This window comes from Citrus sinensis, chromosome 3 (genome assembly GCF_022201045.2).
Source record: "Citrus sinensis cultivar Valencia sweet orange chromosome 3, DVS_A1.0, whole genome shotgun sequence".
Taxonomy (NCBI): domain Eukaryota; kingdom Viridiplantae; phylum Streptophyta; class Magnoliopsida; order Sapindales; family Rutaceae; genus Citrus; species Citrus sinensis.
Window position 1 is genome coordinate 5,204,175 of NC_068558.1, and position 138,263 is coordinate 5,342,437.

Genomic DNA, 138,263 nt, shown 5'->3' on the forward strand with positions numbered 1-138,263 from the left:
TATTTCATCCTGCATTGCAGCATGCCATTTCATCTTATCACCACAGCACATAGTTTTTTTATAACTCAAGGGCTCTCTACCATTTACTTCATCAGCTACTGTTAATGCATAGGAAATAAGGTCAGTTATGCCATATTTCTTTGGCATCGTGATGACTCTCCTCTCATTATCCCTAGCAAGTTAGTATGTTTTCAATTCTAATAGTTTCTTCTCTTCTTTGGATTGTTCAGATGGCTCCTCAGAGGTCTTACAACTGTCAGAGTGCTCCACCTTCTGTCCAACTCTCTCTGCTTTTTCTGATTCAGTAGCTTCAATCTCAGTTTCTACCTTTGACTGAAGCATTTGTTCTTCATCAAATGTTATATCCCTGCTGATAAGTATTCTGGATGGTTTGCCATTGAGAGTCCATATTTTATATCCCTTAATGCCCTCAGGATAACCTAAAAAATACCCTTTGACAGCCCTTAGTTCAAGCTTACTTTGCTTTATATGAGCATAAGCTGGGCACCCAAAAATTCTCAGATTACTCAAGTCTGGTGGCTTCCCTAACCAAAGCTCCTATGGTGTCTTGAAGCCTAGGGCTGAGGATGGACTTCTGTTAATCAAGTAAGCAGCTGTAGTGACTGCCTCAGCCCAAAAACCTTTAAATAAACTTGCATTCAACAGCATACATCTTACCCTCTCTATTAAGGTTCTATTTATTCTTTCTGCTAGCCCATTTTGCTGTGGAGTATAGGTGACTGTTCTATGCCTTGCTATGCCCTTTGATTTACAGAAATCTTTAAACTCTTTGCTGCAATACTCCAGCCCATTATCAGTTGGGTGCCTCTCTGCAGCCACCAGGACATCTGCTTCATCATAGTCACCTTTATCTTCAAAGGCTACAGCAGCCTTCCCATTTGAGTTCTTTTGCAGTTCCTCTAGTTTCTTTTTCTCGAAACAATCCTTAATGTAGTGCCCTTCCTTTTGGCAAAAGTAACACTTCCTCTTCTTCTTCCTTTTGTCAACTTTATCTTTCTGGTTATTGTTCTTCTTCTACTTGTTGTTTTTCTTTTCTGGCTTTCCTCTGGCAATTAAGCCTTTTGCATTGCTCTGATCTTTCACTTTTGCCATTTTCTTCAAATCCTTGGATTCCAAGGCATCTTTGACATCTTTCAACGTGAGAGTCTGTCTTCCATAGAGGAGAGTATCTACAAAATGTTCATAAGATTCTAGAAGGGAACTGAGAATGATAAGTACCTTGTCTTCATCTTCAAGAATTATGTTGACATTCTCAAGATCAAGAATGAGTTTATTAAACTCATCCACGTGGTCTTTCATGGATACTCCATCTTTCATCGAGAATGTGTAAAATCTCCTCTTCATGTACAGCCTCTTTGCTAATGATTTCTTCAGAAACATTTCTTCAAGCTTGGCCCACAAACCAGATGCAGTTCTTTCTTTTGACATCTCTCTCAAGACTTCATTAGAGAGATGTAAAATAATCGTGCTATGAGCCTTGTTATTAATGACTCTCTGGTCTCCACCAAGACTTGAAGAACCTTCTCCCCTTTCTTTCTTAGCCATTAGATCTTCTTCATCATCAAGGGCACTGTCAAGCCCTTGTTGAATTAGAATTGCTCTCATCTTTAAGCTCTAGAGATAAAAGTCATTATCTCCATTAAACTTTTCAATATCAACTCTAGTGCTTGCCATTTTTGTATTCAATCCCAACCAACACCAAGCTCTGATACTAATTTGTTATGCAAGACAGAGCAATATACCGTAACTTACTCAAGAAAAGAATCAACTAAGACTTAAACATAAGAAGAAAGAAATCAAGAGCATCAAGAACAGTTGAACACCAAAAAAATAACGTGGTTCAGTTCCACAGAGGAACCTATATCCATGGCTGTAAAATGCCAGCTAAGGCAGGAGCTTTTATTGACAATAATGGCTGATTACAAAGAACACTTTCACTGCAGATTAAAACCTCTCTTTTACAATTAGCGTTTCCTCTTTGTAATGCTTAAGTGTTTCTCTTTGGTTCTGAAGCTAGCTTAGAGACAGCTTATATATGTATGCTTCTCACGTGTGTATCCACTTTAACAAATCAGGCTATTATTACTAACTGCTCTCTCGTTTGGATCCCACTTATGCCAGCTCACCAGCCACTTCAGCAAGCCCATAACAGAATATAATTAACTATGGCTTCACAGCAACAACACACAAGCAATCATGCAAACAAGATGTTTCACACTCTGTTTGATTATAAAGTTCTAACATTTCATAATCTCCCAACGGCCAATTTACATCAGCAAGTTCCTTTATTTCATACAACTCTTCTGCATTTCTAGATCCATCATCTGGTCTACAGCCTTGCCAGTAATTTGGCTTGCAACCACTAAATCTGTTAGTTGGATCCACAAATAAATACTCTGGAGGGAATTCACAAAAACGTCTCCCATTTTGAAGCAAGCAGTAGCTATTGAAGCCACAGGCACCACTACCGAACTCATCAGATGTAGCAGTGCAAATGTTGTTAGGAAGACGTTGTATAGTAAACCAACTTTGGTTAGGAGCAGAATTCTTTGGATAAGCATATTCTGTGAATACTCCATCAAAGTCCAATGTTGCTCGAAAATAGTGGTCTGCAATATGAGATAGTTGATACCATTATGGCAATTGAACAATTTGACCATTATTATTTTCTATGTATATGTCAGCTGATTTATTAAAAACCAGCTGGTGACCAGACTCAGAAGAATTAGCGTTGTAAGTATTGCTGGTATACTAACTTTTGTATTGGGATGGGGTTGGCCAGGCCACAGGAATTAGTTGAAGGCTTCCATCTGAAAAATGGAGCTCAAACCTGCCTTTGGAGAAGTTGGTTTCTGTAAACCTGGAAACCAGCACGCTACCCAAATCCAATATTTGGGTAGGCAAGATGGTGTTTGTTGGACTTTTAAAACTCTGCCAAGCATAATCAGAATGGTTACCAGAGGCTATAAGCACAAAATTACCAGTATCAAGCATGACAGCATCTCATACAATTTTGTTGGGCTTTTCATCCCATATTGCTTGGCCTCCCAGATCTTTAAGCAGAAGGTCGGTGGCAGTAAGCTCAAGTGTTGATCCTCTGGGTGGTTGTCTTCATTGGCATGCCAAATGATGGTTCTTTCAGGTATTTTGTTGAACCAAATGGCAAGCAAGAAAAGATCTGAATTGTTGTTTAGTTGGCGAAATCCGAAAGCAAAATCCGTTGAAGGTGAAATCCATGAAGAGTTGTTGCTGGTGCTTGATAGAGTTGAACCCAAAGGTATGTTGGCAGCGGATAAAAATGGTAGCAGTGGAAGAGAAAGCACGATAAGACAAGAGAGGGCCAAAGAATCCATGGTAGGTTGTTACTGCAATTGCGAAGAGGGGTTGCATTTGCATTTACTATGAGAAGATGGTGTTTTGTTGTTAGTCAATTACATGGACTTTAATAATGTTGGATAGATATTTTGACGTATGGTATACGTGTTTGATATTTGCAATTGAAGAATGTGGTTCACTTGAGTCACTTTATGGAACAGTTAATTCATGAAACAACGTAATCTTGTTTGTTTCGGAGAATTGCTCATGATACGTACATGAATGAAAAGAACAAAAATTTTCATTTTCATGTCTTCTTCCAGGAAATTTGATACAACCATCAAAGTTAATGGTTATGAATGGTTGCCACCTCTCTATATGATGGCTAAATCAATTAGTGTAGATATCACAGCATTAATTCATCTCGATTCCGAATTTCCAATTAGTTTTAAATTAAGTGCCGTTTGGGATTGTTTTTGGGAGATTAAAAAGGGATTTTAAAATTTTAAAAGTTAATTTAGTGTTTTATAAATTTTTTTAAAAAGTACTTTTGATAAGATCACCTCAGCTTATAATAAATTTTGATGATTAGTTCTATATATTATAAAAAAAAATAAAATTATTCTTATTAATTAGGAAATAAAATCATTAACTTTGAAGACAATATTTTTATTACCAATTATATTGAGAGAAAGAATAAATTAATAATGTAAAATATTTATTTTAGCTTTCAATTATTATATACAAGCAGTAAAAAATATTTTATCTACATGTTTAGAAATGTGTAAATAAAGCTTATTCAACATTATGTCTAATTTATTTATTTACATTCTTACAATAATTTAACAGTAAGATTTATTAAATTACTTTTAAATCTTACAATATTTGTACAAATAAATCTTATCAAATGTTTAAATAATCTCTTAATGGTTGATTATTTCTAAACATAATTATTTTAAAAGTTAGAACGTTATTGAACTGTTGCCAAAGTTTTCGTACACACGCTGATAGCTTTAAAAAGGAAATTAACTGAGGCATATGTGGGTCCCACCTGCACAAATCAGATGAGAAACTTGGCCTTTTGGATTCATGGCCTGTTGATTTTTCAGTCAGGAAACCAGATTGATTATGGACCGAGATTCATTTACAAGAAGTTGATAGAATCAGATTCTGGTATTTTTGGCAATGATCTTTTCTTCAGATCATTCCCAAAGAAAACAACCAAAGAAAAATTGAAAAAAACACGGAAGGTAGCTTTAATGGCATATATAATAGGCTTACTGAAAATGTTTCAGATGCAATTACAATCTTACTAGTTTAAAATTGTCTAGATGAAACACCTTGAGCAAGGCTATATTCAGAGCAGGAATTCAGATGAATAAACTATTGAGCATCGATGATACTACTCCTCCCTGAAAATGTTGTCAAGATTTGTGTGCAGCTTGTCTATATATATATATATATATATTCTTTGATTCTTTCCCAATAGCGTAAGTGGCCAGCGGCAAAAGAACTCTTTCATCATATGCTCTAATGACTAACATCATCATTTTACAAAACCGACAATCACCCGTATGACTTATGGACTGAACATACCTCTCGATATTGCCATTTTGCCGGGGACCTTGACAGCAGAAAGAATAACTTCTCACCCATCAATTAAAACAAGCTTCTTAATTTGGCAATGGGTAAATATAATACCAGTCTACCAGATACACAAGGCGGAGAGGTCGGCGGCCCGCATAATTTCACAAGTTTTGTCCCAGAAAAGTTGAAGTTTCTTTATCGAAACCGTAGACAGCTATCGTCTTTATTTTTATAATTTATATGACGTGTCGTTCTAATTCTTTCATGTAGACGTCCTGTCGTCGATGCTATACGCTGACATCATCATATTTACGACAATTCTTCTGATTGATTTTAAAATGGACGTCTTGTCCTCTCTTTTTTTTTTCATTTTTAACCTCTTTTCTTCACGTGATGTTAAAATTTCATCTATTTAATTTTTTTTTATCTTTTGTACACCGTGTTTTAATTTTAATTAATTAATTATAACGTGTCTCGGGGCTCAGAGGTAGATTTTTAATTACACGTTGTTGGGGATGACAATAAAATCTAATCCAATTTTTATTTTGATTGACCTAATTTTCATACCCCAACTTAAATTTAAGGATCAAAGTTAAGTTCGGACTTAAAATTAAAGCCCGATCATATCGGGTTAGGACTCGGGCCTTATCCGATCCGACCTGACCCGACCCAAACACTTAAAGATTAAAAAAAACACACATGCTGCACACGTGACACACATAACACATTCGCACAGTCACACACGAACACATTTCTTATTCTAAAACACAAAAAAAAAAAAACCATAACATATAAAGAAGTCGCCAAAGACTTAAAGCCACTGCTTCAACTCCAAGCCTCTACCGCGGCATCAGTTCGACCACATGGCCCACACCAATCGTCACTAAGCACAGCCAATGGCGGCACAAACTCACGCCACGACAGCCGCGCCACCACCAGCCAACTAGCCACCAAAATCAACCAACTAACCAATCACGGCGGCCCACATCACCGCCATAATAGCCGTGCACGAGAGTTTTCTATCACTGGCACCGCTTCGTTTAGGTATAGATGTGTAATGTTTGCACTTCATTTGTCCCTGCGAAAGGTACCAGCTTTGAGTTAAATTTTAGTTGCATCACACTACTGATGTAAACGTTTGCTAATGAAGGTTACATGATCATAGAGATTATTTATGTTGATTGGAAATTTCATTGTAGGTGCCTGATGCTTGTATTGGGTTCTATTATTTGTAATAGCATGTCTTATTCAAGTGAATGAGCAAATTATAGCAGTGCAACTTTAGTTCTGTAGTGTTTATACTACACATTTTGTACTTTTTTCTTGTATTTTGTTGCGGAAGCGCAAGTTGAGCAATTACTAATATTCTGGTGACTGTGACTTTTGGATAAATATAAATGTGACAAATAAATGCAAAGAAAATAGAACATAATAATTTATGTGGTTCAACATAAAACATACATCAACGGATAAAGATTAGAAGATAATCTTACTAACAAATGAGAATTTACAAAAGTGGAAAAAAAACTCTCAAAACCCACAACCCAATACACTCAATTGAATTCTCACTAAAACACTCAAGTAAAAGCTCTCTCAAATCTCTCAAATTACTTCACTTGCAATTGCTCTCAATTCTCTCAATTGGGATGATAAAACAAATGAAGAACCACCCCTCTATTCATAGGGAAAATGGGGTGCACTATTACACTAACTTCAACAATTTTTTCAAAAACAATTAGGCACCTAAATTGCACCAATTCCAAAATTTGTCAACAAATTTGGCTCCCATTTTTTTGAATGCATGCATATGTTTTTCTTTTCAATTTGAATGCAAGTTCATCAATTGCATGCACCGCCATTTTTGCCAATTGCATGCACCGCCAATGACTTTTCAACATATTTAACCATAGCAATCCATGTTAATTGTTGCCCTTAACGTCAATTGACATTTTTTGCCCTTATTTGCATTTGTTTTCGATGCTTTTGATCTCATTTTCCTTGGGGGATTATTGTTGAACAACTTAAGTTTAGATAAAGTTGATTAGGCATTTGATCTTATTAAGGGTCAATGTATTTTGTATCTATCTGTGTTTTCTTGTAAGTTATTATTTGTAATTGTAAATTCAGTTTATTTTGAATTAGACATGATTTTTTATGTTTAATTATTTATATAATTTATGGTTCATATGTTGAGTAATTTTTATGTTTAAATTACTTTTAAAAAGTTTTAAATTTTAATATATTAAGAGAGGTAGATTTAAATTATTTAAATACTAAAAAAATTTTGAAAAAACATTTGGTCTGGCCGAGCCCCACTCTGACCCGATTCAGGTCGGGTTGAAGGTGAAACAATCAGATTTTTTGCCAGGCTTGGGCCCTTTATTTATATAATCGGGTACTCGGGCTTACCTAACCCATTGCCATCCCTTCATGTTGTTTTATCTTTGGCTACCTCTTCCAGAAAATTGTGCTTGTAATCAAAGAAAATGCAAAAGATCCACGAAGTATGCTGGCTTAATGATTTGAGGTGCTCCTATGAGGCTATTTTGATTGTTCCCAGTTGCCTCTCAAGCATATTATCAAAATTTCCCAAACTCATTATCTAATAAACTACTAAACAACAACTAAAAATTAATAAATTTGGATCCAGTGCTAAGTTGAGCTTTTTATAATTTTTTTTATGCACATCCATAAATGTATAATTAAAATTTAGTACATGTTACTTTTTGTTTAATAACTATCAATCACAACATTAAATAAAGCAAAAAGATTTTTGGTGTTCTTAGAGTATTGTGTTTTATCCATTCAATTCTTGCCACGTGGGTATGCCTATTATCAGGATTGGTTAAGCATACACCTGATTGAATGGGGAAAAAAAAAAAAAGCAGTACTCCAAGAGTATCCATGACTTGTATAAGGCTAAGCTCAACATTGAACTTAAATCAAAACTCGCAGCACTTCCTGAGAATGAAGGAGTAAGAAATATCACTCCTAATATAGTGCCCACAAATTACCCAAAAAATGAGAAAAGAGAGACGATGATTTGTTCTCTTTGCTACAACATTTTCTGCCAAATCGATTAAGATCATTTTTTCACTTTATTTTATATCTAAAATTTACATTAAAGACTTTGTATCTCTGTCCTCCAACTTGAGCATTTGAGGATTATTGCGAGCTACAAGCACCCTTTACAGTTACAACTATTACAATTGTGGTATCATATTACAACTATAATTTTGTTCTCTGAAGCCGAAATTTAGCATCAACATAATTGATTTAAGAACAAGAACCTGCGTCATCAATTTAAATAAAAAATTTAAGTTAACATATTTATATCTACCCTATATTAAAACTAATGTGTTTTCAGTTGAAAATAAGTAGAATTAGTGACAATGGGTTCAGAAAGAGAGCTTACATCTAGCTTCCGTCGAAACCAAAATCCTAGTACTAACGCGACAAAGTTTTACTAAGAACCTGATATATATGTGTGCGGTTAAAATACAGTTACAAGAACAGCTGATGTGGCAGCCAACTGCGCCAAAGTTAGTTACAAAATTGCCAGCTCAGCTATGTTGTTTGGAATTCTGTAATTACAGCTTTGTTTATCAAATTATCTTAGCATTAGCTCTGCATGATTCGGTGATTAATTAAAATTGACTCCAAATTGTTGAAATAGTACGTCAAAGACGTATGTCTTTATCTAATCTTCATTAATTGAATCAGAAGAAGGAGAATCATTCCCATTAAATGATTAACTTGGCATGTTCTTGAGTTTAACTCTACGACCCTTCGCCATTCATGATTTATCTGTTGATATAAGTGAGTCCAGATTCTGTGTTCTCTAATAAAGGAGTTTCTGTTTTGGCTATTAATTTCCTCCTTTGACCTATTCAGGGAAATTTGAAATTGTTGTGCAGGGACTTCGTCCACTGATGATGCAAATGAAATTGTTAGCTATCAACTATAAGAGGGTGATTTATTGTTTAAGTGAAAATTGAGGTTGGGTAAAGGAAAAATTCTTGAATATTTCCAGTGTAGATACCCTCTTTTTTTATTAGATGAGAGCGGCACGTGGTAAGAATCAAATGAAAGAGGGTGTAAACATTAGAGCACCGAAGACTCTTCTTAATATGTTAGTTGGGAGATAAACATGGAAAAAAAATCTTATTGAAAATTTGATAATTAAAAGGAACTAAATTTTTTTCAGAAAGTTGTTCCAGGGTGAAAGAAAGAAACTTTCTATTTCACACTAAATAACAATAGAACAAATTGCAGTTTACGTAGGTATTTGAAGTTGATAAATATGAATAACAATCCCTAATAGGTAACAGTGAAATTGACTCGCTAGCAGCTTCAGCTTTCAGTAACTGCAATGCTGAAAGAAGAAGACCATGGAGGATTAGGAACTTCCAATAGACCTTCTAACATTTGCATGACCACCTTCATTGTAGGCCTTTTTGATGGATCTTCTTGGATGCACCACATTGCTATCATCAGCCATTTATGCAGCCTTGATCTGTCAGCCATTGCAGCTTCATCACTGTCTATCAAAGCATCTAGTCTTCCTTCAACATAGCAGTCATAAGCCCAATCTGTCAATATTGCTCTGCTTTCTTCCTCCAACTCCATCTCCACACTTCTCCGACAGCAAATGATTTCCAGTAACATAACACCAAAACTGTAAACATCCACTTTAGCTGAGACAGGTGCATTCTTCAACCATTCTGGAGCCACATATCCTCGAGTTCCTCTGATCATGGTATGTGTTCGAGAGTGATCAGAGAGTAACAACTTGGATAATCCAAAGTCAGAAATTTTTGGGCTGAAATAGTGATCCAGAAGTATGTTTTGAGGCTTTATATCACAGTGGATGATGGGCACATTGCACCCTTCATGCAAGTACACAAGCCCTCTTGCAATTTCCAGGGAAATCCGAACTCGGAGATTCCAGTCAGGTTTTGGAATTGCAAATATTAAGTTTGCCAGAGTGCCATTGCCCATGAATTCGTATACTAAAAGCCGGTTGAGAGCTTCATCACAGAATCCAAGTAACTGGACTAGATTCTTGTGATGAGTTCTCCCAATTGCACTCACTTCAGATTTGAATTCCCTTTCCCTTTCTTGAGCTAACCTGTCCAGTTTCTTGACAGCTATAGCATTTCCTGAAGCAGTTTTGAGGACTCCTTTGTAAACTATGCCAAAAGAACCCCTGCCCAGTTCTTCCTTGAACCCATCTGTTGCGTCTTTAAGTTCGTCATAGGAAAAGAAACGCAGATTTGTTGCGGAAGTGGTTGAATCTTGGACATTATTTTCATACTTTCTCCTGCGCCACTTGAAGAAAATGAGTATTGCTAGCAGCAGAAAGGCATTGCACAATATAGAACCGCCTAGCAGGAAAGCTCCTAATAAGAATAATGGTCCTCTTTCCTTTTTACTACCGGAATTGTCAGAAAAAGCAGGAAAATCTCCTTTCCTCACTTTGAAAAGAACTTTTGAAAATTCGGTGTCCCGTAACCACCCATTAGAGAGTGGCAATTTCTTCTTCCAACATCTATTACCATCATATATGGCAACAGCACACGAGCAATCCTGCAAGCAAGATATTTCACACTCTGTTTGATTAGAAGGTTCCAACCTTTCATAATCTCCTAAAGGCCAGTCCACATTATTGAATTCCCTTATTTCATACAACTCTTGTGCATTTCTTGATCCATCATCTGGACCAAAGCCTTGCCAGAAATTCGGCTTGCAGCCCCTGAATCTGTTATTAGGATCCACAAGTACATACCCAGGTGGGCAGTCACAAAAAGGTCTCCCATTCTGAAGTGAGCAATAGCTATTGAAGCCGCAAATGCCACTCCCAATGTCAGTAGCTAATCTTGTACACATGGAATCCGGAAGGGTTCGTGTAGGAAACCAGCCTTGGTTAGTAGAAGAATTCTTTGAATGAGCATATTCTGCGAAAACTCCATCAAAGTCCAATGTTGCTCGAAAATAATGATCTGCTCTAGGACTTAGTTGGGCCCACAAAGGCAATTGGACAATTTGACCATTATTTTTCACTATGTAAATATCAGCTGATTCATTGAATACCAGCTGATGACCAGACTCAGAAGAATTAGCGCTGGAAGTATTACTGGTATAATAACTTTTGTATTGGAATCGGCTTGGCCAGGCCACAGGAATGAACTCAAGGCTTCCATTTGAAAAATGGAGCTCAAACCTGCCTTTGGACAAGTTGGTTTCTGTAAGCCTAGAAACCAACACGCTACCCAAATCCAATATTTGGGTAGGCAAGATGGTGTCTGTTGGACTTTTAAAACTCTGCCAAGCATAATCGGAATGGTTACCGGAGGCTATAAGCACAAAATTACCTGTATCAAGCATGGCAGCATCTGATACAATTTTGTTGGGCTTTTCATCCCATATTGCTTGGCCTCCAGGATCTTTAAGCAGAAGACCGGTGGCAGTAAGTTCAAGTGTTGATCCTCTGGGAGCTAGGACTGGGTGGTTGTCTTCATTGGCATGCCAAATGATGGTTCTTTCAGGTATTTTGTTGAACCAAATGGCAAGCAAGAAAAGATCCGAACTGTTGTTTAGTTGGCGAAATCCGAAAGCAAAATCCCTTGAAGGTGAAATCCATGAAGAGTTGTTGCTGGTGCTTGATAGAGTTGAACCCAAAGGTATGTTGGCAGCGGATAAAAATGGTAGCAGTGGAAGAGAAAGCAAGATAAGACAAGAGAGAGCCAAAGAATCCATAGAAAATTTTTAATTGCGACTTGCAATTGCGGGGAAGGGCTTACAATTATTATAAGAATCGACATGGAATAGAATCTTCTGTTTTTAGTCAATCACTTGCTTAATAATTTTAACTAATCCAGTGAGAAAGACTTTCATTCCTTTATTTGAAAATTTAAACATATATATATATATATATATATATATTATACTCACATGTTAGAACTTTGAAACTTTAACGTGAATAATATTAAACAAACATTTTTTAATCTAGAAGATTCAAACTTTTCTTTTCGGAGACTATTAACATTAGACTATGGTTATTTTAGAGCCGCTCTATGGTATGGCATGAATAACAATTATACACGCAGAATAATAAATAATAATAAACTTATTATAATTTTGTTCCTATAGTTATGAATTGATGTTCTATCTTAAAGATTAACATTAATATATTTTTATGTTTTCAAGAAATTAATACTTTTATTCACTAACGTGGTAAATTTGATTAAAAACCGAACTGATTAAAATGTCAACATGAAACATCTAAACCTTGTTCGTTTTTCGGAGTTAATTTCCTCGTTTTACAAATTAAACACATAAAATTTTTCTTTCTCGAAGTCTTCTTCCAGGAAATTGGATAAAACTATCGGGTCAAGGGTGATAAATGGCTGCTACCGCCATGATTATTAAATCATCACACAGCCCGAGTTCAGCGTGATTCCGTGAGTAATTGAAATGGACTCCAACCAATCGAGATTATACGGAAAGATTATCAAGTCAAAAGTCGTTGGCTGCACATCACGACCAAAAGTTCATCTAATCTGACAAAATAAAACAAAGTGATGGAGAAAGACTGCTATTATGGGACGCCAACTGGAGTTGAAAAAGAATCCTCGTCAATTAGGGACATGGTGCCACTTCTATACTGTACTCTATATATTCCATAACCCCATAAAAAGTCTTGAACCTTGACTTTACAAGGACTAAGGAGCGGTTGACAATGTAAAAAGTAAGGGTATAAAAGTTTGTTTAGTTTATATATTTTGAGGTTAGTATCCATTTAGTTCTTATATTTTTAAGAACATCTCAAAACATTTATGTTGTTAAATATTGACACTCGTGCTATTATTTTTTATTCTTTTTACCTTACTTTTACAATATTACACTTTTACAATAATTTTTTTTGGATATTAATAAAAAATTAGATTATCAAACTAAACCCAAAAATAAAATAAAAACCAAAAAGATATATATTAATTTTTGTGGAAGCTCATGTGTATCCAAAAATAATAATATTTTAAAAAATTAAATTATCATTTTTTTAGAAAATTTAATATTTTAAATCCTCAGCAAAGTGTTCCATAAAAATTAATATATATATATATTATTTTTATTTTATTTTTGGTGTTAAACTGGTAATTTATTTTTTTTCTTTTAATAATGTCTAAAAAAAGAAATGTTATTGTAATAGGGTAATATTATAAAAATAAGTCAAAAGGAACAAAAGGTAATGGCAAGGGTGTCAATAATTTAATAGTATGGATGCTTTGAGTTATTTTTAAAATATAAGAACTAAACGGATACTAATATTAAAATATAGTGATTAAACGAGCTTTTTGCCCTAAAGAGTATTATTGCACTTAAATAATTGGGATTATACAATTTATTCTAAATTATGTGAGATTTATTCTCAAAGGATAGCCTAGTTGACTTAACTCTTAGCATTGAATGCAAGAGATCACAAAGTTAAGTTTAAGGAAGATATATTTAATATGAGTTAGGGACTTGTGAGGGTAGAGGTACAATGCAACTGAAAATGTGACGAGAAATTTGACAATTATATATTATGAAGTCCAAATGTTTGGACATGAACATGATTCCCAAACTATTCTCAACTATGTAAGTATAATATTAATGTAAATTTAATGATCACAAATTATTCTCAATTTTGTAAGTATAATATTATTTTAAATTTAGTCATCGAACTGGAATAATTCACAACTACGGATGGCAAAAAAGCCTGGGCCAGCCCAAGTTTGGGCCGGCCTGGCCCATTCTCACTGGCTTTGGTGCAAGCTTCGCACATGAGGGCATAGACAAGGGTTAAAAAAAAAAAACCCGAGTCAAGCCCAAACTCTCTATTTAAAAAATAAATAAATTTATAAATTAGAATAATAAATTTAAATTTAAAAAATAATAGAAAATTATAAAAAGCAAGCTTAAATTCCTAATTTATATATCAATAATGAATAAAAAAACTTAAAATTATAATATTAAACTCTCTTTTAAGTATTAATTAATTAACAGAGTGTTTGAATTAGAGAATTCAATATTAAAAAATTAAATCTATAAATTTTTTATTTCCTTTATTTATTATATTATTTTGAAATATTTTTTAATTCATTATTATTAATTATAACAACTTGATTATTATTAACTCTTTTCAAATTTACAACAATTTAAAAAAATTTTGAAAAAAATAAGTAAAAGTTCAAGTCCAGACCAGGCCCAATCCTTACACTTCTTATCTAACGGGCATAGACATGGGCTTAAAAAAGTTCAGCCCAAGCCCTTAATTTGTCAACCCTATCCACGACTTTTGCTATTCATCATTTTACCTGTTGAAATAAAATTTGTCCATATTTTGCTAATTTCTCCCTTCATATATCAAGGAAATTCTCGGTTATGTTTGAAATAGTTGTGCTGTGAATTTATCATCATCTGCTGCAAATGAAATGCTTACATGTAAGTATAGTCGAATGATCTATCAGCAAAGCAAGTGAAAATTGATGTTTGGCAAAGGAGAAGTCTGATTACTCTCTACCATTACATTTTTTTTTTCATGTGTACATTTTACTTTGTGTATCTATTCTTTTATAAGTAACTGAGCACTACTCACCATTCCAGAGTATTGGCTGCGACTTGAGAGGTACACACTACACATTTGAAAAAAAATTATTGAAGAGTGTATACACTAGATGGAGCACCGATGACTTTTTATGATTGAGAGTTGGACATTGACCAAAAAAATCAATAACAGTTGGTGTGTATGCTTTTAAAACACCTAGATTTTGCAGTTAAGTCAGGGTGGTACCTTATTCGCACGATGGGTGTAACAGGAATGTTGTATGCACTTTGAACAGTTTATCCTGAGCTTCGTTCGGCAAAACCCAGCCCGCGTCCAAGGCCAAGCTCAGAAAAACACATCGGCATGCTCTTTGCACTCTCGGCGCAAAATGACAGTATGTTACTCTCACTAGACCAGAGATAGCATCTTATGTTAATAAGCTTAGTAAATTTTTTAGCTTCACCAACAGCAGAACATTGGGAGGCTTGTAAGAGGCTTCTAAGATATTTGAAGGGAACAATTGATTTTGGCTTACATTTTTATCACTGAGGCACCCTGCAGATGAATTGTTTCAGTGATTCAGATTGGGCGTGTGACAAAGATGATCGCTGGCTATGCTATCTATCTTGGTCCAAACTTGGTTTCTTGGTCTTCTAAGAAACAATCAGTTGTCTCAAGGTCAAGTACTGGAGCTGAATACAGAGCTTTGGCTCAAGCTACAGCTAAAGTTACTTGGATTCAGTCTTTACTTAGTGAGTTACATATTAATCTAGCGACAGCTCCTATAATGTTGTGTGATGATCAGATTACTATAGCATTAGCTTACGATCCAGTTTATCATGCTAAAACTAAGCATGTTGAACTTGATATTCACTTCATCAGGGATAAGGTAACAACTAAATAAATTGATGTTCAATTCATTCCTAGTGAAGACCAAACTGCAGATGTTCTTACTAAGGCATTAACTTTTGGCTAATTTCACTACCTTCGTAGCAAGCTGAATGCCCATCCAGGATAGTTCAGCTTGAGAGGGGATGTTACGGAGTATGATAATATGGTGTTGATGAGGACATCAGATAAATGTCGTTGCTGCTCTTGCTTAAGTGGAACAAATTAGTTATCCAGCTCAGCAATGAAGCTAACGAACTGAGTGAGCATGTATGACAGATATAACAAACTTCAGTTAAGCATTTCTGATTGTATATAAATATGAGAGCTGTAATCATTTAGTAACTCTTGATTGGAATGGATACAAGTTCCAGATTCTTCTACTCTCTTTCTCTCCATAACTTTCTTTCACTTTCTCTTTAATTTTCTCATTTACCAAACATATAATTACAAAATCTTTCACTCAAAGAGTTTAGAGGAGAATCCAAAAGAAAAGTAAAAATAACGACTGAAGAAAAGGAAAAAGAGAAAAAAAGAACGATTAGAGGAAAAAAAAATTAACGGCAGTTTACTTTTTTGTTAGTTTAGAATTTTAATTAGCCCAAAATGGTGAGTTTAGAATTTTAGTTAGGCAAAAATGGTATGTTTTCCTGATTATTTAAGAAAGTTAAGAGTAGATCTAATCTTATCCATAGAATTATTTAATTACCCCGTATCAAAATCTCTTATTAAAGATTAGGAGAGGATCCAAAACTGATTGGATTTATGGCCTCTTGATTTTTTAGTGAGGAAACCAGATTGATTACGGACCAAGATTCATTTACAAGTTTATAGAATCAGATTATTTTATTTTTTTTTGCAATAAACTTTTCTTCAGAGCGCCCCCCCCCCCTCCCACACCCACAGAAGAAAAAAGAAGAACAACAAAAGCTAGTTTTGATGCATATTTAATGCGCATCCTAATAATGTTTTAGATGCAACTACAATCTTACTAGTTTAAAGTTGTCTAGATGAAGCACCTTGAACAAGGCTATATTCGGAGCAGGAATTCGGAGGAATAAACTATTGAGCATCGATGATACAACTCCTCCCTGAAAATATTGTCAAGTTTTGTTTGTAGAATATATATATATATATATATATATTCTTTGATGCTTTCGCAATAGCACAAGTGGCCAGCAGCCAAAAAACTCTTTCATCAGATGCTCTGATGACTAAAATCATCATTTTACAAAACCGAAATCACTTGTATGGCTTATGAACTGAACCTACTTCTCGAAACCGCCATGTTGCCCGGCACCTTGACAGAAAGAATAACTTCACATCCATCAATTAAAACAAGCTTCTTAATTTGGTAATGGGTAAATATAATACCAGATACACAAGGCAGAGGAATCGGCGGCCTTCATAATTTCACCAATTTTGTCTCGAAAAGTTGTCCTTTCTTTATTGAAATGTAGACGACTATCGTCTTTACTTTTATTGTTTATATAACATGTCATCTTAGTTCTCTCCTGCAGACGTCCGTCGTCGAATCTATGGACCGACATCATCATCATCATCACGAAGTCTTGTCCCCCCCCCCCCGCGGTTGTTCACCTAATGTTAAAATTTCATCTATTAACTTTTTTTATCATTCGCATGTTTTAATTTTAACTAATCAATTACAACGTGCCTTGAAGGTAGATTTTTAATTACACATTGTTTTATCTTCGGCTACCTCTCAAAGAAAACTGTGCTTGTCATCAAAGATAATGCAAAATGTTAAAAGAAGCTCACAGTACAGAGAAGAAGAAGGAAAAGCTAAAGCTGAGAAAGATTAACAAGTCTGCGACGTTAGATGATAGTAAGCAAAGTGACAACTTAGCTGCCTGCTCAGCATAAGTTGTTGAAGTCTGCTTCAATTCATTGTGTACACTTAGCTGGAACTTAGCTCATGTTAATCATCTTAGCTAGTTGTGAATTAGTTACAATAATGATGCCCAACCAGTGAGTATAAATTGAATGTAATTGTAACATTTTGTTTTAAGCAATAAAAAGAAGAAATCTAGAACATTCTTTGAGAAATTTTCTCAGCAACCAAACAACTCCATTTCTATTTCTTTCACAAAAGATCCACAAAGTATGCTGGCTTATTGCTTTGAGCTACTCCTATGAGGCTATTTTGATTGTTCCCTGCTGCAGCCCAAACAGAGCATCAAATTTCCCAAACTCATTTTCTAATAAACTCTTAAACCACAACTAAAACTAATAAATTTTAGATCCAATGCTAAGCTGAGATTTTATAATTTTTTTTCATGCACATCCATAAGTGCATAATTAAGATATAATACATGTTATTTTTTTGTCTAATAACTACCAACCATAATATTAAACAAAGTAAGAAGGTTTTTTGCATTCTTGGAGTATGGCGTCTCATCCATTTACTTCTTTCCACATGGACAGCCTATTATCATGACTGTTTGAAGTACATGTGTGATTGAATGGAAAAAAGCAGTATCCCAAGAGCATCCAAGACTTGCACAAAGCTAAGCTCAATATTGTTGGTAAATTGATGGGTGTAGCAGACAAGCAACTAAAGTGAAATTGAAAAATAATAAAACACAGAATCACATAAGAACACCAGAAATTACGTGGTTCGGCTTTTAGCCTACGTCCAGACAGAAGTAAAATATTTTATTAGTGAAAATGAGTTACAAATATTGTAGTATTTTAGCTCACTTCCCAAAACCCCAATACATCCAAACTCTCAAATCACTAATTTTTTTAAAACACTCTCTAAATGAAAATGAAGAAGAAAAACTGAAAATTGGGACGAATGCAAATGAGGTGAACGCCTCCTTTTACAGCCAAAATTGGCTATTGTTCATTTAATATTTAATTATTATTATTATTTTATTAATTTATTAATTTTTCTTATCTTTTCCTTCTTCGGCCCGGCATCTCTTTTTTCTTCCCTCTTTCTTCTTGTTCTTCTTTCTCTTTTGTTTCTTTCTTCTTTTTCTCTTCTGCCCTTTTCGGTGGGGCATTGACAAATATTAAATTCAAATTAAAACTCGCACCACTTCTCTAAGAATGAAGGAGCAAGAAAAATCACGCCCAATATAGCGCCCACAAATTACCCAAAAAAATGAGATAAGAGAGAAGATAATTTTTTCTCTTTGCTATAACATATTTTGTCCAAACCGACTAGGAGTATTTTTTACTTTATTTTATTATCTAAAATTTACTTTAAAGACTCTGTTTTTCTGATATCTGACTTAAGCATTTGAGGATTATTGAGAGCTACAATTACGAGTATGGTATCATATTACAACTATACTTTCGTTCTTTGAAGCCGAAATTTTAGCATAAACATAACTGATTTAAGAACTAGAATTTGCGTCATCAATTTAAATATAAAAGTATTAGTTAACATATTTATATCTATCCTATATTAAAGGTAATGTGTTTTCAGTTGAAAATAAGTAGAACTAGTGAGTTTACTGAAAAGTGAAAATGGGTTGAGAAAGAGAGTTTACATCTAGCTTCCGTCGAACCAAAATCCTAATAATAACGCGGCAAAGTTTTACTAGAAACCTATTATGTAAATATGTGTGTGGTTAAAATATAGTTACAAGAACAACTGATGTGGCAGCCAACTGCGCCAAAGTTAGTTACAAAATTGCCATCTCAGCTATGTTGTTTGGAATTCTGTAATTACTGTTTTGTTTATCAAATTATCTTAGCATTAGCTTTGCGTGATTCGGTGATTAATTAAAATGGTTGCTGAAATAGTACTTTGAAGACGTATGTTTTTATCTAATCTTCATTAATTGAATCCGAAGAAAGAAAATGACTTGTTTTTAATGTTTTGGAATTCTGTAATTAGTGTTTTGTTTAATAATTTAATAAGGGTAGTTATCTTAGCATTTGTTTAACATGATTCGCTGATGAATTAAAATGGACTCCAAATTGTTGAAATAGTACGTCAAAGGCGTATGTCTTTATCTAATCTTCAGTAATTGATTCAGAAGAAAGAGAATGATTTCCATTAAATGATTAACGTGGCAAGTTCTTGAGTTTAAATCGAATCTATGACCCTTTGCCATTCGTGATTTATCTGTTGATGTAAGTGTGCACACATTCTGTATTCTCTAATAAAGGAGTTTGTGCGTTTGACTTATTAAGGGAAATTTGAAATTATTGTGCAGGGACTTTATCCACTAATAACACAAATGAAATTGTTAGCTATTGACTATAAGAGGATGATTTGTTGTTAAAGTGAAAATTGACGTTGAGTAAAGGAAAACTTCTTTGAATATTTCCTGTGCAGATACCCTCTTTCGTGATTAAAAGAGAGCGGCACATTGTCAGAATCAAATGGAAGAGGGTGAAAGAAAGAAACTTTCTGTTTCACCCTAAACAACTATAGAACAAATCACAGTTTACATAGGTATTTGAAGGTGATAACTATAAGTGACAATCCCTAATAGGTAACAGGGAAATTGACTCGCTGGTAGCTTCAACTTCCGGTACCTGCAATGCTGAAAGAAGAAGGGCCTGGGGGATTAGGAACATCCAACAGACCTTCTAACATTTGCAAGACCACCTTCATTGTAGGCCTTTTTGATGGATCTTCTTGAATACACCACATTGCTATCATCAACCATTTATGCAGCCTTGATCTGTCAGCCATTGCAGCTTCATCACTGTCTATCAAAACATCTAGTCTTCCTTCAACATAGCAGTCATAAGCCCAATCTGTCAATATTGCTCTGCTTTCTTCCTCCAACTCCATCTCCACACTTCTCCGACAGCAAATGATTTCCAGTAACATAACACCAAAACTGTAAACATCCACTTTGGCTGAGACAGGTACATTCTTGAACCATTCTGGAGCCACATATCCTCGAGTTCCTCTGATCATGGTATGTGTTCGAGACTGATCAGAGAATAACAACTTGGATAATCCAAAGTCAGAAATCTTTGCGCTGAAAAAGTGATCCAGAAGTATGTTTTGAGGCTTTATATCACAGTGAATGATGGGCACATTGCACTCTTCATGCAAGTACGCAAGCCCTCTTGCAATTTCCAGGGAAATCCGAATTCGGAGATTCCAGTCAGGTTTTGGAATTGCAAATATTAAGTTTGCCAGAGTGCCATTGCCCATGAATTCGTATACTAAAAGCCGGTTGAGAGCTTCATCACAGAATCCAAGTAACTGGACTAGATGCTTGTGATGAGTTCTCCCAATCGCACTCACTTCAGATTTGAATTCCCTTTCCCTTTCTTGAGCTAACCTGTCCAGTTTCTTGACAGCTATAGCAGTTCCTGAAGCAGTTTTGAGGACTCCTTTGTAAACTATGCCAAAAGAACCCCTGCCCAGTTCTTCTTTGAACCCATCTGTTGCGTCTTTAAGTTCGTCATAGGAAAAGAAACGCAGATTTGTTTCGGAAGTGGTTGAATCTTGGACATTATTTTCATACTTTCTCCTGCGCCACTTAAAGAAAATAAGTATTGCTAGCAGCAGAAAGGCATTGCACAATATTGAACCGCCTAGCAGGAAAGCTCCTAATAAGAATAATGGTCCTCTTCCCTTTTTACTACCGGAATTGTCAGAAAAACCAGGAAAATCTCCTTTCCTCACTTTGAAAAGAACTTTTGAAAATCCGGTGTCCCGTAACCACCCATTAGAGAGTGGCAATTTCTTCTTCCTACAGCTATTACCATCATATATGGCAACAGCACACAAGCAATCCTGCAAGCAAGATGTTTCACACTCTGTTTGATTAGAAGGTTCCAACCTTTCATAATCTCCCAAAGGCCACTCCACATTATTGAATTCCCTTATTTCATACAACTCTTGTGCATTTATTGATCCATCATCTGGACCACAGCCTTGCCAGAAATTCGGCTTGCAGCCCCTATATCTGTAATTAGGATCCACAAGTACATGCCCAGGTGGGCAGTCACAAAAAGGTCTCCCATTCCGAAGTGAGCAATAGCTATTGAAGCCGCAAGTGCCACTCCCAATTTCTTTAATTAATCTTCTACACATGGCATCCGGAAGGGTTCGTGTAGGAAACCAGCTTTGGTTAGTAGAAGAATTCTTTGGATGAGCATATTCTGCGAGAACTCCATCAAATTCCAATGTTGCTCGAAAATAATGATCTGTTCTAGGAATTAGTTTCGACCACAGAGGCAATTGAACAATTTGACCATCATTTTTCACTATGTAAATTTCAGCTGATTCATTGAAAACCAGCTGATGACCAGACTCAGAAGAATTAGAGCTGTAAGTATTACTGGTATAATAACTTTTGTATTGGAATCGGCTTGGCCAGGCCACAGGAATGAACTCAAGGCTTCCATTTGAAAAATGGAGCTCAAACCTGCCTTTGGAGAAGTTGGTTTCTGTAAGCCTGGAAACCAACACGCTACCCAAATCTAATATTTGGGTAGGCAAGATGGTGTCTGTTGGACTTTTAAAACTCTGCCAAGCGTAATCGGAATTGTTACCGGAGGCTCTAAGCACAAAATTACCTGTATCAAGCATAGCAGCGTCTGATACATTTTTGTCGGGCTTTCCATCCCATATTGCTTGGCCTCCAGGATCTTTAAGTAGAAGGCCGGTGGCAGTAAGTTCTAGAGTTGATCCTCTGGGAGCTGGGTTGTCTCCATTGGCATGCCAAACGATGGTTCTTTGAGGTATTTTGTTGAACCAAATGGCAAGCAAGAAGAGGTCCGAATTGTCGTTGAGTTGGCGAAATCCGAAAGCAAAATCCCGTGAAGGTGAAAGCCATGAAGAATTTTTATTGGTGCTGGAGAGAGATGAACCCAATGTTATGTTGTTGGCAGCAGATAAAAATGGCAGCAGTGGAAAACAGAGCAAGATAAGACAAGAGAGAGCCATAGAATCCATAGAAAGTTTTTAATTGCGACTTGCAATTGCAGGGAAGGGTTTACAATTATTATAAGAATCGACATGGAATAGAATCTTCTGTTGTTAGTCAATCACTTGCGTAATAATTTTAACTAATCCAGTGAGAAAGACTTTCATTCCTTTATTTGAAAATTTAAATATATATATATATATATATATATATATATATATATATATATATATATATATATAGCCATTTTGAATCCTATTAATCCGGTTTTAAACTATTATAGTCACACATGTTAGAACTTTGAAACTTTGACGTGAATAATATAGAACAAACATTTTTGAATCTAGAAGATTCAAACTTTTCTTTCTAGAGACTATTAACATTAGACTATGACTATCTTAGAGCCGCTCTATGGAATGGCGTGAATAACAACTATACACGCAAAGTAATAAATATAAAAGACTTATTATAATTTTGTTCGTGTGGTTATGAAAACATGTTCTACCTTAGAGCGATTAACATTAATATATTTTTATGTTTTCAAGAAAGTAGTGCTTTTATTCACTAACATGGTAAATTTGATTAAAAACCGAACTGATTAAAAAGTCAACATGAAACATCCAAACCTTGTTTGTTTTTCATAGTTAATTTCCTCATTTTACAAATTAAACACGTAAAAATTTTCTTTCTCAAATTCTTCTTCTTGGAAATTAGATAAAATCAGGGCCGACTCAACCATATTTAGGGCCTTAGGCAAATAGTTTTAATTAGTTCTTCTTAAAATTTAGGATAAAAAATATATATTATTTATTGAAAATCAATTCTTTAAACACTTTTTAATGTAAAATTATTAAATAAAATTCTATTTTACTTTTGCTAATCCATGAAATTTTAATTCATATAACATGTTCACTTATTGTTTTTAACTCAAATTACATATTTTTTATTACTCTTTTTCTAGATTAAACTAATTTTTCTATTCTTCTATTTTCTAAAATTTTTCTATATAGTTTTATTACAAAATGGATAAAACAAGCGCACACAAAAAAATAGTAGATGAATAAAAGAATATATTAAAAAGAAATACGAACAACTAAATAACACAACTAATTCATGGTGTGTTTACTTTTTGGAATAAGGAGTGTGAATGGAGGAATGGGAATCAAAGCTATGTTTACTTGACAAAATTGAATTTGGGAATGAGAATAAATTGTGTGGGTCTCACACAATTTAGGAATAAAGAATGAGAATCTCATTCCCATAGGGGGGTTAGGAATGAAATTATAAGAATGGGAATGAAACATAAATTTACTTTTTTATCTTTATAATTTTTTCATATTTCCTAAATTACCCTTGTTCAAATCACAAATAATTTTATTATTTTAAATGTCATTAATAATAATTATTATTATTATTAAATTTTATTAACTAATAATTATTATTATTATTATTATTAAATTTTATTAACTTTATTATTTTAGTTATTATTAATTATTTTTATTAATATTGTCATTATTAACAATAAAAATAATGATAAAAATAATAATTAGTAAAAATAGTTAATTTATCATTATTAACAATATTATCATTATTATTGTTGTTGTTGTTATTATTATTATTATATTATTAATAAAAATAATAATAACAATAATGAATAATAACTAAAATAATAAAGTTAATAAAATTTAATAATAATAATAATAAATGTTAATAATGATAATATTAATAACAATAATAATAACAATAATTAATAATAACCAAAATAATAAATTTAATAAAATTTAATAATAATATTTTAGTTAACTTTATTATTTTAGTTATTATTAATTATTGTTAATATTATTTTTATTAATAATAATAACAACAACAACAACAACAACAACAACAACAATTTGAGATGAAATCATGAATTAACTTTATCCTTATATTAATTGTTTGAGGATTTGAGTAATGACTAATAGCCATAGAGAATAGAGAAAACTATTAGATTTTTTCTTTTTTTGCTTGAGTGGAAAGTAGAGAAAGCATGATTTTTTTTCCTCTCTTTTTTTCTTTCTCTCAAACACCAAGAACATGTCGTGTCTTGATTGTTGGGGGAAAATTTTAATGCATAAATGATAAAATGTGGGGCTTTTATAGAGGTTTAAAATGAACATAAAACTTTTTAATTATAACATATTAATTCTAATAATGAAATAGAGAATTTGTAGAATTGAAACTATTAATTTATTGGTTTTGTAGGAATTAAAACTACTAAGTACCCATTAAATAAACTTTATAGGAATTTGGTAGTATATTTAGGAAAAGATAATTACAAAATAATAATAAATTAAATGCATAATAATGACTTTTGAATTCATTTTCTCTTTTTATATACAAAATAATCATCTCATGGGACCTTCATGTAAAACAGAGTCCTAAACAATCGCTTAAGTTGCCTAGAGGTCGAGCCACTACTGGATAAAACTATCGGGTCAAGGGTGATAATTGGCTGCTACCGCCATGATTATTAAATCATCACACAGTCCGGGTTCAACGCGATTCCGTGAGTAATTGAAATGGACTCCAACCAATCGAGATTATATAGAAAGATTATCAAGTCAAAAACGTTGGTTCATCTAATCTGACAAAACAAATCAAAGTGAAGGAGAAAGACTGCTATTATGGGACGCCAACTGGAGTTGAAAAAGAATCCTCGTCAATTAGGGACATGGCTCCACTTCTGTACTGTACTCTATACATTTTATAACCCCATAAAAAGTCTTGAACCTTGACTTCAAGGATTAGGACTAAGGAGCGGTTGACAACGTAACGAGTAATATTGCACTTTTTTTTTTTGGACAATAATTGGGATCATATAATTGTATTCTAAATGATGTGAGATTTATTCTCAAAGGATAGCGTAGTTTACTTAACTCTTAGCATTGAATGTAAGAGATCACAAATTTAAGTTCAAGGGAGATACATTTAATATGAGTCTGGGGACTGGTGAGGGGTAGAGGTCCAATGCAACTAAAAAAGTGACGAGAAATTTGACAATTATATATTATGAAGTCCAAATGTTTGGACATGAACATGATTCCCAAACTATTCTCAACTACGTAAGTATAATATTAATGTAAATTTAATTATCACAAACTATTCTCAATTACGTAAGTACAATATTATTTTAAATTTAGTCATCGAACTGGAGTAATCCACGACTAGGGATGGCAAAAAAGCCTAGGCCAGCTTAAGCCTGGGCTCGTCCGGCCCATTCCCACGAGTTTTGGTGTGAGCTTCGCATATGAGGGCTTGAACAAGGAAAAAACTTAAAATTATGATATCAAGCTCTCTTTTAAGTGTTAATTAGTTAAAAGAGTGTTTGAATTAGAGAATTCAGTACTAAAAAATTAAATCTCTAAATTTTTATTTTCTTTATTTATTATTTTATTTTGAAATATTTATTTTTAATTCATTATTATTAATTATAACTGGGGATGGCAATTTAACCCGAACCCGGATGAACCCAAATAATCCGGGCCGGGTTTAACCCGCACCGGACAAAATAAAATCCAGAATCCGGAACCCAAACCCGAGTGTATTTATTTTTATATTATTTTTTAATATAAATAGAAACAATTGAAAAAAAAAATAGCAACCTTGCCCTAGTTCAGTTTCACAACCGCGCCGCCAAAGCCAACCAAATATTTCCTCATCAAATCACCGTGAATCGTGCTTTGTTCCTCATCCTCACCGCCAAAGCCCAAAGCAAATCGCCGATAGTTATCACCAAAGAAGGCAGTACAGTCAAGAAAAAGAAGAAGCAGGCAAAGAAGACCAATCCTGAAGCAGGTCCATCTCGATATTGCAATCTCCAGCAAGGCCACGAGCAAGCAGTTTCATCAACGAAATTTTCGAGAAGTTGGCCCAAGAATATGATTTCATTCATTTTAGGTTCTGATTATTGGAAGGGTATTGGATTGTGATTTGATGGGAGTATGAACAAGGCAATCGCAGAACAAGTAAAGGCTATAAATGGGATCTTGAAAAAAAAAATTCTCTTTTAAGATTGTGAATTCGAGAAGCTTTGGTTGAGTGATCTTGTTGATAATAATATGGCTTTAGTTATTTAATGTTCATTACTTCATCGTTTATTCCTTGCAGGTTGCAGTAAGAAAAGTTTGATAAAGGATTTTTCAAAGCAAATGAGAGAAATTAGGTTCCAAAAAACATTATCCGGGTTTAAAACCCGGAATTCGAGAACCCGAATTTTTTCGGGTTTAACTCGTACCGGACCCGCACTCAAAATATTCGGGTTTTTAGCCGGGTCCTGTAAGACGAATTGTCATCTGGGTCTGGAACCGGAAAGGCCAAACCCGGACCCAAACCCGAATTTTGCCATCCCTAATTATAATAACTTGATTATTATTAACTTTTTTCAAGTTTATAATAATTTTTTTAAAAAAAGTAAAAGTTCAAGCCCAACTCAAGCTCAGTCCTTACACTTCTTATCTAGTGGGCTTGTACATCGGCTTGAAAATGTAAAAGCTCAAGCACAAGCCCTTAATTTGCCAACCCTGTCCACGACTTTTGCTATTCATCATTTTACGTTGAAATAAAATTTGTCCATATTTTGCTAATTTGTCGCTTCACAAATCAAGGAAATTCTCAGTTATGTTTGAAATAGTTGTGCTGTGAATTTATCCTCATCTGCTGCAAAATGAAATGCTTACATGTAAGTGTGGTCGAAGGTTCTATCAGCAAAGCAAGTGAAAATTGACGTTTTGCGAAGGGGAGGTCTGATTACCCTCTTCCATTACATTTTTTTTAATGTGTACATTTTACTTTGTGTATCTATTCTTTTATAAGTAACTGAGCGCCACTCACCATTCCAGAGTATTGGCTGCGACTTGAGAGGTACACACTACACATTTTTTAAAAAAATTACTGGAGAGTGTATACACTAGATGGAGCACCGATGACTTTTTATGATTGGGAGTTGGACATTGACCAAAAAAATCAATAACAGTGGGTGTGTATGCTTTTAAAACACCTAGATTTTGCAGTTGAGTCAGGCTGGCACCTTATTCGCACGATGGGTGTAAGTACAGAAATGTTGTTATATGCACTTCGAACAAATTAGACCGGGCTTCCATTCGGCAACACCCAGCCCGCGTCCAAGCCCAAGCTGAGAAAAACACATTGGCATGCTCCTTAGATACCCTCTTTCTTTGATTAAACGAGAGCGGCACATTGTAAGAATCAAATGGAAGAGGGTGAAAGAAAGAAACTTTCTATTTCACTCTATATAACAATAGAACAAATTACAGTTTACATCGGTATTTGAAGGTGATAAATATAAACAACAATCCCCAATAGGCAACAGTGAAATTGACTCGCTAGTAGCTTCAGCTTCCAGTTACTGCAATGCTGAAAGAAGAAGGGCATGGAGGATTAGGAACTTCCAAAAGACCTTCTAACATTTGCAGGACCACCTTCATTGTAGGCCTTTTCGATGGATCTTCTCGAATGCACCACATTGCTATCATCAACCATTTTTGCAGCCTTGATCTGTCAGCCATTGCAGGTTCATCACTGTCTACCAAAACATCTAGTCTTCCTTCAGCATAGCAATCATAGGCCCAATCAGTCAATATTGCTCTTCCTTCTTCCTCAACCTCCATCTCCACGCTTCTCCTACAGCAAATGATTTCCAGTAACATAACACCAAAACTGTAAACATCCACTTTGGCTGAGATAGGTGCATTCTTGAACCATTCTGGAGCCACATATCCCCGAGTTCCTCTGATCATGGTATGTGTTCGAGACTGATCAGAGAGTAACAACTTGGATAATCCAAAGTCAGAAATTTTTGCGCTGAAATAGTTATCTAGAAGTATGTTTTGAGGCTTTATATCGCAGTGAATGATGGGCACATTGCACTCTTCATGCAAGTACACAAGCCCTCTTGCAATTTCCAGTGAAATCCGAACTCGGAGATTCCAGTCAGGCTTTGGAATTGCAAATATTAAGTTTGCCAAAGTGCCATTGCCCATGAATTCGTATACTAAAAGCCGGTTGAGAGCTTCATCACAGAATCCAAGTAACTGGACTAGATTCTTGTGATGAGTTCTCCCAATTGCACTCACTTCAGATTTGAATTCCCGTTCCCTTTCTTGAGCTAACCTGTCCAGTTTCTTGACAGCTATAGCCTTTCCTGAAGCAGATTTGAGGACTCCTTTGTAAACTATGCCAAAAGAACCCCGGCCCAGTTCTTCTTTGAACCCGCCTGTTGCTTCTTTAAGTTCGTTATAGGAAAATAATCGCAGATTTGTTTCGGAAGTGCTTGAATCTTGGACATTATTTTCATACTTTCTCCTGCGCCACTTTAAAAAAATAAGTATTGCTAGCAGCAGAAAGGCATTGCAGAATATAGAACCTCCTAGCAGGAAAGCTCCTAATAAGAATAATGGTCCTCTTTCCTTTTTACTGCTGGAATTGTCAGAATAACCGGGGAAATTTCCTTTCCTTACTTTGAAGAGAACTTTTGAAAATCCGGTGTCCCGTAACCACCCATTAGAGAGTGGCAATTTCTTCTTCCAACATCTATTACCATCATATATGGCAACAGCGCACAAGCAATCATGCAAGCAAGATATTTCACACTCTGTTTGATTATAAGGTTCCAACCTTTCATAATCTCCAAAAGGCCAGTCTACATTATTGAATTCCCTTATTTCATACAACTCTTGTGCATTTCTTGATCCATCATCTGGACCACAGCCTTGCCAGAAATTCGGCTTGCAGCCCCTAAACCTATTATTGGGATCCACAAGTACATACCCAGGTGGGCAGTCACAAAAAGGTCTCCCGTTCTGAAGTAAGCAATAGCTATTGAAGCCGCAAGTGCCACTCCCAATGTCGTTAAATAATCTTCTACACATGTCATCCGGAAGGGTTCGTGTAGGAAACCAGCTTTGGTTAGTAGAAGAATTCTTTGGATGAGCATATTCTGCGAGAACTCCATCAAAGTCCAATGTTGCTCGAAAATAATGATCTACTCTGGGACTTAGTTTGGCCCACTGAGGCAATTGGACAATTTGACCATTATCTTTCACTATGTAAATATCAGCTGATTCATTGAAAACAAGCTGATGACCAGACCCAGTAGAATTAGCGCTGCCAGTATTACTGGTATAATAAATTTTGTATTGGAATCGGCTTGGCCAGGCCACAGAAATGAGCTTAAGGCTTCCATTTGAAAAACGGAGCTCAAACCTGCCTTTGGAGAAGTTGGTTTCTGTAAGCCTGGAAATCAACACGCTATCCAAATCTAATATTTGGGTAGGCAAGATGGTGTCTGTCGGATTTTTAAAGCTCTGCCAAGCATAATTGGAATTTTTACCGGAGGCTCTAAGCACAAAATTACCTGTATCAAGCATAGCAGCGTCTGATACTTTTTTGTCGGGCTTTCCATCCCATATTGTTTTTCCTCCAGGATCTTTAAGCAGAAGGCCGGTGGCCGTAAGTTCAAGTGTTGATCCTCCGGGAGCTGGGTTGTCTCCATTGGCATGCCAAACGATGGTTCTTTGAGGTATTTTGTTGAACCAAATGGCAAGCAAGAAAAGGTCCGAATTGCTGTTGAGTTGGCGAAATCCGAAAGCAAAATCCTCTGAAGGTGAAAGCCACGAGGAGTTGCTACTGGTGCTGGATAGAGACGAACCCAAATTTATGGTGGTGGCAGCAGATAAAAATGGCAGCAGTGGAAAACAGAGCAAGATAAGACAAGGGAGAGCTAAAGAATCCATTGAAAGTGTTTGGTTGCAACTTGCAATTGCAGGGAGGGGCTTACATTTATTATAAGAATCGATATGGAATAAAATCTCCTGTTGTTAGTCAATCACTTGCGTAATAATTTTAACTAATCCATTGAGAAAGATTTCCATTCCTTTATACGTATGCATGTAGCCATTTTGAACCCTATTAATCCGGTTTCAAGCTATTATAGTCACACATGTTAGAACTTTGAGGTGAATAATGTTGAACAAACATCTTTGAAACTGGAAGATTCAACTTTACTTTTCTTTTCGGAGACTATTAACATGAATGTATTTTTATGTTTTCAAGAAAGTAGTGCTTTTATTCACTAACGTGGTAAATTGTATTAAAAACCAAACAGATTAAAAAGTCAACATGAAACATCCAAATCTTGTTCGTTTTTCGGAGTTAATTTCCTCGTTTTACAAATTAAACACGTAAAATTTTTCTTTCTCAAATTCTTCTTCCAGGAAATTGGACAAAACTATTGAGTCAAGGGCGATAAATGGCTGCTACCGCCATGATGATTAAACCATCACACAGCCTGAGTTCAGCGATTCCGTGAGTGATTGAAATGGCTCCAACCAATCGAGATTATACAGAAAGTTTATCAAGTCAAAGACGTTGGCTTCACATCATGACCAAAAGTTCATCTAATCTAAGAAAACAAATCAAAGTAAAAGAGAAAGATTGCTATTATGGGATTAACCTGCCAAACTGGAGTTGAAAAAGAATCCTTGTCTAATAGGGACATGGCTTCCCTCCTGTACTATACTCTATATATTCCATAACCACATAAGAAGTCTTGAACCTTGACTTCAAGAATTAGGACTAAGAAGCGGTTGACAGTGTAAAGAGTAATATTGCACTTAAATAATTTGGATCATATAATTGTATTCTAAATAATTTGCCCATGTTTTGCTAATTTCTCCCTTCACATATCAAGGAAATTCTCGGTTATGTTTGGAATAGTTGTGCTGTGAATTTATCCTTATCTGCTGCAAATGAACTGCTTACATGTAAGTATAGTTGAATGATCTGTCAGCAAAGCAAGTCTGATTCAAGAGAGTGTATACACTAGATGGAGCGCCGATGACTTTTTATGATTGAGAGTTGGACATTGACCAAAAAAATCAATAACAGTGGGTGTGTATGCTTTTAAAACACCTAGATTTTGCAGTTAAGTCAGGCCGGTGCCTTATTAGCGTGATGGGTGTAACAGGAATGTTGTTGTGTGCACTTTGAACAATTTATACTGGGCTTCCGTTCGGCAAAACCCAGCCCGCATCCAAGCCCAAGCTTAAATAAAAACATCCGCCTGCTCCTTGCACTTGCGGCGCACGTTATACACTCGCCTTGTGAAGCCGTATATAAATAACCCGTACATATATATACGCAAACCAAAATCAACCCCACTCGCAAAGCGTTGCTCTCTTCGAATTTTTCGGCAGCAAAATCAAATCAATGGAGATAGAACAGAAACAAGCGCCCCTGATAGAGCAGTTTGTAAAGCAAGCTTCGACTCTCAATGGGCCCGGCCCCGCCTTAGTCAAACTCATCGTCGAAGCCACCTCTCACCCTTCTCTCTTCGCGTTCTCTGAGATTTTATCTGTCCCCAACCTCCTTCAGGTACTTTATTTATTTATTTATTTATGCTGTTTATTTTTAGTTATTAAATAGAAATTATAAATTTCGTGGTTTAAGATTTTTTAATTTGCAAAGTTTTTTTTTTTTTTTTTTTTTTAATTTCATGTGGTTGGATTGTGTTACGACGTACAAAAATATTAACAAATTTGACATCAATGCAGCTTCAGGGAACTGAAAGTTCTGTGTACATTGACCTGCTTCGTCTTTTTGCTCATGGCACGTGGACCGATTACAAAAGTAAGGAAATTTTTTCTTGATTTGTATTACTATATCCTGTGTTATTATTTTTAAAAAGAAAAAATAAATATTAAGATTAATCAACCTCAATCTTCTGGATGTTTACCTAGGTAATGCTGCTCATCTTCCACAGTTGGTACCCGATCAAGCAGTCAAGCTTAAACAACTCAGTGTGCTTACTCTTGCTGAGATGAACAAGGTATCCGGTTTAATGTTTCTTGAGATTTTGATTGTTGATTCTCCTGCTCGTGTTGAAGAGTGATAGTGTTTGTGCTTTCAAGGTGGCTAGTAGAATTGATTCTCCTTGTAACTAAAAGAAACAAATTTTATATTGGCACTAAATGAAGCAAGCTTTATATTAGCACTGATTTTACAGACCAAGGATTAATTAATATGGCAGGCTGGGAAAAAAGAACATTAATCATGATAGCGGTACATTCCATTTGTGACCTAATGTTTTGTCTCTTAATATCTCTTGATTAATAACATTTCTGGGGCGCTTTTGCCATGGATTTGTCAGAGTTAAAATAAAATCTGACTGTGACTGGGTGGTTGAAGCGTCTGCTTTCCTATTAGGTTTTTTTTTTTTCCCAGAATTTAAAAGGTAGGGAGTGGACAAAGCCAAAATAAACTTTTTAACTCCTTAGCCCACTAGAATTCAAACAAGGGTGGCCAATTAAAGAAAGCTACTTGATAATCACTCACTCAAGCCTCTGAGAGCTGATCAGAGAAGGATAGGAGATGATGTGATGTGTTATATTTTCTAGTAGAGATGATATCTTAATTAGTGCATTCAACTTTTTTGCAATCTATTAGTGATTCCTTTCATTAATCCTTGCTGAAAATATTTTTGTTGGATTCCTTCCGTTAGTCTTCTGTGAAAATTTTTGTGCTGTTTCTTATGTGTAATAAAGTAGTTCTAAAGCCATGGTTTTACAAACTCTCTACTAGGTTCTCTCCTATGATCAACTTCTGAAGGAACTTGAGGTTGCTAATGTGCGTGAACTTGAAGACTTCCTTATCAATGAATGCATGTATGTGGTAGGTTTTCTTACTTCATTCCTGAGCTTAACTTGAATTTCTAGTTATCATTTAACAAGTTACTGGCTGCTAGAGATATCAGATTTTCCTACGGGTACAGGAGAAAATTTGATAGAAAATTAAGGTAAAATAACCATTAAAACTTGTATGGATCAAAATGAAAAGTGGGAAAAGTGGATTAGATACAACCAAGCTGACCTTGTTTTAAAGTCCTATGACTCACCCATCTGTATTCCTTTTTTCAGCATAATGCTGTTTTATTCCATTTATAAGTAGAAAACCATGATTTCCTTATGTTGTTTTTCGTACAGGGGATAGTCAAAGGGAAATTAAATCAGTTGAGAAGATGCTTTGAGGTTGGACATCTGACCTAGCTCAATTCTTTTTTCAGTTACATTTGAAAGCCCAGTGCTTAATGGCAAGGTTCTATTTGTAGGTGCAATTTGCTGCAGGGAGGGATCTGAGACACGGCCAACTTGAGAACATGATGCAGAGCTTAACTAATTGGTTTCTCTCAGTCTGTCCTTTTAATGTCGTCTGTTTGATTTTAAGTTATAGATTCAATTTCTCATTATTCAAATTACTTTTGACGCATGTAAGAGCTTGCTGCTTATCAACATGGCCATTATATCGTAACCAAGTAATTTTTAGTTTTTATTGATTCCCAAAATACATTCCAATTGCTTGTTAAATGGGGGTCATCAATTGGAATTGGGTTGCCTCATCAGAGATACCTCTTGGGGATAGCTAGCTCATTGTTGTATTTGGATACCGACTGATTGTTTAATCCATGAAGTAAGCTGTAACCGCAGTTTTGACACTCATGTTAGCATGAGTACCACCTCTACATTTTCTCCCTATTCTGTGATTCATTTGTCTGTGCCTCTTTGATTTTCATCGGTTGCTGTCAAATCTTGTTGAGGGTAACAGAGTTCTTAATTGTAAATTTCAGGTTGGACACTTCAGACAATATTCTTTCTGTGATTCAAGACAAGATTAAGTGGGCTGAAACAATGTGCGAAGAGGACAAAAAACACAAGATGGAAGTCAAAAGTCACTTGCAAGATGTGAAGAAATCTGTCCATTCAAAGGTCAATTGATTCAGTCCTTTCCTCTGAAGTTTGTTTGTACGTAGGCTTATATGGTTTTGAGTTAGTGATAAGAATTTAGGATTTTTTTTTTGTTTTGGGGGGCTGTTCATACAGTGCTAATGTTGATTGCAGAAATTGTCCTTATTGTGTAGGGGGTTAGTTTTGGCATTTAACATACTTGCAATGGTCTGAATTAATAACTCTCCATAGTAGGATTAAAATAGATGATCCATCTTAGAGGTTTGAGCATTTCTTATGATTTGGTGTACGTTTTATTCTACAGTCATGGCGTTGTGTTCTATCATACGATCATGATGTTATGTAACTCTCAAACATTGAAAAAGCGCCTTATCTTTGAATGTGTGTATTATATTTGTTAAGTTGTGCAGCCTGTTTAATTATTACTTAACACATATGCCTTTACATATATGTCTGTGCTCTTCTTTTTGGTTAACTTTAAATAAATAATATTATTATTATAGTAAGTAAAAGCTTATGCTTAAGTCTTCAGAATAGATAGCATTTGAAGGTGCAAAAAATTGCAAGAGTGGAGCTCTTATGATGAATGATTGGAAGCAACTGGAACTCGTTTTTCTTGATTTAATGCTCTATAAACATATGAAAAAGGTTCATTTTGAAAGATATATAAATTGCAATGGATGGAATCTTTTATTCATACTACATACTGATAGAAATTTCACCAAACAGCTTGCTAGTAACCAGTTTCGAGCGCAGCAAGATAATTTCTTCTTTGAGTTGGACGGAGAAATGGACTCTGAGGAAGATTTGAGCCGATCAAAGAGGTATTTCGGTTCACGATTTATGCACTACCATTGATGCGGGCTGAAATTTTTAATTAAGTAGTCAAATGACCGTTATTAACTATATTTATGTTATTAATAAAAGAAAATATATATTTTTTATTTTATCTTTAAAGCTTGAACTGGGGCTTCAATGGTGGGTGTGGTCCATCAGGTTTTGTCTGCATGTACATTCCCACTTTCTTGTTTGATCACCTGCAGATGACACGTTCCTTCTTTCCGTGCCATTCTTTCTCTATCTCCTTATAATTTCATTAATTATCACATTGCAGGAAACGGTCACCAAAGTATTATTTTTAAGAAAAGCGGGGATGAATCTTTGATGTTCTTCAGGCGGGCTAGCTTGATTTTCTTCTTGACATGTTAGATTAGTCATCAGTGACATAATGCCTAGAGTTGTTTCCGAGATGTCTAGTGCTCTAATTGGAATCATGTTAAATTCGTGTAAAGTTAATGGACAATAATAGTAAACAAATTACTCTCTCTAATGGTTCATAGAATTGCAATATGACGGTATTTCTATTTTATTAGGGCATTCGTGTTTCAAAAGTTAAAACCAACTACGAATTTGAAACTTCAATTAAAATCATGATGTCATCTTATTTGTTGCTGAACTGAATCACATCTCGATCCATTGTATTTGAATTGCATCGCTCGGAAAAGTTTGGTTTTCAAAGTGACCTCTTCTAAATTTGAATGATCGCACACATGTGGCGAGTATTGTCATCATCTTATTCAGGGAAACCCGGAAAAATATAACCGCAAGCAACAAATGTACTTGCGTACAAATAAGAATGCGTGCATTATTAATGAGGCATTTTCAACTCCTTTGAAAATGTTGAAATATTGACCTTCAAACTGACTGGTCAAGTCAAACTTTCAAAAAAATATTCTGAGATAAGCTGTTGTCTTGTGGACCGTACGCCAATATTCTAACTAGCCCGCACGTGGGCGCACACGATCGCTGTGCTCCTTGTTGGCGTTACCCTGTTTGGGGGCTGTTGTCATTTTGCCGCTGATGCGGAGAAGTAACGTGATCTGACTCTCTTTATTATGCTTTGAATACCTAATAAACAATTTAATTAAATAGAAGGTAATACATTACTGGTTTGATTAAAAATTGTTAAACGAAGAAAAGATTGGTCCGCAACTTCGCTTGCATCTTCCTATTAGCACTTAATTTCTTTAGCTTAGAACTTAAATTTGCACGAGATGAGAGACTGTATAAGACCTTTATTATTGAGCTCCTATAAATGTTTATTTTTCATTGTTTTTGAAATGATTAATGATAGACATCACAAATTTTTTTATCTTAAAATTCATTTGAAATGATATGTTATTAATTAATTAGTAATTCTTTAAAATACCCAAGTAAATTAATTGTATTATCCTTAACAACCAATTAATGAATGCTACATCATTTGAGGTGCTTTTTAGGATAAAAAATTTTGATATATGTACCACTGCTCTTTGATATTATTGAACAGAACAGATAACAACAGTTTATAAGTAAAATTCATTGTTAGTTTAATTATTATGCTTGTGGGAATTGAGTGAGTGATCTGGATTATGGACTTGCAACGTCTTGAAAAATTAATAAACACGTAAAAGCCTTACCTAAATATAAACCGCAAATCTCTTATTTTAATTTGAACTTGATAACTCGTAATGCTCTGATGAGCAACTTGTTTCAATGTTTGTAATAAATCTAGTATTTTTTTTTAATTACATGAGATTATTGCTCATATTAGAACTCATATTTCATGAGACTACTAGATTGATATTTACAATCAGATAATTATTTGGATTAATTTAGTAATTTATAAATCTTATATAGATTTCGAAAGAGAAAAAATTGTCTTCACTCAAATTGAAGAAGAAAATTAAACCCCACAATTCGTTGTGGGGGACTTGAACTCATGCTAACCATTTGGCAAATCTAGTATGGGTTACACTAAATAGATCTTTTCCTTTGTTGCATGTATATAAACAGCTTTTATAATAGAAAGTATATTAGAAACAAATATTTGGACATATTTTTAAAATAAGTTGAATTTGCCGGTCCCGCGTCTTCGTCAATCCGGTACCCCATGTGAAGATGAACTCGTTACATTTCACCTTAGTCTTCAATTCATGTACCCCCAATGTAATGCAACTATTTCAGGTACATCAGTCATAAATGAGAAGTGTCCTGTGTCAACCTCAGTCATGAGGCATCGTTTTCATTTGCGATAAGTAAATAAAACGACAATTTCTTTCTTGCCCAAAATATGATCATAAAGAATAAAGGATTTCTTTCATTTCAGAAATTTTTCACAAAGAAAAAGCAGTAACAACAACTAACTCTTTTATATTCACAATTCCCACTCTCTTTTTTTTTTTTTCTTTTTTTTTTTTGCAAACACCCTTCAAAGTACAAACAAACTTACAAATTACAAAATCACGTGCGGGGATGATCACCCCCCCGGCCCAAGAAAAGAAGAAAAGAACTAGTAGATCTCTCGGATAAGATCGACTTCGGAGTTTCTTCCACGTCAGCGTCAGTTTACCAATAGCTGGTCACCACGTGTACAGGAGGCCACTCGCGCCACTTTTCCAACTCCACTTCCCATTTCCATCCCGGCTCGTACTGGCACCGACGCCAAGGCAGCCACCTTTCTCCTCCTCTTGGGGGACACACTGCCACTATCCGTGGACGAAGACGGCTCCGGCGTGGACCGCTTCGACTTAATTCTGACCGGCTCGGGCTCACCCGAGTTGATCCTTAGGGGAAAATTCAAAAGAGCCCTTGATCCCCTCATCCTGTAAGCGGCTCGGTCATAAGCCAGAGCCGCATCCTCAGCCGTCTCGAAAGTCCCGAGCCAAACCCGAGCCCCATTCTTAGCCGGGTCACGTATTTCGGCCGCAAACTTCCCCCAAGGTCTCTGCCTAACCCCCCTGTAATGCTTCCCCCTAGAAGGCACCACTGTAGGAGCCGGAGCACCTCGCTCCTCCGGTAACGCCGGTGCCGGCGCCACTTCCGCCACCTGATGGCGATCAGATTCGGCTAACTGCTCCTGTGGAACCCATCCAACTGTTAGGGCATCACGCAAGAAATTAAAGACAAGCATGTCCTCGGAGTCGTTCTCCCTCAAAGGGAGGTCCCCCCAGTTGTCCGTTAGACATGGGTACAATCGGCTAAAGCTTGAGCTCCTGAAATAAGTAGGGGGAGCCCCGTTGGACTTGGAACTCGCTGATGACACGCTGCTCAGTCCAGTCTCCGATTCGCCGAGTAAGTGCTGGCGAACTGAATCCAGCACAGCATAATCCGACGGCATCATATTCATACTACCACCACTACTACTGTGTCCGTGCATTTTGCTTCCGGATTTAAAAACAGAAATTGGTTTATGTATATATTTCCTATTCCTTGTCGTTAACTTTCTTTGTGAATTGTGAGTGTGCAACTGCAACCTGCAACTTTCGGATTTTGATGGAGGGTGAACCTTATATAGTGGCAAGATGCATGAATTTGAAAAATGTTGGAATTTTAGAAATATTTTATTATATTAGCGGTTCGTGGATTTTTTAATTTATTATTATTACTATTATTGGAGCTTGGTTTCCTTGAACGTTCTGTAAGATGAAATTATTAAAGTGGGTGAGGGGATTTTAATCACGTGACTTAAATCGATCAACGGAAGGAGATGATGCTGTTGTGTGTGCGGACATCAAATTCTTGGCTCATGAGTCATGGCTGTCTGTTTCTGTCTCAACTTGTGCTAGTTGTTGGTACATAATTGATTTCTTTTTCTTTTTTCTTTTCTTTTCTTTTCTTTTTTCAAATTATATGATTGATGACTGTGTTTATGAGTAACAAATCAAGGAGAAGTGTGCAAACTTGAGTAACAAATCTTGTATCTCAAGTACCATAATTAACTAAACAATTATGTATCTTCAATAAATCATTCTTAATTTATTATTACACGTTATCGCACGTGCCACTTTCTATGAACTGTCTACATTGCGTCGTGTATTTTACAAAATAATTAAACAAGTTATGCTATTAGTATAAGAAGATCTTGTTTACACCTAAAAATGTACAAGACAAATAGTAATCAAAATAGAATGCGTTTTTGGAGGATAGAATCATGTGTTAAACTTAAAGAGAGCTCGTGATTCAATTGTATGAAGGATTAGATTAATCAAAAAAAAAAAAAAGGTGGTGAAATATCTTTTACCAATAACCGGTAACAACTGATGATGGTGGCATTTGGCCACGATGAAGGGGACTCTTTTCTTTTGAACAAAATCAACGAGAACTAAAGAGAGAATCAAATCAACGACACAACTCTTCATTATAGTAAACCGTCAACGAAAATTTTGCACATTTTATTACGAGCTTTTAAAACCCACAAGTCAAATATTTTTTTTTTCTTAATTTACCTTTCACACATCTTTACGTACTTGTTTGGAAACATAGATTTGTGATAGAAATTCTTAGTAAGATTGTTACAATTCATGATATAGTCAAATTTATCGGGAAAAAAAATGAAGAAAATGATGTTAAAAGCATAAGTTTGGTTTGGATGAAGCATCGAGGATGGATCGGAAATTAGAAAGGTGACGAAAGAACAAGTTTTCGTAAAGAACAAAACACGACACAGCCCACAGTTCAGATACAATGGTTCTGGACGTGATCCATAGACATATAAAAATATTTTAATTTTATTTTCCATGGATAAGGCTCCCTACCAAGTCAATTTTCCAACCAAAAAAAGTCTATGGTGCGGGTGCCCCACACCCATCAATTTGCAACACCTTTACTTTCACATCAGCTACACGGAAGCGAATTAGTTTTTTACTTTTAAAATTTTGTTTTTCTTGATTAGATATCAACCTAATTCTTGTCTTGGAGTTGGAAGATCTAAAATTCTAAATGGCTCAACTATTTTCTTAGAAAATTATTAATCGGAAAGCACGAGGTCTTGATTTTCATGTTCATATTGATTCCGTTGGATTAGTTGTAATCTTACTGGTTTTGGTTGATCCACTTGGAGCTCATTTTGTAGTATACTTGTATCTGTTAAAGTTGCAGCCTTAGTTAATTTGTCCACATATTTTTTTTTTTTTTTTTGAGAAGGAATATGTCCACATTTAATAAACAGATATTTTGAAATACTTTTTTAAGATCAAACTCTCTTCTCACTAACGCGAGCGAGCAAATCTGGAGTACACACCTTTTGTTTCCTCTCGTTCTCAATATCGTTCATATATATCTATGTCAACATAATTTATCATTATATTCAGTGACAGAGCTCAGAGTAAATCTGGAGGAGGGGGACTAAGTTTAAACTTCAAGTATTAATAAAGGATTGTTTTTAGATGGTTTTTTTTCATCTATGGCTATGGTGTAGTCGTCAAAATTTTGGGAATTTTGCTTCTAACTTCAGCAATTGGGGATTTTGATTGATAATTGAGACCAATGGCGGTACCACATTGGAGCTAGCAGAGAGTTTGTTGCATTTTTAATTTAATTTACCATAAAAGCACCTATAAAAATTATAAAAATAACTTTTTTTTTATGTCAAACCCGCGAGAAATATTGTTATTTTGAAATCCCATGGACCCTAACTCTCCTCGCACAAAATAACATAAACCACTCATCTTACTGAGTTTTATCTACATAATTTTTGTTCAATTGATCTTATGGTACGTGAAATTCAACTTGATATTTACATTATGGACATGGGTTTTGATAACAAATTTTTAGAATTGGAAAGGTATTAGTGAGCTAATAAGAAAAATAGTTGATACTAAGAAGGACAAACTGTATTTATTAATTTATCTATTGGTAACATTAGTGTTGATTTTTACATGTTGCTACAACTAAAGTAGAAATAGCTTTTTCAGCTATGAAGCTTGTGAATCATCAGTGAAATCGGATGAGAGAAACTAATTGCATAAGATATATTTTGTGGTTTTGATGATATGGTTACTCTTCAATATTTTCAACATATGAAAACACGTCGAGGATATATAAATGCATTGAATTGGATATATTAATTTTTTTATTTGTTGACCACTTTTTAATTATATTATTATTTAAACTTAACCCCTGATAGATTGAATTCTTAGCTTCTCCCTGATTGAGGCTACTGTTACAAATAAAAAATAAAATGAAAAAGTAATTAACAAAATAAAAATCAAAGAGTTGTGTCCAAATTTTATCAAACATTTAAAAGACTATTTGCCAATTTGTCAAAATGAAAAAGCAATTAACAAAATAAAAATCAAACAATTGGGCCACTTTATTTCACAAAATATAAAATTACATTTTCATCCTATATATAAAGTTTACAAATTAATTGTGCAGTGGCCAAATCAGTATTTTATATTTAATTTTTAATATTTCCTATTTGGGGGAAATTTTGGGTGGTAACGTGGACCAAACTTAGTGACGCGTGGCAGAAAAAGTCAATCAAGGAAAATCAATTTGTTTAATTGGATCAAGATAGCCTACAAAGGGATACAAGGTAAGTTCTTTGAAGAAAAGGATAGTTTTGGTAAAATATACAATATCAAAGAGTATTATCAGAAGCTAGATTTTGGTAGTTCGGGCAAGCACGTGAACAATGCATGCCATCATGAGAGAAAACAAAAATATTTTAGTTTGGCTAAGGATGAGGAGTCAACAAGAATATAGATTCTCTATCTAACCAATGAGAAAAGACCACGTCAGTTGTCATTTTTCATACCACCATAAAAGCAATAGGACCATAGGGCTAGGAGGCTATCACATGTCTAGCTGTGGAGGAAAAAAGTGAATGGTAGATTTCTTGTCTTCTAAGCTCATGGATGTTATCATTAAGGGACCACAAGACAAATTACTCAAATAACTTCATTTAAGGGAGGTCATCCATTAAATGAGTGTCATGTGCCCAAAATTACTAATATACCTTCAGAAACACTCCTATATAAGTTCCACGTGTTCAATCTTGAGGGGACTCTCTCCATCTCTAACTCTTTCTCCTTTTGCTCTATCCAACCATTGGGAGATTTTTCCAAATCTGATTTCTTGAGAGGCCATTTCATCTTTTTCTTTCTCAATTTTTATACCTATATGAAAGATTTTGGCCATCTCATCCTGCAAAGAAGATTTTCCTTTATTCTTTTCTGAAAAAACTCTCTAATCTCCATAAGACCCACATCTCCATAATATTATTATCTACCATAAACAATCTTTAATAAGGTTTCATTTATAGTGTAGAACAAATCATGCAATACTTCATTGATATAGTCAATTAGAGATGAGCTACTCCCATGGATGTAGGCCAAAGGCCCGAACTTGTAAAATCTTGTTTGTTCTTTATTGTTTATGCTTATTTTTTGTTTATTATGATGGTTTTGTTGCTCAGGTCGTATTTCATATATGATTTCACTTGAATTATCCTACAAGTTCTACGGAGTTAACTAGATAAACTCTTTAGAGCTATTTTCGAAACTCTCTTGAGCTCCCTATGTCAATTTCTTAAATTAAATCCCATGAACTCCAGGGGCTCGCCCTAATATTCCAAACTCAAAATACCATAGCTCGCCTCCCAAATCACCTCAGCTATAACTCCTGCCCCAAATATCATAAAATACACCTAAACCCAAACTGAACTTAATCTCTCCCTAAAATATAAATTTTATTTGTTTTAATTGGATTTGACATGAATCCGGTAAGAATAATTGCCTAATGGTTCGAATTGTATCTTAGCGAAAATCCAACTAAAACATTTCTTTTAGAAACTTCAAAAATTTTTTTAAAGCCTACAAGTACCGTAGGCCCCTCTAGTCGTAAGGAGCCTTCCCTGATTATATTATGCATAGCTCTAATTTTGTCATTGTGTATTATTTTTTTTAAAGGAATTTACTATCATGTAGTAGTTTTTAATTTTTCTCTTCCAATTTTTTTTTTAATATTTAAACTTGTTTCGCGACGGAAGGGGAAAAAACAAGTCACCCTTAAAAATTCGTGTTTTATTGCATTTCTTTGACAAAAAAAAAAAAGAAAAGAAAATAGAACCCGTGATCTTACCATCGTATTAAGAGATTTTGTGATGATTTCACTGGCTTTCAGTAGAGTTTGGCATCTAAACCACTACAATATCAATTAAAATTAATGTAAACAAAACATAAAAATCACAATTGTATGGTGTTCTGGTGCACTAAAACTCCTGGCGCTTAGTTTATACGAAGACGGATTATCATTTAAGAAAAATTTCTCCTCTTTTTTTTTTTTTTTACATCTCATTAAAAATTACAAGTACTTTACAAATTGAATATTCCTTCATTAGTGCAGGTTATGCCGAGAAGAGAAAAGAAAATAGCATTGATTTTTCTACAAAGTAATATATTTTCTTTGGATTCTCTTATCTTACATGTTTTCACACATAAACAGTACGTGAGCGCCATACGGCCATTATTCATGTGTGAGAATATTGCCATTTTCTTTTCTCTTCTCGGCATTAATGGTTTTTCAGTCAAAAATTGATTCTATCCGATTGCGAAATTGGCACACCCTACTATGTATAATGATAACATGACACTTTAAAAAAAAAAATAATAATACTGAACCTTTGAAGTTGACCATTCTGGTCACGTAAGACTTTGACCAAGAACCCTTCTAGTCTACTTCCCCTGTTTTCAATCCATTCAGTTCATCAATCATTATCAGTCGACAATTTAATAGACAGGTCTCATTCATGTCCACGTGCGCTGCACCCGCTATCTAAGACTCCATTGTTTTCACCAAAAGACAAAGAGGACCTATTGACGAATGAATAATAGTATAGAAAATTTATAATTGTGCACATGCTCATTTGGATGCTGCATGGAAGTTTGTTCCTTGAATTGTAAGTGAACGCCAAGGCCTCTCTCTGTAGCATTTATTTATGAGTGTATAATACGCATTAGCGTTCAAATCTATTTGAAGCTTTCAACAAAGCAATATCATTATAAATAAATATATCATATTACCCCCAACCTTTACTTGCTGCATAACGGCTGCTGAATAGTGGAATTCCAACCATTTATATTTATAATAATGGATTCCCATTTACGAATTTCAAGTAATCAAACAAATATTAATGATTGTGACAAAAAACAAATTCGATGCACTTACTATATAAATAAATAAAATAAGGTAGCTGTTACGTTAAACTCAAATGTCATAAATATCGTATTAAATAATGGTTTAAAAAATGACAAAAGAATTTGATATTATAAAACTATCAAACGTTTGTGAACCAAAGTCAGCAAATAGAATAATATTCTTGGAAAGGCGACGAAATGGTATGTTAAATATGAGATTACGCAGATGGCCAAAGGAATTAATTAAGTAAAACTCCACTGTATCATTTGATTAAAAAGCATGAGACCAGGTGGGTTTCAGAGATAGACTGGAGCAAGCCGTATGGAACCTGCTTACTCAAAATCAAATAAATGGGGCTTATAATAATATCAACTTGATGATAATCACAAGTCGACGTTCAAAACAAGAAAGAGAACATAATATAATATAATACATCACAGATACTGACAAGATCACTGTCGGCATTAATTTATTTGCAGCAAAATAATTTACAGGATCACTTTCGCTAATGCATTACGTGCGTGCAATCAAACCGAAAGCCTATAGCAAAGAAAGCAAACAAGTTCAGTGTCCAAATAGTTAGATATCCTCACAGCGGAAACATTGTCTGGGATAGCTTTACAAAGACATTTGTTAAACCTTGGAGCTCAGAAGCAAAGATGCAGATATTCGCAAATGAAACTGTATATACAAACAACATCAACTACAGTACCGATAATGATTGATACTGTTGTGACAACAATTATAAGACCTAATATCATTTATAGAAGGGCGGGGCTATTTCAACTTAAACTTTAGACACAAATTTTGAGCAATTGATCTCATAAAATCCAATGATAGACATTGAAATACACACGACCTGTATACAGGATATACATACATAGTGAATGCAGCTAAATACACGGCTTGAATATGTCATAGCTAGCCAATAGTTTCATACAATATCAAAACTTTTGCACATTGTGTTTTTTCAAGCTTAGAAATGGATGAAGCTTTTAATACCTCTCTGATCTCAGATCTGGGTCTGGCAACTACTGCAGTATCTAACATTCTACTAAGAAAAAGAGAAATAAAAATGATGCTGCAATGTTCCACATAAGTAATACAGTTTCATCACATTCAGGCAGAGAAGTGGACATTCCTAGGTCCCAATTCTACTTTTACACTTGGATAAAGAACATAAAGTTCTCTACTGAATGCAACCGATTGTACAGAAAACATATTAGATCAAAACAAAATACGACCTATTAATGGCCTAGATGAAACGATTACAGATGGCAAACCTGTTAGCGGATATCACAACTTCTAGAAAATGCAAAGTATCATGTTATTTAATATTGATTGAGAAATGTAGATAGTCTATATAGCAAATCCAAGAGATTATCCATGGAGATTACCATCTATAAACAAGATTTGTAATAGATATAACTTAAAAAGCTTTGCTAAATGCATCCAATTGACAGGACACCGATTAGATCGGAACAAAATCTTACCTGTGGATAGCCTAGATGTAACCACCACAGCTTGAAAGTTGTAAGCAAATTTTACGGCTTCTAGAAGATGCTAAAAAAAAAAACCTGTTATTTAATGTTTGATAGAAAAAGATAGATAGAGAATCCAAGAGGCTTTTCATAAATATTAGTAGTGTAATCTAAGAACTAGATTCGCAAGAGATATCATTAAAAGTAATTTCAGGTGGTCTGAAGAACAGTATAAAATGATTGGATGTCCCATCACATACAATCCAAGCCCAATGTGAAATTCCATAACCAGGCAGTTACATTGCCTGATGATCACTTGTAATATGATGATATGATGCCACAAGTGTTAGAGGAGAAACTCGATAGCCGACCTTAGGCCTTGCAGTTTGGGTGCAATCTCCCAGAGCTTCCTCTGTATCCAGCCACCTTTGGGCATCATTAACTGAAATGATTTTGCTGATGATTATTAAAACATCAAGGTTATAGATGATCCTCAAACAAGATTGCACCCACTATTGCGAGGCCCGAGGTCAGCCTTTAGAATTCCTCAGTTTCCACTGAGAATATCAGTTTCAATATTCAGGTCTAAAACTTATTCCTTCTTCTCAGCCTGGTCAAAATTTTGTTTCTGAATTCTGACCCACAGAAACATCTTGTATATTTAGTAAATCTATCTGCATGTTCCAGAGTTAGCTCCACTCAGCCGACTGTCCTATTTTTTGTGTTGGAAATTTTCTTGCATATTGCTCACCATTGATCGTAGGTTTGCTGTTTCCAGATAGGTTGAGGATGTGACCTGGAGGGTTAACTTGTAAAGCCCAAGTATTAATATCTGCTAAAATTAATAGATCATGATATGTCTTGAAGCAAATCCAATCTTGAACATGATTGATCAGGGTGAGGACATCGGAAAGAGGAAGATCTTGTTCACACATGCCTGCAAGAATATGCACTTTTGTGTTTTAATCCCAACTCTGATCCAATGAAACTGGTAATTGTTATATGTGTTCTAGAGGCTAGCGTAGTTATTTTATTGACAAATGCTGACTTGCTAGTGATTGCCTGCAGTATGATCCACAATCCAGCCTTCACCAATCTCTGGCACTGGTAATTCAAGCTCCTTTTGGAAATCCCTTGGCTTGCATGACAATCTCCATCTTCAGGCCCATCTGTCGAACAAGTTCTTTTGAACCTAAAGCAAAAACTTAAGTCATGCATCAAAAAATCAATTGAACCTAAACCATCAAGTGGATCTAGATTCATTCTTAGCTTTCACTTTAACCTCTCCTCTAACAAACAGAGGCATAGGACTACATTCTTATCACAAATTACTCAGTTCCTCGTTATTGATCTCTTCGGGCATCTTGGTGCGAAGATGGAGCCATTTCAGTCCCAAAGTTAGTGCAAACAGAATTGAGTCCAAAGCTAAGTTGAATCTTTAATGAATCTAATCACTTTACAGGGCCGACCTAGGGTCAAATTGTATTCAAGAAATGCTGATGTGTGTTTAAAATGGATTGAACATACATTTTACTTTTCAGGCGTAATTGTTAAAACGAAGAGCTACCTATATTTTTATTAATCTCAAATGTAGGAATTGTAAATACTGGAGCCCCAGTATACAGCAATGAAGCTATTAGGATAACCACAACATTGACATTGATGCATCCATGTCAACAAAAGGGAAAAAAGCAACGGATTCGCAGAAAATTGGCAGAGAAAAGAGGAAATACTATCAAGTGTGCTAGAAAAAAAACAAACCAGAGCTCAAAAATTCTTGTAATTGGGACTTTTTATCAGAAAGTCGTGTATTTTTGCTAAATTTACTAACTTTTAAAGCACCAGCGCTAAAAATAAACTTGGGACTTCGCTTGTAACTGGCAGAACAGCTCATTATGAAAATAAGAGTTCCATAAATGTATATTTAGAATTATCAGCTCTACATCTTGCCAAAACAAATTAATAATATTTTCCCACTAAAAACTGCTACTTCCAAATTCACAGAATAGCAGTGCCACAGTGAACTATGACCTAAGAAAGTCAAATCAAGGTTCAAATTTCAAATGGAAGATGAGGATGCAGTCTCAAGCTAATCAAAAAATCAATAACAGTCAGCCAAAATAGATTTGAACAATCTCTATAACCAGAAAAATAAAAAGAAAAAAAATATAAATACCTTCACTAATAAAGATATCACTAAAATACAAAAAATACATATGTCAATACACTGAAAACTGTGTTTCTTTGTCTGTATTGAAATCTGTGTTTTTTTAATTTTTCATTAGTATTCCCACTTTAACAAAGTGAGGATGCCCTCACTAGATAATGATTATATCTATATATATATATTCTAATTTGGAAGATACTTACACTCATGTACCACCTGAGTTCCTTTCATGTGGTGCAACTTTCATCTTCTTCAAACACATTCTAGAAGAGGATCTTACTCTAAACAATCAACTTATCTCTTTTTTTTTCTTTTTTGTTTAAAACATTTTCAATACCAAGAATGGGAAGACAAAGAGTAATGAAGTACATATTAACTGCTAGTCTTGTAAGCTATATTTTGTTCATGATCAAGGATACTCAATTCTTTTACAGATCATGAGGGAGGAACGCTGATGCTAGGAGTTTTAGCTGAGCTTTAAATGACATAAAGAAAGATAAAAGTTCCAAGCAATTGCTGTATATCATGTTAATATTTCTCATCAAATAGAAAAAGTGTATATCACTTTCCGCTTCTGTGAGCAGAATTTTCAAATTAAAGAGATGCAGAAATACACCAAAGTTAGAACATCAAGAAGAAATAAATTGAATGCTTGAAAGACATGATCAGCCAAGCAAGAAACTTACAATTTAGAAAGTTTGTTCAACATTAATATCATTTTATAATTTAGTGCAAACTAGTGAACTATCTGGAAAATGATGTCCTTTTGGTTAGTTATTCTGTTGTGAGATGGGGCTTTAATTGTGCACGATATTCCTAGTTCCTCCTTTACCACGCTGACATGCATCCTCTTTGATGCTATAAACGATTAATTTTTTAATGCTTTCTCAAATTAACCACATTCATAGATGAACAGATAGGGCATCGCAAAGACAAAAAGGCCAATTAATTACAGTAAAATAATAACGTTAGACTGGGAGTTCATGCATAGAAGTTTAAGTTTAACTGAAAACACTATGTTGAAAAAAACAGTTAGGTTGAAATTTAAATATGGATTTAACACTATTTCAAAAAGTCGACTGAGTGTTTGAGTTAGCCGAGTAAAATATTTATTGGTCACACAGTTTGGTAAAAGCCATGCTCTCATCTACATAAGAGAAGTAACAAGAATTACAAATCTGATGAAAATTGCAGAAAACTGCAAGCTTCAGACCTCCATGTAGCAATTCTATACTTCCAGAGTTAACAGGCAACACTAGCTGCCACTTACAGCGGTAATTCTATAAAGGGTCTTGCTAAGTTAGTAAGTTACATTTGATGTAAATTACAGCCAAACTATTTCAGCCAATGGCCCTACCACCTGTTACTTATTTATGTCTGGCTGAAGGTTACATCAAATATAATTTATCCAGCCACTAGGGCTTGGCCTAGTGGCTAAAAGCACTCCCTCACAAGTGTGAGGGAAGTGGTTTGAGCCCCCACAGACGCATTGTAAGGTTTAATTTAAATTTTCTTCCTCAAAACTTGAGTGAAAGCAGTCTTTCTCCTAGATATTACACTTGATAGTACCACCTGTTACTTATTTTTGTCTGGCTGAATATTTGAGAGGATTAAAATCTGAGTGGTGCCATATTAGAATTGATGTAAACTGATCTCAGTAATTTGTATGGTTGTAAATATCATGAGCAATAATTCTCCTAAAATAATAATAATAATAATAATAATTTATCCATAAAAATGATACAACTTAGTATGACCCCTTAAATCATGACACTTTCAATTCTTTCGTTATTTTGGAGTGCTGTTTATAATGTACAACACAGTGTTTTCACTATTTAACGTACTTTAAGGCATAGGACACTCTTGGACTTAGATCAAGTCTCAATTTCAATTTTTTATGCAACGTTGCTTTGATGTGATTGTAGGGCCAGTGAATGTATTTTAAAAAGTGGGAAGCATTCAACGGTTGCAACTGTGTTAGCAGTTTTATGTCTCTATTATTTAACCAGTCTCAACTGCCAACCACTCATTATTTAATACCTTAGAGCATCTTTCTGAATGGCCTACTCGATCTTTTCTTACTTTCACATTTAATGTACAAATATATCATGCTGGGAGTAAAAACTTTGAATTAATCAGCCCTAGCATTCTAGAAACCAAAAAAACCAAATCAAAAGTTATCCATTAATGAAGATAATAGACTTGCCAATAAGTCCAAAGATTCATTTTGCACTAAGCAAATTAAATGGATTTCTAGAAAGGCAAAATTATTAAAACAGCTTCAATCATAAGGCAGGCGCCTCTTATCCAAGAAATAAAAATAAAAATAAAAAAAGGCAGGTGCCTTGTCAAAAGACCAAATCCAACACAACATCTTTTTCTTTGCTCTGTCTTCACACTTTTAAAACCATAATCTTGTCTAATACAACGCAGGATCAAATTTATAACCTCGTAATTAATTAAAAGTCTAAATCCAATCTAATACAACGAACCATTGTATTTTTTGACCATTTTAAATTTCAAATCTCAAATAGTATTTTAATAAAAAACGTGCAACTTTTTTGAAACATCAAGGAAACATCATCTACACTGAGCAAAGCAAAACTAGTAGCAGAAAACGACAAAAGAGTGCGATGATCAGTGTACCTTGATTGTCAGCCGTCCGATGGTCCTTTTGACCTATCTCAAACTTGATCCGACGGCCGAAATACGACAAGGAAAATCCGTAAGGATAATCAATAATGTGAGGAGGAACCTTCCTTCTTGCATCGTCGAAGGTCCGTTGAAAAGTCAGCTGTTGAGAATAGCTCAAGCCTTTATAAATTATAAGCGTTGTACGAGTGAATCTCATCCAGCATACTCAAAACTCTTCAATATTTTTAAGATTCAAAAACTCTATAAGGGACACAGCTTGCTTAGTTGCCATGGCTACACCAATTGAAAAATCAGCGCTCGAGTTTATCGAGCAACATTTGTTCGGCGAAAATTCTCCTATTGCGGGATTTAGTTCGAGTTTGTCGAGCGACACTTGCTCGCAATCGCAAACGTCCAGCTCTGCATCTTCAGATCGTAGTTTCTTCAACGATGCCGTTTTCTTCGACTATGAATCCAAACCTCAAATCATTGATCTTGTTACACCGCAACCCACTAATACTTGCTCTGAATTGACTAACGATTTCTTTGAATTTGACATTAGACCTCAAATCCAATCGCAACCGAGCAATTGTAGCTCGGAATTCGAACCCAAGCCTAAAATATCTCCAAATTCATCCTCTCAATCGTCTCGCAAACCGTCGCTGAAAATCTCAGTGCCTAAGAAAGCCGAAGGTCATCATTTCACCAACCGGAAAAGCAAGGCCAAACCTGAGAGTTCGGAAGAAAAGCATTACAGAGGAGTTCGACGGAGGCCGTGGGGAAAGTACGCGGCCGAGATCCGAGATCCTACCCGGAGAGGCGTACGTGTCTGGCTGGGGACATTTGACACGGCCATTGAAGCAGCTAGGGCGTACGACCGTGCCGCTTTCCAGCTACGCGGCTCGAAAGCGATCCTCAACTTTCCTCTTGAAGCCGGCAAGTGCGACTCAAACGCTGCGGTGGCTAGAGAGTGTGACTCGAGCGCCGAGGCTGGCGCGTGTGAAACGAAACGGAAGAGGGACTGTGAAAGCGAAGAAGAGGAGAGAAAAGCCAAGGTGGTGAAAACGGAGTCTGCGGATACAGTTAATGAATTTCCTTTGACGCCGGCGAGTTGCGCGGCGTTTTGGGACTTGCATTTGGACTGGGACTGTGGTGTGAAAGGGATATTCAACGCCCCTCTACTGTCGCCGTTATCGCCTCAACCGTTGATGGTTCTTTGACTTTTGACTTTGAGTAGTATAATTGGCGTGGCGGGTATTATGTCTGACGTGGAGCTTTCGGATTGCACATGCACATATAAATCTTTTTGAAAAATAAAATTACTTTTTGATTAATTCTTGGAGCTTAAAAAATGAGTTGATTGATTTTATTCTACGTAGTTGTGGCCAAAATGCTTCAGTTCAAGACATTTTGCGGAATCTGATTCAATTATCAATTTATCATTACCAATGAACTCAACTTCTACAAAATTAACGTCCCTCCTCTGTTAACATATTACATTTTGAAGCGCCAAACCAGCCATATGCTACTTAAAATCTCATAATGTATATTTAATTACCATATCTATGCAAATTAATTCAAACATATTATCATATGAGTAATGTTATAATACTTGCAATTTATTCCAAGTGAGGTAGTGTTCTTCACATACATTAAAGGTTAATGTACTAAATTATTTTAAAATTTATGAAAATCATCAAACTTGATGACATCATGATGATTACATTTTAAAGCGACTAAACCAACCATGTCTTTTTTTTTTTTTTTTTATAATGCGGACGTGTTTTTAAATTGTGTTGTTTAAAAGAATTAACGCTAAAGAAGAACTATATATATAACTTGTGCCGTAAGAAAAAGGATAGATTTGACGGTAATTATTGTAGCAAAAGGAAGAATGACTGAGATACAAGTTTTAAAATCAAAGATCGACCAAGATTGTTTATGGAGTATATAGAGAAGATACTACATTTGTTATATATCCATCTTCAACTTCGCTATTGTTACTTTTTTCTTATTCATATATCATTACGTATGCCTGGATGTAACTAGTTAACCACCAATTAAGCTTCGACGAGCCTTGCCTTGCCTTAATTTCTTGTTATTCTCCCGTTCCGTAACGCATGATCATACAGTAAGCGGTGTCACTGTCATCACCTTCACCTTTTATTTTAATCACCTTCATTAACTGGCTATTATGTCAATTCTCTCATTTGTTTTCGACCCCAAAATAATAATAATAACAATAATAATTAAAAAAAAAAAAGTTTATCTCAGTTTTGTTGAATACTGCTCGTTCCTGCACGGGTAGGGTAGCTAGTACTAGTAGTGATAACAATAGAAGGGTTGCCGCTTATGTCGTAGCTTACTGGTAACTAGCTCTCTCAATAATAGTTGAGGGAGTTGGATTAAGTCATGTAGCTGTGGCGATTCCTATACATCTCTTAGGATTGGATAGACGTAATTTTCTTTTTTTCTTTTTTCTAATAAATGTGAATGGTAAGTAGATATATGTTTCAATTCTCTTTAATTAAGAAATATTGAATTTGCAAGGGCTCAAATCACTATCATTATACTTATACTTAATTTTGAGGGTAGTAGTTCACCACTTGACCAAACGCAAAAGTGTTAAGTTAAGGATGTTAAGGTAAAATTATGGATACCAATAAATAATTAATCCTTTGAATCAAGACATCATTACATAATGTCTTGCATAAGAGGATTAAAGTTATTTATTAAGCAAATGTATAATATTCAAACTCATTAGTCAAAGTCTGCAAAACTTAAAACAAATATATATATATATAAAATATAATTAAAATAGGTCGTCTCCCGACGACTCTGGACTGCTACATCGCCATCTTATAATATGTTTCTTTACGGATGGATGGTTGATTGGCTTGCGACGCGAAGTAAAGATTGCCCCCACGTCGCCTGTCAGATAGCTAATAAATAGTGTGGAAATTTGAATTTTGACTCTGATGAATTCAAGATTCCCAAAGTAAGAAGAAACTCCATTCCTTCATTTAATGTCAATTAACCACGTGAAATATTCCACGATTGGTACGTCTCTGAATTCACGTGGTAGCAAGCAATAGCGTTACTGATTCAAGATTGATTACTGGATCAGAGACTTTTATTTATGACCTATATCCATATCAAATTCTATTTATGGGACCCTTTCGCCCCTAGTAACCGCCCGCTATTTCGTTCATTGCCATTCTGTTCATGTCCGGTCTGGTCTTCAAAGAGGGGTTTGAAGCTGCCGCATCGCAGATCAGTTCGTGTTTTGCATGTAATTGTTGAACTTTTGACAGGATATGCGAATGCGACTAGCTAGGCAACAAGGCCCACCACTCGACCAGAACCGAGAATATAGGCACAGCCCAAAACCCAACAACCTCTGGCCCAATTACCTGAATCCACACTAACTTGCGTCCGCGCAATTATTTAGACTAGAACACGTGCAACCAATATGAAATACCCACTTCCAATTTTGCATCTTCATTACACGGCGGCATGTATCTTAGAGCTAGCTAGTGCTGCAATAATGTCCATTTTGGGTTGGGTTAACTAAGAGTAATAATAAATAGAGCAGGCCAAATTCATTTGATTATTTCAATGCACATTTTGTTTTTAATATAGGGAACTTTAATTATTAGATTCAGGTAGTCTTTTTCCATAAGGCCAATTTGATCACCTTGTTGCAACAGTAATATATATGGGTGCTTGCTTACATGCATTAGCCGACGTGAAAATTAAAGGATCCTTTTAATTATTGCATGCCTCATTAAATTATAAAATTTTAGATTCAAATTCTCGTCAATGCCCGGCTCGCCGGCCCTCAAATTTTGCTGGCACCTGTAGTCCTGTACTCTTATCTTTAATTGGAATAATAACATGATGTACTTTCAATGTGTACCATCCAGAAAGATCCATTATTAATATATTTTTTTTTTATTACATCTCCAATGATATTACTACACCTACAGCGACTTAAATGCATTTAATTTATCCTTGTTGAACAAGTCAATAATATTATTAGCCGACCTTTTAATTAGGGTCAGTTATGAAATTTATTCGTTGAATAAGTTTAGGAGCACGTTGGCTCTTTTAATTACGTCGGTTGACGTTTTCTAAAGATTTTTTTTTTTTTGTTGTTGAATAAATTGAAGTTGTACAGTCAGTTGAAGAAGATAGCACCAGCACATCAATTTCTTTCTTTTGTTTTTTTTCTTTGATCTTCATTGACTAATAAAAATTAATTTGTTTTCTTCTTTTACATCTGGATCGAATTGTCTGCACTTAAAATTTCGTTTCATGGTGTCAAAGCTTGGTTACTCACCAAGAATTTGATTTTATTACTCATTTAAGATGAATGGCAGACGTGCCTTCCCTTCCCCCTGCCTCTATTGAAAAGATAGCTGGTAATAATTGTAACTATCGGCAGCTTTGCATATAAGCTTAGCACAAGATTTTTGTAGTGTTTTTTTTTTTTTTCTGATGATGAAACATAAATTCCAATATGTAAAGCATAAATGCTTGTTTAGTTTTTATATTTTAAATTAAATTTTTATTTAATTTTTATATTTTAATAAGTATCTTAAGATATTCTTACTGTTAAATATATTGTACTTTTATCTTTATTCTTTTTTTTATAATAATACCCATACAACAATATTTTTAGGGATATTGATTGAAAAATATGGTAATTCATTAAAAAATAGTAATTCATCAAACTAATCTTACAATAACATAAAAATTTACACATTTTTATATTTTAATTTTAATTTTAATTTTAAGATTAAGTTGATAAATTAATTTTTTATAAAATAATTATTAATAAGATTGTTGTAAGGATATAAAGCATTGCGTTAGATATATTTTTTATTTTCTCATCCTTTATTAAGGTACGTAGTATTAATTTTTTTTTACTTATCAAATAATTTTAACTTGTCATTTGTTTAACAAATAAATATAAGAATTGTTAATATTTATAGAGTTATATATGTTAAAATATCATATTGAAGATGTTTTTCTTTTAAAAAAAGTCAAAACTTAACACTTATACTCTAAAAAAAAATTATTCAGATATATGTATTCAAACACATTCATACTTCAATCAAATTCATACCCATTTAAATTTCAGATAAAAACAAAAGCAACCTAAGAAAGACCAAGAGGCTGTTTGTTTTTTTTACTTAATTGCAGTCAGTTAAGTCATTAAGTTTGTTTGTTTTTTTAACTTAATGAAAATTTTCAGTCATTAAGTTATTAAACTAATTTTTTTAGCTTTTCACTTAATCTAAAAAGTCTGAATAACATCATTAAAAAATATTTTTCAAAATATCCCTACCTATTAAATTTTTTTTCATCCATACCTAAATAAGTTTAATAATTAGCATTATTACTCTTCTGACTTCTCTATAACTTATGATAATATAGTGGTAGACTATTATTATTATTATTTCTTATTTTCTTTAGATTAGCATTATTTATCTTTATAATCTTTAATGAATATTTTTCTTATAAAACATCATAAAAAACAATAAAATTAATTAACACATACTAATTTATAATATTAAAAGGTTGTGTTCAATTGAGCGTGATTATGTTATGAAAATATGGGTGGCAATATTTCCACCCTACAAAATCTATAAATCCACACCGTTTCTAAAAAATAATGATAAAAAATTCACATTATTTTTTAAAATTTCAAATAAAGAAGAATTATGAAGAATTAATCAGTTAAATCTTTCTTAAATTCTTAATTTAATTTTTTTTCTAATATCTTAATTTATTTTTTGTTACTTAGTTTTTTTAATTATATTTAACAATTAAGATTGCTTTAACCTAAATTTAAATTGATTATTTTATCCTTAAAATGTAAAAGCACCAAAAATTTACTTTAACTTCAATTTTTTATTTTATTTTATACAAAATTCATTGTTTCTAAATGGTCAATTCTACTTTATTTGTATGATTATTTACCTTTAATTAGACTAACAAAATGTTTTTATGAGCCAATACTTATATAAATTATTAATCTGTCAAATTTATGTCATTTACATGTAAATTATTGAAAATTATTAGACTTCATTTAAAAAGTTAGATTACAAGTCATAAAATTAAGTACCTAAAGTATTAGATACAAGAACACATGTGTCTTCAAGTAATTGGGTCATTTTATATCATAAAGACAAAATAATTGAATAAAGCTTATATTAAAGCAACCTTAATAATTAAAAAAATAAGTTAAAAAATGTAAGAGTGATTTAATTGATTAATTATACAAATATTTTTGTTGATTTTTATTTACTAGAAATCATGTGCATTTATTGTAAATATTTTTTAGAAGTGGGGTATGTTTACACAAACAACGGGGTAGAAATATCCCCACCCTGAAGATATATTATGTCATTTATATTTTTTGAGATATCATTAGTTGCTTAACAATTATAGGGCCAGTTTGGGATTACGGAGGCTGATAAAATAAGTTATTTGTGCTGTGCAAATGAAAAAGCTACTGATTAAAAAAATAATTTGGTGTTTAGTAAACTGTGCTATTGCGGTTGCTATGAGTTTAAAAAGTAGAGCATATGCGTTTAGTAAATTTGATTACGAAAGTGTTGTTTTATTGTATAATGAGTAGAGTAAATTTTATTGATTAATTATACAAATATTTTTGTTGATTTGTATTTACTAGAAATAATGTGCATTTATTGTAAATATTTTTTAGAAGTGGATGGGTTTACACAAACAATGGGGTGGAAATATCCCCACCCTGAAAATATATTATCTCATTTATGTTTTTGGAGATATCATTAGTTGTTTAACAATTATATGGCCAATTTAGGATTGTAGAGGCTGATGAAATAAACTACTTGTGTTGTGCTGATGAAAAAGCTACTAATTAAAAAAATAGTGTGGTGTTTGGTAAACTGTGCTATTATAATTGCTATGAGTTTAAAAAGTACAGTATATGCATTTAGTAAATTTGATTACGAAAGTGATGTTTTATTATATAATGAGTAGAGTAAATTTTATTAATTAATTATACAAATATTTTTGTTGATTTGTATTTACTAGAAATAATGTGCATTTATTGTAAATATTTTTTAGAAGTGGGGTGGGTTTACACAAACAATGGGGTGGAAATATCCCCACCCTGAAAATATATTATCTTATTTATGTTTTTTGAGATATCATTAGTTGTTTAACAATTATAAGGCCAATTTGGGATTGCAGAGGCTGACGAAATAAGCTACTTGTGTAAATGAAAAAGCTACTAATTAAAAAAATAGTGTGGTGTTTGGTAAACTGTGCCATTATGATTGCTGTGAGTTTAAAAAGTAGAGTATATGCATTTAGTAAATTTTATTACAAAAGTGTTGTTTTATTATATAATGCCAAAAGAGATATAAGTTTTAATTATTTTTTTATTTTTTTGAGTATGTTTAATAAATTGTTTAGACATATCTTTTTTTTTTTAAATATGTAATATAGATTAAACTTTAAAAGTAATAGTTATGAAATTAGAATATGAATATACTGGATCAAAACTAGAGAGAACATGTGTAGTTATAACGGTAATATGATATATGATGATTTATATATACGAGTTTATAAATAAGTGAGATACAATTATCTTTTTATTAAAATATAGGGTTATAATAGGAATTTTAAAAAGATGTGATAACTTATTCAATAAACTGTTTATGAAAAGCAAACCCCCTACTTGCTTTTAAAAGCTGCTGACAAAATGAAGAAAATTATAAAATAAGTTGTTTTTACAAAATTTACCAAACACTATTTTTATCAAAAATTATGAAATAAGCAGTTTATTAAATTTCAACCGCACTCTCAAACTTACCCTGTTACCCATAATTTGTAAGGACACAGATGTAAAAATATTAGTTTTCATATTTTTTAAGTTAAAAAAATAACTTAATGTTTATTTTTAGCTATTCAGACAAAAAAATAAATATGTTATTCAGATTCAAATAATCAATACTAATCAAAATTTAGATTAATTCAAATCTATTCAGATTTCAGATAAAAAAAAAAAAAAAGCCACCTAAATTACAAAAGGATAATAATCCTAATCATATAACACGTACGTTTTGTCATGTTGCCGAGAAGCACGTAAACAAGAAGACTACAAAGCTTCATAGTAACTTCCAATATGCAGCATGCATGCGGAAGATAATATAAAGAAAGCGCATAAAATCACAACCATTACGATGGATGTACGTAAGTATCTTTGGAAACAACACTTTTGCTGTGTTAATGCTGGCGGCGGACTTGCAGAAGCCAATGTTTTGTCTTCTCTTCAGCGATTCTCGTCTCTCTTAACGTCGCCAACTCATAGATTCTTATTCATTGGTCTCTTCGACTGTGGCCATTTTGTGTGTAAAGCAGCATATACATACATATATATATATAATAAGTCATTTCATGGCCTGCTTCCCGAACGATGTGCAAAACTTTTTTCTCTGGTTTTTACAAAGTGGTTTTTGGTGTTTGCTCAATATACTTGTTGGGATCGTGGTATAGGACTTGCTATTTGTTTGAATTTATATAGCAGGTATGTTTTATTTGCTTCTTGGATATTTATAACTAAGTTAATTTAGATGTTATCTTTTTGGTGATTAGTTCATTTCTAGTGTACTTTAATTTCATGATCATGTAGATATTATCACATTGGATTGATTCTAAGTCTGGTTGGATGATGAAATGATATGATATGTTCAATCTGTCAATGTTTGTATCAACAATAAAGCTTTTCAGTACAGCCTGTATGCACAAATAAAGTGAGTGGGTTTTCGGTCATATCTTTTTCAAAGAAATTAAAGAAATTGTGCATCGTGAAGAGATAAGCTGAAATATATTGTTTCTTTTATCTGCAGATTGTTCATCTTCCTTTGCTGGGCGAGAGCTGAAGAAGCAGAACGACAATGGACAAGACAGCGATTGCCCTTGAAGCTATCAGCAAGGAAGCTGTTGATCTTGTAATCACTTTTTAAGTTATGATGCTGTTATTATTCTTATGCCTGAGTGAAAAGGTTCCTAAAATGGAAGTTGATTCTGGCAGGAGAACATACCCATTGAAGAAGTTTTTGAGAACCTAAAATGTACAAGTGATGGTCTCAGTTCCGATGAGGTTCAAAGTCGATTGGAGGTTTTTGGACACAACAAACTTGAGGAGAAAAAGGTGTCTTATAAGCACTTGCAGCTTCTATTTTCCTCTTTCCAATTTATCTTGAACTTACTTTTATAATTTCTTTCAGGAAAACAAAATACTCAAATTTTTGGGCTTTATGTGGAATCCTCTGTCTTGGGTTATGGAAGCAGCTGCGCTTATGGCCATCACTCTTGCTCGTGGGGGGGTAAGTCCATAGATAAGTATCTTTGCTTTTATAATGAATCCGTGAACTTGAGAGCATTTGATTGCATAGAAAGTGGTAGTGAGAAAGCAATATCTTTTCAGGGCAAGGATGTTGATTACCATGATTTCGTTGGCATCTTGGCTTTGCTTATTATCAATTCAACCATCAGCTTTATAGAGGAAAATAATGCTGGAAATGCCGCTGCTGCCCTTATGGCTCGGCTTGCTCCAAAAGCCAAGGTTTGCCTACTTGCATACTTATTCCTTAAGAATTTGATTTCTTCATGCAGTCCAATTATCTCATTTTTCATTTACCTCAGCCTGGAAAATTTGTATTCTTCATCCATAGATCTAATTGTTTTCACCAGGTCTTACGAGATGGAAAGTGGAGCGAAGAAGATGCTTCTGTGTTGGTTCCTGGAGACATTATTAGTATCAAGCTAGGAGACATTATCCCTGCTGATGCTCGTTTACTTGAAGGAGATCCTCTGAAAATTGATCAGGTACCCCATCATGCAAGGTTGAGAAATAATTGCTTTAAAATGCTTCTAATCAGTGTTAAGACGCATATACTGACAGTTCCCATATTTAGTATCTTATGATTGCTCGTTTATTAATCACACAAGACGTTGACCAATTGCAAGATTAGTAATCCTCAATTTAATCAAGGGGTCGTAATGATATTATTTTCTTTTTACAGTCAGCTCTTACAGGAGAGTCACTCCCAGTAACGAAAAATCCTGGTGATGGAGTTTATTCGGGTTCAACATGTAAACAAGGTGAAATTGAAGCAGTTGTTATTGCAACTGGAGTACATACTTTCTTTGGGAAGGCAGCTCACCTTGTGGAATCGACAACACATGTTGGGCATTTTCAGCAGGTTCATCTTAGAAACTCTTCTCAACCAAATATGGATGGAACTCGAGGCTCATTTGGGAAAAATTTAAACTGGTTACTCTTTTGCTATTGTAAACGTCCAGCTTTAGAAATTTTCAACCAAAACAATGATGCTTGTATATGAGGAATTGATAGTATTGCACATCATATTAGTGTCAAGATTTTGGATTTGATATAGCATTTTGCTGTATTATTTCAGGTGTTAACTTCGATTGGAAACTTCTGCATTTGCTCCATTGCCATCGGAATGATCATTGAAATTATCATCATTTATGGGCATCAAGAAAGGGGGTATCGAGTTGGGATAGACAACCTTCTCGTGATACTTATTGGTGGTATTCCTATTGCTATGCCAACAGTACTTTCTGTTACAATGGCTATTGGTTCTCATCGTTTATCTCAGCAGGTCTCTGAATCTAGAATTAATCCATATCTTGATATATGTCAAGGATATTATTTTTGTTTGGTGAAAGGTCAGCTTAAACATTACTTGACCTCTTGTGCAGGGAGCTATAACAAAGAGAATGACAGCTATTGAGGAAATGGCTGGGATGGATGTGCTTTGCAGTGATAAAACAGGCACTTTAACTCTCAACAAGCTTACAGTGGACAAAATTTTGATAGAGGTGGTAACTTTGCTCCATACTTATCGTTTAACATCAGTAACTGAAACGATCTAACTATGGATGGGTTTCCTTATAATACACGGCTTGAGAGCGTATTTCAGTGCAAGGTTCATATTGCAGTAGGTGAAGCAAAAGTGTTGATAGGAGTGTTGTTATGTCATTAATGTGCACCCTCTTGTACTGCCAATACATTTTCTGTTCAGTGTCCTCTTCAGTTTTTACTTGTTACGCCCCTGATATAGACTCCAACTTTCTGAATAACTTATCCGATCTATCATAACCAACTACCATACTGGAATTTAAGTCATGAGTTATTATCAACATCCATTTCCCTTCAGGTTTTTGGTAATGGCGTTGACAAAGATATGGTCATTTTGACGGCCGCAAGAGCTTCAAGATTGGAGAATCAAGATGCCATTGATGCTGCAATTGTTTCAATGCTTGCTGATCCTAAAGAGGTACCAACTCCTGTAAATAAAGAGCAATTTGTTTGACAAATCTCGAGCATAATGCAACTTCATGTTCCTGGAGAGGAAAGATCTGCATAGGTCTATTACTGCTTAGATTTGTAAATGCTGATGAACGTTTAGTTATTGAAGTGTTTTCTTGTGTATTGTAAGGCACGAGCTGAGATCACTGAAGTTCACTTCCTTCCCTTCAATCCAACTGATAAGAGGACAGCTCTCACATATACTGACAAAAATGGTAAAATGCACAGAGCGAGCAAAGGCGCACCAGAACAGGTACAGAGCATATCAGCTTCAGATGAAAGATCTCTTACCACTCTGCCATTATCATTTAATAATATAAGTAATTATCTTCTTTTAGATTCTTAATTTGGCCTGGAACAAAGCAGATATAGAGAAAAAGGTTCACTCAGTGATTGATAAATTCGCTGAGCGTGGACTCCGATCCTTAGGGGTTGCTCGACAGGTAATGGCATATTCATGAATCCTATAATCTCCTGGATTTCCATTTCTTTGTTTCCTTTGTTAAAGAAAGAGCTCTGTCACCTTTAGGAAGTACCTGCTGGTACTAAAGACAGTCCTGGTGGACCCTGGGAATTCATTGGCCTTCTCCCTCTCTTTGATCCTCCACGTCATGACAGTGCCGAAACAATTAGGAGAGCTCTAGATCTTGGTGTTAGTGTTAAAATGATTACAGGTATGTATCACAACTGATTAACTTTTCTTTTCTTTTCCTGGCTGCACCTGTTATGCTTTATGATTGGTAGGTACCACCGTAGTCTTCAAGCTGAATCTTTTTGTGGAATTGATCGCTACTACCATTTGAGTATCTACTCAGTTGAAATCATATTCTCGTACTAAATTTTTTTATGATATTTACCAGATTTACATGTCGGTTGCTTTTCCAGGTGATCAACTAGCAATTGGTAAAGAGACAGGGAGACGTCTTGGAATGGGTACAAACATGTATCCTTCATCAGCTTTGCTGGGTGAAAACAAGGACACTATTGTGGGTTTACCAGTTGACGATCTCATTGAGAAAGCGGATGGTTTTGCTGGTGTTTTTCCTGGTAAATATATACACGTGCTATGGTTTGTAAGATTTGCAAGTCTGTTGTGTATTCCGTGTCTTGATTCCATGCTCCCCTGCAGAGCATAAGTTCGAGATTGTGAAACGACTACAAGCTAGAAAACACATAGTTGGAATGACTGGTGATGGAGTCAATGATGCTCCAGCCTTGAAGGTAGCAGACATAGGAATTGCAGTGGCAGATTCCACAGATGCTGCTCGCAGTGCTTCTGATATTGTTCTAACTGAACCAGGGCTGAGTGTAATCATTAGTGCTGTTTTAACAAGCCGTGCTATCTTTCAGAGAATGAAGAATTACACCGTAAGCAAAAGTTCATTTTTCATGCTTGAAGGAAGTAGAGTTTTCAGTTACATTTGGGTTTAGTATCCTCAGACTACTGAGTTTCTGAATCTCCATTTTTTTTTCCAGATATATGCAGTGTCGATCACCATACGTATAGTTGTAAGTTTCCCCTATATTTGGTTAAATCTCCCATATTTTGATTCTTGGAATCATTTAGACACAATGCTTTCCATGTTACCACTATCCACCGTGATGATCACTTCTCATTGGCAAATTGTTCTATAAAACAGCTGGGGTTTTTGCTGCTCACCTCAATCTGGGAGTTCGATTTCCCTCCTTTCATGGTCCTAATCATCGCCATTCTTAATGATGGTAATACCCTTTAAGTTCACTTGTCTCTGCATGCAACTGTTATCACATAAATGCTTAGTGATGCCCTGCCCCTCTCTTTCGATATACTTATTTGTTATCTTGATTTATGAACTGGTTTCCAGGTACTATCATGACAATATCCAAAGACAGGGTCAAGCCATCACCATCTCCTGACAGTTGGAAGCTCCGTGAAATTTTTGCAACAGGCGTTGTCATAGGAAGTTACCTTGCCCTGACAACAGTTATATTCTTCTGGGCTATTTTTGAAACCGATTTCTTTCAGGTTAATGAATATTCTAATTAATGATTCTAGCCTAGTTAAAAATGATTTGGAAGAAAAAACACCGAGCCTCATTCCAGTTGCAGTTCATAATAATTTGTGATTCACTCTTCTCCCTTATCGCAGAATCATTTTCATGTACAAAGTTTGAGGAACTCTGGTGGTAAAAAAATCCCCAAGGTACTGAATGGACAGCTAGCATCCGCTGTCTACCTTCAAGTTAGTACCATAAGCCAAGCATTAATATTTGTGACTCGGTCTAGGGGCTGGTCATTTACGGAAAGGCCTGGTCTTCTGCTTGTTACTGCCTTCATCATCGCTCAACTGGTAAGCGGCTTAAAAGTTTTACGTATATGCGTTGTAGCAATGTTAAGGACCAAAATATGACTTCTTATCACATAATGATCTTGTCATACTTCTTCAATGTAATAACATTCGCATGACCTGCACCCGTGATTCATGTTCCTTGTAAAAAAAAAACTCTTTGAAGAATTGCGGCGGAGGACTTGGATATTTTCCACTGAACTAACTTTGAAAGATATTTACAGGTTGCAACTTTGATATCTGCGTTGGCAACAAGTGATTTTGCCGGAATCCATAAAATAGGTTGGCGCTGGACAAGTATCATCTGGCTATACAACATTATAATTTACATGCTGCTGGATCCTATCAAGGTCGCTGTTGGATATGCACTCAGCGGCAGAGCTTGGAGTCTGGTGTATAACCGACGAGTGAGTGAATTGAAACACCCCCCAACCTTCCTCTCACGACCACACTTTCTTACCAAGCCAGCTAACGAGTGGTCTGTGTTAATTGTTGTTTGCTATCTTTGCAGACGGCCCTAACAGCCCAAAAGGACTTTGGTAGGGAAGCTCGCGAAGCTGCATGGGCATCTGAACAGCGAACACTTCATGGCCTTCAGTCTATGGACGCAAAGATTGACAAGCACGCATTCAAGGACATTAACATCATGGCTGAAGAAGCCAGAAGACGCGCAGAAATCACAAGGTTTGTGGAAATACATACATACTCTGCAATTGATCTATAACTCCAGCAAGGCACACCTTCGATCCTTGTACACAATTTAACACATCTATTTCATGCAATGCAGGCTAAGGGAGCTTCACACTTTGAAAGGCAAAGTCGAATCCTTCGCAAAGTTAAGGGGATTAGATGTCGATCATGTCAATGCTCATTACACAGTCTGAGTGGTTTCCCTTTTGTTCACTTGTGATTCACTTAGCATGCATATCCCTATTCAAATTGATGAGCTCAAAGGCGGGCATTTCTATGAACTATCAATAAAAAGTTGTAAAAGCGTGATCATTTGTTGTGCCTTTTTTGCGTTGCATTGTGCCTGTGGAGAAAAATTAAATAATTTTTTGTTGTATCTTGAATTGTAACTTAATACGCACTTCCCTTCTTGAATTACCATTTTTCCTTTCCCTTGATGATTTGGTTAATATTTTATTATGATACCTTAATTTACAAATTCATAATTCTACAACTAACTCTGAACATTCCATTATTTTGTATTCTTATTTGTTAAACTTAAAAAATTAGGTTTTATTTTTTACACTTCTTAAAATACCAAAAATACCTATTTAAAGGAGATAAATCAATTTACTCAAAATATTAATCAAACTATTTAGCACATTCAAAATGAATTAATAACAATTTGGTATATTCAAATTGATTTTTACACCCAGATTTTTAATCTAACAATTGAAAAAAAAAAAAAGTCATTTAGCCAAAAAAAGGGAAAAAAAAGAACAAGAAGAAGTAGACAAAGAAAAAGAAGAAGACTAAAAAAGGAATAAGAAGAAGAAGAAGATCGACTATAGAAAAATACTTTTTTTTAATCAAAAAGTAAAAATATGTTCAAAAGATATTGAAAATATTGATTTTCTCTATATTTAACAAAATATTGTTTAAAAGATTAGAAATAAAATTTTTAGGGTTTATAACAAAAAAATTATATGTTAAATAGTGATGTGCTATACAAGTGTTTGAGAGTAATTATAAATCATTGAGTCACATTTATATCATTAGAACTCTAGCCCATGATGAAAATATGTTGGCATCCCTGACTCCTTAATTAAAGAATAGTTTGACTAATGAGCTTTTGGGATAGTAAGAGAATACTTGCACTCACAATGTATAAGAGAGAGTTCGAGCCTTCACAAAAACATTATGGAGGTTAGTTTCAGTCCTTCCTTAATTATGAAATAATTGAGTGGAGATAGTTTTTTCCCTCACGAAATGTGAGTGGAATTGACATTTTTTAATATTAGAGAAAGTTTAAAAATCTAGTCAGTGCCTCAGAAGAACAATGTATGTTGTACACGAAGTCCTAGTTGTTTCATCTAATTATAAATACTAATTGTAATATATAATTTAATATCATTAATAATCTTATATATCAATATTAAAAAAAAAAACTCGTTTGACTTCTTGTGTGTGATATGTCATGACTAACAATTATGAGTTATGAAAATTATAGAAATATCTTTTTGTACTACGTTTTGTTACATACAGTCACATTATCACAATCAAAACTCCATAGTATATAATAACAGTAATATGATTGTTTTGATAGGAGTTATTTGATTCGACAAATAATGTTTTACATCGGAAAAAAAAAAAAAGTATCTAATCAAGGGCAAAGGCTGAAACTTTGGTTACAAGGGCAAGGGCCGTGTGAATAATGTAAAACAATGAAGCTCGGATTGTCAAAAAATGAAATAATACAAATGTTGAAATGGGTTAAAAAAAAAATAGATTTTTGAATTGAATATTGAGTTAGTGAAGAAAAATATGTTACTATCTATAAGAAAAAAATTATAGTAAAAGTAGAATTTAGGTTTTATGAGGGATTAAACCATGTATTTATTCTAAAAATTAGAATATAATGGACTATATATATATCACGATAATTTAGTGAATTTTAATTAATTTATAAGTATTTTTTAACTTCTAATATAATTTAGGACGTATCATGTACATTTTAAAAGAAAAAGAATTTGAATTTTTACAGGGTTATAATCATAAAATAAGTCGAGCCAATATAGAGAGCCCAGACCAGCTGAGTCCTCCTCACAACTGTTACACAATTTAAAATGTGGATAAGTATAAGAAAAAATAAACACATTGTAACAATATTTTATGATTTTATTAAATGAATATATACATGTATGAGATGCATCAGTTATAAAGAAAGACAATTTCCCCACCCCCCCACCAAAAAAAAAAGTTAAAAGAACATATCTGGATAAACGTTTATTGTTGACGATTGTTTCTTGTATAGGCATCGAATGGGGGTTCTGAGTTATGAATTAGTGATTTGGGGATTGGCTTAATTAGGAGGACCACTTCCTCATTTGGTAGAATAATGTAATAACCATTTTAAATCATCAAATTGATGGATTGATGAAATATCTCTCACCACTTACAAGTTACAATCAAAAGTTGGACTATTTCCATCATTTATATTCCTACAGCATTTAATAGGAATATTTACTAAACATATATGGTTACTTTAAATCCACCAGCATTTTAAAAAATTAAATTTTAACAAACGTTTAACTGATTATATCTACGGTACAGTTAACAACAATTACTTCAAAAGTTACAATATTACTAAACTTTCCCTTACTCAAGAATCAAAGGTTGCATCTTAAAAATATATTAATATATACTATTATTTCCTTATATAATTAACATTTTGTGGTACTTCAATTCCATTGCAGAATAATTAATCAACGATAAAAGTTAATGAGTCCTTTTTTTTTTGGAAAATATATTGAGTCCATGTTAAATTAATTAGACTGATTAATTTTTTTTTTAAAAAAAAGAGTTTAAAATTGCCTAGAACAAAACACATAATTATCTAAAGCATGGAAACACATATTATTTGCTTAAGAATTTTTTTTTTTTTCAATTACTGATACGTACTATAGAATTAAAGTTCTAATGATATTTTACAAAATGTCTAACTTCACCCAAATTTTATTTTAGGGAGGACTTATTAGTCCCCTTTTGGGGGGGCTTACAAATTGTATAATGCTTTGTTAGTTAGGGGCCTTATCCAACATCCATCATGTGGTTTGCACTCCTTGTCTGACGTGTGTTTCACTAATTTTTCAATCACAGAATCAAATCCATTGAATTATTAGGCAGAATAAATATTAAAAATATATTTATATATTATCCATATAAGATAAGAAATATAATTTATATTTATATACGTGACTCCTATGGAATCATCATGTCCAATAAATAAATAATATTAGGCTTTTTAGAATTTCAAAATATTATTTTAATATTTTTATTCCGATCATTATGAATAAAGCGTAGCATTACTTCATCCAAATGAATTACTAATTTTGTTATAATAGAATCTTTAAAAAAAAAAAATTATGATATTATATCTATTGGCCGCAGCAAGATACTATTATGGTCCCAGTGGTGCGCAATCACCCCACTTCGCTGAACCAACCACCAAACCGGCGGCAATTCCCCCGAAGGCCTCGGCAGGTGATCTGAAATCACGTGCTACAAATGCTGTCCACGCAATTTCCAATCAATCAGCTATTCCGCTTTTACCAATCGCGTTATGCAGTACGTGTGCAAACGCGCTCCTGCTAATTCGATTCAAGAAAAATTTGCCATTTATTATTATACACCGCTATCAAATTTTCAAAAGAATTCTCTCTTTTTTTTTTTCTCCTCAAATGGTTATTGTTATAAATAGTATTATACAAAAAAACTCAAAGATTATAAAATTAAGTAAGAAAACAACTCAAAATAAAAAAAAAAAAACTAAATGTGATTATTATAAATTATAAAAATGTTCTAAATAGTATCACACTACTGCGTTACAAACTATCATCTACTGAAATTTTTTTTTTTTTTTACCACGAGTTATTTTGGGAAGGGCTCCAATTGTGGAAGACATCTTTAATTCCGTACCACAACCTAGATTAGAAGTCCCTGCTCGAACCGAGAGGTACAGGTTCGCCCAACAAAGGCGACTTCCCTGCGACTCGAACTGAGGAACAAACCCAGTCAAATCACTTAAGGGGACTCCATTACCAGTGGAGCCAACACTTTATCGGTATCTACTGAAATTTTATTATACATGCACTAATCACTCTACTGAAAATCAATAATAAATATATTTTTTTGAGCACGTGATACTTTTACTTTTATTGTACGTCATAATCGTATAAACAGCAGCCCATTTCACACCACATGTTATGATATTATGCCAGATGCCCACCAACATTAATCTTGATTACGCGGATAATAGCCTAAGCTTAAGCATGGCTCTTATGGGCAGCAATTGTTATTGGTCCTGTCCACTTTCACGTATTTGTTCTGTTCTATTTGAATTATTTTAGTTTTCTCACTTTGTCATGCAAGTTTTAGTTAGCTCCGAAATCCCAATGACGATGTATCTTATGCCTTTTCTTGTATGATGTCTGTTAATTCCAAAATGTCAAGGAATCAAAATCAGAAATTTTTGGACGAGTCCTGTGTACAGTTATCTGGGATACACTTATTATATATTAAGACGTTGATTTCACTGATTAGTAACAAATTTGGCTTACGGTAGTTGAGTTTATGCTACTGTCATTAATGGAGTTGAAATTGCTTGGCTCCAAGTCTGTGTCAGCTTCTTCGATATTTCAAAACGGAGGAACAACATCTTCAAGCTTCAGGCACGGGGTTAGTATCAGATTCTCGCCCCAGCTTTGTTCTTGCAGAGGTAATTGTAATGTTGCAAGCTTGTGTTATTGTTTGAGTCTGTTCTATTCTACTGTATTCTTTTTAATTCATTTTTGTGTTCAGGGGTGTTTCCAAGGGTTTCGGAAAATTCATATTTGTGTAAGATAGGTATTGGTTCAAGTGACCAAAAAAATATTGTGAAAGACGATTATGTGTATCGGATTAATGAAGTAAATGGGGCAGGTTCAAGCATTTTTTCCAGGAACCTGAGAGTGCTTGATTTCTTCGATGATGAATATGATGGTGTTGTGGTTGACCCAAAGAGATTGCCCTCTGATCCCGACGCCTTCGCTTCAATCCTTCGTTTCTCTCTTATTCATTGGAGGAGGATGGTAAATTTATTTAATGAATTGTGATTTTTGCTGTTTAGTTGATGATGTGTACGCACTGTATATGTTGTTACCTTACAGAATAAGAAGGGAATTTGGCTCAAGTTGCCGCTGGAAAATGCAGAGCTTGTTCCAATTGCTGTGAAGGTGATTTCTAGATACTTAAGAAGACTTTCTTTCTGTGTCCAATTCACTTTTTGAGTCACTTTATTTAAGCTGAGTACTTTTGACTACAGGAAGGGTTCAAGTACCACCATGCTGAACCAGAGTATCTGATGTTAACATATTGGATTCCTGATGGGCCTTGCGTGCTTCCTGGTAACGCTACTCATCAAGTTGGAGTTGGGGGATTTGTCATCAACGACAACAATGAGGTATAGCTGCTTGAGTTTCCAATTTTAGGAAAAAGAACACAACGATGATAGGATTGCTTTTGCTGTTTGGGGGCCTAATAGTTATTATGTCTAAAGAGCCATTTTATACCTGAAAATTTATGTATTTGCAATAGAAGTAGAAGGTTATTAGCTATGGATATAGTCTTGATACAAACTTTCTATAATGATCGTCGTGACAGGTTCTAGTTGTACAAGAGAAATACTGCAATCCAGCATTTGCTGGTCTTTGGAAATTGCCAACTGGCTTCATTGATGAGGTACATGTTCGAGTTTGGATCTTCACATCAAGAATGGCTTTCATTTGATAAATTTTGTTTTAACTAGTAACAATTTTTGGTATATCAGTCAGAAGAAATTTTTAAGGGAGCTGTAAGAGAAGTCAAGGAAGAAACTGGTGTAAGAAATTTGCACTTGTTATGTTGTTCCTAAGCTTACCTACCAATGGCATTGATTTTAAAAAAATGTGCATTTGTTTTATTTCTCAGGTTGATACGGAGTTTGTTGAAGTTATAGCATTCAGGTAATGACCCTAAAATACTTTTTATACTCCCAAATTATGCAACAAAATGCTTTCAAGGCTCTTGTATCTGATGTACTGTATATCTGGAATTTCAATTTCAGGCATGCTCATAATGTTGCTTTCCAAAAGTCAGATTTGTTCTTTATCTGCATGCTAAAGCCCCTATCAACTGAAATCAAGGTTGATGATCTTGAAATTAAGGGGGCCAAGGTAATACATAGAATCTGATCTAATCATTTTCTCATAACTTCATCAGAAGAATTTTTAATTTTTTTTAACTTACTAATTGCTGATGGTGTAGTGGATGCCCTTCATGGAGTTTGTAAAGCAACCACTAATCCAAGGAGACTGTATGTTCAAGAAAGTAATAGATATATGCATTGCCCGGCTGAGGAAACGCTACTGCGGATTGTATCCTCATCAACTGGTCTCAGCATTTGATGGTCAGACATCTTCTCTGTATTACAATGACTCTGACACACAAGACACCAACTGTATAGGCAATTGAACTTGAAGCCATTCAATTCAAGCAACTAGAATTAATGCCCGCATTGTCTTATATGCCTGATTTCTCTCACGCTCATCAGTTAATGCCGCCATTTTTCTGCAGAATGGCTTTGATATGTAACTTGTAATTGCAAACAACTTTGCTATGTGAATATATTGTCTAATTAATGTACAGAATCTGGGTTATGTACCTTCCATTTGTGCCACCGCATTCTGCTTGTCGTGTATTCACATATTTTTCAGAGCCCAGGGACATAACTTTGGCTGGCTCAGCGTCTTTTTTTTAAGGGTCCGGCTATTTTGGAACTGCTTTAAGGTAAAATACCCTTTTATAACCACACGATTAAAATTATAATGAGTTTTTTATTATTTATCACTTTACGTGTGTGGCTGTGATTCGTGCTCAACCTTAAATCAGCTCCAATACAGCCATAGCCTTTTGTTAATTACGCCATTGGTGAGAGCCCACAGACAGACCAAGGACAAACACCGTGCGAGAAATGTTCCTGCAAAAATTGGCGGGCTACGTGTTCACAAATGTAGTTATTTAGCGTGGGTCACACGTTTCATTACGTTCCTCCAAAAATTGTGGTCCTGGTGGTCCAGTCACGGTGGCCCTTTGCTTTCTCTTCTAATATTATTAAAAGTGGTCATATTTTCCATCTCCAAAACAAGCTAATTCAATGGGTATTATATTTGTTGTCTGAGAAAAAATCAAGGTCCTCATGGAGGTCCCAAAACTTTGAAGGTAGATATTTATCTTTTATCAGTAAATTTAGAATATTAATAAATTAAGAGTGACTTTTTGTTTTCCCCTTTTTGTAGTTTTGTCATGGAATGATCATACATAGCAGAAAGGGTAGGTTATTCAACAGTTGGCTTGACTTGAAAGAGATCATTCAAATATCAATTGATCCTGTCTGATTAAGTTTTGGCCCAATGAAGGGACACAAAAATTGAAAAATATTTATATATTATCTGCCGGGGATAGGTAATTTAGTAAATAGATATTAATAAGTGGACATTACATCCACCATGAGCCAGATTTTCTGCTTTCAGATTCTCACATAATTCTGAGTGTCAGCCATATGTAGCTCGGAACATGATTGTCAGGTTTATTATATTCCCTCCCACTAATCTAATAACTGCCAAATTGCCAATAATTGTGACCAAGACTTGGTGCTTTCACCCAAAAAAAAGAAATTAAATGTTTAATCATTCTCTATAGTCTCCGAAACGTTCTGATGAAATGTTGCTTTCTCAATTCTGTTCATGATGTTTATTTTATCCCACAAATTGAGAGCTGTAATCAAGGAAAAATGAAGTCGTCGAAAGTTGAGCACCGGCCGCCGCATGCCAAATGGACTGCAAAAAGTGCCTTTTAGAATGTGCATTTTAAAATCATTTCTGGCGAATTGTTAATTTCTTGATTATGGGTATTCTATGCAACAGGAATTATGGTAACTGACTAACTGCACAAATTAACCATTTGTTTAATTAATCAATAAATAACCCACGGGTCTAAAGTGGAAATGATGGGTGTAGTACCGCAGCAGTAGACTAGAAGTAAAGCAGTAACAAAAAATTTTCGACTGATAAAACATTATAAAAATAAGAGGAGGACCCAAAAAAAAGAAAAAAAAAAAAAAAGCTATCAAAAAGGCTTATTTTTACCATTATTATTAATTTCATACGGTAACGTTACATAAAAAAGGCGACCAAATAATTTTTCCCCTCTCTCTTCTCTCGCTTTCTAAAACCATCAGAACTCAGAAGCTTAAGCACTATCCTCGCTCTCTCTCTCTCTCTCTCTCTCTCTCTTTCTCCGATCACAGCTCAATTTGATCTCTCGTAAGCTCTCTTTTTATCGTATACACGACTAAATTTGCGAAAAAAATTATTAGCAGGTCGGCGCACACGCCTGCACAGATGATTATTGTTAATCTTGTTTTATATGTTTTAATCCATTATGATTGTGTTGTGTTTCTTGGTTGTTTCTCTGTTTGGTTCCTGAGAAAACTTCGGGGGGACATTATGTTTTGAGTCCATTTGAACGCAAATCATAGACCACTTGTCTCAAAATGTTCTCTTCTTTGTATTTTGTTTAGTTTCCTCAACAGCATAGCGGTTCAGTTTCAGTTTATAGTAATTACTCTTGTTGAACTAATGTGAATTATTTTATGATTTTTTTAAAATTTAATTAGATGTCCAATGAGAATTTCGATTCTTTCATAGACACACATTGAAACCCATAATTCAATTTTTTTTCTTTCCCTTTCCCCTGTTAAGTTTTCTTGTGCAGTGGGATTTCGCATGTACAAGTTCTAGAGTCTAGACTGAATTCCTGCTGTTATGATAACGTAGAATTCATCATTGATTTCACTTCGTTTCTCTTTTGTTGTTGCAATCGTAGTTTGATGTATGATGATGAGCTGCTGATTTAGAATTAAACCATTTGGGGGAGTGGTTTCTGAATACAATGCGGTTCTTCTCATCAAGCTCAAGCTTTAGTCTGACAAAGGAGCAGAATAGCAGAGGGAGCAATCATGCATTGTTGTATCTCAATGTCTATGATCTTACACCACTGAACAACTACCTTTACTGGTTTGGGCTCGGGATATTCCATTCGGGTATCGAAGGTACAAAAGTTTTATGCTTTTAGCATTGTGCAGTAGCAATTTCTTTTTGGTACATATTTGAAAAATGCAGTTTCTTCATTCACAGTAGCAGTTTTGGCTTATAAGTTGTGGATAAGTTTGGATTTTTTTTTTAAAAAAAAATTTGGTTGAATTGCATGATTCAAGGAATTTCTATAAATTAGGTTATCAAAGTATCGTCGATGAGTTTGAGAACATAATCTATGATTTTCAAAGGCATGTTGCTACAAATTCTCAAGTTTTGGATTCTTTAGTAAGATGATTAAGATGAGCTCATGGTTGTTGTTATGATTTTTGTTGGAATAGGAGTTTATGATGATTGCAATGGAATAGAGAAGTGTGTTTGGAATGAAGACAACCCAAGTAGATTGTCCATTTGGTTTAAGAGCTGACACTAAGCACATGGTTGGAAAAAAAAATAAAAAAATCAAAGTACAAGAATGGACATACATAAATTATCAAATTCATTAGTCTGTAGGGGCTTACCATGCATAGGATCTATTAATTACAAGAAGAATTTGCTCCCCATGATGGTATTATGGATTACTAGTGTTCTACCTTTCTAAATATGTGTAAGAGAGGGAAATAAATGATACTCGGAAAGTCTGGATGTTAAGAAGGGAAAGGTTTCATAGAGGAGGCTGACTGAGAACTATTCAGTATTGGATTTGTGGCCTAATGTTGTATTTGTGGTCGTGCATGGTAGAAGTAGAATACAACAATATGATCAATTCTTGTTTTTATTCCCTGGAGTCAAAAAAACCCATCACTTACGCAATTCTATTGAAGCTGAGCTACGTGATATCTAGTTTAGCCTCCTTTTTCATTTCAAAATTTTGTTTTGATTGCATTGTTTTACGTTTTCACTTTTATTCCATTCAGGGCTTTTGGTAAAGAGCAGAAATCTTTTAACCGTTTTTATTTCATCTTCCTGGTGCATGATCACTTGTTACTGTCATTATTCAAGGGAAAAACTTACCGAGGACGGTGAGGGGTCCAAGTTTATTTTTCCCTGCAAAAGTTTCCTCTCCTCTTCAGTTTAAGGGCCATTTGAGGTGTCAAATATTAGTGAGGGCTATGTTTCTTATCACAAAAGGAAATTATGACAAGGGGCCATCTTCAATGATTTGTTAGCCATTGAGTATATCCTGGAGGAGTCCAGGTCTAGATAGTTGTCCTACCCTGACCTTTTCAAAATCCAATTGAGAAACTTCAATCACTAGGTTCTGTATATGTTAAAACCATATTGGTAGTCTGAAGGTGTTTCAAATTGATATTGAATTCAGATATAATGTAAACAAAATAGGATAAAATATATGCTAATTTTGCGTCTCTCTTCTAATCATTATAGACGAGAGTCTGCAGATGCTATCTTAACTACTAGGTTGGGTTAATCTACACCGCATGCTGTTGTATGCTAATTTTTCTCCGTTTTCGTAATGTAATACTTATGATAAATTTAATACATTATATATTGGTTTTTTGATCAGCTCATGGTTTGGAATATGGCTTTGGTGCTCATGAGTACCGTACCAGTGGAGTTTTTGAAGTTGAACCGAAAAGTTGTCCTGGCTTCATCTTCAGACGGTCAGTGTTGCTGGGTACCACCAACCTGTCTCGTGCAGAATTTCGCTCCTTCATGGAACACCTTTCTGGAAAATATCATGGGGACACTTATCATTTGATTGCCAAGAATTGTAACCATTTTACAGAAGAAGTCTGTATGCAGCTAACTGGAAAGTGTATTCCAGGATGGGTTAATCGGATGGCTCGATTAGGTAAGAAAAAGTTCTCTCCCTGTGTATTCATGCTACCTGAGAAGCAGCCTTGGAGTTCACAAGGTAGTTCATAGGCCTGATAACATATTTTAAGATATGTAGTGTAACCTAGTTCTATGTTCAATAAAATGTCAAAAAGTATCTCTGATCTAATTGAGGGCACATTCTATGGACAAGTATTCTCATCATCATTTGGGTATTTGGAACAGTGTTGGTAGTACTGTGGCTAATTTTATGTCCCTTTGCATATTTGTAAGTTTCGGCTTGCATGTGATTGGATTCTCCTCATCTCACCCAAGAGTTGTTTAAATCAGGTTCATTCTGCAATTGTCTGCTGCCAGAGAGTATTCAGATCACAGCAGTTGCACATCTTCCTGATCGTCCCACATATTCTGGTACGTTTATTCTGATAACAATGTTTCTGAGGCTCAACGCTTTTAGTTTTTTAGGTCGATTTCTCAATTGTCTTTTTTCATAAAAGCCCAATTTCCTAGAAGGTAAAGCATCTTAGCCTAAATTACAGTGTACTTTTTGTTACGACACTGAAGGGAAAAATTAACTGCTCTCCACCCCAATCCCCTAAAAAAGAGAGGGGAAAGGATGGTGTGGTGTGGAAAAAGAGGGGGGGGAGACTTAATAGTAATCTTCGAGCTTAATCTTAACATTGGACCTTACCTATATGCCTAAGCTTTTGGGTATAGCGGTTCCAGTTATTATGATGGGAATTTTGTTCAATTTCTTTGTCGAATTTGCTGTGAGACTGATACAATTTTTAAGCACAATGATTTAACGACCTTACTTGTTTTGGGTAGTCGACACTTCTTGAACTTTCTGGTTGTTAATGATTTTGGTGGCTAGTGACATTTGCTGCAAGGACCATAGATTTGTTAGGATTTGTGTTTTACATCATTCTCTGGGTCCTTAGAATGATGAATCTTTCTGCATGGGCTGTGAAATTGATTGTGTGTATAAGTGCATTACTGTGGGATCTGCTCTATAGTTTAATCCAGGATGATGACCATAAAACTTGATTTATCTTTTGGCAAAGTAGTACCTAGAGATCTGGGTCTATCCGCGCTATATCCTTGGCTGGAGAGATCCGATTCATGTGTTAATTATAAGTGAGCAGCCTCAAAAGACTTGTTTTAAAGAATATATTATGTACTTTTCATGTTTTAACTAATTTCAATTGTACTTGCAATGCAGATGATGATATATTGGAATCTCCCACATCTTCTATAACAGCAGAGAGTGAAGAAGAAGAGGCGGCAGTTCATCATCTGCTGACTGCACCAAATAGTGATGGTTCTTTTCTAAAAGAAAAACCAGTGAGGCGAACAAAGGAAGCAATGTGATTCTTTTTCTTCCCATATATTCCCTTTTATGGCTTGGATCTTCCTGTTGTTGTTTGTAATTGTATCATAGAAATCTCACCTGTGTCAATGGACCTGTTGTCTCACTTTAATTTGAGCTCACCCGTACTTCTTTCCTAGAACTGTAGTTATCTTGCCAATACTTTTTCACTGCGCCTGTGTTTCTCCTTATGTATCATTATGTTTAGCATTCAGCCTAGAAATATCATCAATCAGCAGAGATTTGCATATCTCACTGTGTAACCCTTTTTATGCCATGGGTTCTGCTAAAGATTCAAATCCAATAGGAATATGTTTTTTCATATGCTGTAAATCATTACTATTTCCGCTTCTATTAGGATTAGCTTCCGCTGGGAAATTTCCTGTTAGCCTAGGAGCAGATGTGAAAGACTTGTAAGTTTTTAATTCATTTAAAGAGACAGCAATACAGTTGGCGTTGGGGATTGAAAGACTCGTGGAAATCATGAGCCCCACATATGAATCATTTGAAAGGGAAAAAACAGAGACAGCCAAGCAGGAGATGACAATAGGTTGGCTTGGTTTCTCACAGAAATTTAAAAAGATAAACAAGACGGGGAAATTTCAAATACATTACACCCACGAAATGACATGTCAATGGTGTTGTTTGGTTTGAGTCCCAATCAAAACCTCTGTAAGACTGTAACTACGACTAACTGAATTTTAAAGCCCAAAAAATTATATCTTGAATACCAAAGTTTGCCGTAACTTGTAAGGCACCCATTTCCTTCAAGTCAAGTCGAGATTTCCACGTGGTCTTCTCCAGCAAAAGGGCAAAGAGTAAAGCGAAAAAGAGAAAAAAGAAGAAGAAGAAGAAGAAGAAGAGAATCCACCGTTTACTTGAAGGCGGCTCCATCTTCTTGCATTAACATTGACCGAGGAAAACTCAAGCCAACCACTAACACTGAACCAGTAACTTAACCAAGCATCATTAGCTCTGCCTGCGATTTCAGTGATGGCTGCTCTTCTCTTCTTCATTCTATTTGCAACTTCCATACATGTCAAAACACATGCTTCATCAGAGAATTGCCCAACAGTAAGATGCGGCCACAACACACCCGATATCCACTTTCCTTTCTGGGTAAAAGGCCAGCAATCCCAACGCTGTGGTTCCGCTGGTTTTGAGCTTGTTTGCAAAGAAAACACTACCATGATACACCTTCCATCTTATGGCAATTTGATCGTAAAATCAATCTCTTATAAAACCAAAAAGCTGGATCTTATTGACCCCGGGAACTGTGTCCATGGAGTCTTTCTTAATCTCAATCTCTCTCTTTCGCGCTTCCGCTACTACTATGTTGTGAAGAACTACACGTTCCTCAATTGTTCAGCTAGGCTTCCTCCTTCTTTTGCTGAAGTGCCGTGCTTGAGTGGCTCCAGGCATCACATTTATACCGTGAAATATTCATCGGCTGTGCCGGTGCCGTCTTCTTGTAGGGCAGTGAAAACATTGGCAATTCCATTTGCGTACAGTCCTTACATCTCTGACAATAGTTTTGGACTTGGATTGACTTGGGACTCGGCTCGATGTGAAGAATGCGAAGCCAAAGGAGGCAAGACAAGCTTCCTGCCTGAGGCACAATTTCTCAACATAGCACAGGATGGAGGTAAAATTCTCATCATTGCATTTTCTAACACATAAATTTTCGTTGGAAATCCTCGTTTCTTACTTTGCTACTGCTGTAATATCTGTCATATGAAGTGATAGTTAATAATAATAATAATAATAATAATCCTAATAATAATAATAATAAAATAATCTTTGATTATGGTTAGTACTGTAACAACACCTCAGGTGCCAGTATACGGTAAACGATCAAGAAGAAAACAGTGATCCTCAATTGTTGGGCTAATAGACAAGCATATAATAATAATAATAATATTTTTTTTTTTCCTTAAGCAGGTTTGCTGTGAGGGCAAGGCATTGAAAAAATTTGTGATAATCAGAAATCCAATGACTGATGCTAAAGATCCTGGTGAAAGCTGAGAGGAAAAGTCAATGAAAATTTTAATGGCTTCTTTTTTTCACATCATTTCTTATGGCGCCATCTTTTCAGCTTTGTTCGACGTTTTGGCCTATATATACTAGTGAGTGTCTAGTGCAGAATTTTGTTTGTAGCAAAATTGTGCCGCGTTTTCTAGGAAATGCATGGTAGAAATTAAAATGTATTTTTAATCTTGCTTCTCTGTATGATTGTAAATGGCATATTTCAAATCCATATCTAAGATAATGACAAATATTTTATATATACCGGCAAAAGCTGTATTGCTGCTTGCTGGTGAAACTTAAGCCCCGTTCGGGGGACTGCTACGGCGTTTGGTAATCATCACAGCTAGGCCATGTCACCTATATACTTTTTATTTTTTATTTTAAACAAAATTTTATATATATTAAGTTTTACTTAATAGGAATTACCAGTAAGCTTTTCCCCGTCTTGTTAAAAGAAAATTTAATATATCTATTTTAACTCCATCATTGAACAAGGAAAAAAAAAAAAAGAGAAAAAGCAAGCAACAAAATCTAGTAAAGACTAATAATAATTTTATTGGCTAAATGACAAACTCTTCTTTGCCCATGAAATTTAAGAGTGGCAATATTCATTATCAGCAACAAAAAAGTTACATAAATTTACATTTTAGAGGAGCCAACAAAAATAGAAACTAATCAAATGAATACACCTAACTTTAATGAATCATTTTCTTTTTTGGAATAAAAGGCCTTTCACTGATGATGAGGTTCGATTAAAAATGCTATAATTTTATCTCAAAGATGAGAACAAAAGAGAACGAACTTAACAACATAGTATTTGATTGTTAACTGAGTTTTTAAATACCAAATCACTAGGATTTTTATTGGGTTAAAAGCAGTTGGAAAAAATTATATTTATGCATAAAGGAAAAAAAAAAAAAAGGAGGAAAGGTCTTGGTTGATCATATGTGTATGTATAAATAAAAAATTATTTTAGAGTAATGTTCTTTTTCTATTCATTGCTTGATCATATGTACATCCCAAACAATCGTTATAATTTGCATGCATGCATACATGGCGAGAAATGAATGGTTAAGGAACAACAATGGTCCCAAAGCAACAAATATCTTTTCAGGAAAAGAGATCTCTCAGTGTGTGGTTTAATAAAAGAACAAAAAGGATATTAAAAAAAAAAAGAAATATGTGAAGATAGAATAATAATTATTAAATGAGATTTCCTTAAAAAAAGAAAGAAAGAAAGAAAGAAAGAAAGAAAGAAAGAAGAAAAAAGGAGAAGGCTGCGGCCCCCCGGGGGGTGCGGCTTGGTGATTGGTGAATGTGGGGGAGTGTTTACATCTTTTCTTTCTTTTTTTTTTTAATTTTTATTTTATTTAGAGAAGAATTAAACCACTTCTCTGTCCAATGAGAGAAGGATCAACTTCCTTAACCAAAGAGAGAACTACCGACACCCCTCTCAACTCGTCGTAAACCCCTCTTCTAAATATGGGTTCAGCTATGGTACCAACCATACCACACTGGATCTATCTATTAGATTCAAATATAATGACAACTGTAGATTGAATTTAATAATTGGATCCAATTTTAATATAGTACCATTGTGGTACCATAATTTTTCTCTCTAAATATACTCTATTAAAGAAAAATTTATAAATTAATCACAATACTTTTAATAACGCCCATTTTAATTCCAAAGGTTGCCCCTGTAATCTGAACAGCATCTATTTTATTTCAGATTTTTTTTCACCAGTCAATTCATTGATTTGAATCTTTAATGTGACTAATAAGAATCACTTTCAGTTTTAAATTCCTGAAACTTCCTCTGCTTTTTAAATTTCCATTTTCTTTCTAAATTTTATCATTATATTATGCATAACTTGCAACATAAACACTTATTTTATAATAACTTTTTTTTTTTGAGAAGACTTATTTTATAATAACTTACAACATAGAAATTCGGTCATATATATTAATTATAGATAAATTTCTTTCTGTAATTTATAGGTGCCTCGAATTTACATAATTATAGAAAGAGAATTGGATTGATCGATAAATATGATGATCATGACACAGTGTGATTTTTTCCCCCCTCTTAGAAGACATAGTGTATGGTTTATTTGTACGCAATAATTGGCGTGTAGGTGTCCTTGTACAGAATATTACTCAACTCTTTCTTCTAGTAAACATAAATCATTTGTGTTGGAGATATATGTAGTGTTTTTCAGATGATTGGAGCATTTGTTAATAGTATTGTTTGGGGTCCTTTCAAAGTGTTTATGTAGTACTTACTTGTCTTGATGACATCGACATTGTTTTTTTCTTAAATAAGTGAGGAATCACTTCTTCAAATTTCCTTCATATTCTTTTGTGAGAGTATATATGTGATCATTTATTACTGTAATCCAAATCTTTCTTGAAAAATCAATATGGTATTTGATGATCATGTAAGATACATGATTCTTCTATAGCCGTTGGATGAAAATTCAACGATTGTAGAAATAATATGATTTTATTATCTTATATTTTTACAACCGTTGAATTTTCATCAAATGGTTGTGAAAAAATTATGTATCTTACGTGATTATGTAAGATAACAATCTCTTTAATTTTAAATTTTCTTGAGAATTGTACCACGGGAGCAACGATAACAATTTCTTTTGAAAACTAATATGATTTTTTTTTAATAAGGTGATTCTTAACCAATCTAATTATTTTCTCGGCGTTATCATGTATTAAAACGGATTCCTCTAGTCTTTTGGATTTGTGAATTAAAAACCTTAGTTAAGAATAGAAATTTCATGTCCATCCAGTCAAGTCAATATATCAAGCATAACAAAGAAGGGTAGAGAAGAGTAATTTAGCAAAATAATATTAACTGATGTGTCAATACCAGACGTCAAAGGCACATGGACGTGAGCACAGAGAAGCAAAAACACCCCCGCGCCACGACAGTGATGTTGGATTGGCGACTTCGATGAGCAATCAGCAAGAAGACAGATGACAATTAAATGCAAGAAGGGATGGTGACTCATCCAACTCCTCCCTCCGTATTTTAAGCTTTTTCTTCACCAATCGCAAGCCTCCATTTCTTTCTCTTGCATTCACATTCGCACACACTTTCCTTCAAAAGTTGTGGGAATTATTATTATTATTGCCGTTGATATCATTAGCCCCAGGAGGGAAAAAAATAAAATAAAAAAAGGAACCTTTTGATCGCATCAGCATTTTCATGGCTTTTCGCTCAGTACCCATTTCTTTCATTACCGTCTTGCTCTTGTTTTTCTTTCCAGTTTCTCGTTCGATTCCCTTCATAGTACTCCATGGTAATTTTTTCTCTAATTTTTTTTTTTTGGAAAGATTGAATTTCGTTGGATGAATCTGTTTCTATTTCCATATCTCATTTGTTTTGTTTAACTCTACCGGCGTTGCAATTTGTTCTTGATAAACATTTTATTTTTATTTATAACAGTCGGTGCAGAATGCTTTCAAAGTAATGGTTTTTGTGAGTGATGCTAAAGCTAAACCTTTTGTTGTGGATTAATTAGGCTTAACAGTGAAATAGTGAAACTTAAAGTTTGTGTTGATTGGTTTATTAAGGTCCAATTTTATTATTATTGCTGATATATCACATGATTAGGTGAAGGTGTTTTTTTTTTACCTTTTTTCCCCCAGATCCTTGTATTGCAAACTATTACGTGGTGCTTTAAGTTTGTCTTGGAAAGAACGAAAAAGATTGCAGAGTGCATTGATTGGTTTGCTGAATTTGAACTGGTTAAAAATGATGCCTGTGTGAAAATTAAAGGAGACTGTGGTTTTTCTATACTTGTTTATAAGGTAGGTGACAAAATGATCAATTAGTCTCATAAATCTCCCTACCATATCGGGGCATTTATTTGATGGGTTTGATTTATGAACTAACTGATTTGCTATTAACTTGATTTATTTCACGAAAAGAACTAATTTGAGGGTCTCTTGCTTTTGGTATAATGTTTAATTATGGCAGGTATTGGAGACCAGTGTTCCAATCAAGGAGTGAAACAGTTCACCGAAAATCTTAGCAGTTTTTCAGGTTCTAAAGGATATTGCATGTATGTTTCTATTCTCTCTCATTTTAGCTTGTTTCTTTAATTAATCTAACCTAATCATGTTTATTAGAGTTGATTCATACTGATTGTGCATTTGAGCATATCAAAACATCTCTTTGGAGTGCTCGAATAATCAAATACAAACCATTGCTTAAATTTTTCTTGTAATTTTCTTTAAATTAGTCAGATCTAAGTTGAGTCAAGACTGAATCAGTTGTAGTCAATTGTTTGTTCTTCGATTTGACCGCTATGAGAGTAGTTGTATAAATGGTTACCTCTTGTCGATATGTGCATTATTGCTTCACTTCATTCTCAATACTGCAGAGAAGTTGGGGATGGGACATGGGATTCCTGGTTTAAGCCTCTGGAGGAACAGGTAAAATCATGATAAATGCTGCTATGCTTGTCATTTTGGAATGTACTATTTCTACTATCTGATTGTGATTGGATTCTGATCTGTGCTCCATAATTACAGACAGAAATTGTTTGTGAAAAGGTAATGAAGTTTTCTCAGCACCTCTTGTTACTTTGCTGGCCTGCTTTAGTGGTTCTATCCGCCATTGACAAGCAATATAACCCTTAGGTGAAGAAAATGAAAGAACTGAGTGAAGGTTACAACATAGTTGGTCTCTCCCAGGTAATTTACCAGGATTGTGGCTGTTCAATTTATCGCATACTTTTAATGCATCATAATCATCAAACATGATCCGCTCATTTTATATCTCTCAGCAACTTAGAGGTTGTTTATCTGGTGGCATCAAAATTATATAAATATCAAAAGGGAGTCAACCGGGTTTTGATCCTTTCTTGTGTTATAAATTGCTGTGTTGTATAGTTTTAGTTTGTAAGGAAATTAGGATCATTTGATCTTGTCTGATAATAAATTAAGAAATAAATAATTAAATTATTGATAATGAAGAACAATGCCCCTCATCCGTACTATTATTTTTCTATTGCTTTTTCATGTCTCTATACACACCTAGTTTTCTTTCTCTTAAATTATTGATAATGAAGAACAATGCCCCTCATCCATACTATTATTTTTCTATTGTTTTTTCCTGTCTCTATACACACCTAGTTTTCTTTCTCTTAATCTAGATACGGCTGCAGCTTTTCTTTAATGTTTTCATTTCCTTGTAACAGGGTAACTTAATAGGTCGAGGTGTTGTAGAGTTCTGCGAAGGTGGACCTCCGGTAAGAGCCAGTTTTAATTCAAGTTTGTTCTACAGATTTTATTAATATCTAGGACTCTCTTATCTGCTTTTGGGTTTCCTATAACTTGAATTTTGTATAGATTGATATTTCTTGGCTACTCAAATAGATAAATCCTTTTTACCATAACTGTTGCCTCTGTTTTGTTAATGGAATAATTTAATTGGGCTTTTAACTTTCAAGCTACTTCACTCTCCTCAAAGTTCCTTTGCTTTTTCAAATTTAAGTTTTTCACTCATCACTGCATTGTACCGCGATGCATAAGCATCAAAAAGTACCTACGTATCAGTGTTAGTTATATTACTGTTTAATCCATAACTGATCATAACATTCTTGCAATTTTTTATTCTTTACTTATGCAGATAGAACAAAAATTATGATTCTGCCATTTATTGATTGTATAGGTTAAGAACTTTGTTTCCTTGGGAGGGCCTCATGCTGGTACTGCTTCTGTGCCCCTTTGTGGTGTAAGTAATACCTTGACTTTCTCTTCAATTCACTGAAATGATTTATATTTTGAATGGAAATGAGATATAACTTATTATATATTAGAGGTGTAAAATCTTGGTAAGACTAAATTTGATTGGAAGAAATGGTGCACTTCATTGGAACAGTCATGTACAAAATTTTCTTGTCTTATATTGAGCACCAATTGATATTACGCATATGCTTCTGCAGTCTGGTATCTTTTGCATAATTGCAAACAACCTAATCAAGGCAGAGGTCTACAGTGACTATGTCCAAGTATGCATCTTGATTCTGAGCTCCTTTCAACCCAACATCACCAGTGTATCTATTGTTTAGAAACATTTTGAATTTGTCACCCTATTAGGGTAACTATGATCTTATAACTAATTTATTGGCAATCTTCATTCCTTTTCCAATGTCTCTCTGAAGGCTTTACAATGTTTTTCTTTGATATGTGGAATTGCAGGATCATTTGGCTCCCAGTGGATATCTTAAATTTCCAAATGTAAGTAAATATCTTGATAAACTGGATAATGTGGCTGTAATGCTTATCTTTTTCACTCGATGCATTCTGTATAGTCATGAAATGAAACAGGAGAGGAAAGTTATCTCTATCCTAATGATTTCCAATTTCTGATATTTCCACATGTAGCTGTTGACTTGTATTGTGGCTATTTGGAATATTATTTAGTTTTGGTTAGAATATTCTATCTTCTAAAGTTCAGAATCTACTCTTACTTTCTAGGACATCCCCAAGTATTTGGAAAAATGTAAGTTCCTTCCAAAGCTTAACAACGAACTCCCTGATAAGAGGAACTCCACTTACAAGGAACGCTTCAGCTGCTTGCAAAACTTAGTGCTTATAATGGTGATTCAGAATATAGCCTTGTATCCCCTTCATTGAAAAAATTCAACTTCTGGACAATTCTAATCTATTCAACTTGTGCTTATCCCTTACTCCTTGACATCTTTCTGCTTTCAACAGTTCAAGGATGACAAGGTTTTGATACCCAAGGAAACAGCCTGGTTCGGATATTATCCAGATGGGGCCTTCAGTCCAGTTCTGCCTCCACAAAAGGTGAGTGATAATGCTTTCCCATACCATATGAGAGACTCAGTATTCAACACAATTCTCGACTTGCTTCATAAAACTTCTTGTTTAGTTGTGAAGTATGAGGAGGGTCTTAGTTATCCTTTTATGTTAATTCTCTGCGGCAGACAAAGCTTTATACTGAAGACTGGATCGGCCTTAAAACCTTAGATGATGCTGGAAGGGTTCACTTCATCAGTGTGGCAGGAGGTCATCTGAAAATCTCCAAAGCTGATATGAAGAAGCATATTATTCCTTATTTGAAGGATCAGGCATCGGTCAGAGTGATAGAAAGCAGGAAGACAAAAGGACCGAACGAGGAAGAGGGGTCCACTGAACTGGTGTTCGATGGATCATCATCCTATGTATGGCCATCTTCCGTGAAGAGCTTTTTCGTCGAACTACTAGAAGTCTCAAGAGGATAAGCCCATTAATTTAGATTGATATGACCATTTCTAAAGTATATTACTATGAAAAACACTACTTCCACTCATTGATGGGGATCATCTCCACGCATGGCTAGTTTCATTGATGATCCAAGATGGCCTACCATCTAGCACTCCTTGGTGTGTAAAACTCGTCTTAAGACGTTAGTTAATTGTAATTTGGGTTGCATCCAATGCGAAAAGTTCTATATGTATCTCATTTAAACTCATTCCTTCCAACTTCTGATCCTGATCCATCTGTTTTCACATGGAGACGGGTTGAGTGCCAGCTTAAGATTAGCATGTAAAAATAATCAGAAAATTGGTTGTGTGCGCTGCGTTAAACATATTGGCAGCCTGCGACCACATTTGGGTTCAGGACAGAACTACAGCAATCTATCCTATTTGCAACTCTTTTTAACATCCTAAACGAAACTAATAAAACCATAATTCAGAAAAGAAATATTTTTCCCAAAATGCCTTGTGCTTCTTTCCCTTTAACTCAATTTACAGGAGGGAAAAAACAGTTGAAAAATTATTTGCATCATATAAACCAAAAGGAAACAAATAGGACATAATAGTAAAAAACTAGCGGAACGACATTATATACCACTTCATTGGACTTTTAGTAGACATGAATGTCCACATTAATACCTCCCATATGATCAGCGCTAATCGAGCAGCTACTGACCCTGCCCAATTTGTTTCCTGGAATCTTCTGCTGGGCACGGCACCGAAGCCACAGGCATGAGATTCTACCCAGAGCTGCCTGACCGGCAACTCGAACTCGGTAGACAACACTCAAATCCGCCCATATCTCACCTCCATCATCAGTGGAAATGAGACTAGAATCATATCCATCAAGATCAGATTCTGTTACAATGACTACAGAGCTATCATCAAATGCCACAAGCTCTTGGGAGGTTGTTGAACGTGGAGCTCTCAAGACTTTATCAGCCACGTGACCGTATAAGCAAGCCATGTTCACCCTAAGATTGTAGTACTCCAAAACAGCCTGCCACAACCACCAACGTGAGCAGCTAAAACTAAATATGAAATAAATATAATATCAAAAGATATCAAATTACATTACAGCAATTTAACAGCAAAACCAATACAGCAGCATCTCACAGGCTGCTTGAACATATAAATCTTGACCATCCAGTCTCAGGGTGGGTATTCAGTTTGGTTTAACCCGAACACAAACCAAACCCAAAATTTCACCCTTAGAAACTGATCGGGTTAAAATTCGGTTCAGACCGAATTAATAACCTGATCGGTTTTCCCAAAGAAAACAAAAATGAAACCCAATCTATAGTTCGATATCCCCCTAATCTCAATCCTAATTTATCTTCAAACTCCTCTCTCTCGCTCAAACTCAGCTTGTGAATCCTCATTCATTCAAGTTCAATCTCTCTCTCTCACTCAAACTCATCCCCTCATTTATATCAAACTCAACCTCCTATTCCCAAACTCAACCACAACCATTTTTCCACCATTCATTGCACCACCGTTGAGCTTGTTGCCTCTGCAAAGCAGCTGCATCTCCCTCCACCGTCCTTGAAGTCACGAAGCAGCTAAACACTTTGGATGATCTAACTCATATCAACCATCATCATCTCTCAATTTTTGTCTCACAGATCTTGGCCAACATTGTCAATCTTTTCATGAGTGTTTTTATAATTGGTCATGGGGTGTTTGAAAGAATAATAATAGGGAGATCTTTTGTGGCAAAGGCTGTAATAATTAGTTTAGTTAGCTATTGTTGAGGACAATTGACTGTTGAAAACAACCAAATAATACAGAGGGATTTTAACTTGTAGTTCTTTCTCATTTTATTTTTGGGGTGGGTGGGGGGGAATTAGATTGTACTTTTGGAATTATGAATTGAACAGAATTAAATTCAGTTTGATTCAGGTTACAAATTTGAAACCGTTTGGGTTGAATTCTCCAAACCCAAAGGGGTTGGAACCCAAACAACCTAAACCAAAACCCGATTTGCCCACCCCTAAGTCTCACATACATATACAACAATATAAACTTCTTTAATTAATTTATATCATATAAAGAGAACCCATTAAGACAGTTTAAACCATCGCCAACTATTACTAGTTACCTGCCACTGGGCTGAGGCTAAAAGAACCCTTGGCCGAATGGACCTCACATAATCATAAGCAGCATCAGGTGTCATCTGCTTGTGATGCACCTACAAAGAACCAAAGGTTCAAAAGGTGGGAAATCTCCAACAATAAGTTCAGGCTCTTTTTCAATGAAACACTGACCAGGTAACAAATAACAACAGTTGTGCTGCGTCCACGGCCAGCTTTACAGTGAACATATGTCGTTTGCCTACTCAATGCATTTTCTTCAAGACAACACAAGAAAATCAAGGTAAGTAATTGCTTTAAGAAAAGAATATATTTGCTAACTTAAAAACAAAAATATAAAACTCCTCCAATAAATATTTATTCCTCAATTTCAAAAAGCATAATTCTCTGTGAAGCAGATTGCACATTAATTTCAAAAAGCATAATTCGCTGTGAAGCAGATTCCAAAGCAAACAGAGAGAACATCATCATATAGGGAACCCTCAAATTGAAAATTCAGCTTTTGACTTGCCATTCAAAAAATCCTAACTAATACTGCTGCATGAAGTGGCACAAAACAATCGACCCAAATATTATACATGCATAGATATCCATCCTGCAATGACAATGAAGAAAAACATAATTCAGACTCAAAAATCCCATCAAATTGCATATAACGCTTACCACAGATGAAGTCTACAGCTCGGCATATGTCACCCAAAGATGGTGCAAAGCAGTAATCTCGTGTAGGAATCACTAAATGATCAATGCAGTGGGCCTGTCAAAATTTTAATACAGAATCAAACATTTATGGAGTGATGAGACAAGAGATCAAGAAATTTAGTAAGAAACACAAAATATCAATTGGCAAGAGTTCAAAAACATTGTAGATGATAAAATTAAAATTAAGAACACAACCATAGTCTCATTCCTTTGATGGCCCACACACTTTTTAACACTTTAGAAAAATTATTCTATCACTTGAAAAATGAAGTCAGGTCTAAAGCTTCATAGGGCTACATATAATACAGACTTAGTATGTAGGACAAAAGTCCTGAACACAGAAAGGCAGATAGACGCACTCACATGATATAGAGATGTTGGGACTAAAGTCTCATATGGCTCATTCAGTGTGATCACTCCACCAACACCAAGCTCCTTTAAGCATGGAACATCAGTAGGAAATGGAACCGCACCCAGCAACAAAAACTGAAAATTAATGTATTAGATATTGATGTTGGTTGCCATAATAAAACAACCATTTTCACAAGTGGAACATACAATAAAAACTCAAACTAGGCCAAACAAACTTCAGAAAAATCCTACAAGCTTTGGTTCCAGCCTTCCAGGGACATAACTGGTAAAAGAAAATGAAATAAAAGACATATCTAGAAGATTACCTCAAAAATATTAAAAATAAAAGCCACAGTCCAGATATCTTCTAAGGAAACCACTAACATATGAATACTAATATCTACACAGCATAACACTTGGAATTAAAACAACTACACCCAACATCACAAGGGAACCCGCAAATAAATCATCCAAGTCACAGGGGGAAAAAAAAAACCAGATAAATTATATGTATGAAAAAAAAAATACATACACTATGGCAGATACACATAGATATCCAGTATCATATCATCACACACACAAACAAACAAAATCAGTTCATACATAACATATTTGATGCACCCACAAGGCCAAGCATCAAAAGCAAGCACATTTAAGCAATTTATACCTCATCAACACGGTCCCACCACCGAAACTCAGCCTGAAACTTGTTCCTAACAACATTATAAAGCAGGGTCGGGTAAAACAGTGCACGAGCTCCTGCACCAATTAAAACCCTCTTCACATCCGAAACAACAAAGCTTTTCCCAATTTCGCTGACATCTGAAACGCTGTCGTCTTGATCACAAGACTCTGAACTCTCCTCTTCTCCGTTCTTCACCACGGCCTCCTCCTCTGCTCCCTTCAATTCCTCAATATACATAATATACAAACTCGAACTCTACACAATCACTAAATTAATTACAGAAATCGCCACCGAGAAAAGCCTATTAAAACAAATAAAAAAACATACACAATTGGGTGATTAACAACAAATCGAGATGTAGTTTTTTAAAAAGCTAATTTTCACAAAATAACAAACGGAGCGTTGAATCTGTACAGGAAAAGGAATTGAGAAGAGGGATTGATAGCCTGATAACTGAATTCTGGCCACCGGAAGAAATCAGGACCATATTGCGGAGAAATTGGGTTGATCGGACGGCGAAAACAAGGCGAAGAATGGTGTGGTATGATCGTAAATAAAATCAAAAATACAGAATGATCAATTATGGAAATTATGAACTCCTAACCCAGAAATCCTAACCCTAAATTTGTGACTTGGTATATTTCTTGAGATTTGAGAGAGAGAATTGCCTCGGTTCCACACTACCACCTTTTTTTGCTCTAACAAACTTTGAAATGGAAGACAGGGAGCCTTCTAGTAGGAGTATAGATAGGGTGACTAGGGATGGCCATAGGTAAATATGGGTTGATCTATTTTATTCTGGATTTATATTTATAATAAAAATTAAGATTTGTATCTGTTTTAAATCTATCGTAAATTTATATTTTTTGCTTTAAATTTAAATTTAAAAAAGAAATAAATATTTATATCTATTCTAAATTCAAAAAAACTTAAAATCTAAATCTATTCTAAATTCATCATAAATTTTAAAATTTAGTAATAATTTTTTAGAATGAAAATTGAAGACTAAAATATATTGATAACAAATAAATTATATAATTTTTTTAAAATATAATAAATATTGTAACTTATATTTTTACACAAAATAACAAATAAGAAAAATAATAAAATATTTTTCAAAAATAATTACAGGAGTAAGATCAATCTAATATTATATTGTCTCCTTCATCATTCTAATATCCACGATACACCAATCCTCATTTCTACAACATTAGATAATGACATATAAATTAAATATGATTTATATTTAGTGCTTTATTATTTTTATTATGATCATATTTGACTAAATATATGAATAACTATATTCCTTCAAAATTATTTAGCCAATACAATAAGATAAATTGTCAGGTTGTATTACTTGATTTGCAATTTGAATATTATATGTTCATGCTTTGGGGCTGGCTAATCTTTAAATTTATAAAATTAACCTTTAAGTTTGAAGAGTTTAAACGCATGATAAATATCACTAATGTGCTATGAATAAAATTTATTATCATTATAATTCTACAATTGTTAAGAAACTTTTAAAATAAAATAAAATTAAAAGATTGGTGGATATGGATATAGATTTAGATATTAAGATAGATTCAGACTTACTCCAGATCCATCTTAGATCCGCAAACTAATATTTAAATCTGATCTAAATTTATTTTAAACAGATCTAAATCCGATCCAATTGAATTTAAATCACGTGAATCTTGGATCAATCCAATCCATTACCATCCGGTGACCACCCCCGTGGGCCGTGATGGATGGAAAGTGTACGACCCAGTTCAGTTCATGACACGTGTCGAGGTGAATATAGGTAAAGCGCAGCTTGGCTTGCGTCTTTTTCATTCAGCCAACAACTCGTCTTCAATCGGGATCGCCGACAAATGATTCCCACCGTTGGATTGGATTTTATCGAGGCTCTCATTTAGGGATTCGGCTCCAGATATGCGCTGCTAAAATTGGGCCTCGCTTTTTTGGAATAAATTGCTCTTGCTCATAGTTTTTTTATTTTACCATTTCTATTTTTTCTCTCTCGTGTTATTTATTATTCGTGGGTGAGTATTAATTTTGGGCTAATTTTTAAAAACCTACTCTGAAGTTTGGGCTTATTGTAAGTAGATAGCAATAATTTATTTATTTATAAAAAATCCTCTACCGTTAGTTAATTTTAACATTTACCGTTAGTTGACTGTGCAAAGACAATATTACCCTTAACAATAGTTTGTAAACGGAAATAACTAAAAAAAAACCAAAATTATTAACTATTTTACCCTCTTTAAATTATTGATATTTTCTTAAAGTTTCGACAAAAAAGATAAAATTAAAAACTTAAAAAATTATCTTTAAATTATTGATATTTCCTTAAAGTTCCTACAAGAAAGATAAAATTAATACTTGAAAATGAAATAGTCATAATCTTTACTATGATATTGTAAATATTTGAAATTGACAAGGATAAAATTATCAAAAAATAAGGTTTGTGCTTTTTGCGCCAACAATTTTAGTTTTTATTTTAGTTATGTCAGTCTACAAACTATTGTTAAGGGCAATATTATCTTTGCACAGTTAACTAACAGTCAATATTAAAATTAACTGACGGTAGGAGGTTTTTTTACAAATAAACAGATTCTCGCCAACTACTTACAACAAACCCAAACCTCAGGGGAGGCTTTTAAAAATTACCCATTAATTATGAGGTAAGTGGCACCATCTCGTAGTTAGGTGAGAAAATATAATGATACATTTAAGGGAAAACATGAATTTCCCACTGAAGCAAGCATCTCTAGAATTGATTTTCATCGACACTGATTCTTAATTATCGTTAGGACTTAGGTGAGCACCAAATTAATCATTCCACCATATAAAAGCAAAAATAAAGCAATCAGTCAAGATCTCTGTTTTTGAAGGAAAGGTACTTATTTGCACATTTATTCCCAGAAAAAAAGAATTGCACATTAGTTTTGTGGTTTGTGTTTGTGATGTTTATTCAGGAATTAAAGCTTGAGAATTACCGTTTATAATGGCAAATCTACATCCTTGCGGACAAAGATTACAATTTATTAGATTATCCCAAAAGGAAAAATGAAGCCAAGCAACTATGTGATAAGTATTAACAAGTCACCAAATATGAAAAAAGAAAATAATGGAAAAATACAATATAAGGAAGCTTCTTTCTTTAAAAAAAAAAAAAAAGATATATGTGTATAGAATCATGGGGATGTTATCTTTAGTGGGAAAAGCAAAGGCTACATTAGAAGTAAGTCCAAAACTTCATCGTCTTATTAATAAAACGAACACAAAAAATTAGGCATTATTACATGACGAACCTTCTTCTACTCAAGTACGAGAATATTAGCTAAATCTAAAGCTGGTAAAACAGGTCATAAAGTTATGTTGGTGTCGCACAAGCTTCCTGTCATGTTAAACATAGGTCAATCAAACACAACTTATTTTATAATCGTGTCAAAAATATTGAGTTACTATCCCGACACAAAAATTTAAATCAGATTATCCACTAACCTGCTTACTCTCTCTCTCTCTATATATATATATTCATCCTTCTAAAAATATAAAAAGAAAAAATCATGTCTAATTTTTGAATTTTACTGACAAGACCCTGCAAATTAATTTAGAATAAAAAATATAATCATGTCATATTCGAATAAATGAGTCAAAAATTTTAACCATAACCCAACACGATAAAAATTGTGTCCATCTGAACTCAATCTGTTTAATAATCATATCAAATTTGACGATCCATATTCATTTATTCATGTCCAGTTCACGTTGGGTAATCGGATCGTGTCAAATTTAATCAGCTCTAGCTAGAACTTTCTACTAAAAAGTAATGATGATAAGTACAAAAATTAGCACAAAAATTATAAGAGACAAAAGAGATTGACAAATAATAGTGAATCGTTAACCAATCCAAGTGATGGATTGTGATGAGAGAAAGTGGGAGTAAGCAAAAAGTATTTGATCCCATCCTTCATTATTCAGACTCCAAATCATTGTGCTGATTTTAGTGGGTGCAACAAGTGAGGCGCCCAATGATGCATGTATCGTAAAGCATGCATCTCCCAAATAATTTTCAACTCCGCATTTTCTTAGTTTGTACATTTGTAAACATAGCATCTAGTAAGAGCAGCTGTGGACCACTAACATAAATCTTCAACTAAAATAATGAGGGAAAAACATACCATGATGCAGTAATCAAAATGTATCCACAACCTAGAACAAAAGTTTCTCACCAAATTTAAGTCGCAATGTACAAGATACAGCCTTGGCAATTTGTCAACACTGGCTCTGTCATTCATGAGTTCTCTCACCTAAGGTTTGAATTGTTGGACTGTCTGCACAACCTAAATAAACTTCTTAACTAAGACAAATGCACAACAACCTAGTTATACATTTGTTAATAGTCAAATGTTTTCATCACTTGGCCACAAATCAAAATAATAAAGAAAGTAATTTTTTGACGATTGCGTTCATTTGACTGTAAAATCAAATATGAACTGTAACTCAAGTGATTGAGCATCTCCGAGTTCTAGATGTAAAGAAGACAACAATAAATCAGCAAATATAACAAAAAGACAAGGAGAGGTGGGTGATTGAGGTTCCCCACATTTTCTTTTACAAAGGATTCCTAAAGGATCCACTAATAAGGCACCAATGCATATTCCAAACAGATAAATCAATCTTGGAACATCCGTTGGCTATCAGTATAGTCAATGGAGTACACATGTGAAGCTCACTTGCCAAACTTTAATCACATCAATATTACCTTTCTCTCCTTTATGTGACATGCAGTTACCGGCCAACATTGATAATAAGCCCTAAACCGATACCTAATGTAGGTACAGGGCTGATCTTTATCACATAAACATTTTTGTGACAACGAAAATGACAACATTACTTCACAGTAGAGAATTTCTAAGGCAGTATTTATGGTTTTGGCCATCAATTTAGACATCAAATCAGGCAGGCTGATGGTTGCCAGGTCAGTACCAATGACAGAGTTGAACCTTTTTTTTTTCTTTGGCTAAGAAAGAAGCAATCAGAGTTGAACAGCCTGTCACCATCAAAACAAAATAGTTGCAAAAGCCAACACTAACTTGCAATTAGTTAATTGACTAATTGTATGAATCTCAGCAATTCTGTCACAAGTACCTTGAATGGCCATTCAGGAGCTACAGCTACCAGTTGATAGGATTCTGACTTCTTACGCGCATGAGCTCTGACTCAAAAAAAGCACACATTCATTCTTCCTATCCATGACAAAAGATAAGTGTGCTCAAGCTGCAACCAATATTTTCACCAGCTCTCTGGAAAAGTTAGAGAGTAAGAAAAAGCCTTAAATTTACCTAACATGCAATTAAAACTCTGGTTAGAAGGTAAGAGACAGCCTTCAAAGAAATAACCTATTCTGATAGATTTATGCAGTTAGCATACCTAGAAGAAGTTTACACAAGAGGAAAGAAATGATTATCATTTCATTAAACAACATATTCTGTCACTGTCATACATTCAGCATATTTCCAAGCTACCATAAAGATTTGAGATAAAACAATCATATTTAAGCTATTGAACTAGCGGATCTGGAAGAAAATTAACTTCTCAAATGTCAACAATGATATCCTTGTTGGTTGCATAACATATCAAGCTACCCCCATAAAATAGTCCACCATTCTCTAGATCACTTAAAGCCACAGCCTTTCATAGGGCCGATATGCTCCCAAGAGTGTATAATAAGAAAAAGCTCAATCAAAATGACTATATCTATAAGTTGTTTCATGTATGTCAGATGGTGACAAGATTAACATATGAATTGAGATAGAAAGTGACACTAAGGCCATTCCCAAAAAAATATGGGAGAAAAGTAGTCTCAAGAATATGTTCAAAGTGAAGAAGAATAATTGGATAATGCTTGAGCAGACAAAGAATTGGGAAGTTGGGGTTAAAATGAATCACCTCAAAGCATGCTCCAAACAGGAAAAACAGCCCACCCTTGTATCAATCTCACTAAAACCTTGATCAATGAGAATTAGACTCATATATAATCTGATCTGGGAAGCACCAATTCCTTTCCAAATTACACATTTTTTTTAAGAGAATCTGGACAGGTCTTGGTTTGGCCATGAATGACAAAGATAAGAGCCAATTCTGCATATCCTATTCTGGATCAGTTTCTTATCAGTTCAAAAGTTTCTAGCCAAAAAATTCTAGCTGTTTACTAACAAACAGGGGCGTCCAAGGATAATAAATTTTGTTGTTTGCACAACATCAACCTCCAATTTTAGGAAGATTTGTAATTAGCTCCTCGTCTCCAGATTTCTTCAAGTGTTCAACTATTTTATCGACATAAGGACCTTGCAACCAAATTCTTTTTTTCAGCATGAACCTTGCAAGCTTTGCAGCTTCCACTGAATGGTTTTTTCGACAAAGCCCGAGTAAGAGAACAGAATGGATATCCGAGTCAACGGAAGATAAGAATCCAATCTTCTCAATGTCCTCATATAAGCAAAAACCTTCCAAAACCTGTCCCCTCAAACATAGCTCTCTAATCATAACACTACAAGCAAGACCATCAGGTTTTACCCCACTGGCTAGCATCTTACTAAAGAGCTTCTCTGCTTCCTTAAGTCTTTTAGTCCTAACCAATTCGACCACTAGAGAACTATAGCAGCCACCAGATGATACACTACCTCCGGCAACAACTTTATCAATCAACTGATAAGCCTCATCTAGATTCCCTTCAACACAAAAGCCCTTAATCAATGTACTAATTGTGACACGGTTAGGAGCACAGCCGAAAGCTTCCATTCTATCCAAAATCCCCAATGCTTCCTTCATCATACCCTTCCCACAAAAAATCTGAATGACTGAAGTATAAGTGACAACATTTGGACTACAATCCCCACCTTCTTTCTCCATCTCCCCTAGCAATTCCAATGCCCTCTCCATACTCCCTAACCTACAAATCCCATCAAGAAGAGCAGAATATGCAACCAAATTGGCTGCACAACCATGTCTTTTCATAACCTTAAACAGCCCACAAGCATCCTCTAACCTACCTGCATTGCAAAACCCTTTAATCATTGACACATATGTGATTATATCAGGGTAAAGATCAATCAACCCCATCCCTTTCATTAATTCATCAGCTGCAATCATATCGCCCTTTTCACAAAACAACCGAATAACATTATTATATATAATAGTATCCGGTCTCAAATCAAATTCAGGCATTTTCCTTAGTACCCACATTGCCTCATTCGCAAGCCTAGCTTTTTCACACAAATTGAAAATCACTTTCATCATCTTAACACTGACAACACACCCTTCTTCTTTATAAGCCTCAACAACATCAATAATAATACTCGGGTTTTGCTTAATTCTAGACATTTCACAAGCTCTGTTATACATAAATGAACTGTGCCTATAACTTGATTGGAGAGCAGCCCATATGAAAAAACGAATACCCATTTGAGATTGACTTGGGAAACACCTATGTAACACTTCAATCACACAAGTGGAGTCCAGCTTGGCCTTAACCGTAGCTAGGGTTTTTTCAATATTGTTCGGGTTCTTTTGCAGGTGAGTGTAGAATCTCTCTGCGGGAGAAGCAGTGGTGAAATGTAGAGCGAAGATTTTGGAGTTTTTAATATTAACTGAGGATGATAAAATTCGAGAAAGTGAAAATCGCGGCATTTTTTTTTTCCTTTTAGGATTTTAGGGTCTTAGGAGTAAAAAAACCCTAAATATCAGAAAATGAACGAAATTTTAACCTGGAATGTCGAAAGGAAGATGGCGCAGAGAGAGAGTGCGAGCCAGTCAGTCAAACCCGATGAACCACAAACTCTCAGACTCGAACAGTCGGATCGAGAAAGAACGATTCAAATCGTATGCAGGTTTATACGATAGCGTTTTAATGTGTGCATTTTTAGAACCAATACCATAATAAAATAAAAATTTTGCTATGTTACATTGAAAGTCTCATACACAATTAATAAGAACTACATAATTATGTAGATCTCATAATTTATGTGATTTTTATAAATTATGTATGGTACATTCAATGTAACACAGGGACTCTCATAAAATAAAGGTGAATTTCGTCCCACTCTTATTAAATTAATATACTTTAATTTATCCTATAAAAATATAAAACTATTAATTTATCCTTTAAATATTATTATTTATTTTTAACGGTTGATTGATGTTGACTTATAAAAATACTAGAATGTTTTTAACTCGGCTAACTAAGTTTTGGTATTAAAAAAAAATAAGTTTTGTGGATTAATAAGAATAATTTCATTTTACCCTTTAAAATCTAACATATTTTAAGTTAGATGATAAAAATAAATTTATTAATGAAAATCTCTTATAAAAAAATTGTAAAAGACCCTCAAAAATTAAATTAATTTTTACTTATATTTAATTTATAAAACAAATATAATAATCACAAATTTTATTTACAATATCTCCACAATGAATTTTTTTTTTAAAAGTAATTTTTACCCTTATCTTGAATTTAAATATTTTAGGGATACAAATCATTAATCAATTAGTTGACTTTTACCATCCAAAATATCATTTTACCCTTAAGAGTATCTAAAAAAAAATAACCCATTAAATTTGTTTACATTCCCTAATATAATTCAATGGATTATTAAAAATTAAAAATATATAAAATTTAGAGAAATTCAAAGACCGAAATCTTAACCCTAATCCTAATCCCAATTTTTTATTAGTTTATTTTTTATTAATATCATTTGTTATAAGTTTTAATCTTCTTATTTGTTTAATAATTATTTTTTTTTTATTAAAAGCCATTTTAGTATAGTTTTCTTTCCAAACATGAAGTTAAGGCTAAAATAATAAAATAATTAATAATTTATAAATATTTAAGTATATCCAATATTTATCATTTTTTTATTAATTATTCTTAGGAATCTTGAACTGTAAACCCTTATTAATTTATGATTAAAATGTTAAAAATGATATGTTATATTCTTTTAAAATAAAATTTGAAACAAGTTATTGGAAAAAAATTATTCCTATTTTGGGTTTTGAAATCTAATAAATTAGCAACCATGCCATCCACTACAATTTATCCTATATTAAAATTTAAAATTATAGTTCAATTTTTTTGTTTTCCAAATTATTGTTTTCTTTTATTCTTCGTCTTATTTTTCTTCTTATTTCTTCGTCTTGTACTTTTTTTTTCTCTTTCGTTTCATCTTTGTTTCTTTATCCCATTTTTTTGTTCTTATGTTCTTTTTATTCTCCACATTAAATCAAACAATTCTCTGCATTAATCAACGTTATCATAATAAAAATTAAAGACTATAACACAATTAAAAAAAAATCTTTAAAATAAAAAAAGTGAAATTTTTTGTCTCTTCTTCTTTCTTCTTCATCTTCTTCGTTCCTTTCACTGTTCATCTTCTTCTTCGTTTTTTTTTTTAACTTTAACCGCCCTTTCACACATCTAACAACTCCAAAACCACTTTCAAATCTAATTTATATAATCCTATAAAGAGGCACTGATTCGATCGTGATGGCCAAACTATCACGCTTAGCTTACGGGACGAATTGGTCCGAGTGGAGCAAGTACTAGTTATTCGCGTGCAGCAACCAGACAATTCAGGTCGCATCGCCTGCCAAAATGGAGATGAGGTAAGCGAGAGAGGGAGGGGATCTTAGAGGGGAATGCAAAAGATATTAACCTAAATATGATTATTTAGCTAAGCATAATTGAAATAAAAATAATTATTAAAATTAAATTACTCATAATTAAAAGTAATAAAAATAATTAAAATTGAAAATACAACTAAATTTATTTATAAAAATAATTATACAAAATATGAAAACACACCTAAAAAATAAGATTACTGAAAAATTAAGAGAAATTGAGAAGAAGATAGATGATCAAAAACAAAAAAATGAAGCTCTCTTTAAAATAAATAAATTAATAATTCAATGTTTTGCAATTCATCCTAAGCTTTATGCATACGCTCCTCACAACCATTAGATCAAGGTCTAATGACTGGCCAAACTTTAAAAGTCAACATTGCATGTGTTATCTTATGAAGCGTCCGATTTGGTTAAAGAATGGTTGAGATTTGGCGGGTTAATGGTTGGATCAGGTCGATCCGAATACAAAGAATCAGATCCTACAACTTGCTTTACTAATTATTACCACATGGCACGATCGTGGCCATTGAATCATGAATGGTTGAGACTTAATCAAAATTGCCAGCTATCTAATATACCCATATCTATTGTAAGTTCATTTTATCATCCAATCAGTGCTCGGTCAACAGAAAAGTTAATTTTTTGCACAAGCTCAATTTTAAGCCGGTCTTGACTCATCTTAAGGTTTTCGGACCTTTGAAATCCAAATTTGACATTTGTTTATCTAGTTGGAGTCTCGAATTACATAAAATTAATATTTTACCTAATAAACACACAAAAATATATAAAATTAAATATAGTTAAGACATAATGAATAATCCTTAATATATTGCATAAACACAAATATAAATTACAATATAAGCACAAAATAATATTTTTATCGTTTGATAATCAAACAATTTTTAATACTAATTTAATACTTATTTAGAATATCAACAAAAGACTCTTCTAATTTAACTCTTTAAATACTTATATACTTATCTTTTTGCCAAATAGAATAATGAAAAAAAGAAGTTAACTCTCAAAAAACTTTTCAAATAAAAATAAATATATATTATTTTAATCAAACATTTTCATCTACAAAAGTAATAGTAGTTATAATGTTTCTCTCTTTTCATCAATTATGAGATGAAAAATAATATAATATTTAATTAAAAGTTCCAGAAAGCTCTCTAAATGATATTCTTTAAATGAGATAATGTTTTTGTCTCTTTAATATTGAAAAATCTCATTTGGAGGATCTTTTCGAACTTTTTTTTATTGATATGACTCTTTAAATAAGTAGTAAAATTTTATTTAAAGAGTTTTTAGTGATACTCTTAATCTCTATATTTTGGTCTAAGTGTCTGTTTAATAGTAGTGGGCAAATTGAGTTTTAGTTTGGGTTATTCAAGTTTTGGTTTAGGTTACGAACAAATCGAGTTGGAGAATTGAATCGAATTGGGTTCAAAATATAAACCTAAACCAAATTTAAATTCGATCCAACTTGGTTCATAATTCAGATAGAATGAACTACGCAATAAGTGTAATTCATTATTGTCTGCATAAAATTTATTTATTTTTAATATTAATTTATTTTATTACTTTGTTTTTAAGATTAATTTTATAATTTTTTTTTGCATAAGGTTAAGAGTGTCACATATTCAATAGCAATACTATCTTAAGACATTTTTCAAAATATAGGGATTAAATGAATACTTAACCTAAAGTATAAAAGACTAAAATGCATAGTTATTTTTTGTGTACAAATAATTCCTTCATTTTATAAATTAATGTCATGACTGCAGTATGTATAAAAAGAGAAATCATGTTCGCTTTTTATTTTTACTCATGGGTTGTTATTTCTATTTCGACAAATTATAAGTTACATTTTTTTTTTTTTGAAAAGTTATATTTCATGTATCTTACACTCACTCGCATGAATAGTGAGTAGGTCTCACACCACACACTATTCATGTGAGTAGATGTAAGGTGCATGAAATGTAATTTAGGGGATCCCTCTATTTATGGTTGTGAAAAACTTCCAAAAATTCCTTCGCGCGTGAAAGGAAATGAAATGGATTTGCTGGTTAGCACTTTGCATATTATTATTGTACAGTGACACATGTGGGATCAGTATGAGAAAGTAATTAGACAGCATGTAAAGTGTTCCCTTTATTGAATCTATTCCTTTCCCGTTTGCTGATTTGCTCTTGCGCTAAGGCTAAATCCCTGGTTTTTATGGCATGTATTTGTCCACAATACCATATTTGCACATGCTGGAACTTGTGTAGTCTCCTTTTCTAATGCCAATGCCCTGTAGAATTTGAATGTTTGGATTGGTCTCAACGAAAAAGCACCCTCTTAAAAAAACGAATTGTCATTTTCTCAATACGAAAAGAAGAAGAAAATGGCGGCAAGATTTAGGGATCCCAGTCATTCAAGCTAGCTTATGACTCATCTTTTTATTTTCATCAGTTCTTTCAAGCCAATTACATTTGATCAATGCACTTTTTCCTTCACAAATTTCTTTTGGCTAAAGATTACCCCGAACCCTCCAAATACAAAAACTTTGAACTATGCAAAAGCATGGGGAATCAGATTCATTGTCTACAAATCTTTCCAATATACTTAACTTTCGGCCACCAGTTTGAGAAAAGAAGGATACGTTATCAACCTTCCTCATCTTATAATCACCCTTTAACATGCATATTATCCTCTTATCTTAATTTCTTTTAATACCCTTCCCTTTTTAAAATTACCCACTAACACGTAAGATTAGCTCAATAAAGACCCTTCACATGGCTGTTGACACAACATTTGGCTGGATGATTCGGCAACGCATGGCATTGCATGGATAAATCTCGGGCATGCAGGCTTTATTTGACAAAAAGGGGAGCTGTCTTTTATCAGCAGATAAACATGTAAACTCTGTTGTGCGGACCGACTCTCTGCAGATCTGTATTGCAAAAATCAATCAATAATTGGAATGGGCTGTAGTTGAAATTAGAATAAGTTAGAATCAGAATGAGAAATCAGAATCTTACTTGAGACATGAGAATTCTAATCAAAATAAGCTATATTACCATTGATAAATTTATTTTATCTTAGAATTATAATGAACTCTTGTAAATTACTAAAATACCCTTAATTACTCATTATCATTATTATTATTTGTTATAACAATTGTGATTATTATTATTCAAAATTTTATTATTAAAATAATAATAACAATGATAACCAACAACAACAACAACAATAGCAATAACAATAATATGCATCATCATCATCATCATCATCACCGGCGATCGGCAGAGAAAGCACGGCAGTGAACTACAGCCGCGGCGGCAGCAAGGGAAGCAAGCAATAGTGGCAACGCAACAACAAGCAGCAACAGTGATGAATAGCTGGCTCTTGGGTGATACGACATTTTCCTTAACAAAATCGCCGCTTACTCTGGTGCACCACCAGATTATTCCACAACCAACTTCCATTGTGTTTGAACTCTATCAAAGTAGATGCATGACAAAAGAGGAATTGAAGATTATCTAATTCTATTCTTCCATCTATCACTTCTTTCAACAGATTCTGTTGTCTCATGCTCTCCTTACCACTTCCTTGAAATGAAGAAGAATGTCAATTTATATAATTCTGAGAGAAGCATTTTTGTCCAATAATTTGATTATTGTAAATTCCTTAGCCGATGCATTTAGTTTCTTTTTAAATGCACCTGTAAGCATTGCTTTTAGTATCTAATGAAAAGTGGAAATGCTGCCTATTAAACCTTTGATTTAATTTTTAAATTTAATTCAAAGTATAATTGCAACCTCGTTAACCTCATATTAAATTTTGTGTAATTTAATATTAAAATCCAAATTTAATTGACCATTACAATCTTAGAATAAATTTTTGAATTGATTGCATAATTAGTTCTGAATTTAACTAGCCACTACAATTTCTATAACTCCTACTTTTATTTAATACAGTGAAAGAATGTACTTTAAGCGTCAATTTCTCATTCATCTTAGAATCATTTTGAGTATTCAAATATATCATTTCGAGACACTCACATAAGAGATTTTGAATCATCATTAACCTTCTGCTTATACAAAGTTGATCCGACTTAAAATTATGCCTTCAAATAACAACTCATTGTCTTATTTTTCCAACAGCAGTTTTGGGGGTCGAATGAGTCCAACAATTTATTAGAAATTGAGCATGGCTCTGTTGCCTTTGAAACTCGAAGTGACGAATCTCAAAATTAAATTGGACATGCCTCTGGTAAGGCTCTCGAATCTCAGCTGCTCTTTCGCCCACACGGTCTCAACTCTCAATATCTTCTTTTTCGCTCATTGCCACCGATGGGATTTCGGTAGTTGTAGTAGCACTGTAGCAGTCCTTGCTGGTATGAACTGTGAAAATATCGCTTGGGCCCTTTAGAAAAACAAATGAAAAAAAAAACATTAAAATAAGGAAAATTATCTCTACACCACATTTTTTTTTCATATATATATATATATATATATATATATATATCTAATTATCACAAAATTTTAACATGTACGTTTTACCACCTTTGTTTCTAAACTTGTATCAATTAATCACTTTGACACTAAAAATAATCATTTTATCCCTAAATGAATTAAAAAACTATTTTATTTTACAGAATTTTAATAAAAATTATAATTATAATAATACCCCCTAAATTCAATAAAACAAATAAATCTCATAAGTTTAAGATGATAATTTTTAAATGAAATTATAATTATAAAAAATAACATCTTGTAGTTATAATTTTTTTATAATTATAATTTCATTGAATTTTTGTTGTTAAATTAAGTATAGGGAAGTTTATAAAAAGTACCATAAAGAGAAAAGCTCCTTATAATTATTGTAAACTTCCCTATAATTAATATTAAGAAACTTCCCCATACAAATTAAATAAAATTATGATTACAAAAAATTAACATGATAATTTTTAAATGAATTATATTTATAAAATATTAACATATTGGATTTAATTATTTATTTTATTAAATTTAGGGGTATTATTATAATTATAATTTTTTATTTTTTAAAATTTTATAGAATAGAACGGTCTTTTAATTTATATAGAGATAAAATAATTATTTTTAGTGTCAAAGTAGTTGATTGATACAAAATTAAAAATAAAAGTGTGTAAAGTAGTCAAAATTTTGGGTGTCAATCAGATTCATTAAATGGTCAAGATTAATTTGCAAAGTCAAACAGCTTCTGGAACAGGGGGCCCATTGAAAACTTATAAAGAACAATCTTATATAAATGCATACGTCTTACTTTAATTATTCGGAACTAATTTTTTAAAAGACTTGACTTTTCCAAAATAAAATTTTAATTAATCATAAAGAATAACCAATGCAACAAGGTAATTAAAATTTTTATATAGTATAATATAACACTAAATATTAATGTTATATTATTATAATATAACGTTAATGTAATACAGTCTAATTAAATGCACCATATATTAAATTATACAATACAATGTGTCAATTACACCTTAATAATATTATTAGTTTATAGAGAAATTGAAATATTTTATGAATAGTGTATACTCGCCTAACTGCAATTAGAAATTTAACATTCCCTTAAAACCACTAGTTACTTTTCATCTTTACACAATTACACTTAAAATTCCACTGAGAGAAACTTTTGAGGTGCTCGCAATGTATATATCATTATCCATTGAATTCTTACTGCATATATCTTACCTTTCAATCAATCACATAATAATCAATGTACATATTGTAAGAATTCAATAAGGTAGCATTTATTTTTTGAATTGGAGTGTGAATACTAAGGAGTGAGAATTTTAGGATTAGGAGTATGGAGTGGGAGTGAGAGTGAGAGTAGGTTGTTTACTTACATTGAAATAGAAGTATGAAATGGAAATCAAAATTCAATTTATGTGTTTACAATTTTATCATTATTTAAAGAATTGTAGTTTTTAATTACAAAATAATAAAAAATATATTTAATGAATAAATATTTGTTTTATTATATTTTTAAATTTATAATAATTATTAATATTCTTAATTATGAACATCACAATTTTTATTAATTTTAATTTTAATATAAAATGAAACGTTATTTTATTTTATTTAATAGAATTATATTAATTTAAATATAATTATATTAAATTTATTATTATATAAAATAATAATATAATATTATTTAGTACAAAATTAATATTTTCTTAGAATAAACTATTTATTATTATTAATATTAAATAAATATAGTACTATTATTTTTAAAATAAATATAATAATATTATATTTATTAATTCTCTATTAATATAATAATATTATTTTTAAATCATTTTAACTTAGAATCAATGCAAATTATTATTTAAATAAATTTAATATTATTTTATTTTATTACTTATAAAACATTAAATTGAATTAAATTAAAAAAAAAAGGTAGAAAATGGAAAGGTGGGAGTGGATTCCCACTCCCACTCCCCACTCCAAAAATGAGTGGGGCCCACGGAGTTGGATTCTCAATCCTTTCCCAATTTAGTGAAGTAAACACTGAAGTGGAAGGAATCTGCACTCCTCATTCCCACTCCAGAAAGTAAACACAGCAAATGAGAACATAAAATACTATAAAAGCATCCAAAAAATTTTCCATCTCAAATTATTACTAAATTTCTTGAACAAGATGAAGATTGGGGGGGGGGGGGGAGTGGAAGAAGGAAAAGCATTATTCTACTAGCTTCTAGGTTTCTCATTTGAACAGAAAGATTACATAAAATATTTGCGTATGGCAAAATACCTGGTATCTGCTAGAAAGCAAAATACATTCTGCTGAGTGCTGACTGCACATTGGAATGGGAATAAGTTGGTAAACATATAAGCTACATAAATTATTTTGGACAATTCACCTCATGAAGAAATTATCTTAAAATCACCCTTTTATTTTTAAAAAAATCTTAATTTATTTTTCATATATGTTAAGAAGACAAACAAACTTTCATCAACTCTCCTTTTTTTTTTCATTTTCCCTTCAATAATGTTAGAGATTCTAACATTTGAGTTCTTTTTTAGCTTAATATCATTTATCACTCATTTATTAGATGGTAAATTTTTTAAATTATAAAATAATTTGACTACCATCCAATGAATGAATACCACATCATTTAAAACTCAAATTGAGACTTCGTTGTTAAGATGTCTAATATTACTCTTTTCCTTAATCTTAAAAAAAAGTTAATTTTAAGATTCTTAAAAGTAGACGAATAATTTAAAAATAGTCAATTTAAAAAGGAATAATCTGAAACTTACATAGTAAATAATAAACCTAGAATTTTCTAGGTCAATAAACTTTTTGGATTGCATTTGCATAGCTGATTGATTTTTGAGATATCACTATGACCAGTTCCTTCCATGCTCTATTGTGTTTTTCAACTAAAGAAAAGGACTTGATTAGTAAATTTAAGTATATCCAATCCAAGTCTGTTTGAGGCATTGTGTCTAAGGACAGAAGAGAGGGAAGTCGGTAAACAAAAGCAATAGGCAATAAAGTTGCAGACACAAAATTCTTTTTTTATATTTTGAATATAGATAATTTTAAAATTTTTATTTGATGAGCTCCACCGAAAGCTAGCGTACGCAGTCCAAAAGAAGAATCCTGACCGCCTCCACGCAACCAATTTGTCCCTTGCGTTATATTTATACATATTCCTCCCCCAAAATGCATATCTCCCCTCAGATTCTCCAAATTAGATGGCTATGGATCAGTCATTGAAAGAATTCCCACCCTTTTTTATTAGTGGGTACAATTAGTTCCTCATTAACCAATAACAGTAACAGCAAATTTGAGGGTGCCATTTTGATGCTTGTGATCTAGGTTGGGTAGATCTTTGACTGGACAACTTACCAGCTTCTATCCGGCTTGAATCGCCAGTTGTTTTGTGCGGACACCAAAGAGCAAAAGCAGCAGATAAACATATAGCGAATTCGATTCATGTAAAGCCTTCTTATCTTAAACATTTTGAGACTGTTTTAGAAATGCGGTCGGTCCTTGTACTCCACTTCGGTTCATGCCCTTCTATAATCAAAAGTAATGAACATTTTTGGAGAATTGAACTCTCTAAAATCCTTAAACCACATAAATGCATGCATAGAAAGCAATTTCAAAAATTAAAATTTGGGAATCTCTAGTCTTGACTCATTTAGTTAATAGATATCAAAATTGGTGGTATTCAGCCGAAAAATTTACTTATCTAACCATTTCCATAAAATCATTATCAAAATTAATAAATTTCTTACCATAATAACCATATTTAGCCATTGCTGTCCAACCAGATGAACCCGCATCTTCTCCATAGAAACGCATTCAAGAAAATTGGAAAAAAAAAACACACACACATCAAGCAAATTGAGTCAAGAAAAAGGCTATATTCTAATGAGAGAGAAAAAAAAAACAGCAATAAACAAACAAAAAGAGAGAGATGCCATTACTTATTAGTGTCATTTTCAAAGAACCATTAAAAGCAACTAAAGAAAGCTTAAAATTAGCTCACATCTCCCCAAAAACTTTCCTCTCCACTCACTCTCTCTCCTTTCCTGTGTCTTCACTTTTGCTTAGCCCTTAAGTTTTCTCTCCTCGATCAATTATTCTTCTTCCTCTTCTCATAATCTTTAAGATAAAAAAACGCCAACCAACAAAATCCTCTCTTTTCTTTTTCTTCTTCCTTCTTCAATGGCAAACATGGACCCCTATGCAAAGCAGAAGATGCTAAAAACAGAGGAAAACAAAGCAAACCCAAGTAAGTTTTATACACATTTCTTTTACAAAGCTCTCATAGCTTCAATTTTCTTAGTTATTTTGCCACTTTTCCCTTCACAAGCTCCTGAATTCATCAACCAAAGTTTGTTCACAAGAAGCTGGGAGCTTCTGCACCTTGTCTTTGTTGGTATTGCTGTCTCTTATGGCCTCTTCAGTCATCGAAATGATGAAACTGAAAAGGAAACTAACAATCACACAAAATTCGATAATGCACAAACCTACGTGTCTAGATTTCTTCAAGTTTCATCCGTTTTTGATGATGAAAATGAAAACTCATCGAGTTCCGATGAAAACAAGGTTCAAACATGGAGCAATCAGTACTATAGAAACGAACCTGTGGTTGTTGTAGCTAAAGAGCACTCTGCTCTTGATCAAGAACATATGGTTAGTTGTTCAAGCTTCGGCGGCGGCGGCGAAAAACCACTCCTGCTGCCCGTCAGGAGCTTAAAATCTCGTGTTTCGGATACAGATACCGTTGAGCCCATCAAAGAATTCAAGTCTCTTAGCAGGTCAAGTTCAAATTCTGGCTCCAGAAGGTTTTCAAGCAACTCCAACAAGAGGAAGAATAGAGAATTGGGAGGTTTTGATCAAGTAAAATTGGAGGAGCAATTGAATGAAAATGTTGTGCTTCCATCTCCTATTCCATGGCGAACAAGATCGGGAAGAATGGAAATGAAAGAAGACGTTGACAGTCCCGTCCCTCCCCTGAATCCTCTGCCTCCCTCAGTGGAGGAAACTGATCTCAACGGGCTCGAATCACGGTCTTTAAGGTCTCAAATGCCTCGATCAAATCGGCCCAACGCTACATCTTCATCCCCGAAGTTGTCTCCTTCGCCGTCCTTATCATCTCCAAAGAAGTTATCCCCTTCGCCTTCTTTGTCCTCGGAGTCTCAGGCAAAGAGTTCAGAGGATTTGGTGAGAAAGAAGAGCTTTTACCGGCCTCCCCCTCCTCCTCCACCTCCGCCACCAATGATGTACAGGTCATCGACGATGAAAGTCAGTTCTAGTTTGGATAATGATGGAGCTTCATTTGAGAAGAACTTGAATCGAAGCTTCACTACCGAAACAAAGCAGTCTGTTAGGACAATGAGATCAACTGATAGAGAAACTGATCAAACATCATTCAAGACTGAACAGCTGAGACGCGAAAGTGTCAACTTTATGCCAAACGCATCATTTATGCAATTTCCTGAGCAAGATAGGGAAGAATTTGTCGACAAGGTTGTCGTGGAAACTGATGAGGACTCGGGGACTGAATATGATGGGGAGGAGGATGTTATGGGGGAAACTCCATTTATTTCCAACATTGATAGAAGCTCAAACAATGAAGCAGCTGCTGCTTCAATTTCAAGCAGCGTGAGTGATGGAGGACCTGATGTCGACAAGAAGGCTGACGAGTTCATAGCCAAATTCAGAGAGCAAATAAGGCTTCAGAGGATTGAATCAATCAAGAGATCGAGTGCACAAATTAGTCGAAACTCTTCGAGGTGATTCATGAGATCATTCAACCCCTTGTAGAGTTTCAACACGATGCATTTGATCTTTGTGTTCAAACTTTGCTTTTTATTATTACCATCTTGGGAGGGTTTATTTGGTTTTTCAAATTTAAGATAATTGGTATACAGAGATGTGGTGGGTATTTATTCTATTATGTAACCGGCAATTACTTAACAGAAATCTTTCTGTGCATTGTTTGTTGGTTATTGTATTAACTCATGTTCATTAGCTGTAATTGTTATAATGGTCTCTGCATCTTCAGAACAAATCTGTCATGCAAGCAAAGCATACTGTATGCTGAGGACAGCTTATGTCTATCTTCAGTTGAAATGAAAACCCAGATGAAAAATGATATTAAAAAGAGAGTAAAAGTTGACGAACTGCTGGTAAAATGAACTACAATAAAACTATGAGGTGTTCTAATTTTAATTGATTATTTTGCCTTTTTCCTTTCATACGCATGGTGTTATAGTTTGTTTCATCAGCAGTTTGCCAAGATTTTTTGTCCAAATAATATCCTGTTCATTGCTGAAAAAATAAAAGAAATGAAAGTTCCGTTCAAATAACACGATTCCCATTTCAAAGGTATGAAAATTTTATTCATATTCCCATTGATTTGATCCTTGCTCCCAAATGAAGCAAACTCATCACTTCCTCTTCCTTGCGAGTAATTTGTTCCTTGTAACGCATGAGAATCTTTCAAGAAATTCCTGAGCACTCGCAGTACACCTCCTTCTATTAGATTTAGTGTGTAGTGTGTACTCTTTAATGATTTCTTAACAAACCAATCCAAAAAAATAAAAATTGGTATATAAAAATTTAAATGATAACATAGACAGTATTTAATTAAAAATAATAATATTGCATATCAAGTCGTATATCAACCCAACTTTATCCATCTCAATTGAGGTAACATTTATACATTAAATAGGATAATAAATGGATTAATTGCATATTATCCTTCATGAAATGACAAATCTTCAAAATAACTTAAAATTTTTGTAAACCTCAATTTGTCTCCTACTTTTATTAAGAAGACAAGAGAAATTCATCAATTTATCCCCATTATTTACTTATCCTTTAAAAAAAAAGAGGGAATAAGTTGAAATTTATTATAATTTGATAGATATTTTAAATATTATCATTTCACAAGAGGATAATCCTAAATTTACCTCTAAATAAATTTGACAAATGGGTGAATGTCACCGGACACTTTGGGATGAGGTTGTACTTGAAAAAGTATACTATATTACTCTTATTTTAATGGCCCAAACTCACTAAAAACTTTGAGGAGTAATGATATCTGACCCCAAATTATTTCCCCAGCTCCAACTTTTTAATTTATCTTATTATTTCCTAGAATTACTCTTATTAAAAAAAAAATTGATTTTATTTTTCTACTTTCTGTCTCCAACCATCCCCCCCCCCCCCCAAAAAAACCCTATCTTTTTCACCATCACCTCCACCAACATATTGTTAGTTTTTTTTTTTTTTTGAGGAACATATTGTTAGTTTTGATATTGAGTTTTATTAAATTTTATGAACAAGTGGCATGTTTTGCTATTATTGATGATATTGATTTTACTTTTCTGTGATAAACTGAGTTTTTTTTTAATTTTGGATTAAGAGTTAGTATTTGATTCACATTTTGAATCAATTATAAAAAATAAAAAAAATAAGAGAGGTAAAAAGTTGAGAAATAAGAAATATTTAGTTTTTATTTTTTAATAATTTTAAAATAAATAATATTAATTAAAACATGAGTCAGGTGAGATAAATTAGAGGGGTCGAATATTGTCACCCAAACTTTAAGTGAACATAAGAAAATCCACTAGTTGGCCTTTAAATTTCAGAATTAGGCCTGACCCAAAATGACTTAAGTTGCCCTTGGGCTCATTTAAATAGGCCGCGTGAAGAATACTGCAACACTGACAGATCAAAATGATGAACTCCCTTGCAAGGAATTGAGCTGAGTTTTCGCACCGCTCGAAAGTCCTCTTGAAACCCTTTTCAATTATACTACTCCCTTTAAAAATTAAAAAATACCTTTTTTATTTTTTATTTTTTATTTTTAAAGAGCAAGAAAAAATTAATATAAGCGGGGTTAATTCTATTTATATTCGTTTTTAAATATAATTTAAACACAATAGGGATTTGATGAGATTAATAAAGTGGTGTCGATAGTTCAATTCAGTCAATTTTAACTGGCTAACTGCTATACTTCAAGATAATTCGAAACATCTGCCTAACAAATTGATATGAATCATAACACAATTATCAATGAATACAAGTTAAGAAAAATTGATTATTACATTATTTCACTATCTAAATGTGAATGTCATATTACTTGGGTTAAAAAAACTTTGAATTATCGTTTAAGTTATATAATAATATATTAGATTTAAGTTTCAAAAATTGACCTTAAATACCGGAAGTGAGATGAATCAACTTGGCTCATTGATGTGAATAGACACTTAAACTAGCAATCAAGGAGTTGGGATCAGCTTGTCGACAAATTTCTCTGTTCATTCACTATACTTCAAAAAAATGCTGTCACACTGATGGTGAAACATGAACAGTGGTGATATACCAAAACCAATTATAAACGCATATCAGTCTTTCAAAAAGCAATAATGGTGGTTGAATTGGGTTCAATTATGCAATTATCTAGCTGACCCAATCTGACCGCAAATGAGAACAAATGGACCCAGGCTAAGCTTTGCCGAGTACGCTTCAACACCAGCTCCCAAAGAGCTTTAAAGCACCGAGGAAGTTGAACTAAAAGTGCATTTCATAACTGCCATCAAAAGTATAGCGTGTGCGCCTTTTCTTTTCTTGCTTGTTTCCTTTTTAGGGTAAAATTGAACCATGGTGCTTGTTATTTCCCAAACTTTTTTTTGGGCTCTTTTGAGATTGAGATTAGGTAGCTATACCTTTTAAATTACAATATTAAAATGTTTCATGCTATGTCGCTTGTCATTTCCCACACTTTCTTCTGGGCTATGTTTAAAATTGAGGTTGAACATATGTGACTTTTAAAATACAATATTAAAGTATTTAATAAACACTAACTGCTATACCTTAAAAACTAAGTTCATTTGATTTTATACTTATATTTGAAAATTATTATTTAAAATATAATATTAATTTTTATTTTATAATTACAATTTTTTTATACAGTGGTTGTGGCTTAAAAGTTACAGAAATACAACAGACCAACTCAAGTTATTGCTAGTGTTGAATATAAGTTATATAGTTTGACCCGCTTGAAGGGTTAGGGACAAATTGCCAAAACAAAATTGTTACATATATATAAACTATCATTATTTAACCTTCTAATAGTATATTTACTATATACTATTAACGTTTATTTCATAATTATAATTTTTTTCTATAACATGTATATTTTTAAAAGTTACAATACTTCAATATCATACAAGACCTTCACTTCAGATAAGAAGATACCATATAGAATTGGCTTTAACAGAAATGACAACCAACAACTCGAGTTATTGCTAGTGTTGAATATAACATATTTAGTTGACCCACTTGAAAGATTAGGGACAAGCTGCCAAAACAAAATTGTTTCATATATCTAAGCTATCATTACTTAACCACATCAATATGGTCTCAATTTCCTTTGTCATGATAACCTCAATCCTTAAAGGTCTTTGAAAGAAACACGCAGTTTACATGTGATGCAACTCAAACATAATTGAGGCTTTAGCTCTAATACTATATTAGAAAAATAATTTGTGATACTAAAAATTTGATCGTATGAACAAGGGTTAAAAAAGAGATGTTCTACTTGGGAAATGGGTTGTGAGAGAGGTTGATGTCCTCATAATAGTCATTGTTAATAACGAAGAGCTATGAGAATCCTACGAAACAATAACCCATAAGAGGAATACTATAAAAAAAATAACTCATCCCCGAGGGTGTTATCGAAATAGACCTTCTAATGCTTAAGTAAGAGATTTAAAGTGGCATAATAACAAATAAATAATAAGGGACAAAAAAGAGAGTTAAAAAAAAAAAAAGGCTTGGTGCATATTATATCCCTCCTCCAAAATATATTCTCCCTCTTTTTTTTTTGACTTTTTGAGTGGTGGCTTATTTATGTAAGAAAAATAATCATTAGTTAAACTAAGAAAATTATCTACTATTTTGTAGGAGTTGATTTTCGTGAACATTAATTTTTATATTATTTTATCTTCTTTAAATTAGGACATGTTATTAGACGTGGGTCCTTGGGCTCGAAGACCCATTTGTTTATATCATTAGGTCAAGCTTAATAAAAATATTAGTTTAACAAGAGTCTTCCGAACTACAGCATTCAAGAGTAACTGATATAGGATGTCATAATATCGAGCTAAGTATGACATGCGGTCGATAAAAGTAAAATCACCACTGCATATGCTCCAAGAGTAATCCAAATAATACATGGAACAATTATTCAAAAAAAAAAAACCATTTGGCTTGAACTAGCATGCCGTAATCCACAAATTCCAAACAGAAAATATATATATCATGTTAAAGCATAATCAAGAATAGCAAGCATCACTCATATATTGGGGGGGGGGGGGGAAGGAGTTCCTAAGCAATTATTAATCATTGTAGCCATGCTTTCAACTTCAGAGACGAAGAAAACCTAACCTTTTTGTGCCTTCATAAAAGAATTTGGAAATTCGATTTTGATAAACCAATCATCATTGTAATTACTTATCAGTTTTTTTTTTCTTTTTTAATGCAATTTTTATGCTTTACTAATGGAATCATGCTTTAACGTTCATTATTCGTGTACGAAAGGATAACCAGGCAATCCGGATGATTCAGGCCGGGTTGAATGTACAAAATATCCGTATTCCGGATACCTTTTCTCCAACCCGTTCGTATTCAAGATCCGCTCCGAGTTCACCTGAACTCAACGAAATAATCAAAATAGAGTTATGCTTAGAAAAACTAATCTTCTATCTAGTGATTTTCGAGTTTGACGAGATTTAAGATTTATATTGTTTTATCTTTATTTGAATTAAACATGTTACTAGACGTATACTCCCGAGCTCAAAGGCCCTTTAGTTTTATATCGTCAAAATCTGAGTTTGGTAGAAAATATGACATAATTTGACCTAAAAACTTGGTACAAAGACTAAAAAGGCATCTCTGTTCTATACATTCGCAGGTGAGAAGAAACAAGAAAAAATGTACATACAATTAATATTCTCGTCAAAACAGAAAGTTAAAAGAGAGTATTTAATCAAAAGCCCCTCAAATCATGAAACATGTTGAAAATCTAAGAGCGCATATGGGCCCATCGCCCAGATCTTCAACTTTCAACCACCAAATCATTCACCAATGGAAATTATTATGGGATTGACACAAAATATGAACCCACCACTTGAAACCAAATCCGGCAATCATGCCACTAACATCTGAACAATAAACAAAGATAAAAAGAAAGATTGCTGAACTCGGTCAAATTAAATAATTAGAGCGTAGACATTCAACTTTACACCCGAGGAAGACAAAGAAGAAGGAGAAGGATTAGTAATAATTAGCACTAAAATTAAGCTAACACTAATACTTGTCAATAAGTTCAAAACATATTCAGATGGGTCGTCAATAATTCGAAACAAAGGAAGACCCACCAAATCATATTTACTACCGACCATATCTTAGACCTAAGACTTTGAACAATAATCATCTCGCACGCAACAAACTACAAATGTAAGCCCCCATCCATTCCGTACAACACACATCCCAACAGCCTTTACAAGAAGAGCACCATTTTTATGCATTGAAAAAATGACCATAACGCCCTTGCATGAGGAATACAATCACGATCGAGGACGGAGTGCATCAAAGGGTCCATGAGGGATGGCAGCAGCGGGGGCCCAAGGGTTGATGGGGATGGGTCTGTGATGATTGGGAGCAGCCATCTGATGAGTAGGCCTAGCCGGATCAACGGCTGATGCTGCAGCGGATGGTGGGACTGCCACACGCTCACACGAAGGACACATCGTAAGTGTTGTGGGTGGGGTCATTTGCATGTAGAACTGCGGGGAAAGCTTCAGTGCTCTCAGCTCCTGAACTTCTTTCTGCAACCGCCTGTTCTCCTCCGTCAGATTCTCACAGCATCTCTTCAAGAATTCGCAGTCAACCTCAGTTTGCTTCAATTTGGTCCTGCAATAAATAAATCCAGTTCACCACAAGTCTTCGCAAATAAAATAAAACACAACATAAACCCCAAAATACCCTTAAAATCTTGATAGAATATCTTACCTTGCCCTTCTGTTCTGGAACCACACTTCCACCTGTCTAGGTCTGAGACCAAGCTGCTTTGCCAACGCCAACTTTTGCTTCTGCAGATAATAAAAACCACCCATTTGTCAGTTAAATTACTGAAAACACCGATTGATTGAGAAAGGGACACTACAGCTTGGTTGGCTGATGAGAAACTGAAGGAAAGTTTTCTTTTCTTTTTTTTTCAATTTCACTTCATTTTCTCGGAGAACCAACAGAAACTGAGAAGCAAAATACATACTGGGTTGAGAGTGTTGTGCTCTTTGAAGCTCTCTTCAAGAATGGCTGACTGATCTTTAGAAAGTCTCAGCTTCTTTCTTGAAGTGTCACCATCTTCATCGTCGCTGATACCACGAGAGCAAGCTCTCTCCATTTCGAGCTCATCTCCATTAGGTTCCCGCTCGCTTCTCTTGCCGCTAACGCTCGAAATCGTGCTGTTAGGAGATGAGACGCCCACTTCTTCTTCGTTATCTGCATGTGACGGCAATCGATTCACGTCGATTCCTCTAAGAAATGATCGGGTCTCGGCGCGACAAGACTCAGAGTTTGGATCTGCATGTCCGATCAAGAATTAGATATAGTGTCGTGAAATTATTTTCTGAAACTTGGATCTGGAAGGAAGAAACAAGTTTGAGAATCTTCTGAGAGTGAATAAGAGAAAAGTATCATGGAGTGGAAAACGATTAAAAGAAAAAAAAAAAGATACATGCAATTTATGAAAAGCAGGAAAGTACAATTTTTTTTATCAATGAAAAAGGAAAAAGACCTGATAAAAAATGAATTTTTTTTTCTTTTTTGAAAAAAAACATGCATGTTTCACCAGATCTGAGACTTTTAACCCATGAAAATTGCAGGAATCGAGACAAAACGCACCTGAAGGTGGGAATAAGGCCTCGTTCCAAGGGGTTTTTTGGAGACTGAAACCAGAAGGAGAAGTGGAACAAGCAGAAGAAGGCATGAGATTTAGCTGTAAAGAATGGTGATTTTGAGGAAAGCTCAAGCTAAGACTCAAACCCAGATCATCTTTCTCAGCCATGGCTGTTTTCTTGTTCTTGCTCAAACAGCTCTAGCTTTAAATTATTTGACGTATTTGTATAGTATTTGAAGTGTTTTCTTGTTCTTGCTCAAACGGCTCTTTATTCGAGTAACAAGAGAAATTCTGTGCCTCCGGAGAGAGAGAGAGAGAGAGAGAGAGAGGAAGAGGAAGAGTCGATAGCTAATCAATATGATCAATGTAAGAGGGGAGTTGGAGTTATATAGAAAGAAGTGAATGGGGAGTTGGGTCTCTGTAAGTTCAATGATGACTCTCTGTCAGGAGGCCAATTATGTCAATCATGTCTTTTGCCCCCAAAATAATACCTAACTCTGATTTTTTGTCCACGCACCCTTTCTCTCTCTTCCTCACACACCTCTATACTTCTCTTTACTTGTTACCATTTAACCATAGTAACTTCTTCTTTTGTTTTTGAAACTAACCATGGTAACTTGAATGCCAGCCTCTAGCCTTTTTTCCGTTTTGGCAAGGCAAATGATGAGCAAACAACTTTATTATTTATTCTCATGGAGTGGCATTAACATGTTTTTGTGAACAATAAAGCTTTTGACAATAAGCCATCAAGGCATGATTCACACATCTTACGACTGAACCTTAGGCTGACGTTGAATGCAAATTATTATGTGGCATTGAGCATGTGTAACTGGTCAGCTAACTTTTGACAGTGCAGCACCATTTGACAGTTAATGGTTACTTAAAGATTATGCTACTCTTTCCAAAAAAAAATAAATTAGTTAATAAAGATTATGCTACAGTCCACATGACACTTAGGGTACCGAGTATTACTTTCAACAAATTTAACATTTGTGCATAAATGTATAAATCTCTTCAAATCTTTGCATCCACGAATTACACATAATTGATGCAAAATTTTGCCAACCCACCAACCTGAAAACGGTGCCATGTAGGTCACCGATTTGCCCCGAATCCAACTACAGAACAAAGATGCGTATCACCGCGAATCTTTGGCATTCAAGAACTGTGGGTCACTAGACAACTGAAAACACCTCACACACTTCTCATCTTTCCTGTTTTGCCATCAACGGCCGTCGACCCAACTTAGCCACGAACCAAAGGCTGAGATCGCTTGTGCTAGTGGGGTCACGTTGTTCTGTGTTATATATAATTAGATCCAAGGCCAGTTAAAGCTAGACCTAGACAACCATCAAATCATGAGTGGATAGTTATTGAGCGGAAGTGCGGAACCAGACAGATCAAATTTTTGATTTCGCTCTACAACTGGGACCCACTTTTTTTTTGATCTTTTGAATGAACCTTTTACCACGAGCGCGTTGAATGACAAAAGCGTCACTTTCTCAACCTTTTAAATTATAAAACAATGGCCTTTCATTCTTTGGAACGTATTTTTCAATCGCGTGTACAAGTGTGTGTTTCACGCGGCGACGATTTATGTGATGACATACTGAAGCGTATTCTTGACGCTCGAGGACAGAGCGTATCAACCGGAAAGGTCCGCCATTATTGTCTATCAAACTTTTCAGAGGGCTTATGGAGCCGTATTCGTCTGACGGCTTGCACAGCCCCGCCGATGAACAATTTGAGTGTAATCTCTCCTTTTTTTTTCAATTCAAAAAATCTATTTTTTCAAAAAAAAAGAATCTAAAATGATTTTTTTCCAGCAAATTTGGTACGGAGGATGAGATAAAGGTGAAATATTCCTTTTCAATAAAAGAATGCAACAATGAATTTTGATGTGACTTTTTATTTTTTTAAACGTTGAATAATGGAAACTACACGAATTTTTTAAGTCAACTCTCAAATATATATATCTATAAAAAAACACTTCTAACATATATTTAGAATTAGGGAGGGCGTAAGATACGCCCTCTCACAGTAACAGTACCACTGATGAGACTTAGTATTGTTGTTGTGAGAGGTATAAGTTACGTTAAATTTAGTACTGTTACTGTAAGAAGCGTAAGTTACGTTAAACGTAACTTAGCGTCTGCCTTAGAATTAGTTGAAACTACTATTTAAAAGAATAATTATTTCGATGATACAAATTTTATGTTTAAACAAAGAAAAATAGTATATTTTTTAAATAATATATCTCAACTGTTACTTACTCAATTGAGATCGTCTTAATTTATTAAAAAATAATGAAATATAATAATAAATATTTTGATGAGCTATAATATTAAAAATTGAATAAGTGAATGTAATCTAATGCTTGAGATGAAAATATTTAAAATATTACATAAAAAAATATAATAATCATAGTATCATACTATGATTTCTAATAATCTAAAAAAGAAATCCTAATTCAATAAATACAGCCGAGCCAATTTGAAGCGGGGCTAAAAGACGAGGCCTTTGTTGGGGGAAGTTCAAATGCGGGTGAGAGAGGAGGGGGCATCGGAGAGTGGAGTTCACGTGGGGAGGGTGGAGTGCGTGGTGAGTGAGTGAAATAAGCAAAAAAGTCAGGAAGCGAAAACCTGCTATCACCTATCATCATCCATCTCTCTCTCTTTCTCCCTTACTCACGTGGCCCAACATGTCTTGCCTGGGGACACGTGCTCACTCCTCCACCGGGACCCCACCTCCTCCCCGCACGATCCTGCGTGTCATCTTGTCTCTTCGTGCTCCGACACCCTCTTCTTCACAATCATTTGAAGTGAAACCCCCTAATCTTACCCAATCCCACCCCTCTCCCCCGTATTCCCATGGCCCACTCTCGTTCGTACTCCGTGTTAGCCACACTCTGACTGATTCAACTTGATCCCCCAATCAAAATGTAAGTACACGGACGGTCGGTGTTTAAGCGTTTGAGCATGTTAACAGTTCGTGCTTCTTTGTATGAATACCCAGTCCATGTTTATCTCCTTATTTCGACGCAAGTTGCTTACCATATTTACAAATAAGCCCTTGACAGAGAGTTGAAATGACTGAGGACCCCTAGGGGCTATGAGAGATGATGAATCATTATCAATCAAATAGAGTGGGCACGGTTTAATGATTGGCGGAGTTGGCAATTATTATCTAGAATTTAATTTTCATTTAAAGTTTTCTGCCAACACGCGAGGTTTGTTGTCAATCTGTATCCAAGTAAAACTCAAGATGACCGACTGGCCTCTCGTGCTGGTTGCTGATTAATCTTAGCAGGCTTGTTATTCCAAATTGATGCTTTTTATTTGTTAATATATTAAAATTTGTGTTATTTATTTATTTATTACAATTTATTTTTTTTAATTGACATCTTGACTTTAATAAATTAAGAGTTACATATACTTTTTTTTTTAAATATGGATATATTGCTAAACTATATAATTTAACAAAGTTATTTTTTAATACACTATATATGTGTGTGTGTGTGTGTGTGTGTTTGCACATACTCGCATTAACTGGTGCTCGACTTCCATCATGGCAAGCTCCCAATAGGGCGTTATGGACTCCACAATAGAGTTCCTCAATCGGAGCTTACCACACGTGAAATGTGTGACCTCACACACCGGAACACTCTTCATATATAAAATTTAATCTAATAAAACTCCTCCCAACTATGCGTTCACAGATAAACATGGTCAATTTAAAAAATTTGCGGCTGATTGTTTTAGCAGACAACGAAGGTAACAATTCCATCTATATCGGCTTGGATTAATATATATTCTTAATAGAAAGATTATTCATTCATGGATTTAATCGTACATAAGTTATTAGTTACTTAAAATTAAGAAATTTAAAATTTAATATAGTGCAAAATTCCTAATCAAAGATGTTCATAGTACTTTTGTTGTTTGTATAAGATATTTGATTAATTAGATAATAATTCATAAATACCAAACCCTTTATTTTTCTTTTAATTTAAAGATGAGGGTTAGAGTTAAGAGGTATTGAGGAAAATGAGAATTTAAATTGTTTATAAACTACTAGAATTACTTATTTTCATAAGGGGTTAAAACAATATTTGTAAATACCAATTCTTACATTTAGTTTTTAAAAAAGGACTAGACTGAAGTTTTCCCAGAGCCACCGGAATTATAAGTCAGGCAAGCCCTCATGGGCTTCGCCATTAGTTTTTAGGTCATAGTGTTTAGTAAAAAAAAAATAGTAATAATTGCAATGATTTTGTTTAAAAAATACTGTACCTCACAGTCTGTATTGTCGTTATATACGATCAATAAAAATTGTCCCATTATGATTATATGATGATGCTCATGCTATGGGATACTATAGTTACAGCCTAGTTTAATTGTTCAATTTATTGATGCTATTTTTAGATAATTTTTGTGCTAAATAACGACAACAGATTTCAGTGATAGCTTGTGTTATCTTCATGTGCACTGGAGAGCATTATGTTTTTAGTTTGAATGGAGTGTTCACTCGTTACTGTTAGTGGAGAAGTGCTATGCTTATCTAATTGTGATACTTAGTTTGTATACCAATTCATGTAGTATCTTGTAAGTCATTTATTGATTGAGTCATAAAAATAGTTAATAATAAAATCAACTATAAAATGCTATATAAACGTCAACAAATGGTTGGTGACACATAAGTTAGAATATAAACTTAAGTATCAATTAGAATATAAACTAAGTATATAGTTAAGCATATGATTAATGATAGTTGAGGTGATATTGCGAAGTGCCAAGATTGGCATCAATTATAATTAATGAAATTTTCCCAAAAACTCAAATGTAAAGGGTTTGAGTCCTGGTTGTGGGAACTTGTTTTATTTATTTTTTATCTTATGCTTTTATACTCCCCTATTTTTAGCTTATGTTGTCTATTTCTATGGGCTTAGCTAATTATTGTTTACATATCAATATAAATTTTAGATAAAGAACCTGTTGTCGCTTTAATTTGAAGTCAATAAAAACAATAATAACAAAAAAAAAAAAGTGATGTGTCAAATTTTCTAATTCATTCATTACAGTTGCATCTCGTTTTAAGCTATTCCAATTTAACAATACATTAGGCCATCAAAACAATCAATACTACTGGTAGATAAGAAATTAACGTTCACAAATTAACTAACCATTTTTCTCATATTCATACACACACACACCAAAAAAAAAAAAAGCCGCCCTCAAGTATAAGTGCTAGATTGAGTCATGGTCAGTCACATGGGAACCTTCCTCTACTCCTCTCTAACGTAATTGAGGAGCACCGCTATTAGCGGCACAAAGTCCTTGAAACCTTTCCATCATGGTGTCCCTTCTATTCAACAAGCCAATATCTCCACGTTGACGAAGAGATGTGACTGTGTGTGAAGATGTCTAAACGTTATATAATATTAGGATAATGTTGAGTTACATGTATTTAATTTAAAGGAATGCATAATATTAATGATGTTGGACTTGTAATATAATTTAGCCAAAGCTATGGAGTCATCATCATTATCACCAAGCGAATCCATCGAGCAATCAAATAAATTAGTGCGACTATCTATGATATAATACATTATGCATGCGTGCCTTTCCCGGGAAAACAAAATATAAAGGCTACTGTGTCGAGGAAACTCATAAATCACGGTGCCGAACTAGACAGTCAACGTGTCCAAAAGTATCTATCCATCATGAAATGACGAAATCAGACTCACGCGCCACCACAATCTCACGCCGAACACCCTCCCTCCAATCATGTCGCGATTGATTGATAGTGCCCCTAGACAAAGCCTATTTCAATTTCAATGCAAAATTCAAATAATATAAAATCTTCTTTTTAAAATAAAATTTAATTTTAAAACAGATATTCGGACTTAAAACATTTATTGAATCAAATAAAATGACACATGATGATGTGGTATATTTCATTTAACTTCAAAATCGGAGGCAGTGATCACACGCGCTACAAAGGCGGTGCCTTTTGGTGAATGGCGATGATCAAGAGATTATGATTGAATAGATTAGGAGATAAAAGTGGGGCCAGGCGCATTGAAAGTGATAGACAAGATGTCGGATGATGATTGAGTTGTCCCCACGGGTGCGTGATAGCTGTCCCACGTGTTCCCTCTTCCCAACCTTTAATATTGCATCTCTCTAACTCTCTCTCCCTCTCTCTCTCTCTCTCTACTTTTTGTTTGTTGGCCATATAATATATAATAATGATAACAAAATTAAAATAAAAAAATAGTAAAAGTAATTAAATAGTGGGTGGGATCCCTCTTTTTAAATGTGATGTGCTTACTCATCATCCTCATGGTCATGGGGTTCTCCCAAGCCACACGCGACACATTCCCCTTCCTCCTCTTGGTTTCTCCCTACAACCGTACGAGGCTCATTCTTCATGTGATGTGCACGTGAACTTGGTCCCTTTTGGCTTTTGCATTTTAACTCCTTGTTTCCTTCAATCAAACTTCTTCTCTTTTGGCCTTACCATGCCACTACCTCCCTCATGTTCATGCACTCTTCCTTTGCGCCTTTTGTCTTCTTATCTTGGCTAACATTCAGATCAAACAAATTTCTGATGCAAATATTTTCTTCTATTTTTCTTTCAAAAAAATAAAAATTTTGCGTCAATTATAACGAGTATATATGGCTCAATTGTTAAGTTTATTCTACATCGTGTAATTTGTACTCCAAAGTTCAAACCGGAATTCTTATTTAAAAAATAAAAAAAAAATTCCTTTTTAATTGAATTGATCTATGTCTTCTCTTTTTAATTTTAAGATGAGGAATTTAAATTTCTTTAATAATAATAATAATAATAGAAGTGATTTCTTATAGTTGTGTACGTAAATATAATATAACGGGAAAAAAAAAAAAAAGAATGACATTTGCTCCATCATCCGAAAGCGAAAAAATAAAAATAAAAGTTGACGAGTAAAAAATCGTAAATGAGATTTTCGTTTTCGACAATGGCGTCAGGGACCCCACTTCGCAGCTTCTGGCCGTCCCAGGCTTATCACCATGTGATTATCACGTGAACTCGGCCCTATGTAAGTTGCCCTCCCATCAACTTGAGATCATAGATAATTCTCATGTTGTCGCGACCGTAAGCATATTTATTGTTCAATGATGTGCGTTGTTTGTTACGTGGCTGCATCTTCGGGTCTCCTATTTTGTGGGTCCCCTCTCGATAACCATTTTGATTAGACGTCTCAGTCTGGTTTCTCATGTCCTAATCATCAAGAGTCTCTTTGCTTTCTGGTTACATGAGAATTGCTCCACAATTTTAAGCATTGTATACGCTGTACTTCCATTTATTAAAAAAAAAAAAAATCTTATTTATCGACTATTTCCCATTTATTTTGTAAAATTATGCCTTGCGATTATACAAAATCATAGATTTAAAAAAAAAAAAAAGTATTAGAATAATGAGCACGTCATTCCAATAATGTATCAAAAACTTGCAGCGTTTACACAAAGTTGGCCTGTTACGTCTCATAAATAAGAGTTGAGTGGAGAATTAATTAATTTATTGACATAACCTAGAGGGAAAATTGTATGACACTGTGATAAAAACAAAAACTTGATAAATTATGCGTAAATTGTATTAAAAGAAGAAAAAAATACATAAACTAAATATAAAAATAATAAATTAGTGTTTTAAAATTATAAATGAAACAAACACTTATAAGAATAATTTATAATTTATAAATCAACATTAAACTTTAATTAAATAAAAATATTTCATTCATTTAATTTAATTAAATAAAGGAAAAAAAGACTCACTCATCAATAACAAAAATTATAATGAAAACAATTAGAATAAGTTTTATTGATTGGGTATCAACCATAAATTCTATATTCATTTTAAGACATAAAATTGTTTAGTAACAACCTTGCATAAATGCATGCATGCATGTATGTATAAAATAATATTTGTCAACTACATGGGTTAATTAAGTAAGATAAATTTTATTGATGTGGATCAAGTCAAAACAAAGTTGAAAAATATTCTTATATTGTTAGACGTATATGATATATCAATAGCATTTAATATAAATTTGAGTCTTATCAATACTTTATATAATTTTAAACTTTGCCCTTTACTTGTACTTAAATATCATTTGGGGTTATTGTTGAGGAGATTTTAGCCCCTATTTAGAACTGCGGTGTAAATGTTGCAATTGTTGAAGAAAATTTTATAATTATGAAATAAAAGTTAATAGTTAGTAATAAGTATTCAATTTTAAATAATAATTTTATCAAAAAAATAAAGATATTACATGTTTGTTTATCATACAAGTAGTAGATCAAATCAATTTATTTTCTAAATCGCAATAGCTAGTGTACCAAAATAGCGTAGTGTAAGTTAGTAATGTAATTAACTGCCGATCGCTTTCAAGCATTTTAATATTATAACTTTTATATTATATTTATAAATTTATATGCAATTAACATAATTTATATTTTATTTTACTTTTAATATTTATTTATAAAATTTATGCTAAATTTATGAGCCTTGCATATTATTTATACAAATTATGATTAATCACTTATCGTGATTTTCATGCCATATTATTATAATGAGCGAATAAATCAAATGAACAGTGGTTTCACCTCGGGCTTCCAAAACAACTTGCACCTCCATTATTACCACTCATGTGGATCCTACGTGGTGCACAACTTTCTATACAACGATGGGACAGCAAAGCACACGTGTATCCTCCACCACCACACGTGCACTTTCGGTCAAAGTTATCTTGTCTTCGCTGGATCTGGCCAACGGTCAAACCCCACTGGTGTCCTCAATACCAATTGTACCCTCGTGCCTTCCTGCTCACTTTCGTTTACCGGAACAGCGGCTGACCGCACGTAGGGACACCTCCCAGCCGTTAGATCATCAATAAAGAGAACGAAGAGCCGTTGATCGTGGGGTTTTCTGCAGGTGCATGCCCCCTTTATCAAGAAAGTAGTGTCATAGCCAGCTTTATTTCTGATTAGTGTATCAAACCATGTGACCGGTTGAGCTGGTGACCATGTGATTAGTGTGATTAACGGTTAATCAAATCGTTGATCGAGTTTGGTATTGTCAGTTAATCGATGTTAAGACCCGAATTGGGCTGCACGTGTGCTGCATGTACGGTTCAGATATAAATTCTAGTTTTTTATTCATAAAACACGCAAAAGGACTTATGTATCCCCCACTTAATCATTCGGAAAACATACAATCTCCTGTTAAAGAAGGGTAGTTATGGGAAACTAGACAAGAATATGATTTTGAGGATTTTATTTAGGGAAGCAGCATGTTTGGTTGGTCTGACTTTATATAATAAAATTTAATTAGAATAAAAAGGAATTTGATGGCGATTGATTAGTTTAATCATTTAAAATATAATGATGATCTCACCAGTGAATCATTTGAAACAATTTAAAAAAATAGATTAACACACACCTAACAATCATGTGTCCGGTTCCCATCATTGTATGATACGATGATCACATAATTTAATGAAGAAATAGAAAGCCCACTTGATGATATTTAATTTGCAAATCTAAGGGGAAAGACCGACATCAAAATAATTATCATTCAAATTCGATCAAGTTAGACGATTAATCATGATTTGGGCGTCAAAATAGTTAGCTTGGCTGTACACATGAGGGCGGCCATAGTGTGTTTAAAATTGAATAGAATATTTTGCTTAGCTTTCTACTAAAATATGTTCCCTTTGGTCTTGGAATGATGACAATTTTCTTTTGGGCATTATTAACATGGTCTACTTGCAGTATTTTATATGAAACAAATCTTGAGTTGGCATGGAGAGGGCAAGGGACCTTTTTGTTCAAAAGTCACCTCATTTCAACCTAACTCCTAAAAGTAGATAGTTTTAAGAAGCATATAGAATAGGACACTCAAAAACTTATGCCTTTATTGGATTGCATTAAACAATGATATTTGCTTACTTTCAGGCTTGAAGATGGTGGCTTTGAAAACTGAAGTTGCATGATTCACGAACCATTTTTTTTTTTCTTTTTAATTATTGTTGGTCATCGTTTGAGTGACCTAACAAATTAAACTGTCTCTTTTTCACATTTTTTCAACCAATACCGCGTTAAGTTTACATCTTCTGTACCCACCTCCTCATGCGATGAAAGGAACTTGTTTCTGCCTACCAAAGAGAACCTTTTTTTTTTTTTTTATATAATATATATATATATACTGAGATCATTATCAGATGCGGATGTTTTTATTTTTTTAATACAGACACGCTGTTAAATCATACACTTTAATATAATTAATTTTTAATATACTATAAACTTATATAATTTAATAGCATTAAAAAATTAATTCTATTAAATTTTATAATTTAAAAGTGCGTATATATATATATATATATAAATACTGATTCAAAAGTGGGCGATAAACAAATATCGGTTTCATTCGTTTTTACTCTCTGTTTCCGAGTTACTCGTGGAAGAATAAAGAAATGGCAAGTGTACACGTGCATGGACAAACATTGTCATTAAAAGGGGAAAAAAACATGAAAAAAGAAAAGCCATATGCACGTGAATGCGTGCTGGCATTTTACCTATTCGTTAGGCCTGTTTCTCAGGTTTAGCAAATCTTGGTACATTTTTGGCATTAACATTATAAACTGATGCTTTCAAAATAAGCATAAATTTAATGAGTGCTTTTTCTTTTTTTTTTTTCTTTTTTTTTAAATCAGGGTTAGATGGTAGATTATTTATGATTCCTCACTTTACTCTCATTATAATCTTTATCGTTTTCATACACCACCATATAAAAAACTTAGAAAATCTGCTGGTTGCGAAGGCCTGTCCGACTGGGCTGAGTGTAATCTGCCCAATTCACTTAATGGTTCTTGGCCTACGAACCATTCTCGCAAAAGCACAGGTTCCCTAGTTCTCCACCCCTCCAAAGTTCTGAAAAAACCACCCTTTCCCACATTTACCATTTTGTCCCTTATGAGATTAGATATTTCTACAAACTCTCATCCCTTCAAACCTATTCTTGAATCTTGATTCTCTCTCATCCGCTTTTGGATTTAAAGGGTTACATTGATTATCCACTTTCCTTGCCCTCTGTCATAAAACACCAATGAGTTTTGTAACAAAAAAAAAGATGATTCGCATTAGAGTTTTATTGTTCTTGCAAACAATTGGCTTTGTTTCATCTATTCTCTTCTTCGCCTTTGAGAACATAAGCATAAATAGATTGCTACTAAACAAGATGTTAAATTTCCAGATGTTACAAGTAGCAAATTTCTTCTGTGGACTGCTCATAATGTAGCAGTCCTTTGCATGATGTATAAATAATTATGATTCCACACTTTTCAATTAATATCTCAATCTTCTCCATTTCATGTGAAGTTATACTAATTCACTGAAGGATTACTAATTAATACCTGTTACGTACCTATGATTTTACAAGTTAATGTAGATAAAAATAAATAAAAGAAAACTGTATTAGTATTTCGAAGCTACATGAAAATTCTATAAGTGAAAGAGATATAAGGCAGGGGCGGATCTAGGATTTGAAAGTACCTCGGGCTAAATTTAAAAGGAAGGTTATATTGTAAAGTGAACATAAAATTTTATAAGAAAAAAATAAAATACACATAATAAGATAAGAGCATTAGAAATCTTACACTAAATAATAATTACTTTAAACAAAATAATTATATAAAAATAAATAAAAATGTAGTCAAAACAAAAATACAACTAAAATTGTACTTTTCGCGGCTTCAAACAATAAAATTCATCAATTATGGATTCTGGAACAATAGTATTTGCAATTTCTCTTTCAACATAGACAACCATACAATTTGAAAGAAACTCATTTTCTATCTTATTGCGAAGTGATGTCTTGATAAGGCTCGTGGCTGAAAATGCACGCTCTGTTGTGGCTGTAGATACTGGAAGAGTCAACACTAGACGAATTAATCTATCAATCAAGAAATAGTGTTGTGACTTCTTTGTTTCAATTAATCGTTGACATAACTCAGAAAGTGATGCAACTTTTTGAAAAAGTGGATGAGAAAGCACATCAAACTTGTAATGCTCCAATTCTCTTCTCAAAGCAAAAATCTCATTTGCAGTGAAATCATGAGGATAAAATTTCTCAGCAAGACAACAAATACGATCTATATCAAATAATTTAAACCCATAGATTGGATCCAAAGCCGAGCTTAGAGTAAGAAGTTCCATAGTTTGCTCTGGGAACCTACTATTTATCTCTGTCAATTGAAAATCTATTACATAATTAAATATATCAAAGTGATAATGATGCTCAATTGTAATATAATCTTTTTGTTGACAAGAGCGTCTTGTACCTTCCATATAACGAACACTCATATCAGCCACACTAATGTCATGCTTTCCACAAAATGATTCCACACTTCTAATAAAATCATCCCAACCATTATCTCGAAATTCTTGCAAAAGCCTTTTAGTACTTGTGATATAATTCAAAGCATTCAAGATGTCTAAAGATTTTGCTTGTAATGCTCGGCAAAGAATATCAGAGATCCCAAGAACTCTATGCAACCAAAGTAAAATGAACACAAACTCGAAGGATTTCATTTCTCTATATGCACCTTTAGCTTCTCCACGCATATCTCGACTGGGCCCATCATTAATCATCTTTCTTAGAACTTCAAGAGTTGCACCAAACATCTCAACAAGCCTACTAACTGAAGTAAAATGTGAGCTCCAACGAGTATCTCCTGCCCTTTGTAAAGTTCGAACTTGATTAGCACCTGTACCAGTCTCAAGCTCTTCTGAAGCTATCAATTCTATAATTCCTTTCTCTTTAGCAGATTTCAACTCAGAATAACGTTTGGAAGAGGCATTAACAAAGTTGACAATGGAACTCAACTTAGAAAAAAATAACCACACCTCATGCACTTCTTTAGAATATAGAGCAAACTAGTAAAATCCATCACAAAAAAATAAGATTTTTATATAAGTTGTGAAAGCATACCAGTAGAAAAATATGCAAAGCCCAAGAAATTGGAAGACGAAGCAGATGAAGAATCGTGAAGAGGACAATCGATTTTTTTAATTCTTGGCTTTGAGAATTGTTGTCGGTTGAGAGTAAAGAAAAAGTGAATTGGGTAAAGATTCTTTCCTTTTTTTTAGTTTCAATGGCACTCTTGTAATTAATTATTAGTGGCATGATTGTAATTTTAACTAACATATTTGATTTTTTTCCTTTTCTATACCGGGCTACAGCCCGGTATAGCCCACTAATGGATCCGCCTATGATATAAGGAGTTGAGAGTGAAGAATAAGAAGCAAATAAGAGACCATTTTCATTATTCTCTACCCAATTCTTCTTACGAGTTCATTTACAAGGCTTCCTGCTTATAGGCTTTTGATAGAGTTGCTTCCATAAATGATTTTTTTTATATTAAATTTTTGGGTTAAACCACCAAGTTATTTAGGCTGTTCCCCTGTAATATAGATTAAAAAAAAAGATACAAAAGGAAGGGGAGGGGGATAAGATCAAAACTTTTAATTAAAAAAAAAAAACACAATAAGGCATAAAACGGCCCAAAAAAGATATCAAAAAGCAAAATATCAACACCTAAAATGTGGAGTCATAGAAGCATCTAAATTGAAGAATGCTAATCAAATCAACTCGAAGGTCTCAATAACCCAAAACCACTAATAAGTCTAATAAGAACATTCTCAATTAGTCATAAAACAATTGTGGCCAAATCAGACTCTGCCTTGATATTAGGATAGCCAAAATGAATAGTAAAATCCAAACCCTCACATATTGCCGCCAGCTCAATAAAAAAATAAAATCAGCTTGTGACCTAAAAAAGATCCAGAGGTAGCTAACACCACAGCCCAATGGTCACGCAAAACACCACTAGCAATAAACATATCAGGATTATCCCTAAAACAACCAACCACCCACTTGACTTCAACAACCTAGGTGGTGGCGTCAACTAGGAAACTAAATGAACCAACCTGCAAGGAAGCAAAATAATCCTCAAATCCTCCCCAATCTGAGTATCCAAAACACATTTTGATTGAGATGGTCTAAAATCAAAAGTAGAGTTTGTGAGGTTAAGGTTAGAAACTACCTAAAAAATAATAGCGTTTACATGATAGACAAAAAATCAAACTTGAAAATGTTTACAAACCGTCCAAACATACTATTGGATGAAGCATGAGAGTAGGAATCGAAGTTGTCACGAAGAATGGGTGCACCACCGCCTATCAACAAGCAAAGCATGGGAGATAAAATAATAATAATAATAATAATAATAAGTATTAAAGATCAATCATCGAATAAAACAACCGTCAGGACTCAGGCCTGCCTAAATAAGATATATATATATATTTTTTTAGAGAGAGATATATAAAGTTAATAATTAACAACTCGTCTACTCTTAAAAAAAGAGAGATTTTTCTTTAAACCCACCTTTATCGAGATTTAAATTTGTATGTTTTAAAAAAAAAATCCTTAAAAAACCATTTTGTCCCGAATACTGTTTACAAGCTCCATTGCCTAGCTCCCATTTTGGCATTTGCTCATGCACAATAGCTTTGAAAAGTTTAGTTATAATCTCCCCCCAAAACTTTAAAAGCTATAACTATTGGCATCCAACACTTCTCTTCATTTGCTAGTTCTTCACAAAAGTCATCATATTTCTTCTAATTTATACTATTTTAATCGAAACTGGGATATTTGCTCTCTACGTTTATAACATTCTATTAATCTACGGTGAGGACAGACGAATTTTTAATATTTCTCTAACTCATCTCTTTTCACGCAGCATACCAAATGCTGGACTCCACCTGAAAAATGCATAGTTAGTCGAAAATGAAAGTTATTGGCACCCCTTCATTATCCTTGTAATATTCTACTTCAAATAAAATTGTAATCAAGAACAAATAAGAATTAAACACAATTTTTTTAATAAATTACTTTCATAAGCTGCATTCATAATCAATCCCCCCCCCCCCCCGCGTTTTTTTTTTTGAGTTTTTACCTGTCACTTTTTATTTAACCAAAATAAATTACATAAATTTAGAATAACCTATTGTTGTTATTGTATTTCTTATTGATTAAATATTTTTGTACTTAAAATTATTTTCAAATTACAATTTAATAAGTCAATGATTGACATTAAAAAATTTATCACACAGAAATTTTTATAATTGATGCGTAGGAAAATGACAATATTGTAAAAGAAAAAAATAGAATAGTTTTTTGAGTTTTAAAAATAAGAAAATTAAATTAAAAAATAAAAAAATATATATTTAAGAGAAAAAGGGGACATTTTAAAAAATAAGATAAATATAATTGAAAAAGAGATTTCACAAGGAGATTAAAAGGGTGCGAAATAGTCCAAACTCTTTTTCGATTTGGTTTCCATAGAAAATGGGTGTAACAGGATTTATTGATGTTCTTTTAGCAAAACTCAATTCAGTAATCACTATTACAAAAATACCAGACTACTAGTTTGAGTTTTAACAATAAAAAAATTAAATTAAAAATTAGAAGAATGTATTTAAGAAGAAAATGGGACATTTTCAGAATATAATTGCAAAAGAGATTTCATAAGAATATTAGAGGGGTGCCAAATAGTCCACACTATTCGTCGATTGGGATTTGGGTTTCTATAGAAACAGGGTGTAGCAGGATATTATTGACGTTCTTTCGGCAAATAACTCAACTCAGTATCATGACCTCAAAAGATTTGAAGTTCGGCCTCGACTTTTGAGGCAGGGCTCGGATAACAATGATTGGACCGGCAGCCCACTTACGACTTCATTTGTCAAGGATTGCATTATTGCTTTTAGCAAAGAAATGTCTGTTATATTATTATATTGTAATACTTCCATAAATAAATACTATATAGTAAATTTATTCAAAAGGCAAAGCCAAGATTTGAATCTCAAACAAAAAAATTCCAATTAAGTTCGGTGACTGCTCAAATTAGATTCAATCAAATTAAATTAAATCCTAAAAATTGTTTCATGATCTTGAAGCTCTGGCAAGAAAAATTTGGGTTCGTCTCCCATATGTATGAATCATTGAAAGTCAAAAAAGAAAAAGACAAAAAATTAAAACCCAAGCAACCAACGTAGCCGTATGTGATACAACTAGAGGTGGTAAAAATACCCACTCGGTTCAGACTCGGACCATACACAGGCGTTGTGAATCGAGTATTATTCGGCTCGGGTATAAAATCAGGTCGGTCTTAGGCATCACTTGATAAACCCAGAATTCGAATTTTATTAAAAAAATATTATAAAATATTATATTATTTTAAATATTTATATTTATTTGACTCATTTATTATACATATATAAAATTTTAAACACTTAAAGTTTATATTTTCATGTCAAATTTTATTGAAATAAATTTAAAACTTATAAAATTACCAAAAAATATATATATATACACATATAATATTAAAAAATATAAAATTCAAGTACCCGAATTAAAATCCGACCCAAATCAATTGTATCCGAATAGGATCCTGTCATTGTAATACCTGGACCCTGCTCGGGATTTTGCCAACCCGGGATACAAAAGGTATGACAGCGACGGCAAAGAAGTGATCAAATGAATAATGATAGCAAAATTTGACCGGCCGATCCTCCGAGTCAGATCATTCAAAGAATAAAATTACTGAATTGTCACAAGTAATTTTGTTTTCCTTTAACGCGACTCCAGGGCAAAAATGCCCTTCTATTTGAGCTTTGAGCTCCCTGTTTCTTTCTATTCATCTCTGTCTTCACCAAGCCAACTCTGTCCGGCGTCTACAAGCATGTAAAAACATGCATCCTCTTGTTCACAACTAAAATTTCCGTGTTTCTGATATTCATTCGCGATCAGCAGACATTAAATACAAGCTGTAAGTAAGTTAAATATCCCCACCCAGATTTTATTTTAAGCAAATTTTGGACAAGATCCTTGCGCTCCCTCTGATTTGCAGAAATCAACTCGAGACTGAAAATTTCACATAAACAGTAATACAAATAATATTTCAAACCTTCATAAAGACCAACATTTGAATCAATGACAGCTGATTGTGAAATTACATTTTAACAACAAATCTTAAAATTAACACGATCGCGAGGCCTCCATTCAATAAAATAATTCTACTTTGAGCATGAATTTACCTTTGGTCTGGGATCACAAATGGCCACAAATGGCGCATGCTCCAGTATAAATTATAGGCTTTTCACATTTAGATTTAACAGAGACACCTGTCTAATCTGGCCAACCCATACAATTAAATCCACACAACTAGTGGGTGCATGCACACATATAAGTTGGTAGTCCATCTGCATGGTAGTCAAATACTACTGCAAGCTGCTGCTTGATTGTTTCAAACTACTTCCGAATAATAGAGATACAAATGGAAAAAATTGTCAGTCTTGCAAGGAAACAAAAACTCCAAACCAATATTTAACTGCAAAATGAGACAATCAATTCTGCTACACACAGATTTCTAAGCCAAGAAATAACACATCATCCTTTTCATGGGAAAAGATACCTACTTAAAATAAAATTGGATATAAAACAGATCACTGTTATAAGATTATCAAACTAATATTCATCAATCTTCAGAAGGCCTGTAACCTACATCGGATCTTGTAAAGCAAAAGCAAGCGATAAAGACCAAATCAACAACCTCCAAAAGTACATGGCCTGATGTTGCTTGCTAGTAGGAAGGACAGAATAAATGATATAAGGGATTCATTCTAAAAGGATCCGGCAGACAATACTGAGATTGAAAAGATAAACCCACAAAGAAAAAGCTATCTGTATCAAAGGCATGGACTTTCAGATGCTAAGTCAAGTTTTGTACGATATTTTACACTTCCGTACAACCACAATTGATCATCAATGTAATTGACATGAACCACATATCAATTTTATATATGGTGACTCAAGTAAAAAGTCAAAATCATTAATAGGACTAGCCCAATGGCCACAAAACCTCATGTTCACCCATCACTTCAGTGGCCTGGAAAAGCGCTATCAAACAACGGGAAAAAGAGATTGAATAGCAGCATCCTAAGGCCTTTTTTTTAAAAAAAAAAAACACTTATCTTCTGAATGAAAGCTAGAGAAGGAGTTTATAATGGCAGGTATCGAACTCACATTGAGACTTGAAAGTCAAGTCTCAGACCATTAAGAACAGAATTTACTAGCGCATTAGTTGGCATCTGTGCAGTGTGTGCCCTGCACCTGTTATGCGGACAAGCTTATTCACACACTTTGGAGAATAATTGAAAGGATAAAAACAGGGTAAACCACATCCAGAAGAAAAGTAAAATTTAACCAAAATAAAATGGATTGACTTGTCTAACCTTCAGACAGAAAAACAATCTGAATTACCCAAAAGGTACAAATCATAGAAGCATGACTCATTTTTTAGATCAGCTGTGCTACGCAAATAGATAAGCATTATGCAATTAATACCAGAAGCTGCCATCCCCTTAATTGTAAAATTTGCATGACCTTGATACATTCCTCATCAGAAATGCAACAGAGAACATCAGAAAGTCTCCCACATTCCAGAACACACAACTTTTTGAAAATCTTAGGGTTGGATGTTTATTTTAGCAACGTTTGTGGTAATGCAATGAGCATAATTATCATGCATTAGATATAACGCGAAAGGACTGGAAAGGAGGAAAAATGCAGTCAACATATAAACTTTAAACCTCATCATGGTTGCTCTTGATGAAGCTGAGCTCAACAAAGTAAAGCCCATCCACTAAAGGGAAGCAAGCAGTGCCTCCAACAATGAATCCTGCATCTGATATGGTTTTGAAAACAAAGCACATGCTTGCTACTCTGCCCCCCAACTTTGTAGGGAAGCCTGTCAAATATTATAAGTAATAAAAATATTAGAACATATAATAAACTTCCAAACAGCAGAACACCTTTCACAATGCCTCGTAATAAACAAGTTAAAACTAAAAAAACTCTGAAATTCTCACTACTTATCCATATATGCGTCCACAGGTTTACATCTTAAAGCTTCTAATTGACAAGCAGCCAACCTAAATTCTGCCTCTGCATATTACTCCAACGCACAACAAAAAACACAAGACGGAGAGAAATTAGATCTCCTTCCCCGTTTCTTAACTATTATTTTTCTTTAGAAAATAACTTCCTTTCTTTTTTTACAGATTTCATGTCAATATACCTCAAATCGAGGTCTAAATACTGTAGGTGCAATCTTCCCGACTTTCCACATAAGCCTTCAGAACTCCCAAATTCGATGTAACCACATCACCTCCGCAAAAACCATCGTCAAACTTTAATTTGAAAAGGAAAAAGACAATCCCATGATGCATGAAATAACTTCTGAGATTCATCGAGTACAGAGGAAGAGAAGCAGACCTTCGTAACAAGGACTGAACAAGTCTCTACGAGCAAATCTATTTCTGCAAGAAAAAGCAAGATTCCAATCATATTAATATGAGCCGCCCAACAAGTCCAAAAATTCCAAAAATAAAAATAAAACGTATTGATATCAAAACAATACCTTCATTGGAGCATCAGATACTCTGTAGGCATCAGCTGTCAATCCCACCAACCACAACCCAGGGAAAACGTTCTTTTGAAAAAAAGAAAAAAAAAAGAAAGAAAAAAATCAGTCGTCCACAAAAGAAAAGAAAAGAACAGAACAAGAAAAAAGCCAGGCGAGCAAAAATATCTCACGTCGAGCTGTTTTTGGACATTTTTGGGCCGTTTCCTGGGGCGGCGAGCCGGTCTAGAGCCGGTCATGATAAAAATATCTTCTTCAATCTCTTCTCTGGACAGAGTAACCCAGAACTTGTTCTTTTCTTTCTTGTCACCGTTGCTGCCTCTCGATTCCACCATCTCTCTCAATCTCGTGGACTTGGGCGCCTTCGTATTCGCATTATTATCACCGCGATTCTGAAAAACCGCCACGTCGACAAGAGTTTCCTGCACCTTCCTCGGCCTCAAGTTCCACGGCCTCCCCACCTCATCTTCTTCCTCCTCCTCGGTGTCGGCCGTCTGCCTCTGGGGCCTCTCAACGGCGTCCTGCTGTGGTTTCGAGGTCGAGCTAGGAAAGGAGAGGCGTTGCGCTCGAGAAGACCGCGATCCGACGACCCGGTGATGACGTGTCGAGTCGTCGGTGGTGTCGGGTTCGGTTGGGGGTGGGGTTCGGGTGCGGTTGTGGTTGGGGTTGGGGTGGTGAGTGCCCCATTTAAGGAACGATAACGAAAAGTTGTGCAGCGGCTGTGACTTCATTGGTGCTGTTGTCATCTCTCACTCCCACTCCGAAAAATTAAAGAAAAATAAAAACTAAAAATGCATTAGTGCGTGTGCTGTTGCCTGTAGCTCTCAGAGGGATAACTCGAGGAGAGTCAAAACCTAAAAAGCGGAGAGTTGGTTTCAGAGCTACTTTCAGGCACGGTGAAGATGGAGAGAGCTGCTTTAGAGAGAGAGAGAGAGAGAGAGAGAGAGGTAGGTCATGTGAGCGTACCATATAAATTATCAAGCACAGACGGGGGGAGCTCGTTTTCATAATATTGGACTGCTGCGGCTTCAGAAATTACAATTACGCCTTTCGCTTCTTCTTCCTTTTTTCAGTTTTGCCCCTACAATGTTTGTTTATTTCCATTTGAGTCCATTTCGTCAACTACAGTCTACAGTGCCATACAGAATAGTCTTGCCGACTTGCGTGTGTAAAGGACCCAACTGACACGTCATACGACTTTGTGTTCGCGTAAAGATTAATTGACATGTACAGTTTTTACGTTTCTGTTAATAATATCCAAGGGGGACGTACTATTATCTTTACGCCGATATAAATGTTCACCCGACATGTCAT

The 138,263-nt window shown here is 34.0% G+C and overlaps 18 protein-coding genes across 25 annotated transcripts; 8 read left to right on the forward strand and 10 right to left on the reverse strand.

Moving 5' to 3' along the window:
- Positions 1 to 1,892: 1,892 nt before the first annotated feature.
- LOC107176784 (G-type lectin S-receptor-like serine/threonine-protein kinase LECRK3) lies at positions 1,893 to 11,676 on the reverse strand. Its single transcript, XM_052438759.1, has 3 exons — positions 11,356 to 11,676; positions 2,778 to 3,049; positions 1,893 to 2,630 (listed from the first exon to the last, which is right to left on the reverse strand). Exons 2-3 carry the CDS (start codon positions 3,013 to 3,015, stop codon positions 2,185 to 2,187), a joined length of 684 nt encoding a protein of 227 aa, XP_052294719.1. The 5' UTR covers positions 3,016 to 3,049; positions 11,356 to 11,676; the 3' UTR covers positions 1,893 to 2,184.
- LOC102616888 (G-type lectin S-receptor-like serine/threonine-protein kinase LECRK3) lies at positions 9,161 to 11,682 on the reverse strand. Its single transcript, XM_052438499.1, has one exon. The coding sequence runs from the start codon at positions 11,680 to 11,682 to the stop codon at positions 9,277 to 9,279; it is 2,406 nt and encodes an 801-aa protein (XP_052294459.1). The 3' UTR covers positions 9,161 to 9,276.
- Positions 11,683 to 19,658: 7,976 nt separating this feature from the next.
- LOC102617194 (G-type lectin S-receptor-like serine/threonine-protein kinase LECRK4) lies at positions 19,659 to 22,304 on the reverse strand. The gene has a single exon (XM_006477511.4). It carries the CDS (start codon positions 22,302 to 22,304, stop codon positions 19,905 to 19,907), a length of 2,400 nt encoding a protein of 799 aa, XP_006477574.3. The 3' UTR covers positions 19,659 to 19,904.
- A 5,230-nt stretch (positions 22,305 to 27,534) lies between these two features.
- Positions 27,535 to 30,352, reverse strand: LOC102613374 (G-type lectin S-receptor-like serine/threonine-protein kinase LECRK3). The gene has a single exon (XM_006477059.4). It carries the CDS (start codon positions 30,063 to 30,065, stop codon positions 27,666 to 27,668), a length of 2,400 nt encoding a protein of 799 aa, XP_006477122.2. The 5' UTR covers positions 30,066 to 30,352; the 3' UTR covers positions 27,535 to 27,665.
- Positions 30,353 to 31,466: 1,114 nt separating this feature from the next.
- LOC102613665 (COP9 signalosome complex subunit 7-like) lies at positions 31,467 to 35,439 on the forward strand. The gene is made up of 9 exons (XM_006477060.3): positions 31,467 to 31,704; positions 31,884 to 31,959; positions 32,070 to 32,158; positions 32,911 to 33,000; positions 33,312 to 33,356; positions 33,437 to 33,507; positions 33,953 to 34,091; positions 34,800 to 34,894; positions 35,185 to 35,439. The coding sequence occupies exons 1-9, from the start codon at positions 31,540 to 31,542 to the stop codon at positions 35,210 to 35,212; spliced, it is 798 nt and encodes a 265-aa protein (XP_006477123.2). The 5' UTR covers positions 31,467 to 31,539; the 3' UTR covers positions 35,213 to 35,439.
- A 1,744-nt stretch (positions 35,440 to 37,183) lies between these two features.
- On the reverse strand, positions 37,184 to 38,419 carry LOC102614159 (ethylene-responsive transcription factor 1A). Its single transcript, XM_006477062.4, has one exon. The coding sequence runs from the start codon at positions 38,266 to 38,268 to the stop codon at positions 37,453 to 37,455; it is 816 nt and encodes a 271-aa protein (XP_006477125.2). The 5' UTR covers positions 38,269 to 38,419; the 3' UTR covers positions 37,184 to 37,452.
- A 12,095-nt stretch (positions 38,420 to 50,514) lies between these two features.
- Positions 50,515 to 51,765, forward strand: LOC102614444 (ethylene-responsive transcription factor 6-like). The gene has a single exon (XM_006477063.4). It carries the CDS (start codon positions 50,603 to 50,605, stop codon positions 51,530 to 51,532), a length of 930 nt encoding a protein of 309 aa, XP_006477126.3. The 5' UTR covers positions 50,515 to 50,602; the 3' UTR covers positions 51,533 to 51,765.
- A 6,793-nt stretch (positions 51,766 to 58,558) lies between these two features.
- On the forward strand, positions 58,559 to 65,152 carry LOC102614727 (ATPase 11, plasma membrane-type-like). Its single transcript, XM_052436314.1, has 22 exons — positions 58,559 to 58,896; positions 59,219 to 59,320; positions 59,404 to 59,523; positions 59,600 to 59,698; positions 59,800 to 59,937; positions 60,066 to 60,200; positions 60,398 to 60,577; positions 60,794 to 61,000; positions 61,101 to 61,220; positions 61,559 to 61,678; positions 61,841 to 61,963; positions 62,049 to 62,153; positions 62,240 to 62,384; positions 62,596 to 62,757; positions 62,840 to 63,078; positions 63,187 to 63,219; positions 63,351 to 63,432; positions 63,555 to 63,715; positions 63,839 to 64,039; positions 64,261 to 64,443; positions 64,548 to 64,720; positions 64,824 to 65,152. Exons 2-22 carry the CDS (start codon positions 59,267 to 59,269, stop codon positions 64,918 to 64,920), a joined length of 2,877 nt encoding a protein of 958 aa, XP_052292274.1. The 5' UTR covers positions 58,559 to 58,896; positions 59,219 to 59,266; the 3' UTR covers positions 64,921 to 65,152.
- Positions 65,153 to 68,979: 3,827 nt separating this feature from the next.
- Positions 68,980 to 71,464, forward strand: LOC102615030 (nudix hydrolase 8). The gene is made up of 9 exons (XM_006477065.4): positions 68,980 to 69,482; positions 69,566 to 69,834; positions 69,913 to 69,978; positions 70,068 to 70,205; positions 70,406 to 70,483; positions 70,572 to 70,622; positions 70,712 to 70,746; positions 70,848 to 70,956; positions 71,048 to 71,464. The coding sequence occupies exons 1-9, from the start codon at positions 69,338 to 69,340 to the stop codon at positions 71,252 to 71,254; spliced, it is 1,098 nt and encodes a 365-aa protein (XP_006477128.2). The 5' UTR covers positions 68,980 to 69,337; the 3' UTR covers positions 71,255 to 71,464.
- Positions 71,465 to 72,933: 1,469 nt separating this feature from the next.
- Positions 72,934 to 77,363, forward strand: LOC102615322 (deSI-like protein At4g17486). Of its 3 annotated transcripts, XM_025099144.2 has the most exons (6): positions 72,934 to 73,104; positions 73,667 to 73,892; positions 75,401 to 75,688; positions 76,003 to 76,083; positions 76,740 to 76,809; positions 76,895 to 77,039. In XM_025099144.2, exons 2-6 carry the CDS (start codon positions 73,733 to 73,735, stop codon positions 76,896 to 76,898), a joined length of 603 nt encoding a protein of 200 aa, XP_024954912.1. In that variant the 5' UTR covers positions 72,934 to 73,104; positions 73,667 to 73,732; the 3' UTR covers positions 76,899 to 77,039. The 3 variants fall into 3 exon arrangements, with proteins under 3 accessions (XP_024954912.1, XP_006477129.2, XP_052294031.1); XM_006477066.4 differs by lacking the exon at positions 76,740 to 76,809 and having other exon boundaries at positions 76,895 to 77,363; XM_052438071.1 differs by lacking the exon at positions 76,740 to 76,809 and having other exon boundaries at positions 72,962 to 73,160; positions 76,895 to 77,363.
- Positions 77,364 to 77,695: 332 nt separating this feature from the next.
- Positions 77,696 to 79,328, forward strand: LOC102615804 (RING-H2 finger protein ATL22-like). Its single transcript, XM_006477068.4, has 2 exons — positions 77,696 to 78,686; positions 78,983 to 79,328. Exons 1-2 carry the CDS (start codon positions 78,035 to 78,037, stop codon positions 78,991 to 78,993), a joined length of 663 nt encoding a protein of 220 aa, XP_006477131.2. The 5' UTR covers positions 77,696 to 78,034; the 3' UTR covers positions 78,994 to 79,328.
- Positions 79,329 to 82,065: 2,737 nt separating this feature from the next.
- LOC102616100 (uncharacterized) lies at positions 82,066 to 86,576 on the forward strand. Its single transcript, XM_006477069.4, has 12 exons — positions 82,066 to 82,389; positions 83,070 to 83,154; positions 83,476 to 83,527; positions 83,627 to 83,647; positions 83,735 to 83,788; positions 84,295 to 84,345; positions 84,768 to 84,830; positions 85,042 to 85,107; positions 85,298 to 85,336; positions 85,577 to 85,699; positions 85,817 to 85,909; positions 86,050 to 86,576. Exons 1-12 carry the CDS (start codon positions 82,296 to 82,298, stop codon positions 86,344 to 86,346), a joined length of 1,038 nt encoding a protein of 345 aa, XP_006477132.2. The 5' UTR covers positions 82,066 to 82,295; the 3' UTR covers positions 86,347 to 86,576.
- A 220-nt stretch (positions 86,577 to 86,796) lies between these two features.
- Positions 86,797 to 90,966, reverse strand: LOC102616388 (phosphatidylglycerophosphate phosphatase PTPMT1). Of its 2 annotated transcripts, XM_006477071.4 has the most exons (7): positions 90,607 to 90,966; positions 90,175 to 90,493; positions 89,520 to 89,642; positions 89,118 to 89,211; positions 88,629 to 88,711; positions 88,463 to 88,552; positions 86,797 to 87,361 (listed from the first exon to the last, which is right to left on the reverse strand). In XM_006477071.4, the coding sequence occupies exons 2-7, from the start codon at positions 90,427 to 90,429 to the stop codon at positions 86,972 to 86,974; spliced, it is 1,035 nt and encodes a 344-aa protein (XP_006477134.2). In that variant the 5' UTR covers positions 90,430 to 90,493; positions 90,607 to 90,966; the 3' UTR covers positions 86,797 to 86,971. The 2 variants fall into 2 exon arrangements, with proteins under 2 accessions (XP_006477134.2, XP_006477133.2); XM_006477070.4 differs by having other exon boundaries at positions 90,175 to 90,966.
- A 2,949-nt stretch (positions 90,967 to 93,915) lies between these two features.
- LOC102616886 (pentatricopeptide repeat-containing protein At5g47360) lies at positions 93,916 to 98,131 on the reverse strand. 5 transcript variants are annotated; one of them, XM_052438447.1, is made up of 3 exons: positions 96,154 to 98,131; positions 95,353 to 95,507; positions 93,916 to 94,544 (listed from the first exon to the last, which is right to left on the reverse strand). In XM_052438447.1, exon 1 carries the CDS (start codon positions 97,891 to 97,893, stop codon positions 96,466 to 96,468), a length of 1,428 nt encoding a protein of 475 aa, XP_052294407.1. In that variant the 5' UTR covers positions 97,894 to 98,131; the 3' UTR covers positions 93,916 to 94,544; positions 95,353 to 95,507; positions 96,154 to 96,465. The 5 variants fall into 5 exon arrangements, with proteins under 5 accessions (XP_052294407.1, XP_006477135.2, XP_024954941.2 ...); XM_006477072.4 differs by lacking the exon at positions 93,916 to 94,544 and adding an exon at positions 94,642 to 95,254; XM_025099173.2 differs by lacking the exon at positions 93,916 to 94,544 and having other exon boundaries at positions 94,642 to 95,481.
- A 10,260-nt stretch (positions 98,132 to 108,391) lies between these two features.
- LOC102617569 (uncharacterized) lies at positions 108,392 to 110,415 on the forward strand. The gene has a single exon (XM_025099373.2). It carries the CDS (start codon positions 108,604 to 108,606, stop codon positions 110,179 to 110,181), a length of 1,578 nt encoding a protein of 525 aa, XP_024955141.2. The 5' UTR covers positions 108,392 to 108,603; the 3' UTR covers positions 110,182 to 110,415.
- Positions 110,416 to 115,637: 5,222 nt separating this feature from the next.
- On the reverse strand, positions 115,638 to 117,796 carry LOC102617860 (homeobox-leucine zipper protein HAT4-like). Its single transcript, XM_006477076.4, has 4 exons — positions 117,364 to 117,796; positions 116,732 to 117,042; positions 116,470 to 116,549; positions 115,638 to 116,370 (listed from the first exon to the last, which is right to left on the reverse strand). Exons 1-4 carry the CDS (start codon positions 117,524 to 117,526, stop codon positions 116,025 to 116,027), a joined length of 900 nt encoding a protein of 299 aa, XP_006477139.2. The 5' UTR covers positions 117,527 to 117,796; the 3' UTR covers positions 115,638 to 116,024.
- Positions 117,797 to 129,132: 11,336 nt separating this feature from the next.
- Positions 129,133 to 131,448, reverse strand: LOC127901363 (uncharacterized). Its single transcript, XM_052438510.1, has 3 exons — positions 131,392 to 131,448; positions 129,744 to 130,338; positions 129,133 to 129,647 (listed from the first exon to the last, which is right to left on the reverse strand). Exons 1-3 carry the CDS (start codon positions 131,446 to 131,448, stop codon positions 129,133 to 129,135), a joined length of 1,167 nt encoding a protein of 388 aa, XP_052294470.1.
- Positions 131,449 to 136,365: 4,917 nt separating this feature from the next.
- LOC102618144 (uncharacterized) lies at positions 136,366 to 137,928 on the reverse strand. The gene is made up of 3 exons (XM_006477077.4): positions 137,123 to 137,928; positions 136,947 to 137,018; positions 136,366 to 136,845 (listed from the first exon to the last, which is right to left on the reverse strand). The coding sequence occupies exons 1-3, from the start codon at positions 137,693 to 137,695 to the stop codon at positions 136,840 to 136,842; spliced, it is 651 nt and encodes a 216-aa protein (XP_006477140.2). The 5' UTR covers positions 137,696 to 137,928; the 3' UTR covers positions 136,366 to 136,839.
- Positions 137,929 to 138,263: the final 335 nt, after the last annotated feature.

Bases quoted from the DNA above. Each gene is read 5' to 3' on its own strand.
- LOC107176784 (XM_052438759.1), bottom strand. From the start codon at position 3,015: ATGCTTGATACTGGTAATTTTGTGCTTATAGCCTCTGGTAACCATTCT. The intron at 2,631-2,777 runs GTTAGTATACCA...CTCATATTGCAG, and splicing joins AACCCCATCCCAATACAAAA to ACCACTATTTTCGAGCAACA.
- LOC102616888 (XM_052438499.1), bottom strand. From the start codon at position 11,682: ATGGATTCTTTGGCTCTCTCTTGTCTTATCTTGCTTTCTCTTCCACTG.
- LOC102617194 (XM_006477511.4), bottom strand. From the start codon at position 22,304: ATGGATTCTATGGCTCTCTCTTGTCTTATCTTGCTCTGTTTTCCACTG.
- LOC102613374 (XM_006477059.4), bottom strand. From the start codon at position 30,065: ATGGATTCTTTAGCTCTCCCTTGTCTTATCTTGCTCTGTTTTCCACTG.
- LOC102613665 (XM_006477060.3), top strand. From the start codon at position 31,540: ATGGAGATAGAACAGAAACAAGCGCCCCTGATAGAGCAGTTTGTAAAG. The intron at 31,960-32,069 runs GTAAGGAAATTT...ATGTTTACCTAG, and splicing joins CACGTGGACCGATTACAAAA to GTAATGCTGCTCATCTTCCA. The intron at 34,895-35,184 runs GTATTTCGGTTC...ATCACATTGCAG, and splicing joins GATTTGAGCCGATCAAAGAG to GAAACGGTCACCAAAGTATT.
- LOC102614159 (XM_006477062.4), bottom strand. From the start codon at position 38,268: ATGCACGGACACAGTAGTAGTGGTGGTAGTATGAATATGATGCCGTCG.
- LOC102614444 (XM_006477063.4), top strand. From the start codon at position 50,603: ATGGCTACACCAATTGAAAAATCAGCGCTCGAGTTTATCGAGCAACAT.
- LOC102614727 (XM_052436314.1), top strand. From the start codon at position 59,267: ATGGACAAGACAGCGATTGCCCTTGAAGCTATCAGCAAGGAAGCTGTT. The intron at 63,079-63,186 runs GTAAGCAAAAGT...TTTTTTTTCCAG, and splicing joins AGAGAATGAAGAATTACACC to ATATATGCAGTGTCGATCAC. The intron at 64,040-64,260 runs GTAAGCGGCTTA...AGATATTTACAG, and splicing joins CCTTCATCATCGCTCAACTG to GTTGCAACTTTGATATCTGC.
- LOC102615030 (XM_006477065.4), top strand. From the start codon at position 69,338: ATGCTACTGTCATTAATGGAGTTGAAATTGCTTGGCTCCAAGTCTGTG. The intron at 70,206-70,405 runs GTATAGCTGCTT...TCGTCGTGACAG, and splicing joins TCATCAACGACAACAATGAG to GTTCTAGTTGTACAAGAGAA. The intron at 70,623-70,711 runs GTAAGAAATTTG...TTTATTTCTCAG, and splicing joins AAGTCAAGGAAGAAACTGGT to GTTGATACGGAGTTTGTTGA.
- LOC102615322 (XM_006477066.4), top strand. From the start codon at position 73,733: ATGCGGTTCTTCTCATCAAGCTCAAGCTTTAGTCTGACAAAGGAGCAG. The intron at 75,689-76,002 runs GTAAGAAAAAGT...TGTTTAAATCAG, and splicing joins TAATCGGATGGCTCGATTAG to GTTCATTCTGCAATTGTCTG. The intron at 76,084-76,894 runs GTACGTTTATTC...CTTGCAATGCAG, and splicing joins TGATCGTCCCACATATTCTG to ATGATGATATATTGGAATCT.
- LOC102615804 (XM_006477068.4), top strand. From the start codon at position 78,035: ATGGCTGCTCTTCTCTTCTTCATTCTATTTGCAACTTCCATACATGTC.
- LOC102616100 (XM_006477069.4), top strand. From the start codon at position 82,296: ATGGCTTTTCGCTCAGTACCCATTTCTTTCATTACCGTCTTGCTCTTG. The intron at 85,337-85,576 runs GTAAGTAAATAT...CTTACTTTCTAG, and splicing joins GATATCTTAAATTTCCAAAT to GACATCCCCAAGTATTTGGA. The intron at 85,910-86,049 runs GTGAGTGATAAT...TCTCTGCGGCAG, and splicing joins CAGTTCTGCCTCCACAAAAG to ACAAAGCTTTATACTGAAGA.
- LOC102616388 (XM_006477071.4), bottom strand. From the start codon at position 90,429: ATGTATATTGAGGAATTGAAGGGAGCAGAGGAGGAGGCCGTGGTGAAG. The intron at 89,643-90,174 runs GTATAAATTGCT...ATTAATTTTCAG, and splicing joins GGTGGGACCGTGTTGATGAG to TTTTTGTTGCTGGGTGCGGT. The intron at 88,712-89,117 runs GTAAGCGTTATA...GTTGTCTTGAAG, and splicing joins AGCTGTAGACTTCATCTGTG to AAAATGCATTGAGTAGGCAA.
- LOC102616886 (XM_052438447.1), bottom strand. From the start codon at position 97,893: ATGCCGCGATTTTCACTTTCTCGAATTTTATCATCCTCAGTTAATATT.
- LOC102617569 (XM_025099373.2), top strand. From the start codon at position 108,604: ATGGCAAACATGGACCCCTATGCAAAGCAGAAGATGCTAAAAACAGAG.
- LOC102617860 (XM_006477076.4), bottom strand. From the start codon at position 117,526: ATGGCTGAGAAAGATGATCTGGGTTTGAGTCTTAGCTTGAGCTTTCCT. The intron at 117,043-117,363 runs GTGCGTTTTGTC...TCGGACATGCAG, and splicing joins GGCCTTATTCCCACCTTCAG to ATCCAAACTCTGAGTCTTGT. The intron at 116,550-116,731 runs GTATGTATTTTG...TATTATCTGCAG, and splicing joins AGCACAACACTCTCAACCCA to AAGCAAAAGTTGGCGTTGGC.
- LOC127901363 (XM_052438510.1), bottom strand. From the start codon at position 131,448: ATGTGTTTTGGATACTCAGATTGGGGAGGATTTGAGGATTATTTTGCT. The intron at 130,339-131,391 runs GTTGGTTCATTT...GGATTTTACTAG, and splicing joins ATTATTTTGCTTCCTTGCAG to TTTGCTCTATATTCTAAAGA. The intron at 129,648-129,743 runs GTACAAGACGCT...TTCAATTGACAG, and splicing joins GAGTGTTCGTTATATGGAAG to AGATAAATAGTAGGTTCCCA.
- LOC102618144 (XM_006477077.4), bottom strand. From the start codon at position 137,695: ATGACAACAGCACCAATGAAGTCACAGCCGCTGCACAACTTTTCGTTA. The intron at 137,019-137,122 runs GTGAGATATTTT...TTTTTTCAAAAG, and splicing joins ATGTCCAAAAACAGCTCGAC to AACGTTTTCCCTGGGTTGTG.